Genomic DNA, 127,865 nt, shown 5'->3' with positions numbered 1-127,865 from the left:
AGTTCTTTCTTATTTCTCCAATGTGCCCTTTTGCAACAGACTTGTCACTCCCTTATGTAGTAGAAAGTGTCCAAGAAATCAGAACAGCCACAAAAAGATTTGCTTGCCCTCTCTACTTGGCTAGACTGGCTAGAAGAATATCTGAAGGCACGTATATATAAAAAGTTCTGAGCTTTAAATTGCTGGAGGGAGACAGACATTAGAAAGATGAGGAGGGAACTTCCATGTTGGAAGCCCATGTAGTAGGGTTACAGTAGTATCAGGCCATCAGGGACAGCAGCTGCCTGGCAAGTATCAGAGCCAAGCTGGGTTGGTGGCCATGTGTGAGGCCTGAAATGAGCAAAGCTTCCCTAGAGATGACTTGGGACACCCAAGAGGATGGACACTTGTGCTGAGAGACTGACATCTTGGGAGAGCATTCTGGACTCCAGAAAAGCAAGGCAGACAGGAGAAAATCATTAGATCCATGATGCTCCTAACTAAAGGTTCCAAGACCTGCAAAGTATGGTCTACGGATAGATTTCAGGGGTTGGGATGGAAAAAATGATATTCCTTGTCAATCTTTGATTTCCTTTATAATCCTATGTATTTTACACACTTAAAAATGTTTTTCTGAGAAAAGCTCCATAGGTTTCATCTGAGTGTATGAAACACAAAAATTAAGAACCCCTGTACTAGAGACTGAGGAAGGAGGTGGTAGGTTGGCAGAAGCTCAGGACCTATACCAGGGCCCATGATTTCATTTATATAACTGAGACTTAAATTGTGCTCTGTGAGTTTGCAGACACTGTCACTGAATCTCTTGGGAAAAAGGAAACTGAACTGAATAGATTGAAGGCAGGAGCCTTTGCTAAAGGGGCTTGCATACTAGTACTTCTCTGTTCTTTACATTCCATTAATAAAACAGCCCTGTGTTTATTGTTGAGGAAGTCTGATGCTCTTACCGAGGGAGCTGGGAGCTCCTTTGAATAACATAAGTCAGAATCTGATGTTCCCAGGGGAGGTTTAATGGAGAGAGGAAGGGGGTTCCAAGCCTTAAAAGAAAAACTCACAAGATTCAATGAATCCTTTTGTCAAAGAAAGGGGTCTAGGGCCCTAACTGAATCTCAGGTTATACTTATCTGTTCATGTTGTAACTCTCCTCAGGGGGATATAAAGTCTTTGAGAATGGGGTCATTTTTTGTTTTGCTATCCCTGGTACTTAGCACAGTTCCTAACATATAGGGGCTTAATAAATAAATATATATGCACATATAAAATATATGTATACATATTGGATTGAGAACTCTTTAGAGATTGGTGGTACTAGTATTATTATCTCCATTTTATAGATGAGGAAGCTGCCTTAGAGAGGTTTTAAGTAATCTGCTTGTGTTCACATCAAAAATGTTGGTGCTAGGTTTCGGTGGACTACCAATCCAACAGCCTTTCCACTACTCTATACTACCTCTGTAAAGCACAAACCTAGACATACCACTCCTTAAATTTAAAAAAAAAAAAAAAAAAAAAACTTTAATAGTTTCCTACTATTACCAACTAAAGTTCAAAATCTTCTGCCTGGCATTTAAAGCCCTCTATAGTTGAATGCCAGGGGCAACTGGGTGGTGCAGTGGATAGAGTACTGGACTCTGACACAGAGTCAAATATGACTTCAGATACTCAACTAGCTGTGTGATCCTGGACAAGTCATTTAACTCCTGTCTGCCTCAGCTCCTTAACTATATAATGGGGACACCCTGGAGAAGGAAATGGGAAACTGCTCCAGTACTTTTGCCAAAAAAACCCAAAATGGGAACAAGAGCCAGACACAACTAAAAGATGTAAATGGGGATCAGGGACTACCATCGCTTCCACTGCTATATCATAATTCCTGCCTTCCATCCTCTGCACTAGGCAAACAGAATGACTCCAGCTCTCAAACATACACTGAATTCTCCTGCTTCTATGAATTTGCTTCTGCTATTCATGCTGACATGGAAATGCCCTCCCTTCTTCTCTTTACCTGCAGAATTCCTACTTGTTAAAATCCACCTTTAAAATCATCCTTTAACCCCAAGGAGATACTAAAGAAGGGAAAGGGACCAGTATGTGCCAAAATGTTTGTGGCAGCCCTGTTTGTAGTGGCTAGAAGCTGGAAACTGAGCGGATGCCCATCAATTGGAGAATGGTTGGGTAAATTGTGGTATATGAATGCTATGGAATATTATTGTTCTGTAAGAAACGACCAGCAAGATGAATACAGAGAAGCTAGGAGAGAATTACATGAACTGATGCTAAGTGAAATGAGCAGAACCAAGAGATCATTATATATGTCAACAACGATACTGTATGAAGATGTATTCTGATGGAAGCAGATTTCTTTGACAAAGAGACCTAATTCAGTTTCAGTTGATCAATGATGGACAGAAGCAGCTACACCCAAAGAAAAAAACACTGGGAAATGAATGTAAACTGTTTGCATTTTTGTTTTTCTTCCCAGGTTATTTCTACCTTCTGAATCCAATTCTCCCTGTGCAACAAGAAAACTGTTTGGATCTGCACACATACATTGTATCTAGGATATACTAGGACATATTCAACATATATAGGACTGCTTGCCATCTAGGGGAGGGGTTGGAGGGTGGGAGGGAAAAATCGGAACAGAAGTGAATGCAAGGGATAATGTTGTAAAAAAAAAAAAAATTACCCTGGCATGGATTCGGTCAATAAAAAGTTACTATAATAAAAAAATTTTTTTAAATGAATATTAAAAAAAAATAAAATCATCCTTTATCCTGGATAATAATTATACTTCCCGTCAGACCTCTTCTATGACTTTGGCTTTTTTTTTTTTTTTTTTTGGTAACACTCCAATGTGCTCAACATGCACTCTTAGCTATCAGTGTTAGTGAAAATTTCCCCTACTCAATTGAAAGTTCCATGTGGTGTAGGGACTGGGACTTACCCTGTCTCTATCCCATTAAGGACCAGTGATGTTTTTTTTTTTTTTTCTTCTTAGAACTTAGAACTTGTATTTAATACAACCCACAAGCTTCCTCCACCTTTTAAAATTTTTCTTATTATTTTTAAAAGCAAAGAGAGCTATGAAGATGATAAAACCGGGAAGCTGGTTAAGTCTGCTCTCCATCTTTCCTTCTCTCTCCTCCAAATTTGGATCTTAGAGAATCATAAAGTCAGAACTGGAAAGAACCTTAAAAGCCATATTGCACAACTTTCTCATTTTACACATGAAGAAACAAAAGGATTTTCTCAGGGTCACACAGATAGGAAGTCTCTGAAGCAGGACCTGAAACTCAGATTTCTTGACTCCAGGTCTTGATTTCTAGCAACTGTGCTATATAGTGCTGCTTCATCCCTAATGTTAAGAAGGAAACCAATTATCTGATAAATTAATTTATGCCTGGGTGTGAATTATAGTATTGTGTGATTTAGCCCTTTGTATAATCCAAAAGAAAGAAGCACTTATGGTGGGATTCCAGACACAACTGTCATACCTGGAGTGAGACATGGAGCACTGTTTATAGATAGTGATCAGGACGCCCTCTAATCAAAGCACTTTTCTGCTCTAGTCTTTTTTTGCTTTTCTCTGCTACCTTGGTCCAATAACTCAGTGAAAGAGTAAGCAGTAGTGGCTAGTCAACTCAAGGTTATATGCTTGATGAATCTGTGATGACTGCCTGCCTTTTCTCTGGAGAGGAAATCAGATTAGTTCTGGGTGTGAGCAATGATTTCAAGGTACATATGCACTAAAAAAATTTTTTTTTGCCTCTTTTGTTTAAGTAACAGATGAGAAACGGGCCTGTGCTGGATGGTTCCTCATCAGGGACAGATTTGTCAGAACCCCGTTTGACAGTTTTTGTGCCACCTCCCCCTTCCCTTGACTCCTTTCAACCCACTCCCTGTGAAAAGGAATGAGAATTCCAGAATATGTGTCCCAGTCATGGGATCATAAGATCATTGTAATCACAAGATCACCAGATTTCAGAATTAGAAGATGTTTCAGCAATTGTTTAATCTCATGATTCTCAAACATTTTGGTCTCAATACTTCTTAAAATTAGGTATTTCCAAAGAACTTTATCTATCTATCTATCTCTATTATATCTATTGCTATTTGTCATATTAAAAATTAAAATATCAAATAATTTTGATCTCATGGACCTCTTTTATGAGCTCCATGGACCTTTCTTTGAGAACCATTGGTTTAATCCATTAGCTTTATTTTATAGATGAGGAAGCTCAAAAGAAATGAGGAAAGTTGACATTTTTTTGGTCCAAAATTACACAGGTAGAGCTTCTGGTAGTGTCAGAATTCAAATATAGGTGCTCTGACTCCAAATCCCCCTCTTATCCTCCTACCTCTCAGCCTAATAGAAATTTGAGCCTACAAAGAATACTTGCCAAAACTATGAACCTTTGCCAGGAGAAGAAGGCCAAATCTCCTTATGCCTCTTCTGTTACTAGGATGACAGGAGACCAGAATTTACCCCACCCTGATTTCTCTCCAGCCATCCTTTTTTCTCTCTTCCACTCCATCCCTTGGGGTCTCCTTTTGTGATGGCGGCCCACTTTTATAGTGACCTGGCTTGGCCTTCGGGTCCCAGGAAGAGCTGCAATCTTGAAGTATCTCTGAATTTCTCTTTTTAAAGATTATCACCGCTAAATAAGCAAGAATCTGGCTCCCAGCCTATATATCTCAGCATCAACTCAAATATATACTTTTCACATTGCTTTGCCAAGAGCTTGCCTCCCCCCCCACTTTTGTTAATGGTTTGGAGTTTTTCTTTTGTTTTTTAATAGAAGTTCCTTCGTATTAAAAAAATTGAAAGGGACAGTTTGAAAACCCCATCAATTCTGCTTATGAGTAACTGAAACAGACAAAGGGAAGAGAGATGGGATGAGGGAAAAGCACTGCAGAGGAAAAATTTCAAATTCACTGCAACGCTCCGTATGGGCAATTTGTATCTTGTCTCAGTGAAGCCTTTATCTCAAGTGACAGACGCTGAATAAGCTGCCAAAACATCACAGCAATTAAGGGCTACAGTATCAAGAGCAAATGTTTTAATTCATTTTGTTTTTCTTTTTTAAAAAAAGGAGGGGGAAGGAGGAAAGAGAGAGAGAGAGAGAGAGAGAGAGAGAGAGATCCTTATTCTCTCCCTTTTGGGTTTCCAGAGAGGCATCTGTAAACTATTAAACTGGTTTATTTTCATTAGTGCACTCATGGCGGAAGTGACATTTATATCCTTGTGGTATGACTGAGGGAGCCAGGAGCTTTCCATGGGAATAGAGCCCCCACGGCTTTTTCCAAAGCTGACGGAGGTTCTCATGAATACAAGCTTCGTGTTCAGAGAGGATTCCAGGCCCTCACAAAACATGCCGATTCCATCTATCTAGCCCGTAGCAGGGCCAGAAAAGGCCTTTATTTTTTCCACCAAGAAAAAAAAAAGGTAAAGAAAACATCCTTCTTTTGCGTACACAGCCCCTGCCTGCTGGCATCTCTAAACTCAGAGACCTTAACCACTGACTCCAATACACCTGGGAGGAACCATAATCTATTAGCTTTTCCGCTCCCTTTGGGGAACAGAGGTTTAAATTGCAATCTGTTTATCAAGTCCCCTGTTGATGTTCCGTTAGGCCTCCTGATGGCCAGCTGGAGTCAGTGCAGGCAGGTGCCAAAGCTACCCTTGCTTGAGTGGTTGGCCAACTTTATTTGGAGATGGAGGGACCCTCCAGTTTCTGCAATTCGCCCTTTTTAAAGAAGAGGCTGCGGGTCTCGACTTCTGCTATGAGCCTTTGGAGGCTGCCCTGCAGACCACTAGCTTTTTAAGTCCCATGTCCTTCCTCCATCCCAAAATCACTGGGCAAAGTTAGAGCTCTTAAAAATTACTTAGCATCCTTCTCGTTTTCTTTGTAAGCCTTTTTCCCCTTTACATTCTTCACTTCCCACTTTTCCCCATTCCAATGGCTTCCCCACCCTCCGGCCAAGTTCTGATAAACTAATTTATAACCAGGTACTTGTTATTTAATGTGATTTAATTTAACCTCTCAGGAGTATATTTGCATTTGAAGATAAGCCCAGAGAGAGTTTGGTAATGGTGGAATTTCAGACATTGACCCCCAGATGTGGGGTGGGACGGTGGTTTTTTGGAAAGTTTCTTCCAAGTAGATGACTGCCTACTTGGTTCATTTTACCCAGGTGTAAGTCTGTTCTTTGATCAAATTAATGTAGGATTTCTCAGGCTTGTTGAATAATATGGGGCACCGATGACTTCCCTCTTTTGCCTCTGTATAGAAAACCACATGAGTTCTGGGTGTAATGTAGCAGCATCTATAGAAAAATAAATGTGTTTTATACAATTAAAAAAACCCCCAAATCTCTGCTTTTGTGTGCAAGAACAGATGTGGGGTGGGTCTGGGCTGGGTGGTCTCTCTAGGGCTGGTTGTCAGGCAGAAGTTATTTAATTTCAGAACCGCCATATGCAGTTTTCTATGGCCACTGATTGCCTTGGCTGGAAGGCAGAATTCCTATAGCCAAATTTTAGCCCCTTGTATTTTTCTTGTCACCTCTTCCCTTGTCACAAACCACTGCAGAGATCACTATTTTTGATCACCATATTTTGGTTCTGAACCAAAAATTAAAGATGGATGCTATTCCACAGATGAGCACCCATCTTTAATCCCAGATCTGCCTGTGGTCCGGCATCTCCTATTTGTTCCAAGAGCTGATGCTATCAAAATAGGTTTTGCCAGAACTGCATAAAGAAAGCATAGTTTCCATACAGATTTTTAGGCAATTCATTGAGATGCCTGCATATGAAGTTCTATGTTCCTTCAAACTACCCTATTATGTTTTTCCCACCTTCTCTCCAAGTCATTGGGTATGGACAGTTTCCAGTCTCCCTGGTTCAGGATTTAATCCCAGAATCCTAAAGCATCACACTGGGAGGGACTTTAGAAATCACCCTATTTTACAGATGGGGATACTGAAGCCCAGAGAGGGATGGCCACTTAGCTAAAGTCATTCAAGTATTAAATGGCCAAGCCAGATTTGAACCAAACTTCGGGGTCCCCAGATGGTTGTTCTTCCTGCTACATCCCCAGAAAAGGGCTTGCTTTGGGGCCCATTCCTATCTGGTCTTTCTTTCAAATCACCAATTAAGGAGGGGGCTGCCTAGAGGCCATATACAGAAAGCAAAGAGACTCCTGGGAAAAAGGGAAATGTCTCTTCTATTTCTCTTCCTCCTCCCATGGCCACTGCTTGGGTATCCAGTTGGTGAAAGGAGTAGTGGTTGATAGAAGGAAGGATGCCCAGCAGGCTCCCGTACGATGCTGAAGAGCCTGACCATCCAGGAGAATGGGGATATTCTGAAGAACACTAGCCATCCCAGGTAGACAGAGAACATCTATGTCGCTGAGCCTCCTGTATGCAGGGAGGACCTCAGGTCTTGGGGAGAGAAGGCATCCTGGGGTTGTCCAGTCCAGCTCTGCCCTCCAGCAGAAGCGGTGGCCCAGCCGGGAGGGCCGGGACCAGACTCGAGGGGACGTGGACCCTGTTTCCCAGCACCAGGCTCCTATTACCCTGTAACATGGCCTCTGACATCCTTTCCTTGGAGAGTCTGCTAGGAACCCCAGGTGAGCTCCTCTAGGAAAAAGGGATATAGGAAGGTTGGGTCAGTCTCTTTCTGACTCCTCTCCCATCCCCAACTAGGATGGCATATAATTGTTCAAGGCCTAAACTATGGAGCCGAACTCCACTGTGTGTGCAGTGGAGATGGGAAAACTTCGACCTATGTACAGACCGAGGTATGCAAGCTGGCCCGGTGATGTCACAGATAGACATATGGCCACTGGTTTATGCTGACTGTGGCCCTGAAGGCTGCTGGGACATTTGATGCCAAAATCCCATCTGGTTTCTGGAACCAAAATGGTTCTTAAACAGCATCAGCCGGCACCAGTTTATAGTCTGCATCTCAAATGGAACATCTTTGGTTCTGTTTGTAATTTTTTTCATTTTTTCCCCATTCCTTTCCAGGTTTTTTGTTTTTTGCCTTTTGTTTTTTTTTTAAAGAACTCAAAGTTTTTGATTTTCAAACAAAGTCTGTTCAGGGAGGTCTCTCCTCCTTTCTGGTCTGATGGCATCATATGCTCATGAGTGGGAATACCAGAAACAGAGGGTAGAAGGGAGGCGCTGGGCCCAGGGCCCTGCTGTCCTCAGCAGTCAACTGGGAGAAGGACTGTGGGCTGAAGAAAGTGTCCTTGGAGGTCTCTGTAGGTTCCTTTCTTAACCAGCCCTTCTGTTGGGGGCAAGAAAAGACATCCTTGTACTGCGGAGAGGAAAAGGGGTTCATTTTCCTTTCTTTCCCTTTCCTCCTTTTTCTTTTTTTCTTTTTAAAAACATTTTTTCTTTTTTTCTTTCTTTTTTCTTTAAATTTTTTTTTTTTTTTTTTAAGAAAAAGGTAGCTTAGTCCTGGCTGAAGGCTGCTGGGAATCATTCAGTTTACTGTGGGCACCTGGTTCTGATGCAGGCTGAACTCTTTGGCTTTGAGGCGGAGGCTGGCGATGCTGTTGGCCATGTTGACCCCCTGAGTGGGAGTGGTTGTCCCCCCGGGGCTGTAGGATGGCACCGTGCTGGAGTAAAGGAAGGAGGAGACATAAGATATATGAATCACTCACAGCCTTGGCCCCACCACTTCTTACTCTCTGGTGATTTCCCATTCTTGTCCTCCTCTCTCTGTTCACTTTTCTATCTTGGCTTTCTCTTTAAATTAGACAGGATCTCAGATCTGTCCCTTCCCTCTCAGAAATGCCAGGAGATTGGCAGGACTTGGGGAAGAGTTAGAATCCTACACCTTTGAGTGAGGGGTTGGGTAACCTTTGAAGTCTTAGAAATATGGAATTTCAGAGTTGGAAGGGATTCTAGAGTTCTTCTCTGATAGTTAAGATTCCCAGAAAAACTTTAGTTCCCCACCTCCCCTGCCATCTCAAGTAAGAATAAGGAAGGAGGAGGAGGTGGTGTGAGGGGAGCCCTGACTAGACTTTTTAACTCCCTGCTCTCCCCGTGCCCCACTTCCTCTCTTCCCTTCTTCCCCTTCACACCGGCAAGCCCATCTCGATGTTCTGGACAGGCGTGGAGCTGCCCCCGCAACTGGCTCTGGAGCCCCCATCAGCCGGTGCATCTCTGGCAGGAGGGTGTGAGTGCCCAGAGCTGCCAGCAGCTGAGCTGAAATTGAGATTAGAGAGTGATCAGAACCTATGGGCTGGAGTGTCCAGAGGGGAGCCTAGATACCAGAGCAGGCCCTTCCCTATACAGCTGGCCTGATGAGCCAGACAGAGTCCCAGGCCCCCATCTCATCTCCCTTTCTGTCTTAGGATTCACTGCAATTTTCTAGGCTTTCCTGACAGTCATTTAGAAATCTGTTTTCCAGAATTGATCCCCTAAAAGCCATCTAATAAATCTCTTAATCTCTCTCTCTCTCTGTCTCTGTCTCTCTGTCTCTGTCTCTGTCTCTTCTCTCTTTCCCTCGGTCTCGTCTCTCTGTGTCTGTTTTTTTCTCTGTCTCCTCTATTATTTTCCTTCCCCTTTCTTCCATTTATTCCATTCCATTTCTCCTTTTCTTTCTCCTTTCCTCTATGATCCCTTTCCATCTTCTTCTCTCTCTGCCTTTCTTCTTTTTTCTTTCCCTTTTCTCCTCCCTATTTCCTTCTGCCTCTCCCACCCTCCCCTTTCCCTCTCCCTCCTCTCATTCTACATTTTCCTCTCATTTTTCTTTCCTCTCTCCTTGTTGTCTTCTCCCTCTCCCTCTTTTCCCTTTTGATTTTCTACCTCCTTCTTTCCTCCTTCCTTTTCCTTTCCTTATATCTCTCCCTTTCCCTTTTCCTTTCCTCCCAATCCTTCTCCACCCTTTCCTATTTAATTGTGCCCAAATGGGTGGAGCCTGAACTAATCTGTTCTGGGATAGGGGTTTCCCACCGGTTTAGATTTGGAGTTAACCAAGCTCAAAGTCTTTCATTTCTCTGTACAGGAATTCTTTGCTTTGGGAGGCTTACTGTGCCTCCCAAGGAATAAAACAAATTGGGCCTTGAGCAGTTACTTTGAGAATTGCCCAGTCCCCTTTTGCTCTCCATTTTGGGGGTCCTTGCTTCCCCTTCTTCCCCAGACTTCAAGAGGACTTGTTTCTCCTCCCTTTGCTCTCTAGCTGACCCCCTGCCCACCCCAGCCATGAAATCCCTGGAAGGTGGGGTGGGGAAAGGGCAGGTTCAGAGCCCGGGAAGTCTCACCTGTATGGGGAGGTGGTCGTCCAGGACAAATAGTCTGAACTCAGAGCCGTCGGCCTAGGCGCCATCGGCTGCTCGATGGCGGCTTCCTGGCTATAAGACTTGAGGAGTGAGGCGGACCTGTTGGCCAGCATTGCTCTCTCATTCCGTCGGAACTTTGCCCGCCGGTTCTGGAACCATACCTGGGCGGAGATCAGGAGGCACACAGTCAGGAGGGGAAGGAAGGAGACTGGCTGTGAGTCTGGGTGAGCCACGCCCTCCGTGGCGGGTCACAGCCAGGGATGCTCAGCAAGATTACTGAGTTTATCTTAGATGGGAGCAAAAGCAAAGCAAAAAACCAAAAACCAAAACCAAAACCCAGAGATGCTCTAATGGTGGGACCGTAGGCACGGGGCCAGGAGAACCTTTGCAGAGGCCACAAGGAAGTTGTCCCCTTCCTTCCCAGGGCCCGTTTCAGTCACAGAGCTTGGAGATCCCCTGCGCCGAGCCCTAGGCCACCGCAAAGCTTGCCCGGTCCCAGCACCTGCGCCGCCTCCCGCGGGGAGCGGGCGGGCGGCCCCGCTGCTCTCACCTGGACGCGAGCCTCGCTCAGGTTGACCCTGCGGGCCAGCTCCTCTCGGACAAAGGCGTCGGGATAGTGCGTCCTCTCGAACACCCTCTCCAGGGCTTGCAGCTGGCTGCTGTTGAAGGTGGTTCGGTTTCTGCGCTGTTTCTTCTTCCTCTTGGCGGCCCCCCTGCTGGGGCTGAGGCATTCACCTGCAGTCACAGAGAGAGACGGTCGGAGAGCGCCTGGAGGCGTGATGCCCCTCAGAAGCCGGCCCAGATGGGCGCCGTCCTCGCCACCTCCTGCCGTGGGTGGAGCAGGATGATGGAAAGGAGGCAGCCAGATTTAGAGCGCGGGCCCGAATTCAAATCCAGCCTCGGACACTCACGCTGGGTGGCCCTGGCAAATCACTCAATCTCTGTTTGCCTTAATCCACAGGAGAAGCAAATGGCAAAACACTCCAGCATCCTTGCCAAGAAAACTCCATACAGAGTCAAGACTCATTGAACAACAAAAATGAAGTTGTTGGCCTTGGGCTTGGAATGAGAAGAACCGGCCTTTGCCGCTTATCCTCTCTGTGGCGTTGGGGAAGTCTCTTCCCTATTCTGGACCTCACTTTCCTCATCAGAAAAATGAGGTGATTCTAAATGATCTTCTAAGGTTCTTTCCAGTTTTAAATAATCATTACTAAATGGGATACTTTAAGGTTTACAAAGTGCCTCACAGATAGTATCTCATTTATCCTCCTAGCAAGCCTGGGAGATTTGTGCTATTACTATTTCCATCTTATAGAAAAGGAAAATGGGGCATTTTAAGGTTTGCAAAGTACCATATAGATCTTATCTCATCTATCCCCTTAGCAAGTCTGGGAGACTTGTGCTATTACTATTTCCGTCCAAAAGAAAACTGAGGTAGAAAGAGATTAAATGATTTGCCTAGAGTCATACAGTTAGCAAGCATCTGTGGCTGCATTTGAATTCAGGTCTTCCTGATTCCAAGTCCACTGCCTTTATCTGCTGTTCCACTTAGCGTGGGTATATGATATGAATCCTCAGATCCTATGATGCACTGTTGTATCTTTCCCTCTTATTAAATTGTAAAGTGATTATTGAGAGTGAGTTCTTGCTGTAAGACCCATTCACTTCACTGACATTTTCACTAAATCCAGAGAAACTAAGGAAACTCCACTTAGTGGAGGGGACTCTCCCAGTAACAAATCGATTACTATCTGTCCCATGGAAGGGGATATCTGTCAGGAATCCACTGTAGCATCTGAGATTATAAATTCCTGGAGGTGGAGAATTGTATCTTCTCCATCTGTGAATTCCCTTCTGTAACCCAGAACAAGGAAAGCTTTGCCCATAGTTGGTGATTAAAAATTCAAAAAGCTGAACTGATTTGAACTAAATCCTTCCAAAGTCCCACGACTGCTGACATCCCAGATAGATGGCTTTTAATGCTCACAAAGCACTTTCACACCAACCCTTTGAGGAGGTAGCACAAGTGTTACAGTCCTCACTTTATAGGTAAGGAAAGTGAAGCTCAAAGAGAAGGCTTAAATTAAATGACTGGCTTGGGGCTACACAGCTACCAAGGATCAGCAGTGTTGCTTGTTCCTAAATTGCAGGATCTTTTTCCTGCACTAATTCCCTTTCTCATTTTATTTTCTTTCTCATTTTTTTCCTTTTTGACTTGATTTTTCTTGTGCAGCAAGATAATTATATAAATATGTATGCCTATATTGGATTTAACATTTTTTTTTTTACCATGTTTAACATATATTGGATTACTTGCCTTCTAGGGGAGGGGAAATTGGAACACAAGGTTTTTCAAGGGTTAATATTGAAAATTATCCATGCATATGTTTTGAAAATAAAAAAGCTTTACTAAAAAACTAAAACTAAAACTAATTCCCTCCCTGCAGATAACCCAGATGGGAAGTCAATCTGTGACCAACTGGGCTCATTATCTTCAGAACGTCAGATCATCTTTCAGCTACATTGGTCATACATTTTTCCACTGCCCAACACCCAATAGTGTATTTCTGGCACTTGAGCAAGTACTTCTCCAAATGCCCCCAGTTACCTCTCAGCTCAAAAGTCTGGTCTTGGGGCAGCTAGGTGGCGCAGTGAATAGAGCACCAGCCCTAAAGTCAGGAGGACCTGAGCTCAAATTTGATCTCAGACACATAACACTTCCTAGCTGTGTGACCTTGGGCAAGTCACTTAACCCAATTACCTCAGCAATAATAATAATAATAAAAAATTTTAAAAGTCTGGTCTTGATCCTCTCCCCTCCCCAACCCCAATGACCTTTTAAAGATAGATTCAGTTGGGAGGGAAGAGAGTAGACCTTTTGACACAAAACTCATGGGAGGAGAGACTTCAGGACACTCTTCCATTGTGGAGAAAAGGGGTTCTGGGACACTGACCCCACAAGCATTCATCCTGGGAGTCCTGGAAGGTCTCACCTGGGGGATTGAGATGGGAGCATGCATTTTAGGAAGGAATTTATTGGATACAATAGCTAGGGGGAAGGAAACTGAGGCCCTTAAGCAGCTTAAAAAAGAAGTGATACAATTATTTCTACCTCCTGGTGAATGCAAGAGGCACCACCGAAATTTTTGTGTCACAAAACAAAACTCTGTGGTTTCCATCCTCCAACCTAAGAAAGTCAAAGTAATTTTGCTGAAGCACAGGCCTGACCACAGCATTCCCCTACTCAAAAAATATCAGTAGCTCTAGGATCAACTATAATGTTTGTTGGGCCATCTTAGTCCTTCGCAAGTCACCTCATCCTACTTGCCATTTTCCACACAGGACACTCCATTCTACTGTCCTCAATCTCCTCCCCTTTGCACTGTCTGGTCCCCTGTCTGAAATGGTCTCCTGTCTGTTTTGCCCCACCCCCCCCACCCCCCGCAACTGCACTCCCAACATACACCCCGAGGATTATTTAGGGCTTCCAGGAGGTGCACAATAAATGTCTGAATTTGAAGTCCAAGTCTCAGTTTCCCCACACTTTGTAGTCCCTACCCCACTAAAATAAGTGATTGGAGAGGCAGCCCAGAGGGGTAGATAGCAACCTGAATTTAAAGTCGGAAGGATTATGTTCAGATTTCACCTCTGGCAATTATTAGCTATGTCACTAGGTAAGTCACTTAACTCCTCTGGATCTCAGTTTCCTGATCTGAAAAATGATAGAAACAGACTACAGGGGCCTCTTCCACCTCCAGGTCTATGATCCTATCTATGTATATGATTTGGTAACATTCAAGCACGGCCATTCTCAGTGCCTGGGTGTAGATGCTACTTCCTCACTGCCTTCTTAGCCAAGCTGAGAACTCAGGAACATTATCAGGGAAATTTCAGGACCTGAGAGTTCAGATTCTATCAGTGCAAGTGAGACTTCCTCTGTGGCTTATAGTCCAGGAGAAAGGTGTCTGGCTATGTCACAGCTGCCAACAATCCTGGGTGCTGCCAGAACCGGATTAAAATGTAAATGGAAAATATTCAACAAAATAAATAAAAATATAACAGAATAGATGGTGTTAATAAGTGGTTTTCTAAGTCAATATGCACTGGCAAGGATCCATAGGTAAGTTTACTGATGCCCTTTTCTCTCTGGCTTTAGGCAGTTGTTTGAGATTCAGTGATTTGCCCAGCATCACAAGAAGCAAGGGAAACTCAGGTTTTCCTTGTTGGGAGGCTGGCTTTCTAGCCACCATGCTGCCTCCACTAGAAAGTTCATGCTGCATTTATATTTCGAGGGTGAGGGGAGGGAATCAGAGTGGGGAGGAGTAGAATATAGTGAAGTAGTGAGGGCCTACTGAATGCCAACAACCAGCCTAGTTAATTTGGTGTGTTTTTTCTTCTTCTGGTCAGTTTAAGTCAAAAGGGGAATGGGGCAGAAATGGGGCGATTTTCTCGGTTCTATGAGTTCCAAGTAACTGATCAGGTCTCTTGCCCTCACACAGAGAGAGGAGTGCATTCCCATACATATTGCTGTTTTGGCGTAAACTCAACCTAGGGAAAATTTTCAGCCAAAAAAGGAGAATTTTTCCGGGAAGTTTCTGAGCCATTCAAAATGGGAGTTATAATGAAAACCATTTTGCTTTTCTACTCCTTTTGACCACCAGAGTGGTTAAGAGACAACTTTTCTGGCTCCAGGTTGTCGGCTAGGTGCCTGTGATGGAACTCAAAAGGTCACATGAAACCCTGTTTTAAACTAATGCACAGGAGTCCCTGGAAAGCTGGAGACTTGGTGACTGATAACCATTACCTTATAACTGCATCTCCTTTGTTTGGGGATCCAGGGCAGGACTGAACTTCCTTCTGGATCCCGTCTCTCATCCAAACTGTGATCAAGGTAACCTAAGGACCTTCTTGTCCATTCTTAGGAATGGGGAAGGTTTGGAAACTCATCTTTAGCCCCTAGCTCCAAGTTCCTTTCACAATCACTTTGGAATTCCTAGATTAGAGGTTAAATAATTTAGGATTCATGAACTTGTTCATAATCTACAGATATTAAATATTTGTATATATTATATTATAAATGAGAGAGGAGGAAAGAGAAAAAAGAAAAGAGGAAGAGGAAAGACAAGAGACAGAGACAGAAACAGAAAGGGGAGGGAGAGAGAAAGAGAGAGAGAGAAAGAGAGTGTGTATATAATATCTTTATATATAAAGAGAGAGACACTTAGGTGGGTAAGTGGATAGAGCACTGGGCTTGGAATCAGGACTGTTTTCTGAGTTCAAATATGGCCTTATATAATTACTAGCTTTGTGACCCTGGGCAAAACATATGATCCTGCTTGCCTCAGTTTCTTTTCTATAAAATGGCAAACCATTCCATTATCTTTGCTAAAACAAAACAAAATAAAACAAAAAACAAAAAACAAAAAACCCACATGAGATCACAAAGATTCAGGCACAAATGAAACTACTTAACAGCAGTAGGAATCAGAAAGACCTGAATTCTAGCCTCAGACTAGCTGTGTGATCTTGGACAAGTCATTTAATCTCAATCTGCTTCATATCCTCACCTGTAAAATAGGGATAATAGTAGCACCCATTTCCCAGAGTGAAGATAAAATGAGATATTTGCAAAGCACTTTGCAAAATTTAAAGTGCTACATAAAGGTTAGCTATTGTTATTATAAATACAATTGGTTTTTTTGTAATCCTATGTGCTTTATTTTATGGATTAAGAACATTACTGTGAGAAAGATTTCAGGGTTTTTCCAGTGTCAGAGGGATGCATGATGCAAAAAAAGGTTTAAGAACCTAAGAAGTGATAACCTTCCCCTAACACTCACAAGAGGTTTTGTAGATTATTTAAACTCTCCAAGAGGAAGTTTAGATATACTGTAAGTTTAGACATCCTGGATTTAAGGTCTCTGACCCAAACAGGCTGACTCTGGGCAAATGACTTAACATTTCTCTACCTCCAGACAACTCTAAGAGATTGTCTCTCAGAGTTAGTAAAGAGGGAAGACTACTGTATCAGTGAAGTCAGAGGTTCCTAGTCCCCAACCCTTTGAACTCTGCACTAATCAGACCTTTTGTGACAAAAGGTTTTGAGAGAGGAATCTGTTGTAAACCATGAGGGAAGTGACTGGTTCAGACTCTATTTTTTTCCTCTTAGGGAATGGTTTTCACTCAACAGCCAGGCCCAAGGAAAATCCATATTTTCTTTGATGAGCAATGAGATGTTAAAGCTGACTTGGAATTCTACCAGAATCTGTAACATGATGTTAATATCCTTCATACTGCAGAGAGGGGAGGATGTGGCACATGAGCTGAGCTTGAAGGAGGCTTGGGGTTCTTTGAGGTGGAGGTGAGGAGGGAGTGAATACAAGGAATGAGAGCCTGTGGGGAAGCATAAAGGTGGGAGATAGGTAGAATGCCGGTTTCAGAGTTTGTCAAGAAGGCCAGCTTGCTTGGAAGGCAGAGTTATGTGAAAGAACTTGGGTGAATCTGCAAAGGTAGGCTGGAGACAGGTGGTAGAAGGCTTTAAATGCATAACCGAGGAGTTTGTGTTTTGTCTATGAGGCAATGGGGAGCCACTGAATATTCTTGAACAAAGAAATGTTCAGTAATTCTTTATTAATTCTAGGATAAAATATCACTAATTTTTTGAATACTCCTACCTATCAAACACAACCTGTTCTTTCTGGCTCAATATCACAATGACCTAGAATCAGAAAAACTTGACTTCAAATCCAGCCTTAGATACTAGCTGTATGAACCTGGACAACCCAACCTTTGTCTCCCTCAGATTCCTCAATTGTAAAATGGGGATAATAACAACACCTACCTATCAGAATTGTTATGAGACTCTAATGAGCTTATCTTTGTAAAGGGCTTACACAATGCTTGGCATGCAGCAGGGGCTTACTGAATGCATGTTATGTCCCTCCCCTCCTTTTCTCCAGTATTAGCCCATCATTTCTCTCATCATCTCGCCTCTTCCTCTGGGCCCAGCCGTTGTTCCCAATCTCTTTCGAAATCTAACTCAAATAATGCCTCCCTAGGGAAGGCATTCCATTTTCTACTAGTCTTCTCGGGCCTTTTTTTGTGCTCTCAATGTCACAATCATTAGTTTTTGTCGATTTGTCCCTCACACAATGTCATGTCTGCTGCATTTTAGGATCGTGGGATTGAGGTTAGCCATTATCCAGATAAATCCATTCTTTTCTTTAACAGATGAGGAAGCCGAGGTCCCTGGTGGTTTTTTAAGGTTGTTTGCCCCAATGAAAAAGGTAGGATTCTAATCCAGCTCCTGTTTCAAATCCAATGTTCTTGTTTTCTCCCTGTTGTCTCCACCATGTCATGGCTAACCTTCAATAGCGAGGGCTGAATTATCCCTTGATTTAGCATTAGTGTTGTCTCTTCACATTTCTGGAGGGCAGAAATTGTGTCTTATATGCCCTGTTTGTCTCCCTGGCTCCATTGTTGGAGCCACATGCCTGATGATGTGATCTTGGAATACTTCACGACTCTGATTTCACTAGCAGGCAGATTACACCATCTCTATGGCTCAATGGATGCTCTCTTGTACTATGGTGGCCAAAAAAATCCATCATGTGGTGTGTGACTTCTTAGACATGAGCCTTTCTGCATTTAGCTCAGTTAGTTCTTGGATGAAAGACAATCCAGTGTCTCCTAAGGCCTGTTCTTAAGGCCTTTCCAGCTTGGTTGGACCTGGCAAGGCTTTGTGGTCCCCTGGAATAATCTTTAAGAGTCGAGGGTCACCTCCACAGAAAGGCTTCAGAGGAGAACTTGTGGAGGAGGACTGGATACTCATTTATTATATTAACTTCCTAAATCATCACTTAAGGAATTTATTGATGTGGATATGTGTTTTCCTCTGGGAGCACCAAGTTTGAGGTTTAAAAAGAAACCACTGTTCTACTGCCAGAAAATTCGTCGATACAACTCATCTCTAATCACACCCATCTAAAGATCTGGAGGAAGAGGAGCGGAGAGAGAAAAGCATCAAGAATTACAATTTTTCAAGTGGGAATGGAGCCCAAAGTCTCTCTTTTTGAAACTAAAAATTTAGTTTGAAGAGAGAAAAACATGAAAAGGTTTCCATTGGCTGCTTAAATGTTGTTTGTGTAAAAGGTTTAGGAACAACACTTTTCTGTCCCTTCTCTCTGGGTTAAGTTCAGATGGAGGAAATTTCAGGTCTACACCTCTTAAAGCTAAAATTACATTGCCTGCTATTATATTGCAATGAAAAAATGACTAGTACAGTTTTCTGCTGTTAAATTATTTCACACATTCCATTTCTCTTCAGACAGCTTGCCAGAGATTTTCAAATGTGCTCTCAGCCAAATGATCAAGTCTTTTTTACCCTCCCCTCCCACCCCACTTGTTTTTTCTTATTCCATGTAATTTAAGGGTCAAAATAGCCTGGAGGGAATTAGCTGCAAATTCTTCCTAAAACAAATAAATTCAACCTTTGCTTCCAGCCCCCTCCCCCCCACCTCTCCACCCCTACCTTTTTTCAAGCTGCTGAGAGACACTTTCTGTTTGTTTTTGGTTGAAATAACCAGTCTGAGCCTGACCCTAGGATTGTGGTGGGCTAATACCCAAATAAATAACTTTTATTAATTAGTATTTGCTCTTACCCAATAGGCTCCCAGTCCACCCTCCTTCCAACACCCACCCCACCACCACCATCTCATCACTGCCAATATATTAACAAAAATAAACAACTGGCTCCCTAGATCTTGATGTGGATTTAACAAATTAACACTGGGCCTTAATCAGAGGGGCCGCAAGGCTGCAGAAATATTTACAGCCAAGAAAGTCACAGGGAGTAACAGAGGAGAAAGTCTTTTCCTTCACCCAAAGGCTTTCCTGGTAAAGATTGTGGAGCCCTTTAAAATACCTCTGGGGAAAGGCTTTAAGTAAGAGGGCTAGTAATGATATCCTGAGTGATTACGAGGGCAGGCAGGCTGTTCCACAAGGTTATTAATGCACTGCCTGGCTCAGCACCTTCTCTTGATTCTTTGGGCTTGTAAGTGGCCCCGGGGACAGCTGCTTGGCAGAGCCGTAACAGGGGGCAATTAGAGAGATGCAGAACGTAGAATAAGCCCTCAAGAAATGCCCAGAGCCGAGTCTTCTATTACTTATGTGTGGAGTCTTCTTGCTCATTAAGTAATTCATGGCTTCCTGGAAGCCACATGCTTGGGACACTTATAAATGCAATGTTAACTGGTGCTCATTTATAAGGTGCTTCATGGCCACTGGAGCCACTGAGAATGCCTATGAATCATGTCATAGCTCTTGGAGTCCCATCTACTTAGTGAACAGAGTTGTTTTTTTTTTTTTTTTAAATGAAGCAAATGTCATATTTTCCAGTGGATTGGGTGCACCTTTTTTGAGATTAGAAATTTGGTCTAGACACAGGAGTGAGTGCTATTAATCACAGAAAAAAAAAGAAGCAACCAAAAAAAGCAACCCTATGGTACTTCTGGAGAGGATGCCCTTGCCTCCCACGCAGGGGCTCTGTGGCCAAAGCTATTGGTCCTCAGCTATTCCCTCTCCTCCCCATCCAAGCTGAGACCGTGTAACTGTCCATCCCCCAGACTTCCTGGGCTCTCACCCAGAAGAGCAATGTTTTCAACAAATGTGGTTAGGGCCTCTGAAAAACTGCCAGCTGAAGCTAATTGCTGTACTTGTCCCTTTGAAACAGGCAAATCCAGTGTTTGATTTTAAGACTCTAAACACTTCAGAGCTTAAGTCCCTTTGGCAAAGGACAGTCTCTAATTCTGATGGTCTATTTGGAGATTTGGTGATATGGGAAACACTTCAGAAGAAGGGAATGAGATGACAGGTATCAGAAACATTTGTGTAAGGTTGGGTGTCACATAATTCAATTACAGACCTTCGGGGAAATTAAAAGCTACATGGGGGAGGGGGGGAGAAGTTGGGCATTGACTGGAGGAAGAGTCAAGATTTGAAAGCATAGCCTTTGGGAGACCCAGTGAGGAAAAGTCACTCTAGAAGGATACATTGGAAAGATTTATGGGAGGAGGTATCCAGAGGAGCCAGTCAAAAGGGAAGATGACTAATAATGTGGAAAGAACCAAAAGACAGGAGGGAGGTTCAGTGAGCAAGGGAGTTTGCCAGGGCTTAGGAAAAACTGGGAGGGTTCATTTGAAGCTGGATAAATTTTCTCCATTATGCCTCTCTAGTTTCTCAAGCTTTCTTTTGTACCAGTTACTCTGGGCTGAATTTAATTTTTGGTTATATCATTTGACATCTTTGGAATTAGGAATGCTATAAATATTGCTCTTGTGAATCTCAGGATAGGGGGACCTCCACGTGCTGATGAAACCAACTGGCTTTTTTTCTGTTTCTAAAGAGATGTGTCTTCCTTGTCCAGGAATTCTAATCTCAAGAAAGGCTAGGGACTGGACTTGTGATTTCTTTGGCATAGGGGACTGCCAAGTGAGGAAATTCCTTCTACTAACACAGATCTGTATCTTCTTTAAAATGTATAGTCTTTGAGACTTATCTATAGCACCCAGAGGTTAAAAGACTGGCCCAAGGTCACATAGCCTTCAGAAGAGGAACTTGAACTGAGATTCTCAAGATCACTATTCATTATCCTAGCCCATTCCCCATCTCTCTACTAGCTATCTAAAGCAAAGTGTTTAGAAAGAGACCACATCTCAGACTGAACTGTGACTTTCTCCACTTAAAAATTCAATGAGTTTTCAAACAATACCCCACAATGAGTCCCAGGAGTTTAGACACATAAAAAGCCTTCAAGGGTTTTGTAGGATTATTCATCTATTACAATGTTTTTTTTTTTTTAGAATAACCTAGATGTGAGTTCTGGCTTTGCCATTTATTAGTTAGCTATGTGACTTTAAAGGATTTCTCTTCCCCTTGCTATTTTTCAATTTTCTTTTTAATTAAATGAAAGGTTTGGACTAGATCAATGGTTCTCAAACTTTTTAGTCTCAGGACCTCTTTATATTAAAAATTATTGAGAACCCTTCTAAACAAGTTTTGTTTGCATGGATAACATCCAGTAGTATTTACTGTGTTAGCAATTAGAAATTAAAACATCTATATATTATTATGAAAATAGATTTGACTTCACAGTTGTGAAAGATTTCTTAGGCCACCCTCTTTGAACTATTGTACTGGATGAATTCTAAAGGTGCCTTTAGATTCTAACATTCTGCTGGGATTCTTTGAGACTCTTCTTACCTGATAGTGAGTTATTCTCTAGTAAATGAATTGGAGCACTGAACTTAAGTTAGAATCCTAGGTTCAAATCCCAACTACCACCGACCAAGCATGTGACCTTGGCCAAGTAAAACTTTGGGCCTTAGTTTTCTTCTTTGTAAAACAAGACTATTGGACCGAATGACCTTCAAAGGACCCCTCCAGCTTTAACATTCTTTGATTCTAGACTCTAGAATTAGAGGAATTAAGAAGGAAAAGGATTTTTTGTTTTTGTTTTTCTCGGGCAAAAATAAACAGCACAGAATATCCAAGCTTGAAGGACCTTAGAGGTCACTTAATCCAGCCTCTCATCATAGAGAGAAGAAAAATGAACTTTTCCAGGGTCACACAGCTAGTTGATGGCAGACCCACAAACAGACAGAAGAGTCAGAAGCCCTGGGCTGTACCTGCAGCAAGCACTCAGGTCATTTCTGTAGACTGAATCTGTGGGGAGAAATCCTGTGCTTGTACTTGAAGTTAGTCCCAGATCTCCCCAGGTAGCTCTGAGATAGTGCTCACCCTTTGACAGAATAGGAGAATTTAGTAATACTGCAATGAGAGGTTTCTTTGGGATTATCAGAGCACAGATTTATAGCTGGAAGGGAGCGCAGAGGTCTTTTAGTTCAAGTCCCTCATCTTCCTGATAAGGAAATCTTCTTCCCTATCTTTGGTCTTGGAAAATTAGCAATTAGTATCTAAAATAGATACTAATTTCTGGCTCAATATCACAGTGACCTAGAATCAGAAAAACTTGACTTCAAATCCAGCCTTAGATACTAGCTGTGTGACCCTGGACAACCCAACCTAGAAAATTTTTTCATAATGAAAGAGGAGCCCAAGAAAACATCTAAGAAGGAGCCATGAAATAGGGTGTGTATATTGGGGTGTGTATGTGTGTGTATTTGTGCGTGTGTATATGTGTTTGTGATTACCAAAGTAACATTATAGTGCCATGTTTCTGAGGATGTTTTACCCTATTAATTATAAGGAAAAAAAGACTGATGAATTTTTATTGGCTACCTCTCGAAGGAAATAGGTTGGGGGAAGAGAAAGAATCATCTACTTGAAAAAAGAGAGAGAAGGAAAGTAAATCGGGAGAGAGGATTGTCAGGGCTTTTTTCCCTGAAGGAGCAAGGAGCTCATAGGAGAGTATTTTACAATTCCAAAGCTTCTGGTCTGTTTCAGCTAAGAATCAGCTTCTCTCTGCTAGCCTCCTGCTAAAAGGCAACAAGGGAAAGAACTCTCTTGTAGCTCAGTGACAGGAGGCATGTAGACTCGATTGTCTGGCTGTAGGAGACAAAGCCTCGCGCATGTCAGACAGTCCTCACAGTGGGCAAATGAGTAGGAGAGGCTGAAACCTTGGCTCCACTTGGATTGCCTAAGGAGAGGTGGTGGGCACTTGAGCTTGGAGCCAATAAAAAGGACCAGACGAGGTTTGTGACCTCTGCCCCCTGAGCAGCTGCAGTCAAATCTGGACCAGCTGGGCTAAGTCCCACCTGAAGTCTCACCTCTAACATTTAGGAAACACCGTCAGAAACCACATGTTAGATGGCTAGTCCAAACTTCCCACAGGAAAACCAAGGGGGCTAACAAAGGAAATGAGAACTTGGGGATTGGATCCCTTCTCTCACTCTCCTGTCTGTGAGTCAAGGCCTTCTTCATGCCTTAGTTATCCTTCCTATCCAAAGGAGCTGAAAATGGGCAGCTGGCAATGAATAAAAAAGAGTTTGGTTCTGTTTCATGCTCTAGTAACATCTATATGGACTTGGACAAGTTACGCAGCCTATTTCCTCACCTGCAAAATGATAGTATCATTTCTTCCCCACTTATTTTCTGGGATCTGGATGCTTTGCATGCTGCCAACTCCACAACTTGGTTCACATTGTTTCCTGTCTGGCATGTCCCCTTTGTCCGTTACCTGCAGAGTTCCCATTGTGCCTTACAGATGAACCTGAATTCCAAAGACAGCTTCTGTGTCATTTGACCTTATTCCCTCTGATCTCACCTAAATCTTTGTTTATAACTTTATAAGTACCACACTCCTTTGCATGAGCCCAGGTCTGAAATGCCTCCCTTTACCATCTCTGCTTCATAGAATCCCTCTTTTCTTCCTGAACTTCTCTCCTCCTTGCTTCCCCACAATGTTACTGTTCCCTTAAACTACCTTGTATTTAAACATGCTTTATTTATTCTCTTTTTATTTATACGGAATATGCTTTTTATTGCTTTCCCCTTAGAACATAAACTCCTCATTGATAGGGATTCTTTCAGTCTTTATAACCTCAATGACTAGCATAGTATCTAGCACACAGCTGGTGCTTAATAAATGCTTAAAAATTGAATAATTGATCTATGAACATTTTTTTTGACTGATAGGTAACAATGTATCCTAGATCGAGTAGTTTGGAACTATGCTCAAAAAGTTATCAAACTGTGCATACCCTTTGATCCAGCAGTGTTACTACTGGGATTATATCCCAAAGAGATTATAAAGAAGGGAAAGGGACCTGTATGTGCACGAATGTTTGTGGCAGCCCTTTTTGTAGTGGCTAGAAACTGGAAATTGAATGGATGTCCATCAGTTGGAGAATGGCTGGATAAATTGTGGTATATGAAAATTATGGAATATTACTGTTCTGTAAGAAATGACCAACAGGATGATTTCAGAAAGGCCTGGAGAGACTTACACGAACTGATGCTGAGTGAAATGAGCAGGACCAGGGGATCATTATATACTTCAACAACAATACTAGATGATGACCAGTTCTGATGGATCAGGCCCTCCTCAGCAACGAGATCAACCAAATCATTCAATGGAGCAGTAATGAACTGAACCAGCTATGCCCAGAGAAAGAACTCTGGGAGATGACTAAAAACCATTACATTGAATTCCCAATCCCTATATTTATGCACACCTGCATTTTTGATTTCCTTCACAAGCTAATTGTACAATATTTCAGAGTCTGATTCTTTTTGTACAGCAAAATAACGTTTTGGTCATGTATACTTATTGTGTATCTAATTTATATTTTAATATATTTAACATCTACTGGTCATCCTGCCATCTAGGGGAGGGGGTGGGGGGGTAAGAGGTGAAAAATTGGAACAAGAGGTTTGGCAATTGTTAATGCTGTAAAGTTACCCATACATATAACCTGTAAATAAAAGGCTATTAAATTAAAAAATATATATGATGACCAGTTCTGATGGATCAGGCCCTCCTCAGCAACGAGATCAACCAAATCATTCAATGGAGCAGTAATGAACTGGACCAGCTATGCCCAGAGAAAGAACTCTGGGAGATGACTAAGAACCATTACATTGAATTCCCAATCCCTATATTTATGCACACCTGCATTTTTGATTTCCTTCACAAGCTAATTGTACAATATTTCAGAGTCTGATTCTTTTTGTACAGCAAAATAACGTTTTGGTCATGTATACTTATTGTGTATCTAATTTATATTTTAATATATTTAACATCTACTGGTCATCCTGCCATCTAGGGGAGGGGGTGGGGGGGTAAGAGGTGAAAAATTGGAACAAGAGGTTTGGCAATTGTTAATGCTGTAAAGTTACCCATACATATAACCTGTAAATAAAAGGCTATTAAATTAAAAAAAAAAAAAAAAAAACAAAAACAATGTATCCTAGATCAGTATCAGCAGATCAGTAACTTCTCAGCAATTTTTAGCTTTAGAAAATTTCTTAGGTTACTGACTTGCCCATGTTTACACAATATATCTGATGCCGATCTTGAACCCAGGTCTTTCTGGCTTTGAGCCTGACTCTATTCAGTTTATCATACTGTCTTTAATAAAATTAATTGATCTTGCATCATTATGTTTCAAAGCTCTTACTCTTCTGTTTCTTACTCTTCCTACCAGACTATAAGCTCCAGGAGGGCAGATAAGTTTTATTTTTTACCCCTCCCTAGAGCAGGGTTCTGCACACAGTAGGTGCATGGTAAATGTTTGCTGAAGTCAAATGAGAATGTGGGTAGGAAAAGTCTAACTGGTTATCCAAATATTTGCTTATTATTACACATATAGGTATTGTATTCACCCTTTGGGACTCCCCTGCCGAGGTTCCCAGCACAAGTTCCTCAGAAGTGGTGACTGGGATGATTACACAGCTGAAACAATAGTAACTCCAAGGGATTTGTCCTTAAAAACCAGCCTGGCTTTCTGAGGCCTGCTTCACAGAAGGGTTGGAGAGAGAGGGAAGCTTGGAATACATAAAACTAGTGTTTAGCTGTGAGGCAGCCAGGTGGTGCAGTGAAGAGGAATATGAGCCTAGAGTTCAAATCTAGTCTTAGACATTTATTAGCCATGTGACCCTGAGCAAGTTACTTAGTCCTCTTTCCCTCATCTGTAAAATGAACTGGAAAAGGAAATGGTAAACCACTCCAGTATCTCTGCCAAGAAAACCCCAAATGGGGTCATAGAGTCAGACCTGAACAAGAAAAGTTTAGTTATCTATCAGTATTTCCTACTTTAAAAAGGGACTGGAATGAGAATATTGAATTGGTGAAAGAATTTAATTCAATTAAAAAAGGAGGCCCCAAACTATAAGGATTTGACTTAAGATCTGCTGGATGAAGAATGAGGCTGGAGTGTGACCCAGGGAGCCCAGTGGCTAGCGGGGACCCTGAGACTTTCAGTTTGAAATCTCAGCACTCTGTCTCTGTGTCTCTCTGTGTGTGTGTCTCTCTCTGTGTCTGTCTGTCTCTGTTTCTCTGTCTCTGTCTCCTCTCTGTCTTTATCTCTCTCTCTCTGTCTATCCTGTTCCTCCATCTCTCCCCTTCTCCCCCACTGCTGCATCTTGGGCAAATTTCATAACTTTGTGTCTATAGAATATCAGAAAACCTTAAGATACTTCTCTTGGCTCTGCCCTGTCTTCTTGGCACCTTTGACTTCCAGACTGGCCAACGGGAGTGAGTGGGTCTTGGGGGCACATGGCAACACAAGGACTTGGATTACTAGATCAAAGGATAATTTACAAAACATCATAGACCCCTGGTGTGAGGCTCAGTAGTGCCAAAACCTTAATAACTCCCCATGAGCTTCATGAAATTGTCCAGACAAGGAAGCCTCAGATTGCGGAGGGGATAAGGAATCTAGAATCAAAGGCCCAGAGAAGAGAGCTGGGTTAGAGGAGGGGAGGGGGTCAGGTTTAGGGTCAGGGTGGGACGGCATCGCTGAAACTAAGACAGATAAATGATCTGTCCTATTTTTTTGTTGAAGTAACTACTAGTGCTTTCCTCAATCAGACAGGAGTTTAGGGAAGTCTTTACTTAATTAATTTAGTATTTAACAGTCTTTTTAAATTCTTTGGTTCTTTCTCCAGAAAAATTGTCCCTCCCAGATGATGGTAGATCCTTCTGAATCCTTATAACGTTTTCATTTTGCTGTGATTTGTTTCTGCACCTTGAGAACAGTCTTCACACCATCCCATGACCATTAATGTGAGAAATCTGGCTACTCCCCTGGTTGGACCTAAAAAACACGTGCACTATATCATCCCCTACCCCCTACTTCCTCCAAGGACTAGGTACCTCCTGCAACTTAACAAGCCTCCTGAGCCCTCTCCAGCAAGCCCTCCCCACATGGCATCTGGCATTGAAACTGAACACCAGCCCTGCAGGTTAGAATAGAGCCCTAATTGCATTAGGGCTGCTGCCAAACTAGGCTTGTAGGCCTTGTGATTCAGCACTGGGGGTGGGGGCAGGTGGGGAGCCAGGAAAGAGCCCCTGCTCCAATCAATGTTTATGGCCTTAGCCTTGTACAGTCTCCACTAAGAGTCTAGTGTGTCGCTTGTCAGGGGAAGGGGATTTAAATAAGATTGCTTTGGAGAGTACAAGTCTGCCTCCCTCCGAGGGAACTGTCTCAGAATTGGGGGGGGGGGGGGGGGGGGGGGGGGGGGGGGGGGGGGAGAGAGAAAGAAAGGGCAGAACCTGGGGAGGAGTGGGGCAATGAGGAGGAAGTCAAGTGTACGGTCCTCGATCTGGAAACCTTGGGTCTGAAAACTGAGTTGTGGTCCGACAGTCTGTTTTTAATTTGAGGTTGATGGAGCCCTGCCAAATTTATTGTAAAACATTCATTTTAATAAGTGGTTGGTATCTCTCCGAAAGCCTCCTTGCTTAACTATTTTCAGGCCAGGCTACACTTTAGTAGATAAGAATACCACTGTTTCCCAGATTTATTAAAAGCCTACAAAGTAACACCTGCTGAAGTGCTGGGGCAAGATTATGGATTCTGAAAGAAGGGCTAAATTCCTATTTCTTTTTTTCTGGTTCAGTCAATAAGCACCTCCTATGTGCTAGATACATAAAACACATAAAATCACTCCTTCCCAACCAATCTTGAATTGCAGGTCAAGTTCCTGTTTCATCTTTGTTGTCATTCTGCTTCCCCAAAAAACATCTGAATAACCTAATATTTAATATTAAAATTGAATATTTAATATTGAAATAACTTTTCAACCTAAGCTGTGGGGGCTATCTAGCCAAAGACATTAGATCCCATCCCCCTTCACAGAATCTTTGAGTTAGTAGGGCCACAAGGTTTATCTAGATCAATCAATCTTTTCTACCTGGTGCAAGAATGAATCTCTGGCAGGTGTTCACCCAAGCCCCTGTCTGAAGGCTTCCAATGGCAGGGGTCTTAGTCCTTCTCTAGGCTCAGCCTGCTCTGATCTCGTTGCTATATCCCCAGCTTACTCAGAGGTTTTAATCCTCTGTGCTAGAGCTGGAAAGGGTCTCGAGAAATCATCTGGTCTGAGAAAAGTTATCCAAGGGATTCATTCCACATGCCCTCCCAGTTTTGGATTATAGCCAAACTCACTCTTCCCTAGATTCTTCCTATGAACAGAGAAAAGGGAGGTGAGACAGGGATAGGAGAGATGGAAGAAGGGCAGCTGAGGGACTGTAGTTAGATATATACAGCTCGGTAGATGAGATCCAGCCCACCTTATCACAGCCCCCTTCCCTCAGCCCATGGCCTCTGGCTCCATCGTTGTTGCCTTGGAACTCCAAAAAGAAAATAGATTGTGACTGCTCCTAGGGGAGCTAACTGGGTAGATGTTGGACACTGAAACTGATTCATCTCTGCACCCTTAGCTTGGGTAAATAGAAATTTATTCACTGGGCATAGGACTCTGAAGTCCAAAGGAGACCAAAAGTTCTGGGATCTCTGTGGTCCCTTCTGACTTGAGGATTCTGTGACAATGCCAGTTGTAGGAACAACATCCTGATGACTTTCCCAGAAATAAGTTTCATTGGTTGTTTAAATAGAATCTTAAGAGCCAGGAAGTACCTGATAGACCAACCAGTCCAGCTGCTAATAAGGGAAGAGTCCAGGGAAGCTAAGGGCAAAGGGGTGACCTGTTTTTGCTCAATCTTCTTTGCTATATGTCCTTTACCATCCAGATATCAGAAGAGATAGTCCCAGAGGATTTCTATCTCATTTCTGAAAAGTCTAAGACATCCATTCTCATACAACCTTGTTGTATAGTGAACAGTGAATAGTGTTGAATAGTGAAATTCACTATTTTTCAATAGTGAAAAGGACCTTAGTGATCAGAGATTCTTCCAGCAGAGCCGAACCTAAGAAATCATCAGGTTCTACCCCCTGATCGGTGAATGAACCACCTCTCTCAGCATCTCTGACAGAAGGTCATCCAGACTCTGGGTGAACAGCCAAGCTGTGATTTAGTGCAGGACTGCAAAAACTCAGCCCCCAGCCCAGGGCTCTTTTCCCTGGGTAACACAGGTTACCAGTCAGAATTCAGAAATCCCTTGCAGAACATAAGCAGATTCTCATCCAGTTTACCCTAAGGGTATTTCCCTGGGACCAACTGTACCACCTGGATTGTGCCTCCAATCTCAGGGCCCTAGTTAAATGATCTCATTTATCCAGCTTTTCTGCCTCTAACTTCTTTATCTCCTGAGGAGGGAATCTAGCACAGTTCCCAATTGGAACTCATATCCTATATACTAGAAAGTGTTTTTTTCTTGTTGTTGTTTTTTTTTCAGGGAGAAAAGCAATGAGTACAGCCAGATGGGGTTCGTGGAAGCCCAAAGGCACTACTGCTGATTAAGCTTCTTTCCCAAATTCTCTTTGAATAACTTTTCAGTTGGGAACAACAATGCTAGTACTTGGCACTGGGACAAATGTAGCTTTCCTTCCTCCCAGCACCTTTCCAGGAGATCTCATTATCACTTCCAAGCATTTCTGTCCCAGGCTAAACTTTTTGTCTTCATCCGTTATCTTACTGGTAGGGTCCTTCATGAAACTTTTGCTTGCTCAGTTCCATGATCCCAAATACGTTAGGCCTTTATAGCACTGGCAGAGGGTTTTATGGTTCGTCCGTGAGTTCCGGCTATGCTGGAAAAAAATTAACTTGGTGCTTATGAACGTAAAGGACAAACGATAGGGGTTGGTTGCACAGTTCCAACAGATGTCTTTAAAGTTTTTACTCCTTTACTCTCTGTTCAGTGAGACTGATTTGTTTTGTAATGCTGCAGTTCAGGAGGGAATGTAATCATTCAAGAGACTGAGCTGAATTTCAGTTAAAGACTGGACAGCTGGATGGGTGATGGTGTCATGTAGACTGCTTCACAGTAGGGACCAGCCTAACACCATTAGGTCTATATTTTTGTTATTTTTCTGACGCTAACAAAATCTTTGGGCTCCACCCACATCTACCAAGCAGACCACCCAGTCTCTTTTTCTCTCTGCCTTTCAGTTGGTGAGAGAGGAAAAAAAGGGAAGGAAATTTGAAGGGGGAAAAATCAGATTTAATCCCACAAATAATCATTCTATCATGTGTAAAAAGGGGGAAAGACCCTGATTTGTTGTCATTCCATGGCCTCTTGTGGCCCTATTTGTGAAAAAATAAGACAGAAATATCACAGAATGTTGAGTTGGAAGGGTCTCTGGAGATCAAGTTATCCAACCCAATCATCTTCAAGATAGGGAAACAGAGGACCAGAGAGGGACATAGTTTCAAATTGTTTTCCAGAATGACCATTCCATAGCTCTACAGACACTGCATTAATATGCTTGTTTTCCTAAAACCTTTCCAACAATTGTCATTTTCCTTTCACCTTTGCCAATTTAATGGGTGTGAGATGGAACAGCAGACCTACTTCAATTTGTATTTCTTTAATTATTAGTTGTTGGAATCTTTACAAAATGTTAAGCCATTGGAGTTGATTTGATCTAAGAAAGAGATATTTTGGTCCACAACTTGAAACAAGGTACTAGGTGGACCGGATAGAAACAATGCTTGTGTTCACACCTCTAGAGAGCTCATAAGTATCTAAGTATTCAATGGAGTTCACACGTTTGGGAGGATGCAGGGCTTAGTAGGGCTTAGTCCGAATTCACACCTCCCTCAGGGCCACAGGACACTCTGGAAGAAAGCCAACAAGCCCTATCTTCGAGGCAAGAGAGATTCCTCCTATCTTCTACCTTGGTGCTGGCTGGAGGCTGAAGAAAGCAGAGGCAGAAGCCAAGGACAAAGTTGCAAGATCTCTTGGAACCAAGCAGAGAGATAGGGCTTGTGGGTTCAAGAGCTCTCTCCGACTCTAAGTAAATCTCTCTCGAGCTCCCAGAGTTTCTAGTAACTCCTCAAGTACCTAACTCCAGTCAGTCCCACAAGAAGAACTAAGCTCAAGCTTCAAAAGCTCCCTATATATGTGATCTCCCAAAGGTTAACTCCGCCTTCTGGAGGGAGAGGGATTCTGGGTTATCTCCCAGAGTGCTCTCTGGCCCTAAGGGAGGTGTGAATTCGGACTAAGCCCTATTAAGCCCTGCATCCTCCCAAATGTGTGAACTCCATTGAGTACTTAGATACTTATGAGCTCTCTAGAGGTGTGAACACAAGCATTGTTTCTATCCCTTCAACCTAGTACCTTGTTTCAAGTTCTGGCCCAAATAGTTTCTTTCTAAGATCAAATCAACTCCAATGGCTTAACACTTTGTAAAGATTCCAACAATTAGTGATGTAGAATATTTTTTCACATGATTGTTGAAAGCTTGGGTTTTTTTTTTCCTGTGAGAACTGATTGCTCATATTCTTTGACAATTTCTACTGGGGAAATAGCTTTTATTCTTCAAATTTAAATCAATTCCTTATATAGCTTTGATTTGAGACTTTTATCAGAAAAAAAAAAACTGCTGAAAGATTACCTATTTTCCTTATAATATATGGATTGAAAATATATGGATTAGAAACTTTCTAATTTTATGCAATCAAAACTGTCCATTTCATCTTCTGGGATTTTCTTTATCCCTTGGTATTAACTTTTCTTCTATCCATGACTATTATGGTAAAAAAAATACATCATTTCTTGGTCTTGGGATTGATTTATGATATGACCTTTTAAATATATCATGTATCCATTTGGGAATTCCCTTGGTATATAATATAAAATGTTAGAATATATCTAGTTTCTGCCAGATAACTTTCTAATTTTTTCAGGAGCTTTTATCAAATAGTGAGTTCTTACCTTCAATAGATGAATTCCTTGGATTTATCAAGCATTGGGCTACTATGTTTATTTACTTTAGTATGTTGTACATCTAATCTGTTCTACTCATTAATCTTTCTCTATTTTTAAAATAGTATCAAATAGTTTGTAATATAGTTTGAGTTCTGGTAAGCTTCCTTCTTCTCCATTCTTTTCCCCCACTATTTCTTGTAAGATTCTTGACCATAGCTGGACTATTGCAATAACTCTGCTGATTGGTTTTCCTGCCCTTTCTAATCCCTCCTCTACTAATCTGTCAAATTAATCTTCCTAAAGCACAAATCTAAGCATATCACCTTATGATTCAATACACTCAAATAAACTCCAATGATTCGCCATCACCACTAGGATTAAATATAAAATCCTCTGTTTGACTTTTAAAGCCCTTTATAATCTGGCTTTTCCCTATCTTTCCAGTCTTCTTAAATCTTATTCCTTGTCACATAGTTTGTGAATCAGTGATACTAACTTCTTTGCTAACATCGAGCCTCTTGATTCTTTAGTGTTTTCACTGGCTGTGTACAGAGCATGATTGTCTCTCCTTCCTCATCTCTGCCTCCTGGCTGTCCTAGCTTCCCTTATGTTTCAGCTAAAGTTTGATCTTCTGTAAGAAGTCTTTCCCAGTTCTCCTTAAATTTAGGTTTTTCCCTCTAAGACTAACTCCAATTTATCCTGTATATCTTGTTCATACATAATTGTTTACTTGTTGTTCCCTCTTTTAGACTGTGAGCTTCTAGAGAATAGGAACTGTCTTTTGCCTTTCTTTAGAAACCTTAGGGCTCAATACAATACATGGGGTGTAATAAGTGCTTACTAGGATTGTCTATATAGTTGACTGATTCCAGATAATTTCGTCATTATTTTTTGTAGCTCTATAAAGTAGTCCTTTGGTAATTTGATTGGTATGGCACTGAACCGGTAAATTAGTTTAGGTAGTATTGTTATTTTTATTATATTGATATGATCTTTCCATTATCAATCCCAGTTATTTAGGACTGTCTTCATTTTTCTAAAAAGCATTTCATAGTTGTATTCATATAGTTCCTGTACATATATTGGTAGGATTCCCAAATATTTTATAGATTTTGTAGCCATTTTGAATAAAATTTTTCTGTCTCTCCTTCTGTAGGATTTTATTGGTAATACAAATATTAATGATTTATATAGATTTACTTTATATGTAAAATCTTTACTAATTATTTTTAGTTGATTCTTTTGCATTTCCTAGATGGACCATCTTATGATTGATCTATAAAACATTATAATTTTATTTTCTCTTTGCCTATGCTTATTTCCTCAATTTTTTTTTCTTATATTGTTACAGTTAGCAACTCTATAGCTATATCAAATAATAGTGCTAAGTAGTAAACATCTTTGTTTTACCACAGACCTTACTGGAAAGGACTTCAGTCTTTTCATGTTACATATAGGGTGTGCTAAAATTGAGACTTGTACTACAAGTGTTCTAAGGGAGAAATACTTTTACATCCTTAATCACCAGCCTTCAGAATCCTGGATAGGTCTTGGCTACTTTTTTTACCCTCTAATATTCTATGAGTCAGTATACTAGCTGTGCAGACTTCATAATGTTTTTTTTTAAAGGAACTAATTGATTTATTTTCCCCTTCTCACCTTACCAGACTCGTTACCAGCAGGTACGGAAAAATAATTATGACATTGTGTCTTCCCAGATCATTTCCCAAAGTGAGAGGATTCTGAAATCTGCTGAAGTCTTCACTGGTTATAAAAATAAGTTCTGCTGTAGATCCCAATGGATCTCCTATTATCTTCCCTTCCTGCCCCATTACAAAAATTATAGGAGTATAAGTAAATAACATTTACTAAGAGTAGTCTACCATCCATCCCATTAGGGACTACAAAAGAAATAGAAACCTAATACCTTTCTATGGCCTTCTTCTGCTTTTGGGGAAAACAGAAGGGAACAAAATGTTAGATTTGAAAACAGTAAATCCTGAAGGGAAATCTTACCTCAGATACTCACAAGCTGTGTGATGCTGAGCAAATCATTTAATCTTTCTGATTTGTAAAATGGGAATTAAAAATAGTATTTACTTCACAGTATTTCTATGAGAATCAAGTGAGATAATTTATGGCAAATGCTTCACAAATCTGAAGTTTATATAATAAACGGTGTTAGCTATCATTATTAAAGAAAACAGCAATGGCTTACATCTATCCATTCAGTGATGTTTATCAAGCACTCTGTCCAAGAACTTATGACAGGATCCAAGCCTTAAGGTTACCAAATTAAATCATTTTAGATTTGAAAGAGACCTCAGCATGCATCAGCATCCATCTAGCCCAAGCTACCCTGGAAAGCAAGCTCCTCTTTTGCATATCTGAGAAGACAGAGGAATTCTGGCTAGATGGTTTATTCATCTGAGGAAAAATTGGGGATTTAGTGGCTGGGAAAATATGAGTTAATAGTATCATCATGAAGCCAAGAAAGCTGCTTAGACTATATTGAGAGTTTAGTGCCAGGAAAGTGATAGTAACACTGTATTCTGTCCTGGTTACACCACATGAGAAGTATTGTGTTCAGTTTCAGTACTAGGTTTTAGGAAGGATTTTGATAAGTTGGAAAGCAATCAGGAGAGTGAAAGACATCAAGACAATGTCATATAAGAATAAATAGGAGGAAATGGGGATGTTTTAGTCTGGAAATAGAAAAATTTGGGGTTGGTTGTCATTATGACTATCAATAGGAGTTTGAAGGATTGTACCTTAAGAAGCTAAGTGAGTTAACAATGCCCTGGAGTCTTCCTGTGTTCAAATCTGGCCTCAAAACCCTACAAGCTGTGTGACACTGGGCAAGTCACTTAACCCTGTTTGCTTCAGTTTCCTCATTTGTAAATGATCTAGAGAAGGGTATAGCACACCATTCCAGTATTTTTGCCAAGAAAACCCCAATTGGGATCACCAAGAGTAGGATATGACTGAAACAACTGAACAACGAAAACAAAAACCACAAAAGAGGGCTTAGGTTTCATTAGCTTAGCCCCAAAGGGCAAAACAAAGAACAATGAGTAGATTTCCAAAGAAACAGATTTGGGCTTCAGATCAAGGAAAAACTTCCCTATGTTACAGCTATCCAAAAATGAAACAGGTTTCCTTAGAAGGTGAGCAGTTTCCCTGTGAGTGAGTTCTTTAAACAGAGGCTATAAGAATACCAACAAGAATGTATTTCTGTTCAGATTTAGGTTGGACTAGAATGCCAGTGTCATCCCTTCCAACTTTGAGATTCTATGATTCTACTTGACCTAGATTTTAAGTTTCTCTTTTAAAGATTTTTATAGTCCAGTATGGAATATATCAAAGAAAGGGCAGAGGAAATGAGCAGACAGGAATCTTCCTTATATCATTCCATAAATGGTATAAGGCAACCATTCTTATAGATGTATATAGATTATTAGAAGTGGGAGAAATCTCAGGGCTCACAGAATCCTAGAATGTTGGAAATCATAGTGGTTTTTTGTTCCTACTCCCAGCCCAGGAGATAAATCCTCTCTACATACCTTCACTGGTTTGTCTGATGATCATTGATGAAAGAATTGAACTGGCTCATTTCTGAATTCCCTTATAGCTCTATGATCCATGATCTCCAATGAGAGGGAGCATCTAACTTATTATTTATTTTAGAATTTAAAAAAACCGACCCAGAGAAAAGAAATTATTTGCTCAGGGTCAAAAATCTATTAAGTAACAGAGCAAGGCCAATATTCTATCCCCTACCCCTCAAGGCCTCTTACATAGTAGCCAAGTCACAATTATTGGTCTGGCCAAGTGTAGAATGAAAGGCCTCCAAGTCCCGACTTCTTAGAAGCCTGTTCAAGGGACTTACACACAATAAATAGCAAATTCTTACAATAGCACTTCCATTTGCTTATTTTTGCTTCCAGATTTTATTTTTATCTTTTTAATTAAGAGACCAGAGCCCTAATCCCTACAAGAGAGAGAGTTTGACAAAGGAAAGGTGGCCTGGGACTATCTGATGTACCTCAGAGCCAAACATTTATTGGAGTATCAGTTTACTTGGGCTCATTCAAGTTGCCCTGGGCTGCAGTCAAATTTCAGCCTAGTCTCTCTGGAAGGGGCAGCTAGAGACAACTAATCAGGGTAAGAGTAGAATCTCAATGACTCTACATAGTTGTAAGGGAATCCTTACTGAATAAATGAGCTTTTATCTTCTCCAAATTTACAAGGCCTTCCCAGATTTATCCTCCTAAGAATATAGAAATTGGCCATCTTCGTTGTTAATTCTTCCTCTACCACTTTTGCTGATTCTGTGAGAACACTCTGATCATGGACTTAATTTTATTACCACCTTCTTTCCCAGCTCCAGATAAGTACATTTTGACTCTCTAAATGGAGGAAAAGAGGGAAGAGGAATTACACATTTTATGATCATCTATAATGGGAACACAGCCACAATCCCTAAATCGGGAGATTCTCCCGATTTAAGAGATAAAATACAGACCAGGACTGGAGACCCTTTTGTTTGCTTCTGAGAGGTGCCCCATTTTCCCTTATTTTCAGGGAATGACTTAGAGTCTAGCATCATTCTTTAAGTTCCAAGTGAGCCAGACTGGGGAATTCTTCCCATAGCATGAAGGCACCTAAATGGCTTCCTGATTTTTCTGGTGCAGCATTTGTCTATGAATGACACTAAGGAGAAAGAGCTGGAAACTGAACCGAACCTCCAGATACCAATGGAAAGGTCAAATTGTTCTTGGTTCTTAAGGAAAGTTTCTTCCACTTTTCACGGTTGTGAAGCAACTTCAAGCCTGAGTCAGCTCTACACCTCTGGCTGATCCAATCTCTGCAGATATAAATGTGGTTTTTGCTTCAAGGCACAGCTCCAGTCCCACCACTTCCTAGCGACTAACCCTGCCTCCTTCAATGCTCAGCACTTTCCTCCTTTACTCTCTAAATTTAGGTGACATTTTCTGTCTGGGTCTCAAATTTTAGTACTTTAAAGCATGGAATTTTTAGAGTTAGAATGGAACTCATTTTACAAATGAGAACGTAATCACATGATGGTGTTAGCTTATGTTAACACAGAACTTAACAAAAAGTATTTTCACAACACTGCTGTTTGAAAAGTCTACATCATTATCCACCATTCTAAAGAAGAAGAAACGTGCTCAGAGAAGGAGAGTGAGTTGCAAGGTCACACAGAAGGAGTCCAACAGGGAGGGTGTGAGATGCCTTCGGTCTCACTGTGGCTGTTGCAAAAAGAACACAGGAAATCTTGATTATGGGTCTCACTAGGGGTTCATTAAGAAGAGCAGGTTGCCTAGGCAAGAAATACTGCCCTTTAATTTTGAAGGCTTTGTTCACACCTTCCCTCAAAGAGAGCAAGGTACCCATAAGGGAAAATTGACCTGAACTCATAGCCTCAATCTCTGGGTATCTGCTTTTGTCAAATAACTGTTTAGAAGGCAAACTCTCTCCACCCATCTCCTCCTCCAACCCTACCAAATTGGCATTTTGATTCTAAATCCAATTCACTACATTTCTTTCTCTCTGTGTGTAAATCACATTTTCAAAAAGACTGAAAGCTTCTTGAGTCTAGGAACCGTCTCATGATTTTTTTCAAGCGAACTATGGATATCCGAGGAACTCAATAAATAAAGTGAACCGCATCTGGGCTGCAGTTAAACACTTGTCTCAATGAGTTCAGAAAGCAAAACTTTTGCACTTAAATTCTGCCGGCAGCCTTTCTGTCCCCACACTAAGGCTCTTCTTCTGTTCTACCTTTCCTCACCTTACCATCTAGCATTTTTCTATAGTTAAATCAAAACTTTAAAAAAGCCACCACCGCCCATCAAAAATTGATTTTTAGAAATAATGAAACAAGTTTGGAGGAGGGGCCACAGCTTTTGTATTACGTGGAGTCATCTCTCAGTCTAGAGAGGCGAAGGATTACGGGTGGAGGGATTTAGAAGTTCAAAGTGGCCTTTAAGGGGTGGGGGCGACTGCAGAGAAGCTCCGGGTAGCGGTCTGGAGGGACGCGGGCTGTGGGAGAGAGTTTATTCCCTTACGAGTGAGTCTTGGCTAGGGGGAGCCCAGAACCATTCCGGGTTCAGGGACAACGGCGACCGAAAAGAACCCCGAGTTGGGGTAAGCGGGAGGAGAAAGCCTCGGAGTCGAGTGCCAGAGCTCCAGTCCCGGGGGAGCGAATGGCCAAGAGGCACCTAGAATTTAGACCCTCAGTCACCCGTATCATTTTTGGTTCAAAGATCAAGGTGCGAGAAGACCCCGAGGGGAGGGGGGAGGCAAGCAAGCCCGGGCTGGGGGCTAGAAGGGCCGGCGAGAGGGCTGGGGTCGTGGCCCGCTTCCTCCGGCCGGCCCCAGTGGGGTTGCAATCCCCTCCCCTCCCGGCCCGCCCCGCCCCGGGCCAGATGCTCCCCGGCCTCCCCAGCCCCCGCCTCCCTGCCATGTGCTCGCCAGTCTCCTTGCGTGTGAGGGCTGCGATTCGGTGGCTGGGCGGGATGGCGCCTCTCCACATCTGGTTCAATGTGAGAGCCTGGCGCCTGGCTTCGCCACAGACTTCAGCCTGAGACATGCAGACGTTAATAGACTTGCTCGTTCGCTCGCACAATCCTCCCCGAGCTATCGCTCGCTCGCTCAACCCCCGGGCTGCTGAAAAGCCGCTTTATTGTGCGAGGCCCCTGAGCCCGGCTGGGATGGAGGGGGTGGGGGCTGGGGGGTGAGAGGTGGGCTGCTTCCACACCACCCTGGGCCGCTCTCCCAGCCCAAGCCCCTAACCCCTGGGCTGTGATTAAACGTCTTTCTCTCCCGTTCAGCTCAGACACCCCCACCACCCCCACCACCAAGCTCAGATCCTGTCCTGGGTTTAATTCCCCCAGAATCTTCGGATCGGTTACTTTTCTTTTTTTGTAAGCCGGGAAGAAGTTGCTGTGAGCCGGGTGGGGGTGGGGCTGGGGAGGAAGGATGCCTCCCCAAGTAGTTCTGCCGCTTCCCCGATCCCGGGATGCAGCCACTGTCTTCTGCAGTTGGCTTGTACCCCCAACCGTCGGCCTCTGCCATAACTAAATTTAGACTGAGAACAGCTTTCTATTCTGAGAGGAATCCTTCATCACCTGCTCAAATCAGGAACTGGGGGCTTTCCCCCTCCCTCCGACCCCTTCCGAGGCTGTAACTTCCATCTCCCATTCCATCACCCCATTTCTCAAAGTTCCTTTTGCACTCGGGCACCTGAGAATGACGCCAAAGGGTCATCACCTTGTGGGTGAAATAACTTTTTGAAGTCCTCTTTTTTGGAGAGGATCCACGTCTGAATCTACCCTGAATTCCTCTCTATCTCAAAAAAAAAAAAAAAAAAAAAAAAAAGTCATGGTGGCACTGCGGCGCTGGCTTTGGTTGTGTTTCTGCAAGATAAATATGAGCCTGGCTTTGCAACCCTACCGCCTTTGTGGAGGGGTGCAATTTAGAAGTCTGTTTTTATTGTTTAAGGGCACATGAGGCATTTTATTTTGCAAAAGGGCAATGGTCCATAGGACCAGCCCCCCCTATAAAGAGCTAAATAATAATAAATCTTAAGGCCTCTTCTAAAGAAACCTTAGAAGTCCTCTCAAAGAGCTTGAGGGTAGGATGGTGTTTCATTGTTTATGGCAGACCTCACTCCCCATTTCTTGCTCTTGTGTGCTTAGAAATTGCAAATCATTTGGAGGCTCAGTGCTGGACTTTGGCTTTCCTCCTTTCTTAGAGGGCAATTTATAAGGAAATGGATTACTTTTCTCAACATCAAAGTACCATCGCTTTGCTTTTAAATTGCAGAAGAGAAGTTTGCTGGGCTGCCTAAGTTTCTACTTAGAACTGCCACTTTAAGAGCCGCCCACCTCCCCTGTTTCCTCCCCCCCTTAATTTAGGCTGTCGGAAATTCTGGATTTGGGGAATAAACCACAACGTTTTTCTTTCTTTTTTTTTTTTTTTTCCTAAAAGGCAATTCCAAACCTGTAACAGAATCCATAATCAACGACTTCAACATGGTCAATATACTCAGGCATGTTTAAAAGCGATGGGGAAATGATGGATGCTCCTTGACTCCCCTGGCAAGCCCCTGGGCTCAGAACTCTGTTTCTGATGACCTTGGCTGGTGGTACCCCCCCTGCCTTGTAGATGGAGCAGGAGACGGGGTGGGGGAGAGATGCCTTCAGGTCTCACTGTGGCTTCTGCAAAAGAACCAGGAATAGAGACCACAGGACTCAGTGAGGGTTCATTAAGAGGAGCAGACTGTCTCTTGGCAGGAAACACTGCCTTTTCATTTTAAAGGCTTCATTCACACCTTCCCTTAAAGAATCCTCAAGGAGAATTGACCTCAATCTTTGAGACTGGCCTTTATCACTGACTGTTTAGAAGACAGCCATCCTGTCCCACTTTCTTTGTCTTTCCCTTTTGACAAGCTTGAATCAAGTGAAAATTGGGTTAAATGACGGGTTTGGGGGTTACATTTTCCACTGAAGGAATTTCCCAGATGCTCACATCCTACCTCCATTTCACAAGCAACTTATGGCACAGGGGGAAGAGCTTAAAAAAGTGGTGTCAGAGGACCAGGATTTCAATTCTGCCTCTGCCACTTAGCACCCTACACTTCTCTATGTCTCAGTTTTCCCCATATATAAAATAGGGACTCTAGGCTAAGAAATCTTTAGGGGCCATTCCAGCCCCAAATCTGATCTTCTTGGTATGTTTTGTTATAATTTATGATCATTTCTCCCCTCTCTTAGCAAGTTAATTTTGTCCTCTCCCCCTTTTTTTTCCCCAATACATTCCCTCCTCCCCAAATAAAATCAAAACAAAGCAAAAACCCTCTCTGTATCGTACAGGACTAGGAGAAAAAGTATGGGTGGGATCTTGATCACAGCTAAGTCTGTGGGCTTCAGAATGGGTTGCATTAGGAAAAGTATTCTAATCTCAGTATACTTTTTAATGGAATATCTGCTCTTTATGGAAACACTGAGATATTTCAAACACTTGGAAATACATTCTGACTGCTTCTGCAAACCATGGGGTTTCTCCTGCTGCTTATCTTTGGAGAGGAGCCCCTGCTTTCCCTTCCCTTCTTGCCCCTTCTCTTCTTTTAAAGATAAAACCACCCCTAAGCAGTTCCCCCTTCTCTACCTTCCTCCTTGACCTCTCTTAAGCAGTGCTGTTATATGCCTCATTGCTTCTTGATGATTAATTCTTTCATCTGGGGGCTGAGAAGTTGGTAGGGGGAAAAGGAAGGAGGGTCATGGGATCTTGAGGCTAGGCAGACACAGCCTCCCTGATCCGAAGTGCCATACGTTTCAAACAGTCTGAAAACTAAGCCACAGAAAGCAAGTTGGCCCTTAGATGTTATTGTCACTATTGCCTTAGAGATCGTCTAGTATAGTATCCCTCTCCCTTATTTTTCAGGGAGAGAAACTGAGGGGGGTTGATTTACCCAAAGTACTCCAGGAAGTCAGCAGCATTGGGGCTGGGATTGAACTCCAGGTCCTCTGTCCCGCACCCTAGTACTCTTTCTATTATATCTCCCTCCCAAGACCATTTGGGAACTATGGACTCCTTTGACTATCTGCTGAAACTTATGGATCCCCTTCTCAAAATAAATTACATAGGATTATGAAAGAAACCAACACTTTTGAAATATAGTTATCAAAATGTTTAAAAACAACAAACTCACAGACCCCAGATTAAGAACCTCTGCATTAGAGCATGCTACAGGCTACTTTAGCCTGCTTTTTATAAATGTCAGTTTGGCGCTGTACACACATAGCTTATCCAAAGTGATCTGTACAGCTAGCTCTGGGCGCATGTCACAAGCCATCTGAGGGTTAGCAGGAGGGCTTTAGAGTTCTGATGTAAAAGCACAGTTTAATGGATTATATCTCCAATGTTGAAGGACCTGGTTACGGTTCTTTCCCTCCATCAACAGAACCATCATTTGAAATCCAAAAGTTGGGTAAGGTCCATGTAGGCTTCAATCCCCAAATCTACTTCATTCTACCCATTATCACCATCTTCCTCCTCCTTCTCAAGTACCGTTCCTTATGGTGGCTGCTGACTTTCCTTCAGCCAGGGAACCATTGTCTAGAATGCACCAATCCTGGGTTGAAGTCCTTGTCTCCAAAGCCCCTAACTTCATCAGGGGAGAAGAATTGATATTCTCAGGTAGGATTAAAGAGACCCCCATTCTTGGCAGAGTTTAAGTCACACCCTACCATTGTGCTCCAGCTATAGGTATTAAATGTACCATAATACTCAGGTGCCAATAATATGTTTTATTAAACTTTTTAAAAAGGACTTTGGCTCTCCTTGAACAAATTGCCAGTTTTAGGAGAGACTGAACCAAACTGAAAAGTTCTACCTAAGTAAAAAGAGTGCTGAAAGACAAGTTGAAGGTGGGCACTGTACTCAAAGCCCCTAGGAGAAACAAAGAAAACTAATACATCCACCCCTCTTGGAACTATGGGCAGAGTGCACTGGCACGCTATATACCAAATGACTCAGTGCTTTGAGATTGCAGAGTAGAAAGAGATCAGTCTGAATTAGAATCATAAGGGGCATCAGGGCATGTAATCCTCACTATGAGGGGAAACAGATTGGTGATTCACTTGAGTTCCAAGCTGCAGGAGAGTTAAAGCCGATGGACTGTCATATAAAGTCTGGCGCCAATATAGTGTGTCTCTGAGAATGAGGATGCCCAGGCTACTTATGGAAGCGTAAGCCAGCCCAGGTCAGAAAGGGAGCAGGTCAGAAGCTTCTGTCAGAAGTAGGGTTCGATCAATAGAGTTCTGATGTCTTTCCAGCCTGAGTGAGACAGGAAGATCCAGTCTCAAAGTAAGAAATCAGGAAGATAAAGGATTTAAGCTAGATTTTGAAGAATGTGCAGAATATATATATAAATAATTTATTTCTATATCACAGGAATACCTGTACCTCTTTACTGGGAATGGTGGGAAGGGGATGAAGGAGCCCCATTTTGATGGCTTTAAGATTTATAAAGCACTTCCCCTGCAACAACCCTATGAGATAAGTAGAGCAAGTTCTATAGCTCTCTTTTACTGAAACTCCAGCATGACTCAGTGATACTATTGAGAGTAGAACCTATATCCTTTGACCTCAGCACCAAATAATCTTACTGTAACTCCAGGCATGAAACATGAGTTGAATTGGAGGCAGAATCCAGCTAATTGAACCACATTTAGGACTCAACAATCTTGTTTTTCTTACTCCGAGCAAAATTCAGACTTTCTCACCTCACCAATTATATCCTTTTCTCTTCTCCCCCACTCCTCAACTAGGGACATTCCCTAAAATGAGAAGTATCTGAACTAAATGCTATCAAGGGGATTAGAAAGGAAAAGACAGATTTACCAAACCATTCATTAACTCATCACATTTATTAAGCACTTACTGCATGCCAAATCCCATTGTGGGAGTAGAGAAGAGTTAAAATTTAGATAAGAGACATTTTCTTCTTTTCAGGGATCTTATTCTAGCAGGAAGGCAGCTAGCTATAGTGGGGAGGAAGACATTTTGGAAATCAGGAGGACTTGGGTGTACCTTTCCTGCCTCTGACATATACTCTTGTGTGACTCTGGACAAATTATTTGACCCCTTCATTCTCTACATGCACCCTCTAAGCAGGCGTTCCCAACCTACATTCTCAGGAAGAATTCAAAGGGTACAGATTTGGTAAATAACCATATTAGCCTATGGAAAAATAATCTCTTTAATTTCTTATGAACATATGCGTGGTTGTTATTTAGTTCTTTCAGTCATGTTCTACTCTTCATGACCCCATTTGGGATTTTCTTGGCAAAGATAGTGAAATGATTTGCCATTTCTTTTTCCGGCTTATCATTTTACAGATAAAGAAACTGAGACAAGTAGGACAGTGTCTGAGGCTGAATTTTAACTCAGAAAGATGAGTCTTCCTGACTCCAAGTCCAACATTTTGTCCACTGTGTCACTTTTGCTGCCCCATATGCATGATAAATTCTGGAACTTATTCCTTTTTATATTGAACAGTACTACAGGAAGTCTTGCTGAAAGGCAAGGACTGGGGGTGGGGGTGGGAGTTGGAAAACAGTTGGAAATCCCTTGCTCTAAGACTATAAATTATAGAGTAATTGCTGATCTGCATTAATAGAAAGCATTTCCTCCAGGAGTTCCCCCACACCAATGAAATCATGGATTTGGATCTTTCCCTCCCTGTTCTGTCTCTTTTTTCTCCTCTTCCTCTCTGAGAAAAAGAGAGACAGAAAAGGAAGAAACAGACAAAAAGACAGACACAAAGAAACACACAGACACACAAACACAGAGAGATACTGAGAGACAGAGACAGAGGAGAGAGACAAACAGAGAGACAGACACAGAGGGGCATAGAGACTGAAAGACTGAAAAACAGAGAAAGAGATAGAGACAGCAACAAAGAGACAGACACACAGAGAGAAACAGAGAGAGAGAGACAGAGAGGGAGAGGGAGAGAGGGAGAGACAGAGAGAGGGAGAGACAGAGACAGAGACAGAGAGGACAGAACTTAGTGAATTCCATTTTAGACATGTTAAGTTTGAAGTGGTGATTGATATGACATGCAAGTTGAAATGCTTGGCTCCAAAGAAAAGAACAAGAATCAGGGGGCAGAAATTATAGAGAAGCAGATTTTTGCCTCCATATAAGGAAAAGTTTTCATCCCAAAGTGGAAAGCTTTGCTTTTCAGGGCAATGGTTCTTCATGTGAAGAAGGCTGAATGAGCACTTGTTGGGGATGTTGCTGAGGAGCTTCGTTATCAGCTATGGGTTGACCAGACCTTTGTAACATTTTGGGATTCAATGAAGTGTTTAGGAGACAGCTGGAACTCAGGAATGAGGTCAGGGTTAGATACTCCAATTGAGGCCATATCTGCTAAGACAGACGTCATTAAAACCAGAAGGGCAGGGGACCAGGAAGGAATCTTGGGGAAATACCTACAACTCCAGGGTAGCAGAGGAACAAGCAAAAGAGTGGAGGAAGAAGAGAGAGCTAAGAGAACCAGATTAATGTGGTATCATGAGGACAAAGAAGGAGAGATGAGTTTTATGGGACCCTGGAATGTGAACTTAGAAGTTAAAAAGGTCTTATTAGGTCATTTAGTCAAATGCTTTTATTTGACTGATGAGTAAAATGAAACCTAGAGAACTTTAATTATGCATTCAAGATTACACAGGTAGTAGTCAAGCTGGTGATTTGATCATAAATCCTCACGGGCAAAGCTCTACTGCCCAGGTCCAAGAATCTACTTCTTGCTCTGGGGTCAGTAATCAAATCAACGTGTTACTAGAAAGTCACAATTGAATTTTCTGTAACCAAAATTCTTTTTATTATCCATCAGTACCCTATGTGAATCACATTCCCATTTAAATATATGCTCTCTGTCTGTCTCTGTCTCTGTCTGTCTTTCTCTCTCTGTCTCTCTGTCTCTCTCTTTCTCAACAATCCTATGTGATAAGTACTTATAGACATCAGCATCAGTATCATGCCTATTTTTCCAGATGTAGAATTAAGGTCCAGAGTGGTATTTGAATTCAAGTCTTCCTGGGGCCGGAGTTCTGACCCTAACAAACCACTTTAGAGTCTGTACTGCCAGTATCAAGGTGGCCAAGACTACCTAGTGAAGTGACATTTGTCCTATTACTCTCCCATCTTCCCTGTCACCTGGGTATCTTCATATCCTGGGTTTCTAGCTCAGAACCTTGCTCAGTTGGCAGTGAATGAAATCACATCATGCAAATGTCCATGGAGGGAACAAGGGAAGGTTAGACTGGAGAACAGAAGACTCTAGGGGGACTTCTAATATCTTCTAATATCAATCATGTGAAAAAAGTATTATGCTTATTAATAAATAAATACATACATAAATAACAATGATAATAGCATTTATATAGAACTTTAAGACTTACAAAATATTTTACAAATTTCATCTTCACAACAACCTTGGAAGGAAGGAAGGAAGACAATATTATCTCTATTTACAGATGAAGAAACTGAGGCAGCCAGAGATTAAGTGACTTGACCAGTTCTATCTACTTTATTTCACTTGGATCCAGAGGTCTGAACAATGAACACAAAAAAGTTGTAAAAAAGGAGAATTTAGGCTTAACAAGAGGGAAAACTTATGAATAATTGGAGCTATCATTCCTGGCAGTTGTCTCATATAGGCTTAGTGTGCCTTCTATACTGGCAGTGCAAGGTGATGCACAGAGTGCTGGCTGGATCTGGGGTCTGAAAGACTTGGATTTGAATTTCACCTCTGATGCATACTAATTGTATGATTCTGGGTGAGTCATTTACCTCACTAAGTCTGGATTTTCTCTTCTCTAAAATGAGGGGGAGTTGTACTAGACAGGTCTATAATGCTCTGAAGCCGTCCCATATACTTACTAGTTGTGTGTCCTCAGACATTCAATCTCTCTGTGTCTCAGTTTTCTTATCAGTAAAATGGAGATAATTATAAAATTTATTTTACAGGGTTATTAAGCTTGTAAAATGCTCTATAAACCTTTAAGCATTACATAAATCTAAGCTATAATAATAATATTTATACTTTATGCATATATTGTCTTTTTATTATATGTATATTACATGTATATATTATGTTTTTGGATATATTATATATTGTATTTTATATTTGTATATTATATTCATATTACATGCATATAAATTGTATTATATACATATGTTCTAGCATAGGAATATATTATCAGTGTATAGCAAACTGGACATGGAGTCAGGGAAACCCAGCTTCAAGTCTTGCCTCTGACATATACTGGCTGCCAGACAGATTCTGTACTTAATCTCTCAGTGTGTTAGGCAACTCTTCAAAATTATGCATTGTGAATCCTTGTAGGTGTGAATATATAGAAGGTATTCCTCTGTGGAGACCCCAAGGTCAATGGGTTCACAGATCCAATTAAAAAATTACACATATGTAAGAATAATATTTTCTTTCTTTTTTTCCTCTTTCTCCTTCCTTTCTCTTTCTTTAATTCTTCCTTCCTTTCCCTTTTTTCTTTCTCCTTCCCTTTCTATCATTCATTCATGCATTCTTTCTCTCCTCCTCCCTTCTTCCTTCTTTTCTTCCTTCCTCTCTTTTTCTTTCCTACCCTTTTTCTTCTCTCCTTTCATCCTTTTATTCCTTCCCTTCCTTCCTTTCTTCCATCCTTCTTTCCCTTCTTACTCTGAGATTCTGTCAATATCCAGTAGTCACCAAAGAGGATGCTTACCATAGTAGAGAAGGGGCTCACAAAGAACACAACACATAGCCTTCTTCAAGTCTGACTTAAGTTAATTGTATATTTTAGCTTTTAGTTCCCCTGCCTACAACCATTGTAATTACATTGATCTTTTCCTATGACAATGAGAGACAGCAATGTATGACTACATTAGTTTATTAAACTTCTGTTTGTATTTAAAGCCATTCATTTCCAGACCCTCTCCCATATTTTCAGCTTTTATCCCTTCCTTCTCAATACATATTCTGTCCTGCAGCCATATTGGTCTCCTGACTTTCTTGAACAAGACTGCAGCATTTTCACTGTCTGTCCCTTATGCCTGTAATCCTCTCTCTCCTCATGTCTGCCTCCTGGCTTCCTCCAGCTAAAACCCTTCTTCCTACAATCCTGATCCCCTATAATAATGTGCTTTTCCTCTGTTGATTATCTCAAAACTTGTCCTGTAGACATTTTGTTTGTATTTAGCTATTTACATGTTGTCTCCTTCACTGTGAACCTCATGAGAGCTGGATTTGTTTTTTGCCTTTCTTTGAATCCACAGCACTTAGCATAGTGCCTGACACATAGTAGGAGCTTAATAAATGCATGTTGACTTGATTTGATTAAATAATTTAATAATTAATAATAATTAATTTCAGATTCACCTTCTTGATCTATCTCACTAAACTAAGCCCTTAAAAACTTAACTTAGCTGCCTACACAGATTTTAATTGCATATCTCTTCCTTTGAGGCAAAATCATCCCTATAATAAATATGGAAATGAACTTCCCCTAAATGGCACTTCATTTGCTTAATTCAAGTTTAATTTGATATTGACAAGGAGAGTGGCTGGGCCTTCAGTTTTAAGAGAATTCTGCAAGTTTTGTTAGTGTGCTAAAAACAACAACAACAATAACAACAAATCACCGGGAAAGAGGTTTTTTTGGTCTTTTGCTTTTTCCAGGGATGGCAGGGAAAGGCAGCAGGACTTGCATTATTGTAAAGCCTTCTTCCCAGCTGCACAAGCCATTCCTGGAGTAGGAGAATTCATTTTTCAGCCAGAAAGTAAGGAAGTCAGAGGTCAGGAGAGGCCCAGGGATAGCTGAAGAGTCCATATAGAGCAGGATGGGTGTGTGTGTGTAACATCCCTAATAGGAACCAGAGAATCCTGTTTCTAATTGCCTACAGAGACAACAGACACCTGCTTGACAGCCTTGTGTCTCTTAAATCTAAATTCTTGCTCCTAACACAGGGAAAGATCTTGCAAGGGCTGAGAAGAGAATGACTGAATAGGAGGGAAGGGAAAGGGCTCTCCAGGTCTAGGTTATCTTATGGGGACTTTCTCTTTTGGTCCAACAATCCTAAGTGGCTGGCCTGCTGCCTTTACTTGCATCCAAGTAAAAACGAGAGATGATGATAAAGGAGAGTAGAAATTTCACCTTCTCTCATCTTTTGTTCCTTGCCAAGAGAAGACTTTGTTTAGCATCAATAAAAGTGGAAATTCTGTCTTCTTAAAAAGCTATCCTCTCCTGCTATTCAAAGATTCCTCATCCTATTCTACTTGCCAGCCATGAATACTTTTTAAAAAATTTTTATTTATTTTTTTATTATAGCTTTTTATTTACAAGATATATGCATGGGTATTTTTCAGCATTGACAATTGCAAAACCTTTTGTTCCAATTTTTCCCCTCCTTCCCCCCATCCCCTCCCCCAGATGGCAGGTTGACCAACACATGTTAAATATGTTAAAGTATAAATTAAATACAATATATGCATACATGTCCATACAGTTATTTTGCTGCAGAAGAAGAATCGGACTTTGAAATAATGTACAATTAACCTGTAAAGGAAATCAAATATGCAGGCGGACAAATATAGAGGGATTGGGAATTCTATGTAGTGGTTCACACTCATTTCCCAGAGTTCTTTCGCTGGGTGTAGCTGGTTCAGTTCATTACTGCTCCATTGGAACTGATTTGGTTCATCTCATTGTTGAAGAGGGCCACGTCCATCAGAATTGATCATCATATAGTCTTGTTGCTGAAGTATATAATGATCTCCTGGTCCTGCTCATTTCACTCAGCATCAGTTCATGTAAGTCTCTCCAGGCCTTTCTGAAATCATCCTGCCATCCATTAATACTAACATGGATATCTACTGTCCTTCCTGTGGCAGACTTGTAAAATCTTCCCCTTTTTTACATTGCTCACCATATCAAATTTATACAGAATCCCATTTTCAACTATTCTAATAAGCTAATCCTTATAAATGTGTCAATGATAAATTTACATGTGAACAACTGTCTTTGGGGACCAAAGGTGCAGGAATTTCAGGTACCATAGAAGGCTTAGAAGAGAGAAAGATCAGGAGACCTTTCTGGGCTCTCAGTTGAATAGGTATGGTAGAGATTCCTTTTCTATAAGGGTTCCCAGACTTGCTTCCTTATCACACAATGGCTCCAGACTTGTTGGGATTTTACAAGAATCAAGAATCATCATAAAGAGTTGGCTGCTCAATTTCCTGAATTTCTTTTCCTTATGAAGGTTGAAAGGGCTTTTTATAGATTTGTGATTTGACCTGGACATGGAGAGCTCTTGACAGAAAGGAATTCTAGAGGGACGAGAGGGCAATAGAGCAACCTTTCCTTTATCAGGGTTCCCCCAGCCCCATCCAGAGATGGCTTGTTTGGTAGATTCCATTTGTCTTATAAAGAGCAGGGAAGACACTCTTTGATCCAACAATACCAATGCCAGTTCCATTCCCCAAAGAATTCAAAGAAAGAGAAAAAGGTTCTATGTGTGTAAAAATATTAATAGTAGCTATATTTGTAGTGGCAAAGAATCAGAAACTAAGAAGATGCCCCTCATTTGGAGAATGGCTGAACAACTTATGGTATATGACTGAAAAAAAAAAAAAACAAACTATTGTACTGAAATAAATGACCAAAGAGATGGTTTCAGAAAAATCTGGGAAGATTTGGATGAAATGGTGCTGGATAAAATGAATAATACTCAGAGAACAGTTTATACTATAACAACAATATTGTAGAGAAACAATCTTGAATGACTTAGGAACTCTGAGGAACATTGACAGAAAGTTGATGGGTGAAGTATTCAGAATGACACATAAATCCTTGGACATGACTTCTATGGAAATTTATTTTTCTTGACTATGGATATTTGTTTCAGGATTTTCTTTTTTTCCTTTTCCTTTTTCTTCAGGGGGGGAAGGAGAGTAGAAGTGGAAGAGGTAGAAAGGAAAGAAAATAACTGCCTGTTAATTGAAAAATAAATTTCATGAGCAGAATCAGGAGATCATTATACACGGTGACAAGACTACATGATGATCAATTCTGATGGACGTGGCTCTTGGACAATGAGTTGATTCAAACCAGTTCCAATTGTTCAGTAATGAAGAGAGCCATCTACACCCAGAGAGAGGACTATGGAAACTCAGTGTGGACCACAACATAGCATTTTCACTCTTTCTATTATTGTTTGCTTGCATTTTTGTGTTCCTTTTTAGTTTTTTTTCTTTTTAGATCCAATTTTTCTTGTGCAGCAAGATAACTGTATACATATGTATACATATATTGGATTTAACATATATTTTAACATATTTAACACATATTGGACTACCTGCCAACTAGGCGAGGGGGTGGGGAGAAGGAGGGGAAAATTTAGGACAGAAGATTTTGCAAGGGTCAATGTTGAAAAAATTACCCATGCATATGTTTTGTAAATAAAAAGCTATAATAGAAATAATTTAAAAAAATAAATTTCATTTGAAAAAAAAAAGCACCCAAAAGCTAAACTTTATCGAACTACTCTTTAGATGTACAGAAATTATAGCTTCTCTAGTCCCAAAAGACAATAAACTTGTAGTGGAGGGTTGGGAAGCTGGAACAGGAAACCATAGGCACTGTGGGGAGAGATTCAATGCCCAGGTTAAAGAATTGAATGCAGGGACCAATTTTGTTCCAGGAGAACAGATGACAGAACAGATTTGCCTTTCCAAAGTAGAGAGGGGTGGAGGGGCTTACAGGAATGGAATGTTGCAGATTTCACTTATTTGATTTTCTTTGCTACAAAACAGAGGGCTTTTAGATGGTTTTTGTTACAAATAGGGGGTGCATATGTACAGAAATTTACTGTGTTATAAAAAACTGAAATTGACAAATTTAAAATTTAAAATTCTCCCTTCATGATGCCACAAGAATTCAGGAAACACTAGTCCCCCACACCCACCAGTATTTTAACACAATCCCAATAAAGGTTTTTGAGGCTTTCACAAGAGGTGAATGTAATCAAAGCCCCAGCTCTTCCTCTCTGAGGTTGAAAACTTTTCTCTATTTCGTTCCTGATTTTCCCCATCCTCCCTGAGAAGAAGCAAGACTTTCTATTCAAAATGCAGAATCAAAATCTTATTCCCCTGAGCTGTGTACCTTTTAAAACATAGCCACCATGGATCAAATCCTGAGATCACACTACCCAAACTGCCCATTTTAAAGGAAATATCAGACATTGACTGAGAATCCCCAGAAAACCACTAACCAGAGTATTTTGAAGAGAGCAGTTGGAAATAGGATTTTTTTTCCTGTAATTGTAGGAAATACTATGGGTTGCCCATTGGGCAGCAGGTTGGATGACTAGACCTGGAAAATTTCTTCCAATTTTAAGACTCTGTGACATAGCAAATGCCTCTGGTGAGCTTGTACCATTACTTTCCGACTAACCTAGAACCTTCAGAACCTGGCCCCAAATTACTTTCCCAGTCATAGTGTGTACTATTGTCCTTTATGTAATCTTCAGTCCAGTCAGTTGGACTTTCTTGTTTCTCCCTGGAGCTTTCAATTTCCCTTTAGTGGCTGTCCCATATGCCTAGAGACCACTTCACACTTAGCCTGTTCTTGAAACCCCTAGTTTGTTTTGAAATTCAACTCAAATCCTATATTCAAAATAAAGCCTTCCTTAACTTGGAAGCTACTAGTACCCTACTACCTGCTAAGACAGATACAAAAAGCTAAACTTTATCGAACTACCTCTTTAGATGTACAGACATTATAGCTTCTCCAGTCCCAAAAGACAATAATGGATATTTTATTTTATATTTTTTTATCTATTCTATATTTATTTCTATATGCTTTCTCTCCCAAAGAATATAATAATATATACTATTTTATAAGATTTATATATATCAAGAATATAAACTTTTTTAGGTCAGGGTCTGCTTCTATCCCCAGTATTTAATACAGTGCCTAGAATATAGACAATTAACAAATCCTTTTGGACTGATTAATTATTCTCTTCATTTTGAATCTGAGATTACCAACCTATGGGGGAGAGGGTCAAATAATGGCCAAATGAGAACTCGGGCTGTTTCAGTTCCAACTATTACCAGGTCTCCAATTGGATGCCATATTTTCAGTTTCATTAGTACTTTTATTTTTCATCTGGTTGTGATGTTATTCTTTCTTTTTATTGTTGCTGTTGTTTTTAGGGGCATGAAGATTCAGGGAGCAAAGAGCTAAGCCATGGCCTGGCATACCATGGAAAAAAAGTAATATTTAAAGGGAAGAGGAAAAATTGGTTTGGTGTCCCTTCAATTTGCCTTTAATACTTAGCCCACATATACTAGGATTGACTTTATCACAACAGCATTTTTTTTAGGGGGGGCAATTTTGGTGGCCATCCTTAAACATCAGATCTTCTAAAGTGATCTTGGGTCTCTCCTGATTAGACAGAGGATACATCTGTATATCATACCAGTTGCCTGAGGTCCTCTATGAATCTTTGTATCAAAATAATTTTTGAAATGGTTTCCCTAATTGCAAACACTCACTGGAGACATTTCGAGTGGTTTCTTTCCATGTCCTACTGTGAGGATATGTGTGCCTATATTTGCCAGAACAGTGAGTACTTCCTTAAGGGGACAGACAGCCCCCTGCCTATAATTTCTGTCCGTGGAATCACAGGAATAGAATTCATTTCTTTCAGCCTTCCTGAATTGCCTTATCTGGAGATCTAAAAGACATGGCAATTAATCTTTGAATTAAATTAGTTAACCTCAAGCATAGCCCCTGTGATATATAAATAGACAGCAGTGTTGTGTTTTTTATAGAAGGTATTTGTCATGCAATTATACATGTTTGGGATTTATGCCATTTGGAATAAAAACTGGCTGCCATACAGAGGGGAGAGATGAAGTGTTTTCCCCAAGGAAGCCTCCTTTTAAGAAACTGATATAACTGGAGAGACCTAGAAGAAGACAAGCAGGATAATGGAGAATCTCTAAGATCTAGGTCAATGAAGAACCTCTTCTGAAGGACCTGAAGATTTTTAGGCTGAAGAAGAAAAGATTGGGGTGGGAGTATGATAATTGTCCTCAAATATCTGAAAAATTAACATATGGAAGAAAGATTAGGTCAGTTCTGGTTGGCCATGGGTGGGGAAGAAGAGGGATGGGGGAGAAGTTGCAAAAAGTTGCAAAAAAACAAGTGCCAAAAAAAAAAAAAAAAAGTTAAGTACATAAGAAAAAAACTTTCTAACAATTAGAGTTGTCCTAAAGTGGAACTGGCAACTTCAGGAGGAAGTGAGCTCCCCTTTGCTGGAGAAGGGGGGCAATTCTCAAACAAACTCTGGTTGACCATTTATTGGATATTCAGTAGAAGAAATTTCTCTTTGGGTCTAAGTTGAAGTACAATGGACTCTGAGACTCCTTCCTATTGTGAGATTCTATGATATTTATCTATCTATATCTATATATCAAGAAAAAGTTTGAAATATAATTGTCTTGTTTTCAGATGATGAAATTAAAGCCATCTATAATTATTTTTTAAAATGCTCTAAATAAAAATTTAGATTTCTTTTTAGAGAAATGCAAATTAAAATAACTCTGAGATACTACCTCACACCTCTTAGATTGGCTAAGATGACAAGAAAAGATAATGATAAATGTTGGAGGGGACGTAGGAAAACTGGGACACTAATACATTGTTGGTGGAGTTGTGAAATGATCCAACCATTCTGGAGAGCAGTCTGGAACTATACCAAAGGCTATCAAACTGTGCATACCCTTTGACCCAGCAGTACCATTAATGGGTCTGTATTGCAAGGAAATCATGGAAGACAGAAAAGGACCCACATGTGCAAAAATGTTTACAATAGCTCTTTTTGTGGTAGCAAAGAATTGGAAAATGAATAGATGCCTATCGATTGGGGAATGGCTGAACAAGTTGTGGTATATAAAGGTAACAGAATATTATTGTTCTATAAAAAATGATGAATAAACTAATTTTAGAAAAGCTGGAAAAGATTTACATGATGATGAACAAAACAAGCAGAACCAGGAATACATTGTATACAATAATAGCAAGAATGTGCAATGATCAACTAAGACTTGGTTCTTCTTAATGATTCCGTGATCCAAAGCAATCCCAATAGACTTTGGACAGAAAATGCCATTTGCATCCCAAAAAAGAACTAAGGAAACTGAATGTAAATCAACACATGCTAGGTTCACTTCTTTTTTTCTGGGTTTTTTTTTTTTTGTAATCTCTTCCATGGTTTTTCCCGTTTGATCTGATTTTCCTCTCCCAATATGATTCATAAAGCAATGTGTGTTAAAAAAAAAAAATAAATAAAAATAAAAGGAAAAAAAAGAAATCGAATTGTCTTAAGTCCCAGCAAAGATCCATATGTTCAAAAGGGACTTTATATAATTCAGGGATTGCCATAAAGGACTACTTTCCCCTCTTATGAAGGTAATAAAGCCCATTATTCAAAGCAGACAAAACAGAAGTTCATAGAATCATTGATTTAGACTTGGAAGGTAATTCATAGACTATCTAGTCCAACTCCTTCCTTGAAGAGATGAGGCAACTGAGGCCTCATGAGACCTATCTAAGATCATGCAAATAATAAGCGAGTGGCGGGATTTGCATCCTGCTCTCTTCACTCTAGAGTCAATGTTTTTCTACTGTGCTACCCTACTTTTCTTGTTTGCTAAATTCTCCCTCTACTCTCCCCCGTTTAGAAATAAAGCAAATGATTAACCTCCATAGTGTAAATATGTAAATATGTAAAACCCAGGAGAGGGTTCTTGGCTTAGATGAGGTGCAGATTACAGACACTGGAACCAGGAGGCTGGTGCCTGAATTCTAGTTCTAGTTCTGCTTTCTGAATGGCCTTGGCTGAACCTCTTTGTATCTCATTTTCTCTATCTGTGAAATGGGACAGATATTCTTTTTTTTTTTTAATTTTATTTTTTTTATTTTTATTTTTAATTTAATAGCCTTTTATTTACAGGATATATACATGGGTAACTTTACAGCATTAACAATTGCCAAACCTCTTGTTCCAATTTTTCACCTCTTACCCCACCCCCACCCCCTCCCCTAGATGGCAGGATGACCAGTAGATGTTAAATATATTAAAATATAAATTAGATACACAATGAGTATACATGACCAAAACGTTATTTTGCTGTACAAAAAGAATCAGACTCTGAAATATTGTACAATTAGCTTGTGAAGGAAATCAAAAATGCAGGTGTGCATAAATATAGGGATTGGGAATTCAATGTAATGGTTTTTAGTCATCTCCCAGAGTTCTTTTTCTGGGCATAGCTAGTTCAGTTCATTACTGCTCCATTAGAAATGATTTGGTTGATCTCGTTGCTGAGGATGGCCTGGTCCATCAGAACTGGTCATCATATAGTATTGTTGTTGAAGTATATAATGATCTCCTGGTCCTGCTCATTTCACTCAGCATCAGTTCGTGTAAGTCTCTCCAGGCCTTTCTGAAATCATCCTGTTGGTCATTTCTTACAGAACAGTAATATTCCATAATATTCATATACCACAATTTATTCAGCCATTCTCCAACTGATGGACATCCATTCAGTTTCCAGTTTTTAGCCACTACAAAAAGGGCTGCCACAAACATTCGTGCACATACAGGTCCCTTTCCCTTCTTTATAATCTCTTTGGGATATAATCCCAGTAGTAACACTGCTGGATCAAAGGGTATGCACAGTTTGATAACTTTTTGAGCATAGTTCCAAACTACTCTCCAAAATGGTTGGATTCGTTCACAACTCCACCAACAATGCATCAAGGGACAGATATTCTTAAACTGAAATCTGTCCTTCTCCTAATTGAGGAGAATGGTAAAGTAAAGTGATTACAAACACATTGAAAATAAGCAGCAGCATCTCTTAGGTGCCAAATGAACAGAAGAGCTTTCTTCTTACTGTTTCCCTCCCTTAACTGTTTTGGTCCTCTTGGTATCAAAGTGGAAAGGCTCTAGATTCAGATGACCTTGGTTCAAATCCAGCTTGTGATACTTATCTTTTGTATGACTCAGAATAAATCATTTAACTCCCCTGGATCTGTTTCCCCCACTATTAAATAAGGGGGTAAGGTTAGATAATCTCTTAAGCATCTTCCTGGCTCTAAATATATGGTTGTAGAGATTGTTTCTTCCTTATTCTTCCCTGAACTTTCCTGATTGGATTGTTGTTTATGGATAGAGAAACTGATAGGCTCAAAACCAACAAAAAATAAGAACTGTATTAAGAAAACTCAGCTCCTGGCTCTCAGTCCAGTGATCTTAGTCTTGAATTAAGTAGCCTTTTCTATTTATATTGGGTTTGTTAATCTATCTGTTGGTTTAAAAGGAAGAAGGATTAATAGAAATTGAGACAGAAAGAGAAAGAGACAGAAACAGAGACAGAAGGCGAGAGGAAGAGAGGAAGAGGAGGAGAGAAAGACAGAGAAAAGAGAGAGAAACAAAGAGAGACAGAGACGAGAGAGAGAGAGAGAGAGAGAAAGAGAGAGACAGAGACAGAGAGAGAAAGAGAGAGAGAAGAGAGGAGAGAGAGGGGAGAGAGGAGAGAGACAGAAAGACAAAGAGAGGGACAGACAGACAGACAGAGACAGAGGAGAGAGGAGAAAGAGATAGAGGCAGAGAGAGACAGACAGACAGACAGAGAGAGAAGAGAAAGGAGAGACAGCGACAGAGAGAGAAAGAGAGGAGAGAGAAACAGAGACAGAGAGAGATAGAGACAGAGAGAGAGATAGACAGACAGACAGAGAGAGAGACAGAGAAAGAGAGACAGAGAGAGAGAGAGAGAGAGAGAGAGAGAGAGAGAGAGAGGAGAAGAGAGAGAGGGGAAAGAGGAGAGAGACAGACAGACAGACGGAGAGAGAGGAGAGAGGAGAGAGAGACAGAGACAGAGAGAGAGAGGAGAGAGGAGAGAGAGACAGAGAGAGAGCGACAGAGACAGAGAGAGAGAGAGAGAGAGAGAGGAGGAGAAAGAGGAGACAGACAGACAGACAAGAGGGGCTCATGGAGGATCTTATGAGGCATCCATTAAGTGAGTTGGAGAGATAAAGTATAGTAGGTGGGGGGAGGAACACCTGTTCTTAGTTTCATTGGGCTCTGAATATACTGTACTTATTGGGGAAAAATAATTAAGTGAATTAGTTGGACTGCTGGTGAAGTGAACTAACTTGGCCTTCTGCCATGTGCTAGAGTTAGACTATGGCCCCTTTAATGAGGCTCCAATATGATTTTGGCTCCAGAGTGGGTCAGTTTTAAAGCACAAAGAATTCCAGTGGTGTAGACATGCCCTAGATCCAAGAGCCCAGGTAACGGTCAGGAATTTATAGCCTTCTTCTCTAGGAGACTAGCATTGCCAAGGAAGTAGCCACAGGCGATTATGTCCCTCTAAAACAGCAACATGTAAATCAAAATAAAATAATGTGGCCCATGCTACAATAAGAACTTCTCTACAAGTGAATTTTAAAAAAATGACACAACCTTTCCTGGTATAATTAATTGCATTCTTGGTTGTTTCTAGGAGTCTGCCCAGGAGCATACTTTAGAAACCCAGCCCTGAAGAGAAGATGCAAAGAACTGCTCTTCCATCTCAGTTGTGTTCATGACTCTATGGGCTTTTCTTTAAAGAGAGGAGGGAAAAATCTTATTTTAAAAAATCCTTCCTCCTCCTCCATTAGCTTTGCTATCCCAATTGTACTTGGATATTCATTGAAACAGAAATCGTTTTCTTTAAACAGTGAGTGTGTTTTCTGCTGTTGGTTAGATCTTTTTTCTCTTCTTTTTCCTTCTCAGTGAAACTGAATCAGTCCGTTTTTACTTCTTGTCTCTAGCAATTTCCCTTTCAGGTTCTGATGCCCTAGCCGAGGGCCATGGAGGCTGGGCTCAGGGCTCTGCAGGGAGACACTCCAGTCTTTTAAATGAAAACATTATGTCTCTTAGAAATATTATATTCCTAAAGGCCTTGCCTTATCCTGTTCCCCACTCCTATTCTTCCCCCTAGACTGAAACCCAAATTTAGGGCCCATCTTTTTTGAGTTGGTCCCTTTCTTATGGCTTCACAGGTTCATTGATTTACACACACACACACACACACACACAGCCTGGGAAGACAAAGGTTTGGATGGCATGAACCCATTGCCTGAGAAGCTCAAGTTTCTAAATGAGCAAAGAGCTTCAGATCCCCTAGCTGCTGGAGGTGAGAAGGAAGCCTCTCCATATGTAGGCCAGGAAAGGGCCGGGAAGGAGGAAGGGAAGTCAAGAGACTGGCTGCTCTATCTGTAGCCTAAGAAACAGTGGACTTTTAAACCTGGGGCTCAGCAGCCAGGCCGTCACTAGACCCAGGCTGGGATCTGCTAATGAAAAGATGGAGAATTCTCAGGTGAGCAGCTTAATCAGATGAGGAAATACTCTTTCAGACCGCTGGACAAAATAACAAATTTGTCATTCTTCCTGGTTCTACCACACTGCTGTGATTCTTATTGAGCAACTCTTGCTCCTATTTGAGATTTAGAGTCAGATAAACCCCATCCCAGAGGCCGAGGCTCAGTCAAGATTGAAAGGTCTGGTTCAAATTCCTTAGGATTCTGGAGTTTAAGACTGGGGGAGCTACAAGCCTTTTGTGTTAGTGCTTTGGGGCCTCTTTTGTTCCATCTGCCCTTGGCTTTCTTGCTATATGTGTCTATGAAGAAGCCTTGTCATGAGGGTGGGAGGGTGGGAGGGATGGGGCTGGCCTATGAGAACATCTGCACTCAAGGTCCCCTGTGGCTTCTGAGATAAAGCCTCACTGCCCATAAACTTAGTTGTGGATGCTTCCTTTTCTTTTTTTCTTTTTCTTTTTCTTTCTTTCTTTCTTTCTTTCTTTCTTTCTTTCTTTCTTTCTTTCTTTCTTTCTTTCTTTCTTTCTTTCTTTCTTTTCTTTCTCTCTTTCTTTCTCTCTTTCTTTCTTTCTTATAATTGTACTGATTTTCTTTCTTTCTTTCTTTCTTTCTTTCTTTCTTTCTTTCTTTCTTTCTTTTCTTTCTCTCTTTCTTTCTTTCTTATAATTGTACTGATTTACATTTCTTGGATTTCTATTATTTGGGAATGCTTGTAAGTTAAAAAAAATTTAAATAAAAATGCCTCAAATGCCCTTTTCTTTTGAATGGACATCCTTTTGTTGTTGTTGGCTTTTGATGATTCAAAAAACACATATTAATGTCACACTTTAGAGTAACCCTGACCTGACCTGGAAGAAGCTGCTTTCTAACAGTCTACTGGTGTCCACTCTTTATTTGTGTATATGTCTTATCTCTGCTATGAGGTTAAAAGCTCTTTGGAGGGAGGGCAGGCAGGAACAATGACATCTTATATTTCTCTTGCCTTCTCTTCAGTACCTAGCACCGTGCACTTTTTACACATTTGTTTGTGCTGTTAATAGACTTTGTTGAATCAACGAGTCTTAGGAAAGGAACTAAAGACTTGCTGCCTTCATGTTGCATAGAGGAGCTGATAATCTGGAATGTCTATGAAGCCAGCTTCCCTGGGGAGGGCAGCTCCCTAAAGGGCTCCCAACCTCCCCATGGGGATGCCAGGAGTAACTACAGCCCGAAATGGCATCAGACCACAGCCTGCTGGCTAAAATTACCCTTCTGCTTTATCATCTTGAGAACATTAAGGGCTGTTGTTAACAGATGTTTTCTGTTACACGTTATTTGTTAGTCTAATGAAAGGAGGTGCACTAGCTTTCAAGACCTCGGCGTTCTACAGAAGGTTTTATATGAGAGGCTATTGCACAGTTCTGGCGAAGAGAGCGTCTCCGCCAATTGTGCTTGGCGGGTCCAGCTTTGATTTTGATGTTTGCAACCATTTGCATTGTAATTTTAGCTCTGGTTAAATGTCATTTTTAATAACTCCATCTATGGTGCATAAATGTCTGAGCAAGCACAAGAGAGGAGGGAAGGGGAAAGAGAAAGAAAGACCGAAATGGAATTCTTGGTCAGCAGTTATGAGTAGGATTGCTAAGGATGGGGAGCCAGCCCGCCCAGCCATGCAACAGGGAAAAACTGTACCCCCTGTTGTTTGTCCTCTGAGGGTGGGGACTAGATGCCAAGGCTAGAGAGAGGAAAAAGATGAGAGAAAGGTCACTTAGTCCATCTCTTGTGGGGAGGGGGTGTAAGGAGCAGAGAGAGAAATAGTCTGTATGCTAAAGGCTAAGTCCTTTCCCGGTGTACAAAGGGACACACGTGCCCAGCTTAATAAGCAAGCCCAGTTCCCACAGTGAGCCTCAGCTGGAAGATTGAGAAATCAGGACACAGTAGGGGTTAACAGGATAAGTCTTCTACAGCTAACATTCTTTTTTCTTTTACTCACAACCATGTAGGTTGCTATTCTTTGGTGACTTAGTTACACTTTCCAGTGACCTATCTATTTTCTCCTCTTTATCCCAGACACTAAGACGTCCTGGAAAAATTTAGATCCTGGAAATTCAGAGCCTCGTCCACAGGGTTGGCTGGCCCCCATTATTCCATATTTAATCTAGCCATCTAGGTCACTCTCACCCAAAAAAAATCCATGTTCTTCACTCACACCAGTTTATTTGATAGCTTACATATTCCTAAGTAGTAGAGAAACTGGCAAAGTATCCATTTTCCAGTTGAGCTAATTGAGGTAAATGACCACACAAAGGAAAGGAGGGAAAACTAAGATATTTAAGTCTTGCATAATTGACTCCTATTTTTGCTGCTTTATGGTTAACAAAGTATTTTCCTTACAATAATCCTGTGAGGTAGGAGATTAAAATATTATTATTCCTATTTTACAGAAGCAACTGAAACGCAGAGAAACATACAAAACTAGTAAGTATTGGGGCGGGGACCTGATTTTCTGATTCTAATACATGATACTTTTTCTCCTTTATGGTTTATTACACTTTGAAGCCCTTCCATTCATTACCTCTTGAGTTACATGTTTTCTTTCTGTACTGTGTCTGGGAAACTTCAATTACCTTTCCTCTAGAGTCAAAGCTACTAAGTATCCCTCTGATTCCCTTTCACTCTTTCTTATCAAGGCAGATTACAGCCAGTCCTTGAGTTTTCCTTAAAAAGGGCATGGTAATTGAAATATAGATATATGTGCATAGTATGTGGGGGGGGGGGAGGAGGGGAGTGATGACTATGTGTGTAATTTTTTTTCAATGTTGACAATAAACTTGTTGGCCCAGACCAGGAAAGTTCCAGCTGCCCATCCCATGTACAGCTGGGAACAGAGAGAGCTGGCAATAAAGAGGGGCTGGAATAAAAACGTCCTGGGCCTGTTTCATTTTAGGACACCAATAAAAGATACCATTACCCATAAAAGTCCCTGTGTGGACTATGCCCTGCCACACAATGGCCCCTCTGCCTTGGGGTGGGAGCTGAAGGTTTCCCAGATGTGTGGGGAGGGAAAGAAAGACCAGAGAGGAGGCAAGAGCAAAAAGGCAGCGTGACACATGGCATCATGTATCACCCCTGAAGGGTTAAACCTGACATCCAGACCAGGAGATGAGTTCGCAAAATGCTCTTCAGGTTTTACTTCCTAGATTAGAGGGATAAAGCATTGATTGAAATTCAAATGAACTAATATCATTTAAAGAAATTTTCTTCCTAGCAATTTTTATAGTCAGTGGTCTCTAGTTCAGATCAAAACCAACCTTGATCCATTCTCCCTCAAAACTCTTAACTAAGGGATACACCTATGAATTATTTGAATCCTTTCCATTTTCAGTCCAGTCAGTCTTCTGTTCTTTACCAGACCAACAGGACTTGCTTGGTTCCATTTCCCCTGGGGCTTCTATATGGAATTCTTTGATCCCTTTTTCCGTTAAAACTGCTGGGCTTACAAGTCATACCCCATGTCACATTTTTCCCTTCCCTAGTTTATCAAATCCTCTTTCCTTCCCCTTCTCTTCTACCTCTTCTCACTAAAAAAGTAGATGACTTTCTCCTACCACATTGTCTAAACAGGAAACTCCCTCAGCCCTCCCCTATTCACCACTTCACAAAAGGCACTTAACCCTTGGCCCCTACCTAATCCAAATAGGTAATCTCATCTACTCATTATTAGTATTTAGCCCATCACTCTTCTCTGGGTGTTCTCTCTAAATTTATCCAAGTATATCAACAAGGGATTCTTAGTAAGACAATAAGGGTCAGAGTAGATGTCCTCAGCAGACCCTTTCAGCTCCCCAAGATCCTGAACCTTTAAGAACTGCAGGGGAAGAAAGGAGAAGACATCTGTGTAATTTTCTTCTAGAGAGCATCTAAGTATATTTCCAACCAGTTAATCTAACTAATAAGAATTTATTGAGTACCTACTATGTGTTAAGCATTGCTAGGCACTAGGAATACAAAGAATGAAACAATCCCTACTCTCAAACAGTTTACATGCTAAAAGTGTGTGGGGTGTGTGTGTGTGTGTGTGAAGATTTATATTCCATACAAGAGGAAGACAAGGGAATGACAAGGGCAGAATGGAATCATAAAACATTCAGACTGAAAGAAATTATGGAGAGTATATAATCCAGATCTCACTATCATTTAAAAACTGAGAGAGAAGGGATGAAGCAATTTTGGGAAGGTTATCCAGGGAATTCATTGCAGGACCTGAACCTGAAGCTCGATTTCCTAACTCAGAGATCTTGTTTTTCTCTCTGTCATTGCTATATGGTTTCCCACTTGAGATCCCAATGTAGAGTTAAGTTAGCAGTATATGAGGTAAAACAAGGGAACTGGGGTAGAAGGAACTTTATACCCTCAGCTTTAGTCCTGACTCTTGATATTTCTAAGAATCCCCATATCAACACCTATCAAGATTATAAATACAAGAAACTTGCTTGGTCCTACCTGCTTTCTGCTTGGGAGGAATATGGTAATCTGTGGATGATGGGAATGGAAAGAGATTAGTAAATTAGTCACTAGGAATCCAAAGATAAAAATGATGATAGATTGATATAGACACAGAAGAGAGGTCTTTGAGGAAAAAATGAAGAAAGGAATGAAAGAAGGGAGGGAGGGAGGAAAGAGAAAGAAGTAAGGATGGAAAGAAGAATTTTTTTTTTCATTTTACAGATGATGAAACTGAGATCCAGATAGTTTCTATGACTTGCCACAGGTAATGAGGGACAGGGCAAGTCTGCTGATCTCTGGTGAGTGTATTTAAACTCAGGTCCTTCAAAGCCAACATTCTTTACATATTAATAATACCTAGCACTTATATGTTACTTTAAGTTTTGCAGGTAATCTATCTGGTCCAGTCCAATCTCTTCTCTAATATCTCTAACAAGTGGGTCAACCAGCTTCCTCTTGAAGGCCTCTAATGACAGAGAGCTTAATTCCAGTCACTGGTCCTTTTCTTCTGTCAAGGATCAAGTTGAACAAATCTGATGCTTCTACCCGACAGCACCTCTGATAGAAGTTTAGTATCATGATTCACTCAAGCCTATCACACTAATCCCTTGCTTCTTCAACTGATCATCAAATGACCTGGCTTCAAGTGTACTCATCCTAGCTGACCTTCTCTAGGTGTTCCCCAGCAGTTCAGTGTCCCTTCAGTTCAGTTCAGGTAAGGTACTCCAAATGTAGACTAACTAGTGCATGGCCCTCTCTCTGGAATGGGCTCCTCCGAAGAGCCTTTCAGAGCAAATCCAAATCTCTATTCAAAACCTTCCATAAGGAAGAACAAATTCTTCCTATCATTAGGGCTCTAATTCCTTGAACAAACCCTCTACTCTAGAAAAATCTCTTCTGCCCCAAATGCTCATTCTCCCCCAAGCCATGCTTGTTCCTGATTCTGCCTTTTATGTCCAATCTAAATTCTTTAACTCTCATCTCAATAGTCACATCTTGAAGCTTTTTCTCCCTGTTTACCCTATGGGCTCTTGATTCCAAAATCCTACAAAACATCTAGCCCTTATATTACAATTCATCTCTTGGTGATACATTGTCTTTCTCCAGTTTCAACAGTGGAAATCTCATCTATTCATTCCAGTCCAACATTTATTAAGCACCTACCATGTACAAAATTATTGTGCTAGATCCAGCAACAAAGACAAAAACCTTCAAGGAACTTACATCCTCATGTAAAGCAGGACTGCTATCTGTTGCATATTTCTGTGATTTCGGAACCAAGGAACACCAGTAAACAGTTCTTATATCCAGTAGGATCCCCTTTACAATGCCATAGATAGTCTGACACAGGATTGGATATCAGTAGGTACTCAAAAATATTTGCTTTCTTGCTCCATCGAAAATTAGATCATGTTACATACAAAAGGCAGTCAAGAAAAGAGATCCAGTGGGAAATCTACACAATCACCTTGGGCCACTTGGTTAAACATTGAATTGTTTGCATGAGAACAAAATCAGTTTTTTAAACCAGTGCAGTTCACATTTAGTCATCTAAATCTAGTCATCCAAACTTCCAGGCAAAACTGTTTCTTTGTGGCCCCACTTTGAACACATATATTCCCCTTTCACTTAACATCAGTTGTCAAATTCCTAGATGGGACATCAATACCTTATAGGTTTCCTCTCTGTATTATACATTCAGCTTATGGCACATCCCCCAAAGGGGACAAGGATACATTCAGATGATTGAGTTCCTGTAATTACAACACAATGATTTTTTGAGGTCCAGCTAATCCTCTGAGGCAATTGACCCAAATGATTTCCTGGGAGGGTGTATATGGCGCACACTGAACACCAAGTACTGTGACTCCCAGGTTCTATTGGGTGCTTGTTAGCTTCACTCAAGTGTTAAATTGGCTAGGGAAGCAAGATCTCACTGAAAACCAGATGCTGCATCTAAGCTGCAATACATTAAAAAATAAAATTAAAAAAAATAGAAAACACCCTTCCAGCCAATGAGTTAACATTACTCAGAAGCCATCCACAAACAGGAGGTTAAATGAGCCACCAAAAGACAGATGGCTGAAACAGTGTTACTGCTTGTTTATCCCAGCAAGTTTGTGTAGAGCTGTCCAGTATGGGTCAGTTACCCATTGCTACACTGGTAAGGTTGGGGGTGGTGATGACATTTATGCTTCAGAACAGAAAGGTTAAGAATATCTACCATATACTAGGTCTTAAAAAAATTAAGCTTCTGACAAAACACTGCCTCTATTTTGAGATTTTTCTGGTAGGGGTCCATGACCTTTTTTGCTACAGGCATTGTGAAGTGGGAGGTTCGGAAGTGGGAGGTAAAAAGGAAAAAACCAACAATAATCCTAGAAAATGGCATAGCAGAGAAGTAGGAGAACACTGGGCCATAGTGTTGTATACTCTATCAGAAACCATCTAGGGCCAATTCTAGTCATCTTAATCTAATGTGGGCCTTGGACCCAGATGGCTCCAGAGGGGAAAGTGAGACTGGTAATTCTGCATAGCCCTTCCTCACTTAAATCCAACCCACTCGAATGTCATGGAGTCACCTTCCTGATGTCATGGTCCTCTAAGAAGAAGGACGAATGACAGAGGCTCTGACAGAATCGGGTCTTTTTCTTAATTATTTTTATGTTACAACAGAATGTTCCAGCTACAGTGAAGAAAGGGAGTCTTTATGGAGAAATGAGTATGATGTAAAATATAAAAAAGCATTATGTGTTAAATTTTAAAAACTGAATTAATTTTTTTAAAAAGTGCTTCAGATAAGTAGATATCCCTTTGTCTCTTGAATCTCTTCTACCTGCTCTCCAGATTGTTACTTCTCCTTCCATTGGAGCTGATAGCTTACAAATGCGGGATGGATTTTGTCCTCAGTACCAACCCAAAATAAGAGGTGGGAGGGGGGAATTTAAAATGAAAGTTATGTTGGAAGTTCCCTGTCAATAAGTGGTCACATGTGACATCCACTGAAAAGACAAAAGGAAATTTCAGGTTTTCTTTTCCTTCTCTAAGACTAGGACCTAATTCACAAGCGGACTTTTCCTCATTGACACTTCCTTTCACTTTTTAGTGAATTGGATTGAAACCCTGATCCTATAAAATGATCACCATGATCAAAATACCAGTCTCACATTGTTTGTGGACTCTTCTGATTTACATTTTCTCTCATTTCTTTCGATAATTATGTCCCGGATTAATGGAAAATAAGTGGAGGTCGGTGGGTTTTATCTCCCTCCCAAACCTCTGACAACCTTAGAGAAAAGAACAACTTTGCAGTCCGAGAGTTTTTTTTTTGTTTTTTTAGTATAGGCCACAGAGAATTTAGAAAAAAGGCAAGAGGAAGTTCCGTTTTAGCCAAAAAGTTTTAACCTTTCACTCCTGCCTTTGTTTATTTTTGTAGCATCCATGTTACTAGTTTCTGCCCTGCCCACAGGAGGGAATCTTAAAAAAAAAAAAAAAAAAAAAAAAAAAAAAGCTCAGTTATTAATGTGGTCTCTTTTGTTGTAACTCATTGCGAAGGCAGCAACCCAAGGGTTTATTTTCTCAACGTGCTTGGCATATCTTAGCGCCCTAGCTCAGACCTCAGAGTTTGATTTGGGAGGAATCCGAGCCCCTGGCTCGTTCTGACTCACTGAAGAAGCCCCTGCCTTTCCCTGCTATCTCTTGAAAGCAGGGAGGGGGTGCCTGGTGTCTGGGAAAATCACCCGCCAGAAACAAACCATGTCCACCTTGTGGCTTGCAGAAATCTCTCTCCCTTTTTCCTTGTCTATTTCCCTCTCTTTCTTTCTCCTTCTTTCTCTTTCTCCTCTCAATCTCTCCCTTTATTTCCCTCCCTCCCTCTCCTTCCCTCTCTCTCTTCCCTTCTCTTTCTCTCAATCTCTCTTCCTCTCCTTCTGTCTCTTCCCTTTCCTTCCTTCCTTCCTCCCTCCCTCCCTCCTTTCCTCCCTTCCTTTCCTTCCTTCCTTCCTTCCGTCCTTCCTTCCTTCCTTCCTTCTTCTCTCTCACCTGCTTGTCTCCTTCCCTCTTACTTTCTCTCTCTCTCTCCCCCTCAATCTCTCCTTTTATCTCCCTCTCTTTCTCTCTCTTCCCGCTCTTTCTCTCAATCTCTTTCCTCCCTCCTTTTCAAGTAATGATTCAGCTTGCTTTGTTGAAAAGACATCCATTACTCATTTTCTAGTATATCCTATTCTCTCCTCCTCTATCCACCACCCCCTCTTTTTTAAAGGGGGCACACATCTCTTTCTCCAGCTCTAGAAAATAGCTCCCTGATGCTTCGGGGAAACTAACTTACAAACATGTTGGCCTCCTTTGGGAGTAGGCAGTGCATTTCCAAGGCCAAGGGGCCAGAAGGAAGTTAGAACATGTGGCCAAAACTGGCTGGAAACTGATTCTTGGAGATCTGCCTGGTGCCTGCCTGGGCAACTTAATATTACCCTGAATATTATTCAAGATCTGTTAGGTCATAGATAACGGTCTCAGAGAAGGGGGAGCAATGGTCAATGGTATATTTAGTTTGGGGCTGAAAAGAAAGTTAAAATCACAGAAAGAAATTACTTTCTCCACCCCACCCTCATATTTCGTAGCCCTAGAGAAGCTCTTAACCAAGGGTCTGTAAACTTGTTTTTAAAAAATATTTTTGTAACTATCCCAAGGTCATTGTTTTCCCTTGTAATCTTAAGTATTTTGCTTTCTGCATTTAAAAACATTATTCTGAGAAGGGATCTATAGACCTCACCAGAATGTCAATAGGGTCCATGACCCCAAAAAAGGTTAAGAATTGCTAATCGAGAATGAGGATCAGCAGACTATGGCTGAGGTTTTTGTGCAGCCCATGAGCCAAAAATGTTTTCATATCTTAAAAACAATAAAATTTTATTTGAAATTTAAAAAACTATTCTTAGTCTGTGGGTTGTACAAGAACCAGTGGTGGGCCAGATTTGACTTGTGGACTATAGTTTTCTGATCTCAGGTCCACAGTTCAGAGTCCTCAGAGGCCTTCACTTCTTTTACAGATAAACTGAGGTGTAGAAGTGAGAAAGGAGAGCTATTCTTAGATCAGTAGTCCTCTCTTATTCTCCAGAACCTTCTTCTAGGCTTAAGACACGACAAGTGGAATAAGCATTTTTGCTTTATGGGGTATGCCATTGGTTTGTATTTGAACTGGACACTTTGCTTCTGAGTTCCATTAGAAGTGGCTGGGCTGATGCACATGGGATCCAGATGCCCAGAAATCTAGACTTCCACGGACAGTCAATGGCTTTCCGGGCCTTTCTCCTAACCTTCTGTCTCTTAGTTTGACTAGAGTAATGATGTCTCCACTTGTCTCCTGGGAAATACTGAGCCAGGAGTAGTAACGCATTTCTTCTGTCTACCACCATGCTGGGCCATGACTATGCTAATGGAGACCACCTTTTTTTCCAGGCAAGAAGTCTTTCTGGCCATGACTTTCTAAGAATAGAATAATTTTCTCCCAAATCAGTTAAATTCCTTGACTTTTTTCTCTCTATGCCTCCTAGGATCTTCCATTCTTTTCTATCCCTCCCCCATTTCACTAGTAGCCCTAGTAAAGTCATAGGGAAGTGATGCTGTTCCCAGAACCTTGCACACCTGTCTTTCATTTTGGAGGCACTTAAAAAATGTTTGTCAGATAAATGAATGGGGATACTCACACCCACTCTGTCCATAGCACTTCATGGATTTTTGAGGCATCTTTTCAGAGATTATTTCATTATTCAAATTATCCTATTTAATCATCTTCTCACTGCTTTCTCTCAGTGCTAGTGATTAGCAGTTCTAGAGATAATACTATATGTAAAGAGCCAAGCACAGAGCCTGGCACATAGCTGCTGCTATATAAACATTAGTGATTATTATTATCATTATTATTATTTTCCCTGGATGTTTTCAATATACTGGAATTTCTTGGGTTTTTAAGTAGTAGGGAAGCTGGTTCTTCTGTCTAGCCCTAGTTGGGGACTTACTCCCTAGTGCCCCAGGAAGATAATTTGATTAAATCTAACCTTTCCAGAGTCAGGCTCCCTAAACTCCCTCTTCTCAGCTCCTTTTGGAGGAAAAAAAAAAGGCCTCTCCTTCTTTCTATGGAAAGTCACTTTTCCAGTTGTTTCCTCTGACTGGAGGGAGACAGAGAGGGTAAAGGAGACAGTTTGCTTCACCTTTGATTCATTAGGAATAACAAACCCGGCTGCCAAAAGCACTCTGGAGGGAGGAAGACTTGGCCAAATGGGGCTCTTTTTCTTCACAGAGAGATTAGGCATGGCCACAGCTTTGCCATTAATTACAGAGGCACTTTTTGATCCCTGTTTCCTGCCTGACCTTATATGAAGGCTAAGCATCAGTTTTCTATGGCCATGTCTTTCTAAAAGCAAAACAAAGCAAAGAAAAAAAAAAGGCCAAACCATCACCCAACATGAAACCCCTAAAGCCCCTGGGAGTCTGATGCTGGAAGAAGAGAGCTGTGGCTTTCCTCCGACTAGGGAACTTATTAGTCATTTTACAGATGCTGTGCTATCCTAATTTCCTGGCAGCAATGATGCTGTGAAATATGAATATAGCCTTTACATGGAGAGGCTAATGATAGGAGAGAGGAGCAAGTGACTTGTCTCCTACATTCGCCGAGTGGGTAGTCACTGGGCTGCCCTAAGAGCAGTGTAGTACCCTGAGGAACAACGTTCCTTGCACAGGGGAAGGGACACCTCCAGAGAGTGTTTACAAGCCTTCCATTACCTCTGCTTCTCCCAAATATCTTTTAATTTCCCTTACACAACTTGATACATCTTTAGATCACCTTTCTCCCTTCTTTAACATCTTCAGAATAAGTGTCCTGGAAGCAACTTGGAATATAAATCTGAAGAGGAATAGGAGTTCTTGATGAACTCTTTAGGAATTTGAATCCTCTCTCCATCCTTTTTCTCTGCTAGATCTAAGCTTCCAGGGAGACATGACTGCCTTTGTAAAGTTTGTCTAGGGCCTCCTATCAGAGAACATGGAAAGGTGTAAAAGTTTTCTAGACTGTGGGAGTAAGGAAGTCTTAGTGCTTAGCCCCTACATGCAAATGGCTAGTATTTATATAGCACATTAAGGTTTGCAAAACACCTAACAGGTTATCTCATTTGACCCTCACAATTACCCTAGAAAGTAGATGTTGTTATTTCCATTTTACAGATGGGAACACTGAGGCTGAAAAAGGGTGAATTACCCAGGATCACAGTAAACACCTGTGACAGGACTTGAATGCTGATCTACTTGATTCCAGGTTCAGGACTGCCATCTCTGTGCCACCCAAACTGCTCACTAGTCCTTCTAGACAGTTTGATTAATTCTCCAAACACCCAAACAGAATAGTTCCCTACCAAACACATAAATAAGCCATTTCCTTTAGGAGAAAGTCCGGTGTGTGTGTGTGAAAGCTAGTTCTTGGCTCCAACCAGTAATCCATGCAAAAGTTAATAATCCCCATCCTCTTTTGAGAAGCAGTAATAAATACAACTCACACGTATATAGTGTGTTAAGATAATAAACTTTTAGCATTAGAAAGACCTTAGAGATCACCTAGTCTAACTCCTTTATTTTATCGGTTCACCAGACATTTTCCTTAAAAAGAACTCTACAGAGTAGATAGTACGGGTATTAGCATCTCCATTTTACAGATGAAGAAACTGAGGATCAGAGAGCCAAAAGGACTTGCCAAAAATCACAAAGTGTCAGAGCCAGTATCCACGTCTCCAGACACAGGGTCTAGAGCTTTTCCCACTAAGATTCCCCTCCTGCCAACATTCCCTCCGACTCCCCCAGTCTTGTCTAGGAAGTTTCATATTGTTTTGTATTTTTGTTTTAAGAAAAAAACAACAACAAAACTTTCTGCCTAGACTGCAAAGTTCCTTCCATGGACTGACTCATTCTGCTCACTAGGGTGTTGCTTTCGCTGCTATTTCATCTCTAGCACCCACTAATCCTCTGACATCCCTTTCCAAATCCTTATAGAGGCCCCGGCATCTCAACAGTCCAGTTTAGGGAGAAGGCAAAGTGAACAAAGTGAGAGGCGTCCACCAGACAGAACACTTGCTCTTAGCTGAATGACTCTCGGGGTCCGCTTTCGACCCATCCCTACTAGCAAGGGATGGTGGGGATAGGGGTGGGGGATACGGACTGAAACCTAGTCCGGGCTGGAGGCATCTTCAGCCTTCTGGTACTCATTAGAATTAAGTGTTTCCCATTAGACGTCTTCGGTCCTCATTAGTGAGCTGGTGCCCTCCGCCCCTGCCCAGGATGAAGGGTTTCCTAATGACTTCATTTGGGTGGCGGGGCGGTGGGTGGGGAGGATCCCCCTCTCTTCTGCGGCTCCCGACCTCTTTCCTCCCGCCAAGTCCCGGGGTCACTTACTGTCCTGGGGCGCCGCCTCGCTGCCGCTGCTCCCCCCGGACGGCTCCTGCAGCCCCCGGCTGCCGTCCCGGGGCTCGGCCCGGGGCTCGCGACCTCCGTTTCTGCCCGCGGCCGCTACCTCCTCCAGGTCTAGGAGGTGGCTGACGCTGAAGTTCTTCCTGGCCTGGGCGCAGTCCCCCGGCTCCAGGAGGCGGCCGCCCAGGGGCTGCTGCGGCCCGAACGCCTTATCCATGCTGAAGGCGCCGGAGGTAGCGGCGGGGGCAGCGGCCGGGGCGCTGGGGCTGTCCATGCCCCCGGAGGGCGGGCAAGCCTCCGAGCCGCGCGACCAAGGAGCTCCGGCCACCCGGAGCCTCTCTCTGAAATACACTTTTTAAAAACCTCGCCCCCAACTCTGCCCCACTGCACCCCCCTCACTTTTTCTAACTTTTGTTCCGCCTCGTGCCGTCTCTGTGAGAAAACAAACTTTTGCTCCCTTTCCTCCTCTTTCTCCTTCGCTTTCTCCCTGAAGTTGTTAAAAAACACAATCTCCTCTTTCCACACGCCCCTTCTTGAAGGGAACCTCTTTCCTTGGCTTCTCCCTCCTTCCTTTCGCCGCCTCCTCTCCTCCTCCTCCTCCTCCTCCTCTTCTTCCGTCTAGTCCTCTCTCCTTATCCTGCTTGTGGAGGGGCGATGGGGGTTGGGGTGGGCGTGGAGTCAAAATAGGGGAGTCAAAACCCAAAGGCATAAAAAGAAGCTTTGGGAATTGGGGGTATTGGAGGAGGAAAGGAGTAATTTTTTTTTTTCTTCACCACCCCCAACACACACACACACACACACACACACACACACACACACACACACACTTCTGCCAGTTTCTTAGAGCTAACAGTGGTTGGGAAAGTTAGGAACTTCTATCAACAAGTGTCAGAGAATGTATTTCCTTCTAGTTAGGAGACTGCAATGGATAGTAGTAGTGGGATGGGGGGGGGGGGTGTTTTTTCTTTTCCTTCCCATCTGCAAATTCCTCTGCAAGTGGGGAACTGATGAAGAAGGTTAAGGGCAGAAAGCTTCATACCCTTCTTTCTCATCCCCCACAATACTGTCTTTCCAACATTCCCCCTACCATCACACCAGTACAAGACCCTACTCTGAAATGGAATGGCTCCAGAAGCTTCAAAATCCCCACTGCCTGCCCAGCCTTGAATCAAGGTCATCTCCAGTGGGCAAGCCTAACTCTCTGACTTTAATGAGATAATTGTGTCCCATACCACAGTCAAAAACTCATCCCTAAGGACAGTTCAAGGAACCTCCCTAATGAAAACCAGGAAAGTTTAAAAGGAAAACTTTTTTTTTTTTTTTTTTTTTTTTTTTTAAAGAAAGTGGAGATAAACTTTAAAAATGGGATTAGGATTTATGATTGGTGTATGGTTGGGACAGTTTTAACTATATTCCACATTGCTCAAAACCAAGAAGGAAAGCACCATGAGACTTTTTTTTTTCATGGATGTTTGGCCACCATTCTTTTCCATATTATAAATAAATATGCAGAATAAGAAAATATTTAGAAGATACATTCAAAATGATGGACAATAAAAACTTTAAAATAAGAATAACTTAATAGTAACTACATAACTTATGAGTTACTCTTTCCGTTACCCTCTGCCTTATCTTTATCACATGTATAAACACATATATTTTTACAATTGTCAGTGCACTTAGTCTGGATTCCTTTGCCTTAAACTTACATTAGCTTGTACATTTTTACATGTTGCTTTGTGATCATCCTAGTCACCATTTTCAATGACAGCATAATATCTCCTGTACAGTTTGTTTAGACAAACTCCAACCCCTGGACACTTAGGTTGTTTCCAGTTTTTTCTCTTTTGCAGATAACATTGCTATAAATAAATGTGTACAGATGATCTTTTTACTATTTCAATTTATTGTACTATAAATTTAATAATAATATAACTCATTGGGAGATTTAATTTTTTTATAATTAAGGAAACATTTGTGTGTGCTTGTTTTTAAATTGTAGGCTTTTTTTTTTTTAAAGTTACTCTTTCAAAATAATTTCAATTGTTGATTCAACTGAATTTTTATGGAGTTGCATGAGTTTTTTTGTTTTCTTTTAAAAGAACAACCCCAAACTAATTAAAGTAGACCCCATTGTCTCTTTGTCACAACCACATTCATAATAACTGATTGGGAGGTCACAAACAAATGAACTATGAGTTTCTGGACAAAGCCCCAGGGACAATAAAAATTTCCCTTCCTTGAAAATAGCATCTTAAGTAACAAAGAATGAAGTCAGTGAGAGACAGACAATTTTAATAACAACAGTTGATATTTAAACTTTAAATTTTGCAACAATCTATGAAATTGGTATGGAATTACAAGTATTTTTATCTCCATTTTACAAATGAGAACACTGAGGCTGACTCTTGCATCTCCACTTTATCTCTTGCATCTAAATAATATATGTAGGAAATATAACCAATAAATGTCAGAGGCAAGAGTCAAACCCAGATTTTTCATGATTCCTGGTACAACTCGCAAAATCCTGGATTTGCAGTCTGTGTTTGTGTGTTTGTGTGTATAATGGAATGTTCTTGTTTTATAAGAAATGATGAGCAGGATGATTTCAGAAAAGCCTGGAAAGACATATATAAACTGATGCCGAGTGAAGTGAACAGAACCAAGTGAAACACACACACACACACACACACCCCATAACTTATTCACCTATTCTCTAATTGATGGGCAACCCACTTAATTTTCCCCACATCCCCTCCAACATTTATCATTATCTTTTCCTGTCATTTTAGCCATTCTGAGAGGTATAAAGTGGTACCTCAGAATTGTCTTAATTTGGCACTGAAGATTGTTGTTAGTTGTCCTTTTTCAAAGAGGACCAAAGATTTCAGGTGATGTTTTGACTCATACATGAATTGGGCTTAAGTAAGGCGAATTGCATTCATCAGCCTCATTTTTCTCTTCCAGAATCATCAAAGTCCAGAAGCAAAACAAAAGTCAAGGCCACTGAGAGTTTATTCCAGTGTCAGGATTGCCATGTCATTGAACACAGTATTGACAAGATTATGTGATGGTCAATTATGATGACTTAGCGCTTCTCAGCAATGTGGTGATTCAAGACAAATCTAATAATTTGGGATGGAAAATGTCAATTGCATCCGGAGAGAGAACTATGGTAATTGAATATGGATTGCAGCATAATATTTTCAATTGTTTGTTTGCTTTTTCGTGTTTTTTTTTCTCTTTTGATCTGATTTTTCTTTCATAACATAACAAACATGGAAATAAGTTTAAAATGATTGTCCATGAATAACCTATTGGCATCTTCCAGAGAGGGGAGATAAGAGAGGAAGGAGAAAAAATTTGGAATACAAAATTTTATAAAAGTGAACGTTGAAAACCATCTTTACATGCATTTGGAAAAATAAACTATCATTGAGGGAAAAAAAATACTCCATACCAGATGCAAAATAGGTACTTAATAAATGTGGATTGGATTGGATTGGATTTTTTCCCTTTTGCTTTTATATCCACTTTACTTTCCTAGTACACATGAAGTGTTTAATAAATGCAGGTGGAAAGTTGAATGATCCTTGAAGTAGTTTGCAAGTCAGGCCTGAGGGCAGATGGGTCAACCTTAAGAATTTAAACTTTTCTCCTCTCACTAACTTCTCCTTTCTAACCTCAGTCCTTATTTTCCCTCTCACCAAAGGGGGATGAGGAGAATCACCTCATGATTTTAAATTTTTGTTAAACTTTGAAGATTTGAAAGTAAGCTTCTTGGGTCTCATGACTTCTATCCTCCTCTCTCCTATTCCCATTATATTGAAAGTTAAAAAAAAAAAAATTGGGGCAGCTCTTCTCAGCAATATAGGGATAGAGTGATGGTCCTGGAATCAGGAAGACTCATCTTGTATTCAAATCTGGCCTAGACATTTAATCGCTGTGTGACTTTGGGCAAATCACTTCATGCTGTTTACCTCCGTTTTCTCATCTATAAAATGATTTGGAGAAGGAAATAGCAAACTACTTCAGTATTTCTGCCAAAAAAAACTCCAAAAGAGGTCACAAAAAGTTGGACACAACTGAATAACAATAAAGAAAAAAAAATCCTGCCTCAACTTTTTTTGGAAGAAAAGATATCCCCCTCCACAAACAAACAAGAAAACAAACTGTTCCCAAAGTTAGCTCTTTTAAATGATTTTTACTAATTTCCTTCCTTCCTTCCTTCCTTCCTTCCTTCCTTCCTTCCTTCCTTCCTTCCTTCCTTCCTTCCTTCCTTCCTTCCTTCCTTCCTTCCTTCCTTTCTTCCTTCCTCCCTTCCTTCCTTTCTTCCTTCCTCCCTTCCTTTCTTTTTTTTTTTTCTTTCTTTCTTCTTTCTAATAAAACAGTAATTTTCCTGAAAGGGAGAGTGTGAACCCTAGGTGGGCAGGGACCTTAATTACTTTAGTAGATCTCCTAAAATAACACCTATGGTTAAAATTAGGATTGGTACTGTGCCTTGATTAAATTCGTAAAACATTTAGCAAGTGCCCATTGTGAAGATCGTTGTACTAGGTGTTGGGAGGTGCCTCTTTTTGTTTTCTCTAATTTAGGTTTTTGATTACAAAAGTAAAGGCTATCTTGGAGTCCCAAAGGCATCCATTAAGAATTCCCAAAGATGTTTTTACACACACACACACACACACTTCTTCCACCATTGAATTTCCTCCACCATTGAAAAATCAACACTAATACTGTTATAAAAATATGCTCACAGCTATACTTAGAGGATAGAACCCTAGAATGGGCTCTAAGTCTGAATCAGAGACTAGTGCTTGCTTGCTTTCTGTTCAATTTGGTCCTGTGTGATCATTCCACATTTCAGGGCCTCAGTATCCTCATCTGTAAAATGGGAGTTGATCTATAGAAGATGACCCCTGAGGTCTTCCCAGCAACCACTCTGTGATTCTAAGAAGTTAGACTCGTGTGAAGTTGTAAGGCTCTTTTATTTAGCCATAGCCGAATTCTCTCATACTCCATCTATCCCGAACTCTAATGCACCCATGTCTGGAGGCATAAGTAGTTTAGATTAGCTAGGGATTCAATACCAGGTATCACACAGGTCAAAGATTACTGAGTAAACTACTTCAATGTACTGTGCACCTGTAATCAAGAACCTCTTAGTTGCCCACCTTTTTTGGAAGAAGATTAAGCAGTGTTATAGTACTCTAGTGAAAGATTCTTATCAGGACAATGTTGATCAATCAGCTAAGTGAAATCCTTGACTAATGAAATGGGAATGTGGAGGGGGAGTGGGAATTGGGGGGACGGGGAGAAAGGTGTGGGGGAAGGTGATCCTTGAGTAGAACTCTTTCATGGATCAAACTAAATGTTTGAATGTTTTAAATACTGAACCAATTGAACAAAAGCAAGAATGTATTACTGACCTAGTTAATTCATACATGATGCAAAAAGTTTAGAGAAAAAAACTTCCTTTCCTCAGGGAATTTACAGTGGAGCAGGGGCTTTACACCATGTAGTCAAAGAATGCATGTTCATTTTAAATGTGTCTTCCCCCTAATTCTAGTGACTATTTCCTTCCTTCCCTAAAAGCTGAATCAAATAGTTTTGCAGAAGAAATTGATCAATCAATCAATCATTCAATCAGGTATTTATTAATATGTGCCAAGCACTGTGCTAGGTGCTAGGGATAAACACACACACACACACACACACACACACACACACACACAAAGCTCAAGAGCTTACAATCTAATCTATCAGGGGAGATATATACAAAATAGATGCAAGATCTTTTTTTGAGGTAACTTAAAGGTCATCCTACTAAAATTCACACTCCATGAGGGCAAGGATCTTATTTTATCCGGATTTTATATATATATATATATATATATATATATATATATATATACGTATACACACACACACACACACATCTCTCAGTTCTTAAGTTCAGCACATAGTTATCAAAACTTACACTTACCAAAGGTTTTAAGATTTTGAAAGCTCGTTCCTTACAAACACTCAATGAAGAGAATGTTAAGTATTTGCAGTCCAAATTTATAGAAGAGGAAATCAGGGGTTAAACAAGTGAAGTGTATTTATTCCTTCTCTCGAAAAGCTTGTGAAGAAATACATTGATTTCCCAGTGGGAACCAGGAACAGCTAGGGCAGATCGGTGAGGACTCCAGCAAGATGAAGGAAGGTACTTGCACCATCAGAAGTTCCCTGGTTGGGGGATGGAGGAAGTATGAAGCTACCTTCCAGACTGGGTCAGGAAAACCAGAGGCAAAGATCTTGGAGCACCTGCAGCCAGGGATCTCTTAGCTGCCCACCTTTTTTGGAAGAAGAGTAAGCAGATGAGACAACTCCTTGATAAAAAGCCCCACTTATTTACTAGACTCTGTGACTCTAGGGATAGGAAAAACACAGACAGTACTCTGAAGCACTAACGGAAAATCACACAATGGAGCAGATAATATGAAAAAAGTGTACATACAGATATATTCAATGTAAATAATAGATAAACTTAGAGAGAATTGGGAACGGGGGGAGAGGAGGACTGGGAAAGGGTGAAAGATGAAGTTTTAGCAGAAGCTTGAAGAAAGCTAGGAGGTTGGAGGAGGCAGGAAAGCATTTAGGCCCAGGGGTGGGAGGGTGGGGTGGGTAAAACAGTGCAAAAGCAGGGACAAGAGATGGTGGAACAAATAGGTCAATGTAACTGAATCCTAGAGGAAGTGAAAGGTAGTAAAGAAAGAAGATTGGAAAGATAGGATGGGGACAAATAGAAGATGTTGTGTTTGACCCTGGAGGCAAGATGTCTTGCCTTCCATGGCCTGGTGGTCTAGATCATTTCTCATGTCTTGGTGTTCCAGATGTCTCGCCTTCTGTGGCCTCGTGGTCTAGATGTCTCACCTTTTGTGGCCTCATGGTCCAGATGTCTCGCCTTCCGTGGCCTCATGATCCGGTTGTCTTGCCTTCCATGGCCTGGTGGTCCAGATGTCTCATCTTCCATGGTCTCATGGTCCGGATGTCTCGTCTTCCATGTCCTCGTGGTCTAGATCATTTCCTGCATCTTGGTGTTCCAGATGTCTCGCCTTCCATGGCCTTGTGGTCTAGATCATTTCCCTTGTCTTGGTGGTCCAGATGTCTTTCCTTCTGTGACCTCATGGTCCGGTTGTCTTATCTTCCGTGGCCTGGTGGTTTGGATGTCTCACCTCCCATGGCCTCATGGTCTGGATGTCTTGCCTTCCATGGCCTGGTGGTCTAGATCATTTCCCATATCTTGGTGTTCCAGATCACCTGCCTTTCGTGACCTGTGTTCCAGATCACCCACCTTCCATGGCCTGGTGTTCCACATGTCTCTCCTTCTGTGGCCTCATGGTCCAGATAATTTCCTGTGTCTTGGTGCTCCAGATCACCCACTTTCTGTGGCCTCATGGTCCAGATGTCTTGCCTTCTGTTTCCTGGTGTTCCAGATCACTTACTTTCCGTGACCTCGTCATCTAGATGTCCTGTCTTCCGTGGCCTCGTGGTCTAGATAATTTCGTGCATCTTGGTGTTTCAGATCACCCACCTTCGGTGGCCTTATTGTCTAGATGTCTCACCTTCTGCAGCCTTGTGGTCTAGATCAGTTTTCCATGTCTTGGTGTTTTCCGTTTTCCATGCCATGGGAGGCTTTGGGATTTTGTTGAGGAGGGGAATAACATAGTCAGCCCTGTGCTTTACAAGGATTCCTTTGACATTGAGTGGAAGATTTATTAGAATGAGGACAGAGCTCAAGCAGAGAGACCAAATGGTCCAGACATGTACTGAAGATGGGGTGGCTTGACACCATGATACATAAGAGTACTGGGGTCTGACTTCTCTGCCTGAGTTTGAATCTTACCTCAGATAATTAGTAGCTGAGTGACCCCAGGCCTTGTTTACCTCAGTTTACTTATCTGTAAAATGAGCTAGAATGGCAAAACACTTGAGTATCTTTGCCAAGATACTCCCCCCAAGTGGGGGTCACAAAGAATCAAATACAACTGAAATAATTGAATAATAACAACAAACAGTTACCTTTCTGGATTGTTGTGAGGACTGAATGACACAGTTTTTATAAAGTACTTGGCAAACAGTACGAACTATGCAAATGCAAATTGATGATGATGATGATGAGTATGAAAAAATAGGATGATCTACAATGTCAAAAGCTAAAGATGAAGTTAAGGAAGATGAATGTTGAGACAAGATCATTAAATATGGCGATTAAAAGGTCATTATTTACTTTGAATGAGTCATTTCTGCTGAAAGATGGAGATGGAAATCATATTGCAGAGGATTTAGAAGCAAGCAAGAAGAGATATTTTTTTCACTCACTCACTCACTCATTCCTTTATCCACCTACTTATTCATTCGGTTAACAAATTCCTTCATTTGTCAGGCAGATAGTGAACCTAACCCAAAGTACTAATTCTGATCTTGCCAGTGTCTTCATTTTTAATCATCTTGGCTATTTGCTGAGTCTCTTGTAACCAATGATTTCCTTAGAAAGGGAAACCCCAGGCTCCCTGTACCCGGCTCCTTTTCCTGCTCTTCATTCTTGGAATATGAAAGCTGTTCTGGCCATCTTGGGCACTGGACCTCCTTGGGCACAGAGTTGCACCTTGTGGAGAATACGGTTGAATAAGAGCTATGTACAGGGAAGTCGGCTGCAGTCTGTGTCCATTACCAGACCATCAGGGGTGTCATAAACACTGTCAGAGAGATATGACTTAGTCATGTCTTGAAGTTACTCTAATAGATTGTGAAGTTTTATAAATATTATATCAATCTGCAAACATTATAGGGGCTTGCTATTTGTCGTGTGCTCAGTTCTATACCTCTCTTCCAACCCTCCCAGGAGGACCAGGTTTAGAGAGGCTGACTGGGAGGCAGGATTCAGCTGCTCAGCAGAGGCACAAGTAAATAAATGATGTCCTTTCTCGTCTGCAAGAAGGAGAATATGAAGCTCATTCTCATCCTGAAAGAGTCTTCTACCATTCTGGTTCCCATTTCCTCTTGGTGAGCCCCTCTATTTTGGGCTCCTATTTGGGGGATGGATTCAGGCTGGCCATGTTTTATTACCCTCTGGGCTCTGCTTCTGACTCTCTGGACTGTCACCATGTACCCTCTTGGGCACCTTTGGGCACATACACCCTGACTCACCCTCTCACCCACACACTGTATTTGTATCCCCTGTGCTTAGCACAGTGCCAAGTTTTGTTTAATACTGCTTGTCACCAAACTACCCACAGCAAAATTCTTTTACCATCACAGCCCACATTTCTCACACACACCAAAAAATCCTTAATTGTGCACCCCCCTACTCGGTTATTCTTGTCCATAGCTTTCTGAGAGTAAGTTCATGACTAATCTGGTGCTAGGATGCAGAGAGCTTTGCAGAGTTGGCAGGGGCAAGCTTGGTCCAAGAAAAGGGATATTCTGGCATTCAAAATCCTCTACAACTCATCAACATCCTACCTGTGTTCACACTCCAGGAAATCTACACTTTCCCTGTTTCCTAAACTCACACAAATATTCCTACTTGCTACCTTCATATCTTTATTTACATTGTTTCCTATGAGGAAATGTAATCTTTCCCATGTTCCTTCACCTGTGAACTTCCTTTAAAATCCAATTTAAATGTTAAGTCCTCCAGAAAGTCTTCTTTATTTCTTTACATTGGTAATAACTTCACATAGCCCTTTTTTTTTGTACCTGTCACTTATTCTTGTGGATTGTATCTAATATATTTTTATTATTGTTATTCTTTGTGTCTGCCTCCTCATGAAACCCTTTTGGGGTTTTCTTGGCAAAGATTTTAGAGCGGTTTGCCACTTCCTTCTCCAGGTTATTTTACAGATGAGAAAGCTGAGGCAAACAGAGTGAAGTGACTGCCTGGGTCCCACAGCGAGGAAGTGTCTGAGGCTGGATTTGAACTCAGGAAGAGGAATCTGTCTGAATCCAGACCCAGCACAATATCCACTGAATCATCCAGATGCCCTGGAATTCTATGAGAACAGCAACATTGTCTTATCTAAACTTTGCATTATCCTCTCAACCTAGCTCAGTATTTTGTGTGCTGCAGGTACTTTATAAATGTTTGGCAAGCCCTAATGTATTTGATATGGTGCTAATAGCGCTTGTAGAGATTTCAAATCCAACAAACAGGAGCATTTATTTTTCAATCCCAGAAGATCATTAAAATTTGAGGTTGCTAAGATAGCCCTATTATTTTAGTAGATATTTAGTTGCTACTTTCCATTTTCCCTCTTTTCCTTCCATGGATACCAGATGAGAAGGTTTACAGAACTGAAAATAAAACAGAGGTTTTAAAATTTAGTGAAATCCAGGAGTGACAGATGTATGTGGACCATAAAGAGACATATAATTGGGAGCTATTATTATTATAATGGGTTATTAAAGGAAAGTCAGGAATGTTTCCAGTACATCTTGACTTTGAGGTTGATGTCATAGAAGGAATTCAGACTTTTATACATAGTGTTACTGGAATGGAGAAATGAAATGGAGGAATGTATATGTGTGTAGGGGGGCAGCATGCAAAGGGATCTAGTATATAATTTTCATGTACTATCAGTCAGCAAATGTTAAGTGTCTTGTATTCAGCAGGAGTGCAATAATGTATATGTATGTGGATATATTTATATATATATATATGTTTATATGTATATATGCACTGTGTATATATATTTATGTATATATTACTACATGCATAGAATTCATACTCAAGAAGTCTCAACAATGTGTTCAGGTCTCTCCTAGTATAAATTCTGGTCTGTGTTTTCAAGAAATTTACATTCTTAGCCAGATGAAACAGCTGGATATAGGGTATCCCCACAGGGTTAGTTCAGTTTTAAGCCTTTTGAGACAATGTGACTAATTAAATACTATATGGTACCATGTTGTATAATATAAAGTAAGCACTATAGTTCTTATGAGATATTTGTGAAGTTAATGGAGACTAAGCATGAAAAGAAAAATTACAAAATCTGAAAAAAATTAAAAAGATCAGAAGATGCAAAAGGAAACAAAAAAGTTTTGTTACTTTGTTAAAATCAACATGTGCATTTCTTTTAAAAATATTTTATTTTAAACTTTTGGCATAAAACAAGCATTTCCATAACAGCTCAACAAAAAAGATGATTGCACACAAAACTGCAATAATTATGGCCTCACTAACATAGAAATATGTTTGGCATGACCTCAATGATATTAAATTGCTTGCCTTCTCAAGGAAGCAGGAAGAACAGACAAGAGAGAGAACATATAAAAATCAAAATATTTAAAAAATGATTGTGGCATATGATTGTGATGGAATATTACTGTGCTATAAGAGATGATGAGCTCAATGATCTTAGAAAAACATGGAAAAAGCTGCATGAAATAATGAAGAGCTAAATGAGCAGAACCAAGGGGACACTGTACATAGTAACACTATGGCTTTAAGAATGATTTTGGGGGCAGCTAGATGGCTAAGTGGATAAAGCACCAGTCCTGGAGATCTGAGTTCAAGTTTGGACTCAGACACTTACACTTCCAAGCTCTGTGACCCTGGGCAAGTTCCCTCTCAAAAAAAAAAAAAAAAAAAAAAAAAAAAAGAGGGGGCAAAGAATGATTTTAAGCAAGTCATTTTGTCTATTATAAATCCCCAAATTAACTATAAAGGACATATGAAATGAATCCAGAGATGGAGCTGATGAATGGAAATATGTATAGAATGATTTTATACACACACACACACACACACATACACACACACACACACACCTATTTATGTCTAATGTTAACCATTTCTAAGGTGAAATGGGGAGGAGGGAAGAAAAAAAAAGAAATTTACCTGGCAACTATTAAACATTTAAAATTAATTGCAAGTTGTACATAATAGATTGCAATTTCATGTGCAATTATCTTTTTAAAAATTATACTGTTGTGGAATTTCTTGTTTTATTCCATAAATTAAGAAATAAGATAAATATGAAAAAATAATTGCTAAACATTTTTATATGTAATTGGAAAAAAATTAATTAAATAAAAAATTTTTTAAAAACATAACCTAAGAAGCTGCTGAGATGGGTCTTCAGAAGAGCTATCATAGGTTCAAGGTAGATATTGTCTATTTCTTCTTCAGAAGACATGATTGATATCAATGGTGTCTTACAGTGAAGTTTTATTTGCTGAGAAGCGTCATAAGATTATGGATGTCTCTCTGGAAAAGACTTTAAAGATAAGCATGAGGTAGTGGAGAGGTTGTTAAGCTTGGAGTCAGGAAGATCTGAATTTGAATCCTGTCCTTCTTTGCTATGAGAACCAGGGCAAAGTACTTCATCTTTATGATCCTGTTTTTCCATCTGTAAAATAAGGGAGATGAGCTAAATGGACTTCCAACACTAAATTTATGGTTCCACGAGCTGATTGAATTCCCTCATTTTACTGTTGAGGAAACAGACTCGGAGAGGTATGGCTTGAATATTATTTGGGGGAATGAACCTTCTACTCAGCCAAGTGCTTTGGGATTCTGGGTTGCTGAGGGAAAACCAACTTGAGAGTTTTTCTTTAGAAGAACAGACCTGCCAGTTCTTCCTGCAAGTCTGTAGAAAGATGCTAGAAAACTGGATTGTTATGAAAAAGGGAGATGGTGGTATCATAGCCTGGAGCAAAGATTGGGAGACCCCTCAGTCTTGATGGAGCCTGTTGCTAGCCTTTGCAAAGGCTGTTCCACTTCTCAGACCCTTCTCTCCTCAAGGCAACATCTTGCTGTGATTATTTTGCGGTAAAGTGGAAGTATGCAAGGTTATTCATTGCATAGTGCCCAGGATTGGGCAGTGGTGGTGGAGGGGGGAATAGGGTGGGGAGAATGGCAGAGGTGAATGTGGTGCTGGAGGGAGCGGGATATGGGGGGGATGGAGGAAGAAGGTAAGGAGGGGATATTGAGTGCGTGGGTTTGCCCCTCAGATAGCAGATTTAATTGGAGTTATAATAATTACTATTATTTATAACCCCTCTTGAATTTAGGCTATGTCTCTCGGAGAGGGTGTTGGCAGTGCTCAGCCATCCAACAGGCGTTAAATAATTAAATTGAGGCCCTAATCGGTGGCGAAATTCCCTGTGGGCACCCACTTCCTCAGCTTGCTGATTGCTGATATTTTGGGGGTGAAATATGACCTTTTTAGTTTTTTTTTTTTTAAACGATCAAAGAGATCAGAGTTCCAAAGGAAAGAAGAAGAAGAAGAAGAAGAAAAAAGGCATTCTAGTTTGCTTTTCCTCTAACTTAGTGGTCTGGTAAAGTTTCTTTAGACATGCAAAGATTTACACACCTTTCTGCAGGGAGCCTTAAATTACCTTCCAACTCCTTACCCATTTCCCTGAGCAGAACAAGAACAGTAAGTCATTGAGAAATTAACAGGCCTCTCCATAATAGGCCTTGTCGGCCTTTCAGAGAGAGAATGTCTAATGACTTTTTTGAAGTTGGGGTCAAGGTTTTTTAAATAAAACAATCTGTATTAATGCATCTCCTTTTTAGTCGTTAGATTGGGGGAGGGGAAGCCAATAAAAAGGAATGAAAAGGAGGAGAAAGCATCATTTTTCTTAAGCCAAACAATGCATCCCTAATTAGATAATTTGTTTTAACATCTATATATCATCACTTTGTCAGATGTCTCATGCCTGATTATGGTGTTTCTCTCTTCACTTGTTCTGGATTACACAAAGCTAGTGGGCAACAAGTTTGTCACTCAAGCTTTCTGGATGGACGTCCTTTGGGCCTGGGTTTTCCTGCTAATCTTGAACAGGTTTGTAGAAATTGGGTAAGAAACCTGGGGCAGGCAAGAGCAAGGCTGAAGGGCCAGGGAAGGAGTTTCCCCTCCAATGAGGGAGGGGGCTGCTCTCAGCATTCTAGCATGCTTTGGAGTTGACTTCAACCCCAAACCTCCTTCCTCTGTCTTGATTCCTTTGACATCGTAATCTATTTCATTACTATCATTCAAGGTCCCTTGGACAGGATTGGGGACTGGCTCTATGCTCTGGGCACCTATCCTAGCTCATCATTTCTGGAAATAATTTGACTACTGGGGCTTGAATTATAATGACAGAGCCCAATGCTGGACCAAGGGTATAGAATATTTCAAGGAAAAAGAACTGAGGAAATTTTGAAATAAAATGCAAGAATCAAGCCTCTTTTTCATAAAAAAGTTATATATATATATATATATATATTTGTTCATAAAAACCTGGATTACCTATTTTTTGATATTATAAATAATTTTGTATTTAATATTCCAGAGGGCAGTTATCTCATTAAGTCCCAATTCCTGTCATATAGATCACAATTTAGGATCAGTTTGTTCTCCAAGGCTCAGCTCAAATTCCCTCCTTCTCCACAAAATGTCCCTAGATCATTTTGGGTTATGATGAACTTTCTTCTCTCAGAATTCTGGCAGCACTGCTCTAAAGATCCATGAATCCCAGAATATAATATGGTTTGGGTAGCAATTTTCAAAATGTGGTTCAGGGACCCCTGGGGTCCTCCACAGACTTTCAGGGAGTCTACAAATTTAATGCTATTTTCATAATACTACTAGAACATTTTAAGTTATAATACAGTAAATGTTAAAAGTCATAAACTGTCATTTCCTCCCCGCCCCCACTCCGAGCAAAACTTTTTTGGGGTCCTCAGTAACTTTTGAGTGTAGAGGGTCCTGAAACCAAGAAACTTGAAAATCATTGGTACTGTGGAAAAAGCATTAGATTTGGAGTTAAAAGACCTGGGCTTGGGCCCCAGTTTTGCCATTTACTACTTTCCTCTGGACAAATTAATTGGGTTTTTAGTTATTATTGTCACTTATGATCCCCTTCTTGGAGGCCCTTGGGCAAGGAGTAAAATGAGAGTTGGACTACATGATCTATAAAATCTCTTATTATTCAAGCTTAGAACACCTTATGAATTTCATAGGGTCACTTAGTTCAACGCTGACCCAGAGTCGGACTCCATCTCTTTTGGAATTGTTCTGTGTCCTCTATTAGTCTCATGTACCAATTTCTCACCATTTAGACCAGAGGTCTAAGTATGGTCTAGAGAATCCTGGGGATCTCTGAAACCTTTTTAGAGGGTCTACAAATTCAAAAATAGTTTTTATTTCCAATATAGTAAATGTCTATAAATATAACCCAGATAAACAAAAACGCTTTGGAGAGATCCTCAATAATTTTTAATAGGATAAAGATACTGAAAACAAAAGTTTGAGAACCACTGATTTAGACAGACCATGGACTCCTCAAGGGTACACACTGATCTGGTGCTTATCTGTGTCTCCCATCACTGCTGACAAAAAGTTGGTGCTCAGTAAGTACTTTCAAAATATTTTTATTGATATTTTTTGTTGTTATATTGCCTACATTCCCTATGTTTCTCCTTTTCTCTTTCCCAATCAGCTATCCTTTATAGCAATTTTTTTAAAGAAAAAGAAAAAAAATCCATAAAGCTGATAAATACATGTTAAAAAATCTGATAAGGTATACAATGATTCACACCTGTAGACCCCCACCTCTTCAAAAGAATGTGGGGAGGCATCGTTCCTTTGCAGCCAAGCTTGTTCATAATTTTACAATTTTCATTTTCAAGGTTGTTGTTTTCATCTACATTGCAATGATCATTGTATATTTTTTCTTGACTCTACTTATATCAGCTCCTATCTTTTCATAATTCTCTATATTCATCATATTTATTGTTTTTGACAGCACAATATTATTCCATCATATTCATGAACCATGGTTTATTTAGCCATTATTCATTAGCTATTATAATGGACATCTACTTCTTAGTTCTTTGCTACCTCAAAAAGTGTTGCTATAAATATTTTGTTGTATGGACAGCTTTTATTTTTATCAGTGACTACCTTCGGGTATATGACTGATAGTGAAACCTATAGGTCAAAAGGTATGGAGATTGTAGCCACTTATTTGCATATTTCCAGATTGCTTTCTAGAATATTTGTTTTAATACACCAACAATGTATTAGTGTGCTTATCTTTCCCACAATTTCCACAACATTGATTTTTCCTAACTTTTGTCATCTCTCTACCATTTTGCTGACTTGCTGAGTGTGAGGTGCTAAATCTAATGGCTTTTTCTCAGTCCTTTTTTCTTGAACTCCCTGGAGCTTTTGACTCTGTCAGTTACCTTCTTCTCCTCTTGTTTCTCTAGGTTTTAATGAGCCTTCTCTCTCTCTTCTTCTCTGACTTCTCTGTCTCTGTCTTCTTTGCTGGAACTTTATCCAGGTATCATCTCCTAACTATGGATATCCCCCAAGGCTTTGTCTTCTCTTCTTTCTCTAGGCTATTTCTCTTGGTGATTTTATTAGCTCTCATGGATTCCATTATCATCTCTTTTTTCTTGACTTTCACATCTATTTATGTAGCCTTAAGCTCCCTCTAGACCTCCACTCTAAAATCTCCAGCCTCCTCCTATTAGACATTTCAGTGTGGATAGACATCCCTAATTCATTATGTCCAAAACTGAACGCATTCTCTATCTTTTTTTCTTCTTCAAATTGTCCCTATTTCCTAACTTCCTTATTATTACTGTCAGGGGTTTCACCAGCCTCCTAGTCATTTAGGCTTGCAATGAGACTCTCTTTTCTCCCCATCTCCGATAATTTGCAAAGATCTGTCATTTCAACTTAAATAACATTTTTCTTATAAGTGCCTTTCTCTCCTCCGACACCACTGCCACTACTTTAGGACTGGACAATTGCAGTAGCCTAATGGTTTGTTCCTTACCTCAAGTCTCTCTCCACTGCAGTCCCTCCTTCATTCAGGTAAACCCCCTAGAATGTAGGTTTGATCGTATCACTCCCTTCAAGCTCATTCAATAAACTCCAGAATCTATTACCTCCAGGAATAGAAAATTGTTTGTCTGGTTTTTAAAGCCCTCTGGCCTCTTCCTACATTTCCAGTCTTCTTATCTTTTACTCCCCTCCAATGACCCATTTAACTTTCCAAACAGTGCCCCTGTTCTTGTCCTCCTTGTTGACTGTAGAATATAAGGCTGTCTCCTGACTTCTGACATTTTCACAACTGCCCCCATGCCTGAAATGCTCTCGTCATCTCTGCCTCCTGGCTTCCCTGGCTTTCTTCAAGTCTCAGCTAAAGCCTCACCTTCTGCAAGAGACTTTTTCTGTTCCTCCTTTGTGCCTCCTCTCTAAGATTATTTCCAGTTTATCCCATATCTGTCTTGTTTGAACATAATTGCTTGCATATTGTTTTTCCCACTGGATAGTGAGCCCTCTGAGAGCAGGGACTGGTTCTTTTTCTTTCTTTGTATCCCAGTGTTTAACATGGTGCCTAATACATAGGAAGCACTTAAATGCTTATTTATTTGGCTTGACTTATTTTGCTTTACGTTCTTCTCTTTATTTCTGGTTTGGGAGTATTGTTTCACTGAAGTTTGCAATTAAAAAAAAAAGATAAACACTTATTTCTTGAATGAATGAAAAATCCTTTAGGTCTATGGTTGACTTGAAGGAAAAATCAGAGACAAATGCTTTCCTGTTCTTTGGGAGTTCTCCTAACCTCATCCCTCCACACCCCCCCCCCCCAAACCCTAAAATAGGGTTTAGGGCAAATTCTCTCTATCTTTTCATCAAAGATTTATTTTGTGTCTTTTGATTTTACTTTACAGTCATTTCTGAATGTAGCCACCTTTCCGTCACCACTCAACCTACTCAGTAAGTCTCCCTTTGTAACAAAGAAAAATAGTTCAATAAAACCAACCTATGGCAGTACCATATGTAGCATTCCTGGTACATTGGACCTATAAGGAAAGAGTTCTTAAAGCAACATATTCATAGAACCAGACAGAAGTCTGATTTCCACAACAGCTGCAGCTCCCCTCTGAGATGATGGATTCTCTACTTCACAGCCAGCCAGGTTAGGATGGAAGCAGGAAGCTGATGAAGGGCAGATTTTCAACAAGAAGAAAGAAATTTATCCAAGAGGTTTCTAATTCTAGGACTCTTCATTTTGATAAATGTGTCTTTGGCACTGAGAGTTCTAGAGGTCAGTGCAATGCTCTGGCACCAACTGGCCCAGCACTGTTTAAGCAAGTTTTGTCTTCTTTCCTATATCTTCTCTGGATGACTGTTATTTAGCTTTTTCTCCTGGTCTCAATCTTGCTTTCTATGAGATGTTCTTGTCCTCCTTATTGCTTGTGCTTTCCCTCTATGATTATTTGTTAACTAGTTGGCTTAGTGACTAGCTATAGGAAATGGAGGCCCACAGAAAGAAAGGAAGGTCTTCTTAGACTAGGAGTTAAATCCGAATGTCCCAAATTTTCTTTTCTTTTTTAAAATTTTTTTTATTTTTTTATTTTATTTTATTTTATTTATTTTTTATTTAATAGCCTTTTATTTACAGGTTATATGTATGGGTAACTTTACAGCATTAACTATTGCCAAACCTCTTGTTCCAATTTTTCACCTCTTACCCCCCCACCCCCTCCCCCAGATGCAGGATGACCAGTAGATGTTAAATACATTAAAATATAACTTAGATACACAATAAGTATACATGACCAAAACGTTATTTTGCTGTACAAAAAGAATCAGACTCTGAAATATTGTACAATTAGCTTGTGAAGGAAATCAAAAATGGAGGTGGCTGGTTCAGTTCATTACTGCTCCACTGGAAATGATTTGGTTGATCTCACTGCTGAGGATGGCCAGGTCCCTCAGAACTGGTCATCATATAGTATTGTTGCTGAAGTATATAATGATCTCCTTGTCCCAAATTTTCAAAACCAGTGCTCTTTCTTTTTTTTCTTAAATACCTTGGAGGAAGAGGGAAGAGAAAAAGACAGAAAGGAAGTGAGAGTCTCTGTTTTTTTGAAACTCAGTGGGTGGTGCAGACATAAAAAGGGTCAAGGTACTGGAGGAAGAGGAGGAGGAGACAAATGCAGTACACTAGCTGATCCTTAAGAAGTATTTCTATAGCATCCTAAAGAAACCTTTTGTGTAGAGTTTGGGACTGTAAATCCAAGGGATATGTGGATGTAGACACACATCCATGTAAATGTAGGTAGTTAGGTGACACAGTAGATAGAGAACTGGGCCTGGAGTCAAGAAGACTTATCTTCCTGACAGCAAATCTGGCCTCAGACACTCACTAGTTATGAGTCTTTTTATCTTGTTTGTCTCAGTTTCCCTATCTGTAAAATGATCTGGAAAAGGAAATGACAAATCACTCTAGTATCTTTGCCAAGAAAACCCATAAAGAGTTGGATGCAATTAAAAAATAACCAAAAGAACGTGTGTGTGTGTGTGTGTGTGTGTGTGTGTGTATGTGTGTGTATATGAAAGTGTGTTCTAAATAGGGAATTTTTCTTAACCATCGTTAATTGACCTGCCTGTTGTCTTTTAAGAAATAGGCTGGCAGCAACTAGATAATATAGCTGATGGAACACCAGTCCTGGGGTCAGGAGGACCTGAGTTCAAAACTGACCTCAGCCACTTAACACTTCCTAGCTGTCTGAGATACCACTACAACCTCTCAGATTGGTTAGAATGACAGGGAAAGATAATGCGGAATGTTGGAGGGGATGTGGGAAAACAGGGACACTGATACATTGTTGGTGGAATTGTGAATGGATCCAGACATTCTGGAGAGTAATTTGAAACTATGTTCAAAAAGTTATCAAACTGTGCATACCCTTTGACCCAGCAGTGTTACTATTGGGCTTATATCCCAAAGAGATCTTAAAGAAGGGAAAGGGACCTGTATGTGCATGAATGTTTGTGGCAGCCCTTTTTGTAGTGGCTAGAAACTGGAAACTGAGTGGATGCCCCTTAATTGGAGAATGGCTGAATAAATTGTAGTATATGAATATTATGGAATATAATTGCTCTGTAAGAAATGACCAGCAGGATGATTTCAGAAAGGCCTGGAGAGACTTAACAGGAACTGATGCTGAGTGAAATGAGCAGGACTAGGAAATCATTATATACTTCAACAACAATACTGTATGATGATCAATCCTGATGGACGTGGCCATCTTCAGCAATGAGATGAACCAAATCAGTTCCAATAGAGCAGTAATGAACTGAACCAGCTATACCCAGGGAGAGAACTCTGGGAGATGGCGCTGAACCACTACATAGAGTCCCCAATCCCTATATTTTTGTCCACCTGCATTTTTTATTTCCTTCACAGGTTAATTGTACACTATTTCAGAGTCTGATTCTTTTTGTACAGCAAAATAACTGTATGGACATGTATACGTATATTGTACTTAATTTATACTTTAATATATTTAACATGTATTGGTCAACCTGCCATCTGGGATAGGGGTGGGGGGAAGGAGGGGAAAAATTGTAACAAAAGGTTTTGCAATTGTCAATGCTGAAAATTTACCCATGCATATAGCTTGTAAATAAAAAGCTATTTAAAAAAAAACAAAAAACAAAAAAAACTTCCTAGCTGTGACCCTGGGCAAATCACTTAACCCCAATTGCCTCAGCAACTAAAAAAAAAAAAAGAAATAATCTTGCAGCAACTAGGTAATACAGCTGATGGAACACTAGCCCTGGGGTCAGAAGGACCTGAGTTCAAATGCAGCCTCAGATACTTGACCTTACTAACTCTGTGACCCTGGCCAAGACATTTAACTCGCCTTGTGCCACCAAAAAAAAAAAAAAAAAGTCTGTGGACACCATTTTTATAGAATAATAGAACTGAGCTGGAAGAGCCTTTAGAGGATCAGTTATTCCAACCTCCTTTTTTTTTTTTTCTTGGGCGGGGAAGCTGAGGCTCAGAGAGGAACCTTTGTGATCGAGTATCTTAGCAAGTCAAGACTGACATCGAGGCTCCAGGCCCCTGTTTCCCCTCTCTTCCCACTGGGCCATCCTCTTTTCTTCCTTCCCTTTGTGCTGAAGGGAAAGAAGATTTGGAATGTCAGGTTAATAAATCTGCCTTTAAAAAAAACCTGAGTTTGAGAGGGCCATTTATAACGCATCTATCTGCCCAATCTCCAACTGCTTTCAAAGCTTCTGAAAATTTACCCTTTCTGGGAGGGGGTCCCTGCGGGAATCACCCCTCATGTTCTTTGCCTTAGAACACTAGACTGTGTAGCTTTGAACTATGGGTACAGGAGAATTTTAGATTGGGAAATATTTTAAATGTGGTGGGATAGTTAGGTCCACAGCTGGGGGAAAAGAACTTCTGGTCATTCTTTTCCCTTTGAGAACTCTTACCCTGTGAAATTAGAAGGTTGAATTAAACAATCTGGGCCTAAAATTCACTCTCTCCTCACCTCCACTTGCTAGAATCCCCCTTCCTTCAAGACTCAGCTCAAACACTATTTTGTACACAAATTCTTTTTTTCCTGATAATTTATAGTTCTAATTATCTTGTATTTATTCTATATGTATATATTGCTTCCCTTGATAACTATAAGCTCCTATAGACAGGGATCTGTTTATATTTTTGCTCCTTTTTTTGGTTTGTTTGTTTTTGTTTGTTTTGTATTCTTAGCAATATATATTCTTAAGGAGGATATGCCATGTGTTGTTCGGTCCTTTTTTTTCAGTAGAGTCCAATTTTTCACGACCCCATTTGGGATTTTCTTGGCAAAGATGGAGTGGTTTGAAATTTCTTTTCTTAGTTCATTTTGCATATGTGAAAATAGAAGGAAACAAAGTTAAGTTAGCAATAATTATGAAAAGAATTTTGAGGGAAATTTCTCTGATGAATAATTGACTGATGCTAAGATATTCTCCTAGTGCTGATATTCTATATTCTAATATTTTGTATACTAATGTCCCTTCCAGCCCTGACAGTCATTGTCCTAACATCTCCTTCAGGATTTATATTCTATGTCCTAAATTTCCTTCTAACTATGATATTCTAAGATCTCTTCCAGCAAATATGCAATGTTGTAAGCTCTCCTCCAGCGTAAACAATCTCTGTTCTTGTTCTAACAGTTTGTCTACAGTTTTCTCCTCCTGAATTCTTTTTCAAGCAAAATTAGGGTAATTAACGTAATCTTGATGTCTGGAAATCTAAATAGTATTTTATTTTTTCCAATTATATGTAAAGATAGTTTTCAACATTTATTTTTATAAGATTTTGAGTTTCAATTTTTTTCTCTTTCCTTCTATCACTTGTTATCCTCAAGATGGCAAGCAATCTGATATAGTTTATTCATGTACAACTATGTAAATATATTTCTATGTTAGTCATGTGAAAGAAGAAACAGAACAAAAGGGAAAAGCCATAAAAAAATAAAAAATAAAAAAGTGAAAATAGTATGCTTCAATCTGCATTTAGACTCCATAGTTTTCCCTGAATATGGATAATATTTTTCATCACCAATCTTTTGAAATTGTCTTGGATAATTGTATTGTTGAGAAGAGGTAAGTCTATTATAGTTGATTATTATACAATGCTGTTTTACTGTGTACAATGTTCTCCTAGTTCTGCTAACTTAATTCAACATCAGTTCATGTAAAGTCTTTCCAGGGTTTTCTGAAATCCACCTGCTCATCATTTCTTATAGCTCAGTAGTATTCCATTCCATTCCATTCGTATACCACAATTTGTTCAGGCATTCTCCAGTTGATGGGCATCTCCTCAATTTCCAATTCTTTGCCACAGAAAAAAGAGCTGTTATATAGAATAAACAGGGGGAAAATACAGTTAGCAATAGTAATTATGAAAAATAATTTTGAAGCAAGTTTCTCTGATAAAGGCCTCATTTATCAAATATATAGGGAATGGAGTCAAATTTATAAAAACAAAAAAAAAGAGCCATTCCTCAATTGTTAAATGATCAAAAGATATGATCTATGCCCAAGGAGTTATAAAATCATGCATAGTCTTTGACCTAACAATACCACTAATAGATATGAATCCTAAAAGTTTTTTTTTTTAAAGAAAAGAATCTATATGTATGAAGTATTTATAGCAGCTCTTTTCTCAGGGCAAAGAATTGGAAATTGAGAGGTTGCCCACCAATTGGAGAATGGTTAAATAAATTTTGTTATGTCATTATGAAGGAATATTATTGTTCTATCAAAAATAATGAGCAAGATGCTATCAGAAAAACCTGGAAAGTCCTCCTTGAGTCAAGCAAAGTGAAATGTACTGTGTACATAGTAATAGTGAAGCTGGGGATGATCTGCTGTGAATAATTTTGGAAAATACCAAAATTTCTTTGAAGGACTTATGATGAAAAATGCTATCCCTATCTGGAAAAAAACAAACAAACGGATTGTGTCTGAATATAGACTGAAGAAAACTTTTTTTTTTTAACTGAGGCAATTGGGGTTCAGTGACTTGCCCAGGGTCACACAGCTAGGAAGTGTTAAATGTCTGAGATCAAATTTGAACTCGGGTCCTCCTGACTTCAGAGCTGGTGCTCTATCCACTGCGCCACCTAGCTGCCCCAATTATACTTTTTTAAAAACTTTTTTTTCTTGAGATTTTTTTTTTTGAGGGGAGATCTATGTTTTTTTCCCCTAACATAATTTTTATCAAAATGTTTTGTATAACTTCACAAAGGCCTTCTCAATGGGGACATGTGGGGAGGAAGGGAGTGAACATAGAACTCAAAATTTTAAAAACTTATGTAAAAATTGTTTTACATGTAACTGGGGAAAATAAAAGTATTAAAAATGTAAAAAAGAGCTTCTATTTTTGTATATGTGGGTCCTTTCCCCCTTTTTATTTTAATTTAATTAATTTGTTATTATTTTTTTTTTTTTTGCTGGGGCAATTGTGGTTAAGTGATTTGCCCAGATCACACAGCTAGAAGTGTTAATTGTGAGGCCAGATTTGAACTCCTGACTTCAGGCCAGATTTGATCTATCCCCTGCACCACTTAGCTGCCCCTTTTCTTCTTTTTTATGTCCAGGAATCTAGAGAGTCTATGGGGAGAACCATTTTCACCAATTCTCATGAGTTGTACCCTTCATTCCTCCATATACTTGCGCATAGAAAACTTCAGTCCTTAAAGCTGGTGGAGCTAAAAATGACCTATTGTTTTAGTGATTGGTGCAGTAATGCATGGATGCTAGAGAGAAAAGTAAACAATATTTACTGAGGGTTCACTATGTACATATCTTGTACTAGATGCTATGGGAAAGGGTACAGGAAAATGCTTTGAAGTATCATGGCAAATATCAACCCTGATAATATTTCAAGTTGCATCATAGCATAGGTCTAGTTATAAGAACCCCGAGCTGGAAAGCAGGGGAATTGGTAGATGGTTTAGCAGATGGCAGTCCAAAGACCTGAGTTTGAATTTTGAACTGTTCTGCTACTGTCTGTGTTATGGGTCCTTTGGGCTGGTCCTTTCATTTACTCATCCACCAAAAAAGACAATTGGGAAGGCAATTAGGGTTAAATGACTTGTCCACGTTAAAGGCTTCAAAGTGTTAAGTGTCTGAGAATGGATTTTTTTTTAAACTCACATTCTCCTGACTCCAGGACTGATACTCTATCCACTGTGCCATCTAGCTGCCCCTGATTGAGCATTTCTAAAGTCCCTTGGGACTTTAGAAATCCTTTGTTTCCTTGAGTTTTGGCCTTGTTGATTATTGTGAGATCTTGGACAAATTTTGGGCCTTGATTTCCTCATCTATAAAACGGGAATAATACTTGTACTTCATACCTCCTAGGATTGGGGTTAATTAAGTACTATATTATATGATATTATATACTTTATGATATTATAGAGATATGAGTGATTATTATTAATAATCACTTCTACTAACTTAATAATCGCTTCTACTAACTAGCTGTGTGAAGTTGGACTAATCAACCTCTCAGACTTTCCATTTCTGTATTTAAATTCTTTTATGATAGTCTTTTTTTTAATGGTTTCTTATGCAGAATAATTGTAAGGTATAAATAATATGTCTAATGAAAAGTGCTTTTAAAAGTTTCAAGAAATGGCTCTTTTCAGCAACAAAGTGATTCACGGCAATACCAATAGACTTGTAATGGAAAGTGCCATCCACATCCAGAGAGAGAACTATGGAGACTGAATATGGATCACAGCATAGTATTTTCACCAATTTTGTTGTTGTTGTTTGTTTGTTTGCTTTTTTTTTCTTTATCATGTTTTTTTTTTTCATTTTTGTTCTGATTTTTTTTGCACAGCATTACAAATATGGAAAGATGTTTAGAAGAATTGCACATGTTTAACCTATATGGGATTGCTTGCTGTCTTGTGGGGTAGAGAGAGGGAGAAAAATTTGGAACACAAGGTTTTGCAAAATTGAATATTGAAAACCATCTTGGTATGAATTTGGAAAAACAAACTACTATTTAAAAAAAAAAAAAAGAAAGAAAAAATTTTTCCCCAAAGTGACTATGATACCAAGACAAAAATATCAATAAAATGTATATTACAAAGTAGAAGAAAAAAGTTTCAAGTACTTGCCAGTGTAGAAGATTATTATATTAATGAACTCAGGTCCCTTTAGAACTTTAATGAGAAAATGCTAAGATGTCTAGACCAATCAATTCATCATCCACTTAGGACTGGAAATTCTGCTAGGGGATTGGTGAGTACAAAAAAAACAAAGAGACATCTAAACCTAAGGAATTTTCAGTCTTTTTGTAGAGATAAGACTAATATAAAAAAGGAAAAGTAGTAAACAAAAAAGAAGAATAAACTAAGTGCTCAGAGAGGGATGTAGACAGGGTGTGCTGAAGCCAGTTCAAATCAGCTCAGGAAAACTGGTTAAAATTTCGTGTGAGTATTTACATCTCTGAAATCAGCAAATTACAAATCACATCTTCATTTATTGTTTTGTTGATTGTCTAGACCTTAAGAAGTAAATGGAGAAATGTAGATGAAACTTATAAGTATGTTGTGAGTATATCTCTCCCCTATTCCCTCTCCTACACCCCCCCAAAAAAAACTGGTTGTTAAATATTTATGATACTGGATATAGACACTAAGTGCTATAGAGATTCCAGAGAGTATTAGCTCCATTTCAAAATCATAGATTTAGAGCTAGAAATGATCTTAGAAATTGTCTAAGCTGGGATCTGTGGATTTTAAAAAATATTTTAATATCTGCATTTCAATATAATTAATTTCCTTTTCAATACTATGTATTTTATGCATTTTGAGAAGGTATCAATAGGCTGCACCAGATTTCTGAAATGAGGTGATCTTGCCATTTCACAGATAAGAAACTAAGGTGAAATGATCTGCCTGAGGTCATGTAAGAAATAAAGATTCAAAACCAGGTACCTGGCTCTATATCCAGTTGTCTTTCTATTATAACATCAAAAAGGAGGAGGAAGAAGGTGAGAAAGAGGAAGGAGAGGAAGAGAATGAAAAAAAGAAGAGGATGAAAAAGAGAAGGAAGAGGTGGAGGAGGAAAAAAAAAAGAAGCAGCAATAGGAGGAAGAGGAGGAGAAGGAGAAAAGGGAAGAAAGGAAATCTAAGCTGATTCAGAGAGTAGAATAGGGAAAACATTCCAGGTGAGGGAAACAAGAGCGTATCATATTGCCCTGGACAGTGAGAAGCTTGGTGTAGCTGCTAAGACAAAGGGAGAGCAGAGGGAGATAAGGTTGGTTCCTTTGGGATGACATCAAATTGTAGATGGCCTTGAATGCCTCATGAAGGAGTTAAATGATCTATTGAAGGTTTTAAAAATAATTTTTATATTAGTATAACTAAAGACAAACATTCAAATAAACAACCAAGATTTTGGAAATGAAATGATACGGAGAAGCATAAACTATTTACAATGTATCATCTTCTAACTACTTCCTGAAAAAAGTATCCCCTTTTCTTCTGGCTGTCTTCTGATTGTTTCTTCTGAATTTCTTTAGATTTTGATGTGTTAGGGTTTTGTTTTGTTTTTAAATATAGTTGTAGCCAATATGCCTTTTATTCCAATTCTACTCTCATACCTCTATATCAGTTCAAAAATGTTTTTCCTTATTCCTTTGTATTTGCATATATCATTTCTTATGGCATAGTACTATTCTATTATGCTGGTATACCAAAGTTTATTCAGCCATCCCGTAATTGTAGGCCATATAAGTCTCCAAGGAAAATTTAAAAGAAAAATCAAGTTCTGATTTATTCGTAGCTAATACCCAAAGGTAGAAGTGAGGGTTCCTGTCTTGAGGAACTTATAGTAATAATATCATGGCTGAGAGGGACCTTAAAAATTGTCCTTCCCATTTTATAGGTGAGGAAACTGAGGTCCACAGGGGATGGTGCCTTGCTTATGAATGCCCAGTGGTAAGCAGCAAAGCCAGGATTTGAATCCAGATCTCCTGAGCTCAAATCCAGCATTCTTTTCACTGCACCACTCTGCCTCTCTTAATTAACTAGAGAAAGATTATCAGCAGTCTACTGGATAGTCATCCCTGTAAAAACAAGTACACGATGGGGATCATGGAGTCTACAGTCATTGTTGTTGTCATTTTTCAGTCATTCTGACTCTTTGTGTCCCCATTTGGAATTTCTTGGCAAAAGGATGGAATTATTTATCATTTCCCTCTCTAGCTAATTTTACAGATGAAGAAATTGAGACAGAGCTAAGTGACTTGCCCAGGGTCACCCAGCTAGTAAGTGTCTGAGGTCAGATTTGAACTTGAGTCTTCTGACTTCAAATCCAGAGCTCCATTCACTTTGTTACCTAACTGCCTTCTGTACAGCTGTTGGTTATGGCCTTTACTTCTATCTGTCCATCTGTCTGTTTCTGTTTTCCTAGGCTCTCTTCTCAATGAACTTCAATCTTGTACCCAAAAATTTAATACTTTGGATGGGTGTTTATGCTTAGATTTCACATTCATTCATAAGTGGACAACTAATAAGGTCTCAGAACCTTGGGAAAACACAGAGGTCTCAGGGGAGAAGACTAGTCCTGTTGCAGAGAGAAGTGTTTCTTAAAGGGGCATTAGAAAGATATGAGGATTGTCCTTTGTTGGCCTGAGTTTTTATTCTTTGCCTTTTATTTTAACCTGGAGCCTCATCACTAAGAATTCAGCTCTTAACAGCCTTTGGCCTTTGTTTTATTTTTCTTTTCTTCCTTTATTTTCCTATTCTTCCTGTCTCTCTCCTTTCTTTTTCATCTCTCTTTTCTCTTCTCCTTCCCTCCAACTTCTCTCCTCTTTCTTTTGTTCTCTCTCTCTCTCCTTCCTTTCCTTTTTCCTTTCCCTTTCTTTGTATTTTTCTCTCCTTATCTTCTTTCTTTTCTCCTTCCTTTCTTCTTTTAAAACAATACAATTCTCTTTGTCTCTCTCAGTCTCTGTCTCTTCCTGTATATATCTCTTGGTCTCTCTCTTTCTGCATCTCTCCCTCCCCCTCTGTCTTTTCCTGCCAGGAATTTTGTCTCACATGAACCAGTATTCCATGGTTCTGCTATTTCCCTCTTTTTCAGCACTGACTTGGGCAAATAGGAGAGAGAAATAGAGAGAGAGAGAAAGAGGAAGGGAAAGAGAGAGGAAAGAAGGAGGAAGAGAAGAAAAAGAAGAGAAAGAAGAAGGAGAACGAGAAATACAGACATAGAAACACAGAAAAAGAGAGAGAAACTAAGTGAAAGAGAAAAGAATCAGAGGGAAGGGAGGAAGAAAAGAGAGAAAGAAAAAACACATGGAGAGAGACAGAGACAGGGAGAGAGATAGAGACAGAGAGAGACATACAGAGACAGAGACACACAAAGAGAGAGAGAAACAGAAAGAGAGAGAGAGAGAAACAGAAAGAGAGAGAGAGAGAAACAGAGAGAGAGAAACAGAGACAGAGAGAAACAGAGAGAGAGAGAGAGAAACAGAGAGAGAGAGAGAGAGAGAGAGAGAGAGAGAGAGAGAGAGAGAGAGAAATATCAAAGCTCCACATATTGGATCCAGATGTGCTCCCTTGCACACAGCCCTTTCCAGCAATTTAATTAAATTCCCCCAGACAGCCAGGAGGGTTTCTTAATGATCAAATTTCCCTGGCTCCCCTCCTAAAATGCCCCTTCTCTCTCGCTCACTCTGTCTCCCTGATGGATAGCCAAAGGTATTCTTCCTGCAATCAGCTCCACCAAACAGAGCAATAGTTCTCTGTTCTTGTAGCAGAGCAGAGAGAACCCTGTGGTCCTTCTGTCCATTTTCCCTCTCTCTCTCTAGGACCCTCAGGCTCTTAGCAAAACATCCTCTCTGCTATAACCACAGAGAGCATGATCTGAACCCTCCCTTCTCCCCATCTTCCCTGGCAAAGAGGCCGATTAAGACTGGGACAGTAATCAGGGGGCACCTTGTTCTGGTTCTCCTGCACTCCCATCCCCACCCCCATACATATACTTTGCCATAGAAAACCATTTGTCCTCTTATGAGAGGCAACATAAAACAGAAAAAGGGCCCAGCCCTTCATGTGGACCGGTCTGGACTCCTGAGCAGCAGCCAGTGGAATGGAGCATGGGTAGCTGTGCCTCTGGAGTCTCTGGTTCTATTTCCACATGGGGCCTGGGTGACTGCTTTGGATTTGTTGTTTCTTTGTTTAATTAAATGAAGTTAAGACTTAAGTATCAATAAACATTATGCTAGGTTCCTGGAGTAGAGAAAGGTACAACATCTTCATTCTTAGACATCTCTTAGAACTTGGGGCTTCATGATCTAATCTATGGCTTAGATATTTATGTACATGTCTTATTAGACTGTAAGCTTCTAGAGGACAGGTCCTGTAGAATCCAAGCTCATTGCTAGGAGGAATAGTTTCATTCTTTGAACCTGTATCCCTTATATGCTAGTGCCTAGCACAACCTGTGGTGCTGTTCCAGGTATTCCAAGAAGGAAGAAAGTGAGAGATCTAAAGCAATTCAAATAAATTCAACAAGCATTTATTAAACATTGACTATGTCCCAGGTCCTGCACTAGACAAAAATGAAAGTTTCTGCCCTGAAGGAGTTTCCATTTTACTGCTATAGTCAGGAAGGGTTCATGGAAGATGGGGGGCATGAGCTGGATTTTGAAGGATAATATATTTAGAGAAGACCAGGGAGGACATTTTTAGGGGGAAGGGAATGAGCTGAGTTGAATTCAAGTGAAGTCAACTGAACAGACATTTATTAAGGGCTAGCTACATACAGGTGCTGATAGGTACTGGTAAGGTCCTGGATCCCTGCCAAAACTGCCTCCCTTAAGGCCTCATCCAATTTCCACAAGACCAGAGAGTCAAGTTAAACATCCAGATGATTAAAATAGTAATAATAACAATAACAACTCATAGTTAGTTATTCAGTGCTTTGAATTTATAAAACACTACTTAGCCCTGTGAGGTAGATACTGGTGATATTATTGTCCCCATTTACAAAGTTAGAAATAGGTTTAGGAAAGAAATTTGCCAAAGTTCATTCAGCTAGGAAGAGAGAAGAGGAATTCGAATCCAGATTTCCTGATTTAAGGGCTTTCAGCTGTCTCATGACACCATTCTTTTTCTGGAGAATCTCAGAACTGGGAAGATGTACCTATTAATGCCTTTCATCATTTTAGCAGTAAGGAAACTGAGACTTAGAGAGCAGCTGTAACTTACTGAGAGTCACAGCTTGGATTAGTACCTAGGTCTCTTGATTGCATGAGTATCTTTGTTGGCCAGGATTTAGAGGGAAGGAGCACGAGTTAAGAATTTAGGGTTTTTGGGTCATTCTGGGTCTCCAGTGCCATGTGAGTCTTCTAAAGCATAATGGGCCAGAGTGCCAGGCCCTGGAGCATCCTCACTTGATGTTTTCACTTTGATTAGGGGGAGGAGGGAAGAGGAGTATAGCTCAGAGAGCAGGAATGCCTTTCCAAACTCTGTTCTCCCTCCCTCTTTTCCAAGAGGGTCAAGAAGACTCAGAGGCAGTGACTAAGCCCCTGGGAAACAGGACTCACCACACCCCTGGCAGAGAGATTGAGTTTCAGGCCCAGTTTCTATCATGGGGGTAGTAGGGGAAGGAGAAAAGAAAAGAGAGGAAAGAAATCTTTAGCTCCTCTTCTTTGATGCTTTTTGGAGGGAGATAGAATCTCTTTCTGTTCTCCCCCAGGAACCATCTCTGTACTGGGGGATTCTGTAGGAACTCAGGGGTGGGGGCAGGGCTTTGTGGGCAAGATAATAGTTAAGAAGCAGCAGTGGTCCTCACCCACCTGGGAGTTCTGGTTGGTGACAGCATCACTATCAGTCTTTTGGTCTGTCTTGGACCATAAACATTTCAAAAAGGTCAGGGCTAGCATGGCACTGGTGGGGAAAAAGAGCAGGCAATCAGAGGTGACCCCAGTGGCTCACCTTATTTTCTTCCAAGACTCTACAGGAATTTTTCTCTTCTTAGGTCTGGTTTATGTCCCCAGGCTCAAGGTTTAGAAACGGGGGGGGGGGGGGGGGGCTGATTGAGCCCGAGACTGGTATCACCGGAGGGAATGATGTACGACATCGGAAGGACACTGCCCTAAGAAAGATTCCCCCCAGCAGGTCCCCAGTATATAAATAGCTTAGCTGGGAGGACAACAAGGACTCCTTTGTGCTCAGGGGGTAAGAAGTCAAAATGGGGGGGGGGATAAACCCCAAACGACCATCAGGGTCAGGCCCCTGCTCTTCTGCATTCTTGCTCCTTAGCCTTTTGATTCTTTGATGCTGACTCAGCTACAGGAGATGGCTCCCTTATTTTCAATGAGCCAGATTGGAATCATATATAAGGTCCTAGAAGAAAGAGCTAGAAGAACCTTTAGAGATAATCTGGTCTACTCCTTCCCCCAACATTGTATAGATGGGCAAACTCTGTCTCTCTTTCCTCTGCCATTTTCCCTCTCCTTCCCTCCCTTCTTCTGTCTTTCTCTTTCTCTGTCTCTTTTTTCCCCCTCTCTCCCCTCCTTTCCTTTATTTCCCTTTTTCTCTGTCTCTCTCTCTCTCTCTTTTCCCTCTCCCTCCCTCCCTTTCTCTGTCTCCTTCTCTGTCTCTCTCTCTGTGTGTCTGCCCCTCCTCCCCTTTCCTCTCCATCACGACTGAGGGGAAATCCTGGTTCTAAACCCATCTAATCTCTCTCTCTTCTCTCTCACACCGCCTAAGAGCCTGAGCACGGAAGGCCTAAATTCTCCACAAGTCCCGCTGTAGGAAGTGTTCCTGAGCCCTCTTTCTGTCCCCTTTGCTTTAGCCAACCTCATTTCCTTTCCAAGGGGGAACCATCTCTCTTTACACCTTCCTGGTAAAGATATTTGTGTTCTCCCCCACCCCCCACCCCACGTCTCAGTTTCCATACTGACTCTACCTTTGAATATCGTTCCTCAGCAAACACATACTGAGAATCTGCTACAAGCAGGACCCTCTGAGAAACCCCGAGATGACTGAGACCCACTCCCGGCTCCCACCCCAGGAAGGGGGTGTGCCCAAGAGGCTAGCGTGTGGGGTAACATCGTTTTTGTCTGCCTTTCATTTGGGGGATCACTGACCACGTCAGGGTGGGACGCGTTCAGGAATGGGATTGAAGTGAGGCAGAATTGCCCAGAGTCATCAACCTCACTCTCTGGCCCAGAGTCATTGAAGGTCAGCGGCAAAATAAAAATGAAGTAGACCAACAGTGGCCCGGCAGTCAGGAGAAGTCTTCTTGCACTAAATAACTCACGGCTGAGTTACCCTCCAGCCCCAGTGAGCCCTGGCTTTACCCAGATTCAATTACTGTGCAGGTTAATGTGCAAGATTTGGGTGACAGATAGACCCCAAAGGTGGGCGAGCTGCCCCCAAAAAGGCTGGGAAGCCTTCTCCCAGAGAACACGCCACAGCCCCCAGGTGACCAGAATACAAGCCAGAATGTGTGAAGTTTAAAAGAGAATTATGGATGTCGGTGACAAAAATAGGACCCCTGGGCCCTGGGACCCCTAAAAAGAGATGGGAGGGAATCCTAAGGGAAGGCGCTTAAGGCTCACATCTGTATTTCTACTCTAGAGACAGTAGGAATAAAGTAGGATAAAAGTAAGCTGGTATCCAGAGTCAGAATGAATGGCTGGGCTTGGGCTCTGGAATATTACCTGAAAGGTAGTAAGGAAAGTCCTATCTCCTGCCTGGGCCTCCAATTTTCTTATATGTCAAATGAAGGAGGGCCCCTTCCGGTTCTGAATGTTACAAAGTCAGGTCCAGAAGCACAGAGGCACCATGCTAAGGGCGAGGAGTACAAATACAAGCAGAAAGGGAGATTGATGGTTCCTGACCTCAACTAGCTACATTGGTTTAATTTCCTCCCAAGAATCACCCATCTAGAATTGGAAGGGACAACAGAGGCCTTGCTTTCACAACTGAAGAAATGAAAAGCTGAGGGAGATGAGTGCTTGACTAAAGCGCTCCAGGGAGAATCTGGACCTAAGACCTCCAACTTTTTCCATCACATCATGACACTGCTTCAAGTCACCTTGGGAAGAGCTGAGTCTTCACTGGGGTTGGGAAGAGAGAATGGGCTGGGCTTCTCCTAACAGTCCCCTCAAGTATGGTGCAGATGGAGGTGGCCCATAGATAAAGAAGCCTAACGCGGGTCCCCTCGGCCCCCAGGGCACCCACTCCATTGCATTGTTCCCATCCTGTGCTCCTCAGAGTCCAGGTCACTCCCTGCCCTGCCGGCTCCTGAGCCGAAGGGGAAGCTCTCACATTATACCTCACCCTCTCCTGGAGGCTTCCAGGAAGAGACAGAGGCAGGGATGATGACAGGCAGAGGGTGGAATTTGGGGGGAGGGGGACAAGAGGGGAGACCAGCAAATCAGGGGAGAGATGGATGGAGGGGATGAGTGAAGGGAGAATGAAGAGGGTGGGAAGGCAGGAGCATGTCATGACCAAACTTCAGAAGAATGCCAGTCCGCTCGGACTCTGTTCCTTTGTGCCCCTGGGACCTATTCATGTGTTGAAATCTGGATTCTTTCCATGAAAAAAAAAAAGTGTTTAGTTTATTGTTAATTTTTCCAAAGATGTGAGATTCTGGAAACTCCAAGAGGTTTTTAAATGAATAAACTATTGCCTCTTCTCCCTCCCTCCCACAGCTAAATTGCCTTAGCCTTATAAGAAGCTCTGACGCTGACCATTAGGCGGTCTGGGGGTGGGGAGGAGGCTGGAACAAAGCTGGGAGAGCAGAGGGCTGGTGCTGCTGGCCTGGAGGTGTTGTAAACTCAAGTCTGGGGTCCACAGCCCAGCCCAGGACCAACCACTTTGCCAGCACCCAGAACAGGCAAGAAAAGGGGAATAATAATATATATAAATATAAATATATAATAATAATTTATAATATATAAATAAAATAAAATATAAACCAGTGGAGATTGTTGGTGGTGACTAATAACCACAAACAATAGAACAGGCTTAGATTTATAGGGAGCAGCAGAGGTAAATGGAGAAGTGGCTAGAAAGCTGGCGTTGGAATCAGAAATAATTGTGCTTCTGACACATATTAGTTGGATGACCACAGGCAAATCACTGGATTTTTCTGGGTCTCTCTTACAGATAAGTTGATGATCTACAACTACAATTACAATTTACAACAATAGAAGGAATTTCCACAATGAGAGCACCCCACAAAGGTGAAATCACAGGTCTAGACAAAAACAAAACAAAAACCAGAAAACCTTCCACCCAACAGTCTGGTGAGGTTGGTGATAGATTATTACCTCCGTTTTGCATAAGGGAGGGATCTAAAGCTCAGAATGAGGTTAAATGAGTTACTCCAAATCACAAAGCTAGGACTGTGAGAGGCAGTGTGAGAGAAGGGAAGAAAGCAGGCATTTATGCAACACCTACTATGTACCAGGCACTGTTCTAAGCACTTTGTGATTATTATCTCTCATTTGTTCTTCTCAATAATCTGGGGAAGTAAGTGCCGTTATTGTCTCCAATTTATAACTGAGCAAATTGAGGCAGACAGAAGGTAAGTGCCCAAGCTAGTAAGGGTAGTACACACAGCTAGTAAGGGTCTGAGGTTGGGTTTGAAGGTCACTAGCTGCCTTGGTGGATTGAGTAGACAGTATGCTGGGTCGAAGGACTTGGGCTCAAAAACCAGGTCTGATGATTGCTAGCTGTAAGACTGTAGGGAATCACCTAAACTCTCTGAGTCTCAGTTTCCCACATGTCAAAGGGGATGATAATAGCACCTATCTTACCTATTAAGGATCAAGTGAGAAAGTATATGTAAAATGCTTTGCCAGCCTTAAAGGAGTGTGTAAATATTTATGTGACATTTGACAGTGATTACTGGGCTTCTTAGTTCAAGAATGAGCTTGAAACCCACTTTCTGCAAGATAGTGACTCTATCTGTCACCGTCACTGACTTTTTCTTCCTGGAAGCCTCCAAGAGAGGGTCAGGTACAATCTGGGCCCTTCCTCAGGAACTGGAGGAGAGTGGTACAGTGGGGAGTAACACAGGCTCAGAGAAGCAGAGGACCAGGATGACGGAGAGAGGACTTTCCAACATCACCCTGCTCATAGGGTCTGGCGGGCAATGGAACTGACCCCTAATTTCTGCACCTTGGAAGAGCCTGGGTTGGTATTGGGGGTTGGAGGGTCAATGGGCTTAGAGGATCCTAGTTCTTGAGCTGTATGTAGATGGGGGTTCTCTGACCTGGACATTTCCCAGACAGGGGTGTTGTCCCATAGAAATGAGATCAAATATATCCATGCATCTGTATATGCATTTGTATTTATGCATGTGAAGATAAAATCAGATCATAATTGTAAAGCACTTAGCACAGTCTGACATCTAGTAAGCACTACATAAAGGTTATTATCATCATCATCATTATACAGACCCTGAATTTTCACTTGAGGTCTGTGAGTGTTCTTGGAAGCTGTGTGATATTGGGGTCTGTTTGTTACTTCCCCAGACCTTAATAGGGAATGGTAGTAGGTGAGATTATTTTTTTCCCACTGAGTCATGGTTAGGTGAAGTTTGCAGCCAGCCACTGATAAATATGTGCTCGTCCTGGCCCTATTTACCATGAGCTCAGCACTGATTTCTGGAATTGCCTGCGCTCTCTGAGCTGAGGCCAGGGGTGCCAGCCGGTTTGGGATTTGGGCCACCCATTTCTCTTCTTCCACCGGCAACAGCAGAGGATATGTGTATGAAACTAAGGACTTGAATCAATGCCATTTTTACTGAGGTGCTCCTGAATTTAGTGGGAGGAAGAAAGGGACAAGTGTCAAACCAGAAGCTAAGAGGGATGAAACCTTAATGAGAGACAGATGGAGACCTAGAGGAAGAGAGGTCACTCCTGCCGACAGGAAACAGAGGTCAAAGGGCATGGAACTTTCTAAAGATAGGAGCCAAGGAAAATAAGTGCTTGGTAATAGCCAGAGCAGGTAAGAGATGAGCCATCCCTCTGTGCCCAGTTCTCCTACTCAGAACAGAATCTTTGGGGCAAACTATTTCTGGCATTGTCACAGGCTAGTTCCCAGTCCTGGTCACCCCATGTACCCCAGTTAAGTACAAACATTAAAGGATGTCTAGTGGGTAGGGTAGCAGACTTGGAGTCAGTAGAGCCTTGTGAATATCAGGGTTCACATGCCATCTCTGATATTATCATCTGAGTGATCATAAGCAAATCCATTATTCTCATTTCCTCATCTTTAAAATGAGGGACCTGTCTCAGAGAGATCACTTCTCTGGTTCCATCAGTTCAAAACCCATGATCCTGTGAAATCACAGAATCACAGAATGTTAATTAGAAGGGATCATAGCAATCATGTTTTGTGTGTGTGTATGTGTATGTGTGTGTGTGTGTGTGTGTGTAGGGCTCAACTTTAAAAAAAATTCTTATGAATATTTTTATTTTTCTCAATTACATGTAAAAACAAGTTTTAAAATTTGTTTAAAATCATTTTTAAGTTCCAAGTTCCCTTCCTCTCTTTCCTCTCTCCTCCTTGAGAAGACAAGCACTTTAATATAGATTATATATGAAGGGTCATGCAAAACATATTTTCACATTAGCTTTGTTGCAAAAAGAGAATACGGACCCCCAAAAACCGCCAAAGAAAAATAAAGAAAGTGGAAAAAGTATGCTGTGATCTATATTTCTTTGGAGGTACATAGCATATTCATCATGAGTCCCTTTTGTCTTAGATCACTGTATTGCTAAGAATAGCTAAGTCACTCAGTTGATCATTGTCCAATATTGTTATTACAGTTCACATTGTTCTGGTGCTCCTCCTTTCACCTGCATCATGTTAGTCTTCTGGGATGCTTCTGAAAGCATCTTGCCCATCATTTCTCATAACACAATAGTATTCCATCACAGTCATATAGCCTAACAACCATCTAGTCTAAATCATGCTTGAAAGAGATTTCATTATGCCTTACATGACAATAATAGCTAACATTTGCACAGTGCTTAATTATTTGATTCTAACAATCCTATGAGATTATTAATATTTTACAAGTGGGGAAACTTAAGACTAAGAGGTTAAGTGAGTGGCTCAGAGTCACACAGCTAGTAAGCGGTTGAGATGGGATTTGAACTCTGATTCCAAGTCCCTTGCGCCATCATAGAACCAATAGATCAGGCCTTCTCATTCTGGAGCAGAACCTGGAGGAGAACCAGGTCAGGGCAAAGATGATCCTGCTACCTTCTCAACTCTCACAGTGTTGATTCATTTAAACACCTGTCACCATATTTTCCTACTCTGAATTTTGAATTTCCTTCTATAGCTTTGGAGATACTGAATTTGGAACCTGAGAATCTGAGGTCATATCAATTAGTCAACAAATATTTATGAAGTACTTCCTGCTTGGAGTTAGAGACTCAAAGAAGAAAAAGCAAAAACTATCCCTGCCCTCAAGAAGCTCACATTCTAATGGAGGAAACAATACTGATTTAAGAGACATACAGAGCAGATAAAAAATAACCTTAGAGCAGGGTTTCCCAATCCTGGGGCAGGAGACAATGGACCATAAACTTGGGTGGAATGACAAACTTACATCTTTATTTTCACTAACCTCTTAGTGAAATTTAGTATTTCTTTTAATCATTTAAAAATATGATTCTGAGAAAAGGGATTTATATGAACTTTACCAAACTACCAAAGGAGTTCACAATCCAAAAAAAGATTATGAATCCCCTTCTTAGGGGAAAGGAACAGGAGGAGGAAAGATCAGCAAATCAGGGGAAAGATGGATGGAAGGGATAACTGAAGGGAAAATAAAGAGGGTGGCAAGGAAGGGACTTGTCATGACTCCTCAGTCAGTACCTCTGCCCAGTACCCACAAGAATGTTTGTATAAACAAGGGGCAGAGCTCCCAGGCTTAACCCTCTATAGACCAAAATTCCCTTGCAGTGGGATTCTTTGGTGGCTGACCTCATTCCACTCAATGACAATCACTTTTTTTTCCTACCTCATAAAACAGAATGACCTCTAACAGAGTCAAAAGGAAACAAACAAAGCCAGGGCACTTTCAGAAGATGCTTTGAGAGAATAGTCATTGTAAAGAGATGGACTATACCATAGCTTCTTTTGTCCACCTTTTATAGCTATTTAATCAGTGATTAAGATTTCCTAGAGTACAAGGGAACTCTGTCTTGATTATGGCAATGTCTACCTCTTCCACCAGGGAGAAATAGCTAAACTCAATACCTCATCTTCTCCAGTAGAATCCTAGGAACTCTGTCTTACCCTCATGGAGCAGTGCCCTGGGATCAAATTTCTTTCTCTGTAGTGTCTTGGTCTCTCAATCTCACTCAACTTCTTGCCTCAGGTACATTTTGTAGTCTTCTCCCAGGCACAGAATAATTAGTCTTGCTATGATGCTGTCACCGAATCATTGTGTAGGTTCCCATATTTCTTTGCAGACTTTTATTTTTATTATTTCTTAGAAAGCATTCATTAGGTGAGTCTGCTATGATTTCTTCAATTGTTCCTACTTTGCTTGGCTATTGGGAATAATGCTATTACTAGTATTTTACTACAGAAAGGTTTTTAAAAATTCTTTCAATAACATCCTTAAGTTATAGCACTAATAGTCTAAACAATGAGTCCAAAGAATCTGAACAATTCTATAGTTCTTTTATGTTGCCATATTGCTTTCTAAAATGATTGTATAGATTCACATCGTCATTGTTGAAACAGTGTGCCTCCTTTTCCACAGCCTGGCCAACACTGAATTTAATCATTTTTAACTATTTCTGACAATTTAATGAATGTAAGGTAACATATCAAAAGTGTATTCATTGGTATTCTTTTCTGATAATTTGAAAGTTTAGAAAATTTTTCATGTGGTTATCAATAATTTAAATTTCTTCTTTCTAGAATTCCTTAAGTACCTCCATTAACTACTTTTAGAAATTTGTCAGCATCCAGAAAATTAGCTAAGAAGAAGGAAGATAGAAAAGTTATGGGAAAATAATTACACTAATAGATTATTGGTATTGAACTTGGACCACACTTGGACCACAGTAGCAGAGTAGAAGGAAATGGTAAAGTTCACTTGCAACTATACAACAACCTGGTTACTACACAACTCACCCTGCTTGGTAAGTATTTAATCTGATTTATATCCCCTGAGGTATGAAGTGAAGAATTTCAGCACAAAGGAAAAAAAGGGGAAGGGGCCATAACTGGTTGTGGCAGAAAAAGCCCTTGATGCAGTAAAATTCCAAGAGGAGGGGCAACCTCAGGCTGAGGTCAATAAAAAAATCCCCTTTCCTTCTCCCACTCCATCCAGAAAAAAGCCTCAATTAGGTCCATGGCACTAGAAGAAAGGTAAGAATGAAAGAAAAGGCCTTTTGCCCTCTCTGAAAAAAGGGTTTCAATTAATTTTGATCCAAGAGGAAGGGGGAAATTTTGTGTTTTAGGTGAAGAAAGAGATCCTTAGTCTGACCTCCTCTAAGGAAAGAGAAAGTACAGGAGAAGTAAAGAACCCCAGAGTGGATGAAAGGTCTTCTGGGCAAAGAAAAGGTTTTCCACTTGGTCTGATTTCTGGAGTAAGGGGATCTAGAATTTAACTTCTGAAACAAAGAAAAGATGAAAGGAAATGACTTCAATAAAGCTGATCCAAGATTCAACCCATCCAACATTTCCCCACCCCATCCCCCTTACTGGATGAACAGGGCCTTAGCACCAAAAAAAAAAAAAAAAAAAAAAAAATGAGTAAACAAACACAAACCAAAAAAAAAAAATATTTTTATGATGTCAGTGATGCCTAAGATGCAAAACTGAAAAAAGGAGGATAACTCAAAAACCCTGTTACAAAACCTCAAAGAAAGAAGAAAAAAAAAAAATTTGCCCACAAGAGCAATCAAAATTTTCAAGAAATTAAAAAGAATTAAAAATATATCATACTGCTAAGTGAAATGAGCAGAACCAGGAGATCATTATATACTTCAACAACGATACTGTATGAAGATGTGTTCTGATAGAAGTGGATTTCTTTGACAAAGAGAAGATTTAACTCAGTTCCAATTGATCAATGATGGACAGAAGCAGCTACACCCAAAGAAAGAACACTGGGAAATGAATGCAAACTGTTTGCATTTTTGTTTTTCTTCCCGGGTTATTTTTACCTTCTGAATCCAATTCTTCCTGTGCAACAAGAGAACCATTTGGTTCTGCACACATATATTGTATCTAGGATATACTATAACATATTTAACATGTATGAGACTGCTTGCCATCTAGGGGAGGGAGTGGCGGGAGGGAAGGGAAAAGTCAGAACAGAAGTGAGTGCAAGGGATAATGTTGTAAAAATTACCCAGGCATATATTCTATCAATAAAAGTTATATTAAAAAAAATCATACTATGAAATGAGAGATATTGAGGAGACTTAGAAAAAAAGAATCACTAGTTTAATATAAAAGATCTAGTAATATACTCCTTAAAAATTCAAAATGCTGACCAAATAGCAGTTAATGATTCTAGAAGACTAATAAACAGTAAAACAGTCAAAAGATTGAAAAAAATTTTTGGAGAAAATGTAAGATAATATAAAAAACAACTAAATAAAAAAAACCCCTAGAAAACAGATCAAAGTGAAATAACTTAAGAATCACTGGACTACCTAAATGAAATCCATGGCTAAGAATCTGGATATCATATTTCGAAAATTCACAAAATAAAACAGTCCAGGCATTTTAGAACAAGAGGACAAAATTAATATGGAAAGAAACTCTGAAATGAAAACATCTAGGAATGCCATTGCCAAAATGTTAAGCTTCCAGATGAAAGAAAAAATGCTTCAAGTGGTCAGAAAAAAAAAATTCAAATACCAAGGAAGCATACTTAGGATCACATGACATTGAACAGTAAAAAAACAGAGAAGATGGAATGTAATATTATAAAAGGTAAAAGATATAAGCTTACAAAGATATAACTTTTGCAACAAAATTGAGTGTAATCCTTTAAGGGGGGGAAATGGATCTTCAATCAAACAGTAGACTTTCAAGCATTCATGATGAAAAGATTGCAGTTAAATAGAAACTGAAATTGAAATAGAAGAGTCAAGAGAAGAATAAAATTACAAGGATAAACTGTTTACATTCTAATACAGGTGGTATCATCATCAGGGGTCATAGAAGTAATCAAATAAGAATGAGAACCTAGAATTGGTTATTTTATGTTTTGAAGATGCTGAAAGAAGGATTTCAGATAAAGCAACAACAAATAAGAGTTAATTAAAAGAGATAAACAGAAAAGTTACATTTTGCTAGAAGGTATAATAAATAATTATATTAGATAATAACCAATAGCATTGATATCAATGCTAAAGATATATGTACCACATGGCATACCATGTAAATATTTGAAAGAAACATTAAGTGAGTTATGGGGGGAAATAGACAATAAACTATAATAGTGTGGTACCTCAATGTAGCCCTTTCATATCTAGATAAATCTAACAAAAATAAACAAAAAATTGAAAGATCTGAATGGATTTTAGAAAAGTTAAATATGCTAGACCTTTGGAGATTATGAACAAGAATAAGAACATACATATATCTGAGCTTTGCATAGTACCTTCACAAAAATTGATTATGTTAAGGCATAAAAAGGTTTACTACAAATGCAGAAAGACAAACCTATTAAACAAGTTTCCTAACTAGAGTGAAATGAACAAATAATAAAAACAAAAGATATTTTCTTTAAGGATAATGACAAAAATAAGGCAATATAACAAAATGTTTAGAATGCAATCAAAGGATGCAGTCCTTATGGGAAAAAAAATTATATCTCTAAGTGCTTTCATTGCCATAAAAGAAAGAACAGATTGACAAATTGAGAATACAACTTTAAAAAAATCCTAGAAAATTATCAAATCAAGAAACTACAATAAATATGAAAATCAAGGAAGATATTAACAACTGAAAGGAAAAAATCCCATATTGTATTAATAATATAAATAATATCTGCTTTTTTTTGGGGGGGAGAAATAAACAGTTAATTTGATCAAAAACAAGAGAGAAAAAATCAAATTATAAGTACCAAAAATGAAGCAAGAGAAATCACTACAAAGAAAGAAATAAGTATTACTCTTTTTGCCCAGTCATATTCCAACAAAACTGAGAAATGAAATAAAAGAATATTTACAAAAATATAGAACGTTCAGATTAACAGAAAAAATAAAATTCAGAAAACACAATCTTAGAAAAAGACATTGTATAAGACATAAATAAACTCCCAAAGGAAAACAAAATAACCAGATGGATTCATAAGCTAAATTTATCAAATTTTCAAAAAAAAGACTTTTAATATTTTGAAACTGTTTGCAAAAGAAGGAATCCTACCATATTCTGTCTGTGATATAAACATGGTCTTGACACCTAAAACAGGAAGTGTCAAAACAGGAAAAAAAAAAACCAAATGAACTACAAACCAACTACAGACTAATGAATATATAATGCAAAATTTTTAAATGAAACATTAGTAAAGCGATTATAATAACATGTCACAAAGATCATATGGCACAATCAGACTGGATTTATATTAGGAATGGAGGGCTATTTTAATATTAGGAGAACAAAAAACTTAATTAACTTTATTAATAACAAAAACAACAAAGAACATATGATTATATCAGTAGATGCAGACCAACTTTTGACAAACTACATAATCCATATTTATTAAATTCACCAACCGAACATAAGAATAAAAGGATCTTTCTTTAACATGATTAATAGGATATAGAACCAAGAGCCAGCATCAAATGTAATAGAGATAAACCAGAATTCTTTCCAATAAGATAGATGTGAAATTAGGTTGTCCATTGTGACCTATTTTTTTTGATATAATGCTAGAAACTATAGCCAAAAAAAAAAAAGAATAGAAAAGAAACTGAAGGAACAAGTTAAAGAAAAAACAGAATTATTACTCTTTGCAGATAATATGATAGTGTGTTTAGAAAACTCTAAATTCTACTAGTCAGTAACATTAAACACTCAGTATGTGCCAAGTTCTGGGGATACAGTGAAAAGCAAAACAGTTCTTTCTCTCAAGGACTTCAGCTAATGAGAGAGATGACATGAAAATGCAACATGCTATAGACAGGATAAATTGGAGAAAATCAACAAAATTAAGTGAGATTAGGAAAGGCTTCTTGTAGAAAGTAACATTTTTCCCCACTGGGTGAAGCCTCTAGGGTTAAGTGACTTGCCCAGATTCATACAGCTAGCTAATGTCGAAAGTCAGATTCAGCTCAGGTCCTCCTGATTCCAGGACTCTATCCACCGTAATGCTTAGCTGCCCCAGAAAGTAAGGCTTTAACTAGGACTTGAAGGAAGTCTGGGAAGTCAGTAGGTGGAGGTGAGGAAGGAGAGAATTCCCGGCACGCAGACAGCCAGAGAAAATGTCCGACGTTATGTGACGTAGGAACAGCCAGGAGGCCGGCTGTAACGCAGAGTGTGGGGGTTTAAGGGAGGAGTAACAAAGTGTAAGGAGACCGGAGAGGTACAAGAAACTGGATCACACAGGGCTCTGAATTCCAGGAGATTTTCCATTTGATCCCCAAAAGGACAGAGAGCCACGGAGTTCACTGAGTGGTGTGCGTGCAGGGAGGGAGGAACGACGCGTACAGATCTGCACTGATGGCTCAGTGAGGGAGTCGCTTGAGGCCGCACCAAGCCGCAGGCCATTGCACTAGTACTGAGGCCGTGAGGGTCTGCTCCGGATGATCGCAGTGTCAGAGGACAGAAGGGGGCCTATTTGAGTGATGCTGCAAAGGTGAAATCAGAGCTCGGCAACGAATTGGCTATGGGGTTGAGACAGTATGGAGCTGAGGACTCCTAGCTTGGGAGAATGGGGGAACCTTCAGCAGAAACAGGGAAGGTGGCCGGAGAGGAGGGATCAGGAGGAAAGAAAATGACTTCTGTTTTGGAGAGGTCGTTTAAGATGTCTATGAGATATCCAGTTCTAGAAGTCTAACGGTCAGTTAGAGATCCAAGATTGGAGGTCATGGAAAGGATGGATAAATAAATCTGAGACGCGCCAGCATAGAAATGATCATCGACTCCAAGGACATGATGAGATCACCAAATAAAAAAATATGTAGAAGCAGAAAAGGAGGCATGGAACAGAGCCCTGAGGAACCCTCCTAGTTAGAGGGCATGATCTGCCTGAGAAACTAGCAAAGGAGATTGAGAACAACCATTCCACAGGCAGGAGGAAAACTAGCAGAGCGCAGTGATCCTAAAACTGCAGAGAAGAGAGTGTCAGGATCGGGAAGGGATGGTTTTGAAGGCTGCAGAGAGGTCGAGTAGCGTTTAAAAAAGGCAATTAGATCCGGTAGGTAGGAAATTGTTAGTAAAAGAACAGTTTTAGTTGAACAATGAGGTCAGAAACAATAAGAACAGAGTGAGAGGAAAGGAAGAGAAGACATTTACTGGAGATAGCCTTTAGGAGGAGATAGGCAGGATTATGGCCGGTGGGAATATTTATTGTCATAAAGATTTATTGAGGAAAAGGGAGAAATAGGCATGTAGGCAGCCATAGTTAGGGAGAGAATGAAGATAGGTGAGAGAGCGAGGACGATGGGGGCAAATAGTATGGGATCACTTATAGATGCGGCACCTTCTTCACGTGAGGCAGAAGGCATTGAGTGATAAGAGATGGGGAGGATGGGAAAAGAGGTAGTTCTATAGAATGGCTCCTGTTTTTTTTAAAGAAAAGATTGAGCAAATATCTCAGTAGAGAGGATAGGAGGAAGGGAAGCCACGGGAGGATTGAAGAGGGATAACCTTTGGAAGGGTCGGTGAGTGAGTAGCTCAGTGGATTAGTTAGTGAAGGGTTGCCTTGCATCACTGAATGCCCAGTTGAGGTTATGTATCATAATTTGTAGTGGACCTAGTCAGCATGGTTCTAATGATTTTTTTTCCTAGAAAAATATGTATAGAGCAAACTCAGAAGATGGTGGGAGTGATCCAAGGCTTCTGAAGCTTGGCAGGGAACAGAGATATAATAAGGGCACAAAGGACTCAAAAGAAGAGGGACTGTTTCACCAAGGGGTCAAGATGAGGAAGAAGGGTAATGTAGGCAGTGCAGGTACAGTGATTTGGGAAACAGAGGGGTTGAAAAAAGTGGAGAACTTGGTATGAATAAAAAAACAAAACAGGACTTGGCCCAAAGAGATCTTAAAGGAAGGAAAGAGACCCCCATGTGCAAAAATGTTTGTGGCAGCCCTTTTTGTAGGGGCAAGAAACTGGAAACTGAGTGGATGCCCATCAATTGCAGAATGGCTGAATAAATTGTGGTATATGAATGTAATGGAATATTATTGTTCTGTAAGAAATGACCAGCGGGATGATTTCAGAGAGGATTGGAGAGACTTACATGAACTGATGCTGAGTGAAATGAGCAGAACCAGGAGATCATTGTACCCAGCAACAAAATTATATGATGATCAATTCTGATGGACATGGCTCTCTTCAACAATGAGATGATTCAAACCAGTTCCAATTGTTCAGTTAAGAAAGAGAGCCGTCTATATGCAGAGAGGACCATGGGAATTGAGTGTGGACCACAACATAACATTCTCACTTTTTCTGTTGTTTGCTTGCATTTTGTTTTCTTTTGCAGTTTTTTCCTCCCTTCTTGGTCTGATTTTTTTTTTGTACAGCAAGATAACTGTATAAATATGGATACATATATTGGATTTAACATATATTTTAACATATTTAATGTATTGGACTACCTGCCATCTAGGGAAGGGGGTGGAGAAAAAGAGGGGGAAATTTGGAACAGAAGGTTTTGCAAGGGTCAATGTTGAAAAATTATCCATGCATATATTTTGTAAATAAAAAGCCTTTAATAAAAAAAAAGAAAGAAAAAAAACCAGTATTTGGGGCTACGAGGCAGAAGGAGAAGTAGAGTGACAAAAGATAATGATTAGGTAACGTATTTTAGGCTTATGACATGGAAGTGATGCATTTGTGGGTAATGACAAGAGCAAGGGAATGACGTATTAATTTCATGTGGCGTTGAGATAGAATGGAGGAGCAAGCCATACAAAAGGAGCAAGTTGAGGAACTGTGAGAATAGAGTATTTGAGAGAGTATTAATATGTAGGTTGAAGTCTCCCAATATGAGGGAAGGAGTTGAGGAATAGAGAAAGGCTGTGAGCCAGAAAAGAAGCAAAGCAACCTGGAGGATGGTATATAACAGTTATCAGAATCTTGTTTTTGTGGTAGATATGGCGTGTAGGTCAATAGAGGAGATGTTATGAAATGGTGGTGATGAAGAGAGAATATAGAATGACAATGGAAAGCATAGAGTGTTCCAACTCTCCTACCTTGTCTAGTGAGTCAGTGGGGAAGGAGTGAAACAATGGTAACAGCAATATTATACAATTGTGAATGACTTAGCTATTTTCAAAAATCCAAAGATAATTCTGAAAGACTTATGATGAAAAATGCTATCCACTTCCAGAGAAAAAACCAATGCAGTCTGATTGCAGATTAGGACATACTTGTGAAATTTTCTTTTTTTTTTTTTTCTTGTTTTTGTTTTGTTTTTGTTTTAGTCTTTGTTCTTTTTTGCAAAATTATTAATGTGGAAATATGTTTTGCATGACTGTACTTGTATAATCTATATCAAAGTGTTTGCTTCCATAAGGACAAAGGAAGAGAAGGAGAAAAAGGGAATTTGGGATTCAAAAAGGATTTTAAAAGAAGTGTTAAAATTGTTTTTACATGTAATTGAGAAAAAATAAAATAAAAACATTCTAAAAATGATAATAGATCTATTTAATTTATTTAGTGTTATATCAACCTATCAAAATACTATTTTAAAGAAATGAAAAAAAATTTATCTGGAGGCCAATGGTTTTAAGTGAAATAAAAAAAAAAAGTGGGAAGAAAGAGAGCCTAGTAGTACCAGACCTCAAACTATATTACAAAGCAGTAATCATCAAAACAATTTTCTACCGGCTTAAAAAAAAAAAAAAAGATTCATCAGTAGAACATATTAGGTATATAAAATACAGAAAGATGTGGACAAATTAGCCAACTGTTTGAAAAACAATAAAGAGTCTGGTTACTGAGGTTTGGACTCACTAATTGATTTTAAAACTCCTGAAATAACTGAAAAGCAGTATAGTAGAAATTACCTTGTACCTTATGCCAAGATAAACTTCAGATGGATATAAGATATAAAGTTCACATCATCAACAAATTGGGGAAATGGGAAAAATTATTTTTCTGATGTATAGCGAGGGAGAGAATTCATGACCAAATAAGGGATAGAGAAGATCACAAAAATAAAATGGACAATTTTGATTAAATAAAATTTAAAATGTTTTCACAAAACAAATTCAGCTAAAATTAGAAGGGAAATGGTTAATTGGGAAAAAATAATCTTTGCAGAAAGATCCTCTAATAAAAGTCTCATTTCCAAGACATATAAAGGACAGATTCAAATTTAGAAATAAAGAGCCATTCCCTAATTGATAAATGGAAAATTTATCCCAAAGAATATGAACGACATTTTTCAAAGGTAGAAAACCAAGCTAACAACAACCATATTAAAAAAAAAGTTCTAAATTACTAATAATTAGAAAAATGAAAATTAAAACAATTGTAATTCCACTTCACACCTGGGGAAGCTGACAAAAAGAAAAGGAAAAATAATGGAAGGATTATGAAAAAATAACATTGGTGCACTGTTGGAGAAGCTGTGCAATGATCTAACTATTTTGAAAAGCAATTTGGAATTATGAAAAGTTGCTAAAGAGTTTATACCCTTTGTCTCAGCTATACCTTTGCTAATCTTATACCCCACCCCCTAAAGAAAATCAAGAAAGAGTAAAAGACTAAGTTACAAAAATATTTATAGCAGCTTCCTTCCTTCCTTCTTCCCTTCCCCTTCCTTCCTTCCCTCATTCTTTTCTTTCTTTCTTTCTTTCTTTCTTTCTTTCTTTCTTTCTTTCTTTCTTTCTTTCCTTTTTTCCTTCCTTCTTTGTTCCTTCCTCCCTTTTCTTCTCCTTCCCTCCTTTCCTTCATTTCTCCCTCCCTTCTTGTCTCACCTCCTTTCTTCTCATCCTCCCTTCCTCCCTCCCTTCTTTTCTCTGTTCCTTCTTTCCTTCCTTCCTTTCTTTCTTCTCATTTCAGTTCTCTTGGCTCAGTCTATCCATGAGTAGTTAATATTCTCCAGCTATATAGTTTTATCTTGTTTTGCATGAAGTATGTTTTGTAAGTCTGTTAACATAATTCCTGCTTGTGCTTAAGCAGATAGACTCCCAAGTATTTTATATTTTCTGTAGTTATTTTAAATGGAATTTCTCTTTTTATCTCTTCCAGCTTAATTTTGTTGGTAATACTTAAAGTGTGCCTTAAGTGTAGTTTTAAGCTTTAATAGCTAAAGACTAAATAAATGCTAATGACTTATATGGTTTTATTTTATATCCTGTAACTTTACTGAAATTAATTTTTCAATGAGTTTTTAAGTTAACTCTGGTTCTTTAAGTAAACCATCATATCATTTGCAAAAAATAATAATTTTTCTTTTTTCTTGGCCTATGATTATTCTCTTAACTTCATTTTTTTGTTTTCTTGCTTGAGCTAGCATTTCTTGCATTATGTTGAATTATAATTCTTTACTTTTGATCTTATTGGAAAGGCCTCTAATTTATTCCCTTCGTAGATAAGGCTGGCTTGTGGTTTTACATACATACAACTTAACATATTAAAGAAAGATCCATTTATTTCTATGCTTTTTAGTATTTTAATAAGAATGTTGTATCTTGTCAAAAGCTTTTTTTGCATTTATTGATAGATTTTTGTTTCTTTCGTTATTAATATAGCTATTTTTGTTAATGGTTTTCCCAATTTGAACCAGACCTGAATTCTTGGAATAAATACTATCATGTATAATCCTTGAAATATATTGCCATTGTCTCCTTACTAAAATTTCATTTAAAATTGTATCAATTTTCATTGAAGATATAGATCTATAATTTTCTTTTTTCTGTTTTGACATTTCCTTATCGATTTTTTCTTATTATTTAAGTATCAAGACCATATTTGTATTATAGAATTTGGTACTTTTCCTTATGTTTCTATTTTTTCAGGGTTTTTCCCCCAGTTAATTGAAATTAATAGTTCTTTAAAAGTTTGCTACAATAAGCTTTTAAATCCATCTGACTACAGGTCTTTTTCTTTGGAAGTTCATTTGTGGCTTGCTCCATTTTTTTCTCTGAGGTTGAATTATATAAGTCCTCTATTTCTTATTCTAATAATTTAGACATTTTATATTTTTGTAAGCATTCATTTAATATTGTCAGGTCAATTGGCACATAATTGAGCAAAATAGTTCCTAAATAGTTTCTTTTTTATTGGTTGTGAGTTTGTTTTTTCATTTTTGATATTGATAATTTGATTTTCTTCTTTTAAAAATCAAATTAATTAATTATTCATATTTTATTATGTATCATCTGTTTTATCATTTTGAAAGCAGATCCTAATTTTATTTATTCTTTTGGTTTTCAGTTTTTTTTAACCATCTTATTTGATTGTCAGGATTTCTAATTTGGTGTTCAATTAAGAGAGGGTTTAATTTGTTGGTTTTCTAGTATTATTTTTTTTAAAGTTGCACTCCTAATTTGTTGATCTGTTCTCTCTTTAATTGATGAAAGTATTTAGAAATATAAATTTTCCCTTAAGGACTACTTTGGCTGCATCTCTCAAATTCTGGTATGTTGCAAGCTATTGTTTCTATGATTTGTTCTTTCACCCACACATTCTTTAGGATTAAGTTATTTAGTCTCCAATTAATTTTTAATAATTTCTTCAACAGTTCTTTATTTTATTGTATTTTGGTCCATAAAAATTAATTTAATATTTTTGATTTCTAATATTTCATTTTAATACTTAATATTTCAGATTTTTCTGTATTTGTTTTTGAGATTTTTATATCTTAATATGTGTTCAGTTTTTGCATGGCACTTTTACACACACACACACATCTATATACACACATAAATATACATTAGAGTATTGCAGAGAGATACATTGTATATATATTAAAGTGCTATGCATAGTACATATATACCAGAATATATGTGTATATATAAATATATATGCACACATAAATACATATGTGCGTGCGAAAGTGCCATACACAGCTTCATTTCTCCCAAGAAGTTCAATTCTAGTTGAATTTTTGCCCATGTTTTATTTTGCTTTGAGGCTTTGCTTATAGATGTTTTCGGAGTCAATATTTTTTTATTTTGTGTCTTGAATATCCCTATTACCATAATAGGTCTTTATCGTAGAATTCTTTTTTGTTTGATAATTACTATAGTTTACTTTCTGACTTCAGACTTTATTTTAGGAATATGCTCAGTGTACTTCTAGAGGGAATATCCAGGTCAAGCTTGTATCCTCTTAATTCCTTTTATTTTTGTTTTATTAGGACAGCTAAGTCTGGGAAGCTGAAAGTCTGAATGATCTCAACTAGGATAAAGTCTGATCACTGCTCTCCTGGTCTGTGCTCTACAAGTTCTTGACCAGGATTTATGTATGAACAACATACCTGTGCACCTGCCCCTGAAGTTCTAGTGTATTGATGGGACTCAGTAATTATCAGTCAAGTGGAAAGTTCTGATGGTTCAGAATGAGAGAACTGCAGGTTCCCCTTTGGTCAGCAATTCCTGCTCTGGTTTTTCTGCTGCAGGTTTCAGACTGGGTTGGAGGCTGGAACTGAGTCTTTCTCTGCCCCTGGAGCTAAAGCTGGACATCTATAGTTTGCTTCTGTACTTGCTCCTCCTACAGACCACCTAAAGACCTCCAGTTGCTTCTTATTTTGGAATGACATGTCTCTTCTCCTTGGGATCTCTGACTCCCAAGCCAGCATGAACAACAGAGCTGGCACTCCCGAATGGGATCTGGGACTTCTTGCTCTGGTGGATAACTATGGTCTTATTTCAGAGTCCGTATCATTAGATTGTGGCATGCTCCTAACTTGGATTCATCCCCGGGATCTGCAGATCCTTCTGTCTTTCTGTGCTGATCTGGGCTGGGAAAATGGATCACTGTGGGTTTTTTTCTTGGATTCTTGGATTTCAGAACTTATTCTTGTGTGCTTTCTCTATCCTGGAGAAAATAGAGGAGGAATAGAGCTCAGTCGTACCTTTTCCTAGTATTCCACCATCCTGACTCTGCTTCTTGGCCAAATGCTAGAAATTATGTGAGGAAAATAATTCAGCTATTCATATTCTTTGGCTCAGCAATACAACACTGCACTGTATACCTCAATGAGGTCAAAGTTATAAAGAAAGCCCTGAACCAAAGCATCCATAGCAACCCATATAAAAATCTTTTTTTATGGTGGCATCTGCTTCTGGGTCTGTAGCCACACCTACTAAAGACTAGAAAAGAATTCTTGCCACCAAAGTATTTGGTATTGTCAAATGATAAACATCAGATATAGACAGGGTTTTATCGTGGAAACGATTTTATAGAAGATGCATTACAGTATCATTTTGCTTCTACATTCTAAGAATCAAGAGATATTTCCTCTGGAATTGAAGCTGAATGTCTTTTATGTATTATATCCCTCTATTTGGGATGTGAACTCTGAAAGCACCACTCTCTTGCTTTTCTATATGGATATCCAGTACTTAGCAGAGTGCTTTGCATATAGCAAGTTTTTAATAATTGTTTTTTTTTTAATTCATTCATTTTTCAACCAGCAAAAGGGGAGCTGCTAGAGGAGATATGTTTTCTATATAGAGGACTAAATCTTAGACTCCTGAGCTTGGAATTACTTGTGAGACAACTTCCCAAGCTAGCATTGCCCTTAGCTGGCTAAATAGCTAGATTCTGGGACTGTGCTATTTTTCTCTCTGGAAGACTGGGGTTCAGGAATTCTCACCATTCCTCACCTGGTTCCCCTCTGTGTTGTGGCCATATGGTTGAGACAAATTTGCCTTTGTTTCTGGATGGCTAGTACCTAGAACACAATATTGTCTGGGAACTCTCCTCTTGGGCCACATGATAAGCACATGAAACCTCCAAGTGTCTTTTGACCAAAAACAACCACTAGTTATTGGGGGAAACTGGACTCACTAGGACAGTGTCTCTCCTAGCTCAGTGCTGACCTCAGGGTTGCATAGACAAGCTGAAATGAGTGAAAAAAGAGCCAAGAGGATCCTTTCATACCTGCGGAGTGGCCAGCCCCAGGGAGCGGCTCTACCATTCCAATTCCTGCTACTAGAGTCCCAACCAACCCAATTACTCCAACCCGCGTAACAGAAGTACTTATCCATATTTTCTGCTAGGAAGACACACAAAGAGGGCACTAGTATTTGAGGATCAAGAAAGGCTTTTCAGGCAAAAGCTAGCTCTTGAGTTAAGTCTTGAAGGAAGAGAGGGATTGTGTGAGGAGAGAGGGCACTCTTGGCCTTGGGGATGGCTAGGGCAAAGGCACAAAGATGAGAGATGGAGCATCAGGTATTGTGGAACCGAGAGGATGAAAGGCTTGAGTGTAATCTAGGCAGAGCCATGTGGAGTGAGTCTGAAAAGCTGCTCTTCCTTATCATCTCACTTTCTCACCATTCGTAACTGCTGTGATGTCCACTTGGATGTGAAAAGAGTAGCTTATATTTGAGTAAATGTATTTATCACCTTCAACATCCACTAAGAATATCTATGTATCTGGAGTAGGTAGGTGGTGCAATGGATAAAGCACTAGGTCTGCAGTAGGGATGAGTTCAAATCTGGTCTCAGACATATACTGACTGTGTGATCCTAGGCAAGTCATTTAATCCCTATTTGCCTCCATTTCTCATTTGTAAAATGGGGACACACTGGAGAAAAAAATGACAAATAACTCCAGTATCTTTGCCTAGAAAATCTTCCTCTAGAGTTGGGTGTGATTGAACAACAACAATGTGTGTGTATACAGAATCCCTATGTGTACAACCTATTAGAGAAGGAAGCTTGCTGGTATGATACAAGCAATGGACTGTCTGAGTCAGCGTAGATTGGTGGAAAGTGCTGGATTTGGAGATAAGAGTTTGAACTTAGTCAAAGTCCATGTTAAAATCCTGCCTCCAAACCTTTCTATCTGAGTGATCACAACTCATTTTAATCTCTCTGAGTCTCAGTTTCCTCATCTGTAAAATGGGAGTAATGACTCCTATGTATTTCTGTGAAGATCCAATGAGATTCTGCTGGTGTAACATGCTTGGCAAATCTTGAAGTAGGGGTTCTTCACTTTTTGGGTCATGAATATCTTTGGGAGATTGGTGACATCTGTGGATCTCTCCTCAGAATAATGTTTTTAAATTCATAAAATAAAATCTATAATATCATCAAGGAAACCAATTATATTGAAATTTAGCTATTCAAATATTGTATTTACAAATTCATAGCTCCTTGGTTATGAGATCTGTGTCAAAGAATCCCAGTTCTTTGGACTTTCTCTGCTGTGTATGTCACAGAAGTCCTCCTGGAAGTTCACTCCCCTGTGGACTTCTCCCTTGGGAAGATGTTTTGCCTCTGCATCCCATTCCAGAACCTCCATGTCTTCATTCTTTACTACTGACTTTCCAGAAAGTCAGATTATAATGTTAGGATGATTTTAAAAGTCTCTGTGATGTCTCTTCCAAGAAGACTCCTCATGTACTTGTCAGACCCATTTATGGGATGACTCTTTCCATTAGACTGGAAGTACTTTGGGGGCAGATGCTGCTTTTTGGCTTGTACTTGCATTCCCAGCACTAAGCACTTGATAAATATTCATTGACTGACTTGACTTGACCTTGTGTTACTCTTTCTCTGTTAGACTGAGGTGGGAAGTCCTAGATCTCAGTTTCTTGTGTTAGCAGCTCCTGCCCACAAGAAGCTTCCCTCTTCAACAGGAAGACTCATTTTCCGGAATTTAAGTCTGGCCTCAGACACTTACTAGCTGTGTAACCTTGGATAAGTCACTTTTCTTTGACTCAGTTTCCTCATCTATATAATGGCTGCAAAAGGAAATGGCAAAACATTTTAGTGTCTCTGCCAAGAAAATCTTAAACAGGGTCATGAAGAATCAGGTTGAAACACCTAAACATCAACAATAACAAAAACAAAATGAGAGAAAGTCACACAGCCTGGCTTCCATGGCAGCAGTATCATGGGGAGTCTCCTTATACCCCGTATCCCACAGAACAGGAACACAGGGTTAAAGATGCTCACGTCCCCTAACCCAGAGTCTAAGGGTGAATAAAGTGCTTTGAAAACTAACTCTAAAGAAATCCATGCAATGATTATTCTCTTTTGTTGCCCTATCATCATGGTCCCAGTGCCCAGGATGGTGTCAACTGGGGATGCTAATTCAGCAAGGAGACAGAGAGCTATTCTGCCCAAGTCAGTAAACTAGAAAATGGGATAAAGGAAGAGTAATGAATCTTTTTTTTTTTTTTAATAGCTTTTTATTTACAGGATATATGCATGGGTAACTTTACAGCATTAACAATTGCCAAACCTCTTGTTCCAATTTTTCACCTCTTACCCCCCCACCCCCTCCCCTAGATGGCAGGATGACCAGTAGATGTTAAATATATTAAAATATAAATTAGATACACAATAAGTATACATGACCAAAACGTTATTTTGCTGTAAGAGTAATGAATCTTAACTGCTTCAGAGTGATTGAGCAACAGACCCCACTCCTCCCTCCATTCTGCTACGGCTTTCTGGTATTGCCTTCTCCTTGACTCACTGCTAATTATAACCCTTTGGAGCAAATTAGGCACCAGTCTTCTGGTTAGTCTTAAAAAACTCCTTAGAGGAAGAAACTCAGAGGTGTGGTGGGAAGAGCATTCAATTTAGAATTTAAAAGATTCAGAAGAACTTGGTTTGCATTTTTATCATCTCTTAAATGAGGAATATGGATTAGAAGAATTCTAAATTTCCTACCAGCTCTAACATTCTGTGACATCTGTTTAAAACTTCTTTTTGACTTATGAAATCATAACACAGGCTTTTCCTGGTCTTTAAAAAAATTATTTTAAAAAAGAAATTTATTGCTTAAAAAATTTTTTTGGGGGGGAGGGAGGGGGGGAGAGCCAAGATGGCAGAGAGTAGACAGGTCTTTATCCGAGCTCCTCCCAGTGTCCCTCAGATCAACACAAAATCAAGTCTGTGAACAGGTTTTGAAGTGACAGAACCCACAAATATTTGGAGTGTAACAAATTTCCAGAAGACTATATTTTGGAAGAGTTTCAGAAAAGGTTTTGATTGGGCAGGGGGAGAGGCTGCTGAGGGCAGATGAAGCACAAGGAGCCCTGGGCAGGGAACCAGGGCTTTGTGGGTCTAGCATCAGGGAATTTCCTGAGGGGCTCTGAGTCTTACACTTGCTTCCAAGATGA

The 127,865-nt window shown here is 40.1% G+C and overlaps 1 protein-coding gene across 2 annotated transcripts; it reads right to left on the bottom strand.

The window, feature by feature from the left end:
• Window positions 1–8,432: 8,432 nt before the first annotated feature.
• On the bottom strand, window positions 8,433–72,630 carry PRRX2 (paired related homeobox 2). 2 transcript variants are annotated; one of them, XM_031954802.1, is made up of 5 exons: window positions 72,036–72,630; window positions 10,846–11,030; window positions 10,278–10,456; window positions 9,096–9,219; window positions 8,433–8,627 (listed from the first exon to the last, which is right to left on the bottom strand). In XM_031954802.1, exons 1-5 carry the CDS (start codon window positions 72,322–72,324, stop codon window positions 8,445–8,447), a joined length of 960 nt encoding a protein of 319 aa, XP_031810662.1. In that variant the 5' UTR covers window positions 72,325–72,630; the 3' UTR covers window positions 8,433–8,444. The 2 variants fall into 2 exon arrangements, with proteins under 2 accessions (XP_031810662.1, XP_031810663.1); XM_031954803.1 differs by lacking the exon at window positions 9,096–9,219.
• Between the last annotated feature and the right edge of the window lie 55,235 nt (window positions 72,631–127,865).

Source organism: Sarcophilus harrisii, chromosome 2 (genome assembly GCF_902635505.1).
Source record: "Sarcophilus harrisii chromosome 2, mSarHar1.11, whole genome shotgun sequence".
NCBI lineage: Eukaryota > Metazoa > Chordata > Mammalia > Dasyuromorphia > Dasyuridae > Sarcophilus > Sarcophilus harrisii.
This window is presented reverse-complemented; position numbering and strand designations above follow the sequence as displayed.

What these genes read in the sequence shown, in the direction of transcription:
- PRRX2 (XM_031954802.1), bottom strand. Translation starts at nt 72,324, where the DNA reads ATGGACAGCCCCAGCGCCCCGGCCGCTGCCCCCGCCGCTACCTCCGGC. An exon ending in TGAGCGAGGCTCGCGTCCAG is followed by an intron (nt 10,457 to 10,845) that starts GTGAGAGCAGCG and finishes ATCTCCGCCCAG; the next exon opens with GTATGGTTCCAGAACCGGCG. An exon ending in ACGACCACCTCCCCATACAG is followed by an intron (nt 9,220 to 10,277) that starts GTGAGACTTCCC and finishes TCTCAATTTCAG; the next exon opens with CTCAGCTGCTGGCAGCTCTG.